The sequence below is a fragment of the Coturnix japonica genome, chromosome 2, assembly GCF_054131305.1.
Source record: "Coturnix japonica strain WE chromosome 2, WE-NBRP24, whole genome shotgun sequence".
In the NCBI taxonomy this organism is placed as follows: domain Eukaryota; kingdom Metazoa; phylum Chordata; class Aves; order Galliformes; family Phasianidae; genus Coturnix; species Coturnix japonica.
This window is the reverse complement of record NC_140664.1, coordinates 120,901,096-121,045,274: the sequence shown is the minus strand read 5'-3', so window position 1 is coordinate 121,045,274 and position 144,179 is coordinate 120,901,096. Positions and strand designations below refer to the sequence as shown.

At 38.9% G+C, this 144,179-nt stretch overlaps 2 protein-coding genes across 8 annotated transcripts; both read left to right on the top strand.

The window, feature by feature from the left end:
- Positions 1–8,925: 8,925 nt before the first annotated feature.
- MINDY3 (MINDY lysine 48 deubiquitinase 3) lies at positions 8,926–52,129 on the top strand. Of its 7 annotated transcripts, XM_085540653.1 has the most exons (17): positions 8,926–9,125; positions 12,354–12,424; positions 12,458–12,473; positions 14,256–14,335; positions 14,870–14,927; positions 15,653–15,826; positions 19,589–19,640; positions 21,389–21,503; positions 21,997–22,070; positions 22,498–22,577; positions 27,153–27,223; positions 28,241–28,321; positions 42,327–42,399; positions 43,946–44,018; positions 47,265–47,352; positions 50,433–50,504; positions 51,050–52,129. In XM_085540653.1, the coding sequence occupies exons 3-17, from the start codon at positions 12,458–12,460 to the stop codon at positions 51,197–51,199; spliced, it is 1,257 nt and encodes a 418-aa protein (XP_085396779.1). In that variant the 5' UTR covers positions 8,926–9,125; positions 12,354–12,424; the 3' UTR covers positions 51,200–52,129. The 7 variants fall into 7 exon arrangements, 6 of the variants coding, with proteins under 6 accessions (XP_085396779.1, XP_085396781.1, XP_015708964.1 ...); XM_085540655.1 differs by lacking the exons at positions 12,354–12,424; positions 12,458–12,473 and adding an exon at positions 16,549–16,634 and having other exon boundaries at positions 19,563–19,640; XM_015853478.3 differs by lacking the exons at positions 12,354–12,424; positions 12,458–12,473.
- A 5,284-nt stretch (positions 52,130–57,413) lies between these two features.
- ITGA8 (integrin subunit alpha 8) lies at positions 57,414–141,932 on the top strand. The gene is made up of 30 exons (XM_015853426.3): positions 57,414–57,609; positions 57,725–57,849; positions 65,043–65,143; positions 66,543–66,666; positions 68,679–68,740; positions 69,780–69,825; positions 70,785–70,910; positions 71,990–72,034; positions 74,252–74,295; positions 74,866–74,922; positions 75,101–75,153; positions 78,909–79,114; positions 80,584–80,775; positions 91,126–91,171; positions 93,166–93,273; positions 95,334–95,389; positions 95,917–96,071; positions 97,151–97,288; positions 97,766–97,833; positions 98,683–98,830; positions 103,216–103,308; positions 107,615–107,694; positions 109,968–110,048; positions 113,575–113,680; positions 115,313–115,471; positions 120,042–120,167; positions 123,215–123,328; positions 133,665–133,766; positions 140,061–140,183; positions 141,235–141,932. The coding sequence occupies exons 1-30, from the start codon at positions 57,443–57,445 to the stop codon at positions 141,319–141,321; spliced, it is 3,138 nt and encodes a 1,045-aa protein (XP_015708912.2). The 5' UTR covers positions 57,414–57,442; the 3' UTR covers positions 141,322–141,932.
- The last annotated feature ends 2,247 nt before the right edge of the window (positions 141,933–144,179 follow it).

Here is a 144,179-nt window from a genome sequence, read left to right as displayed (position 1 = left end):
ATATCTGAGACCAGATTTTAGACTTGAGCACACATGGTGGATGGGTTTTGTCTTGGTGCTCTTCCTCTCTGGAGCATTAGCTCTGGGGAACCAAAATGATCCCCTAATTGATTCCTTCCTACATACAGACATTTCTTCATACTAAGTTTTCAAATACTGGACTGTCAGAGGGAGAAATCTCAATTCTCTAGCCAGTAATAGGATGGGGAGGCACTAAGAAACTTCAACCTAAGTACGCAGCCACTAAGCTGTTAATCAGAGCACTTGACATAGCTTAGGAAATCTCTGCACACAGTTGTGTTTACTCAAGACAGCTAAGTTTCAGTAAAATAATTCCACTCTCTATTAGGATGAGCCTTCAAAAAGTTCTAATAGACTTATTTCAGCAGTAAGAATGCACAGAACTAGAATAATAATGATGAATGTACAGCAAAGCCTCCCAGTTAGAAGGAAGGGAACAGAACATTGAAGCACGTGGACCACCACCAGTGTGTGCAAAAAATGTCATGATGTGGTTATCTGAAAAAAGAAAGCACGTTCAGTTCCTAAAAAGTTTTTATGAGGCAAGAGATCAAATAAGTATCAAGAAGACATAGAAGACATAGAGAAAGTGGAATAAATATAATACTATTCATACACCTCTAAGACTCTAGTAGAATAATACACAAATGAAAACTCATAACATCTTTTTCCACTTCAGTTACTTCATCTTTATATTCTCAGCTGCAAAATGAAACTCAATTGACATGTACCTTATGGTCTAAAAATATGAATGAAGAGTAGAGAAGATAGATCTTTCTGACTGGAGTTAGCCCAGATGCATTCAACAGCTACCACTTAATGCATCTCTTATATACAACAGTGTAGATTGGAAGGAATAACTATATATTGTTTACTCCAACCTCTACTCATTGTAGGTCCAAATAAATCATACTGGGGGCTGTAGTCAGTTGAGTTTTGAGTATCTCCACAGATGGAGATACCACAACCGATCCAGGCAACCTGTTCCATCATCATCTGACCACTCTCATGGGAATTGGGATAGAGTTCCCATGTTCCAGCTTTTGGTCCCAACCTCTTGTCCTTCCACTGTGCTTCTCTGAGAAGAGTTGGGCTCTGTCTTCTCCACGTCCTGGATCAGACAGTCATCAACAGCAATAATCTTCCATGCATCATATTCATCCTCTCTTATTAGGATGAAAGAAACACATTCTCTCCACTTTTCCTTGTATATCATATGCTCCAGTGTGCTCATCATTTCCAAGGTCCACTTTGTCAATGTCTCTCCCATACTGGGAAGCCCAAAACTGGACACAGAACTCCAGTGGTGGTATCACAATCGCCAAATAGAAGGAACCATAATTTCCCTTTATGTGCTGGATATCCTTCTCTTCATGCAGCTTAAGATGCAGCTGGCCTTTTTTTGCCATGAGGATACACTGAAGACTCATGATTTTCATGGCAGCCCATTTGTGAAGTCTGACAAAGCCACACAAACAGCAGCTCTGCCTTCCATTGCAATGTCCACCCTTCCAAATTCGTATTTTTTCCAAACTTTCTAAGAATGCTGTCATCCAAGTTGTTGCTGAAGACAAACATGATTATTATCACTATCAGTCCCTGATCTGTGCTGCTTATAACCAGCTGCCAGGTGAGCATTGTACCAGTGACCACCACCTTCAGAGCTCTACGGCTGAGCTCATTTACCCCCCACATTACTGTCTGTTTATCCAGCCTTTAGCTCATCAATCTGGCTGCAATAACAGCAGGCAGACTGTCAGAGGCCTTGCTAAATTCAAGGCATCCGCTCCTCTCCCCTTACTCACTCAGTAGACACCTCAGCACAGGGTGCAAGCAGGCATTCCTGACAGCGCACAGTGCACAGAGGGCCTGTGGGCACCCTAAGGAAAGCTTACCACAGATGAAAAGTAGCTGGAATACACAAAAACCAGTTGCTTGGCAACTGTTGCAAATCGGGAAAAAAAAATAAAATAAAATCCAGAATCCCAGGAAGATGCAACCAGTTCCTCACTGGCCTTGCATTTTATTCTGGAATTCTGTAAGGAAACTTCTTTGTCCCCAAGGGTTCTGCTCACTACAAACAAACATGACATCCTTTAAAACTCAAAAGTCAGGATTTTAATTTGGTATATCAGTATGGCAACTTATACGAACATGGTTACACTGAGAGGCACAAGATTTAGGATATACATTCTCATCATTAATTGCTTGAAATGAACAGATTTCTTCACTGAAAGATACAAAACTTGTTGACGTTTTTTGCCACATTAAGCTACACATCAATTTTTATGTTCAGCACTGTGAAAAAGGAGCCCAACCGAAAATGTGCCTCTTTCATCACGTGCTTCTCTATAGTACAAACCTGCTTTCACAGCTCCTGACAAGCTCTTGGGTTTTGCCTTCAGCTGCACTGCTCCAGAATGAAGCTTTCAAAGGCAGAGTAGAAGAAAGCTCCAAGGATCATTTTGTGTGTAGCTGAAGCCACTGAAAGAACATAAAGGATAATAATTATAAAATTGGAGAGGTTATAATAGAAAGTAATGGGTTTAGAAACTCATACACACATTCTTCACATAACACTAAGTTTTGTAAAACACAGCGCAATAATGTACCATATATCAAACTACAGAACAAGCTCTGACACTATCAGTTTTATACAAATTAATAACAGGCACCTCAACCACTTCTAGTGATTCAAGATGTTTGAATATCAAATTGCCCATTCTATACTTTACAGACCATCCTAGGAACAGAGATGCTAATTATTTATTTCTTAACAGCGGTGCTAGCAATAGTCCTACTGCTGGACTGAAAGAGCAGGCTTTCCCTTAGCCTTATTTTTCAAGAGTTCACACTTTTAAAAAGAAAAATGACATTTTAAACCTCAGGCAAGTTTTTGCCTTGCTGTAAAGTAGAATAATCAGAATAACCAGAATATTTCATACTTTAAGATAGTTTTGATCCCTTACAAACGTTCTGGACCTACAATCATTAACAATCAAATAGCAGAAACCATTTAACCGAAAAAACAGATTTTTGCTCTTGATTAAACGTATTTTTCAAAGTGCTTTATTTAATATTCTTAAATAAGAATGCTATTTAACCTAATAAATGCAGTTTAAACTTCACAGAACTTCATTCAAAGAGATACGTATCTATACTATGTACATATATATATAATGTATTACAGCACACACAGCAATATAACCATTAATAAACAAGTAGAAGGTTGGAGCTGGAGATTAAGAACATCAAATACATTCACTGGAATCTACAGTTGAGAAATGTGGCTTAACATTTAATTATTTTGAATTTTGCTAGAAGACTGCCAACATGCCTAATTATATGAACAGGACTACATGATTTTAAGCATAAATCTTCACACACACTCACAAAAACGGTTGTAATTGTGTGTTTAATTTGCATAGGCAATTACTCCCCTTTCACACAGTCACTGCTACTGTGATTGCTCTGACTACATGTCCAAATTGGAGGAAAAAATGCAAGCGCAGTTGCACAGTTTCTGCCTCAATGACTGCAAGTCATTAGTTTCTTTTCATCTGAAAGGTGGATTTAGCAATACAGGACATACTGGATACAAATGAAGGAATGTGGCCACAGGGATCTAAATCTCCTGAGTATTAAACTCTCTTACATTGTACTGAAAACAAAGTATGCCAAGTACTGAATATTAAGGATAAACAACAGATGCGAACACAAGAGTAGAGAACTACATAATAGCACTCCTAAGCTATAATAGTTAACGTATGATGGGAGGATTACAGTGGTCATGTTCTGGAAATGTAAATACGATGATGGTAGTTGATAATCATTGCCAAGATGCTAAGGAGTAGTGCTGGATAAAAATATAAGACTATGGAAAGATTAACAGAAAAGTAAGTACATACGATTTGCAGGTCAAGTGCATGAGGCAGTAAGAATGGCATAAGAAACATCTAAATGAGAAAAGATTGAACAGGTCACTAAAACCTGATGGACAGGTAGACACTGAAATGCTGGCTGGTTCTGTAGCAAATCAAATGTAAGACCACAATAAGAACTTTTCCAATATCTGAAGATATTTCAAAGAGGCAGAAGGGAAGTAAGGAGAAAAGAAAAATCTATCATTAGGATGCTCAGATGTTTCTGGAAGTGATCATTTTACAGAACAGAAAGAAAAGTGATTTCCTACAAAACAAGGAAACCTACTTCTTTCCACTGAATGGCTAAATTTCAAGGAAAACCTTTTCTGGTACTTGCAGTTATGGTCCCTAACGTATGGACTGTGAATCATTCAAAGTATTTTATCTCAAGAATAGATTACATTAACTGAGAAGTGTAGTTTTGAGCATAAACTCCTGTTCACTGTTCAGTTTGTTACTAATAGATAATGCGGCTTTGAGGATACATTCCTAATTCATCCAGACAGTTTCAGATCATAACCATCTCACAATGCTATGATGCCTGGCTAAAGATGCCTATCAATTGTTTCTTAGAATGACAGGAGAGTCTTAATTCTTCTGGTATTAAAGTAGGAAAATCTGAAGCAAACAAAAAATGTCAGCATAATTTTGTATGGGCAGAAATGCAAGGGTAAAAAAAGTGGTTTTTATGTTTGGGCATAAAAGATGTCAGTAAAAATGCCAACAGTATGTAAAACAGTGACAAGTCATGGTTGTTGTGGGAAACCATAAATCTGAAATCCTTCACTATGTGTGTTCCAAAGCAGATGTTCAGCTGCTATAAATCAGCAAAGCTTCCTGACCCTTAATTTCTTAACCACAGGACTATGCCACGGGCTTTTTACACTGGATTTATTTAAACTACACAGCCTTATTCTAGCTATTCAAAGAACTACAGTACCCTCTAGTGGACAAAGAATTTTGTTCATAGAAACTTAAGTTAATTTGAACAACTTGAAGCAACCAGTGGTTTCATTCTTTAAAATGCCAAACTTGAGTGCATGACTCAAATATATAGAGCCTACATAATAATCCTAAATAATAGGATATAATGATGAATACAATCCCATGATTTATTTTGGTGCAATAAAGTTCTGTAAAGGGGAAGTAGGAACTGGTCTTAAGAATACGTAGTCCAATGAAAGACAAGATGCATCTCAAAGAAATGTTTAAGCTACAGTAACTTACTTATGAGCTCCCTTTCCCTACAGTTCCCCATGAGTTGGGTGCTTTTCCAAGCTAGAAGGAAAACCTGGTCTGAACACCTCAGTGGAATTTTCTGTAGTAAACCAGCCCTTTTGTAAAGCTGAAACTTTCCTGCCTGACTCTAACTAGAGTATGTGTATTTAATTCATTGTACATTTTAATACATTCAGAGGGATGGTGTTCATCTTCCTCATGAGGCAAAACATCTGCTGGCTGATGAGAAGCAGTGAAGGAGTTCCTTGTTCTGCTTTGCTTGCACAGGTGGCTTTTGCTTTATCTAGTAAGCTGTCTTTGTCACAGCCCTCACAATTCTACCTTTCCAATTCTATCCCCCATCTCACTGAGGAGGACTGAGTGCTTGTGCTGTACTTAGATGCTTGCCAGTGTTAAAGCACAATAGAGTTAATCTGTATAAAATACACTGAAGTAAACCAAAAAGGACTGCACAGATGGAGAGTGTGTGCTCATGTTCTTTATTACCTCCTTTTGTGGAGAACATGCTGCATAATGAAATTAATAGAACAAAGCTAAAGCAAGTGAGTTTGGATTAGAGCATAGAAGGGTGAGGATGGTAGCTGCTATGTTTCAAAAACAAAACATAACAAAAACAGGAAAACACCAAACAAGCATACAGATGGAATTAACAGCATCTGACACATTAAAAATAAGTGACTATTTAAAACGCAAAATACGTATCTCGCACCACCAAACCAAACGCAAGGTGGCAGCCCAGCAGTTAAAAGGAGAAACTGAAAAAGAAAAGAAGAAAACCACTAATAGGAACTATTAGGAAACAAATAAAAGTAGCTTACAGCTGTGCGCTCAGGATACGTGCAAGTAATGCTGTAGAGTCTAAATCTTTCTTGGTTTGCTTACTTCTATGCATATTTAAGGAGGTAATATGGAGAAGGTTGCTGTTATCTCCCACAAACTCCTAACTGTACAATATGACTGTACAGTTCACCTCAGACTCTACAGAAACAAAACTTACATACAGCAGTTTCAGAAAGTTTGGAAAATAGGATTTCCATGCATTTGTGTGCTGTTCTGCACACTTTTCATTCACAGTTTAGTCCCCAGTTCTCATAGATTAGGAAATAGTTTGCCCCTTATTGAAGAAAGCCAACAAACTGAAAAAAAAAGCAGAAGTCCTGCTATGTTCTAATGCCAAAATATCAGACTTCTAGTTCAGTGTATTTCTCCAAATCCCCTTTTTGCAGTTTCCTCCTCTCATATTCAAAACTTTAATGATGATCAGTGAGAGATTAAGTCATAATTTATGACAACCATGGCCCCATTTGCGTGTAGCCAGTGTTGTTTGGAACAACTGACTGTGTGATTTGCCTTTTACACTTTGTATTACTGAAGCTAATGACTTCAGTGATATTTCCAATATAATTTCCTTATGCTTTTTCTAACCACTGTGTGGCAGATTGCTGCCTCGTTCCCAGATTCATTAATTTGTCTTCATCAAACCCCATGTGTTGTACTGACAACCAAATCATCCAAATGGGTCAAATTGCTTTTCATCTTGTTTCTCATTCCTTTGTTTTTGCCCGTATAGTGAGTAACTCTGAATAGAAGTTTTCTCATGTAAGCGTTCAAACTACATGGAGCAAATTAATAGAATCCAAATGTACCCAATGGTGAACAGATAGCGAGACATTTTAAAAGTGAAATCGTTCTCATACAACATGAAGCACAGGTTATTGTGACTCTACAGGAGTATTAGCTGCTAGCTCGCCTATTGCTCTATACTAACAGACGTATTGGTAAGCAGGCTTCCAATCTATGATGAGTAAGTAAACCTGCTGCACTTAAGGTTTTTTGGTGCTACTGGGTAGTAGCATCACCTAACTCCTATCCCTACAGCACTGACTGTCATCCAGCTGTATGCTCAGCAGCCTGCTAAATCTTGCAGTTTTCTTCTCATAGAGACTGCCCATCAGTGAACAGTCTATAGTTGGTCGATGCTCATAACATTGCTCCATTTTGGAATGCTTCCATTAACCTCCTGCTCATAGGATGCTTACATTTTCAAGCCTGTTACACCAAGTACTATACTCACGGCATTAAGTCCACAGGTAAATTCTTATTTTACTTTATTGCACATAATTGAAGCAAAATTTTAAATCTAATAATCTAATAATAAAATAGATCTATAATATGTATGGAATCTGATTTTGTTTTGATATTTTTAATTCCAATTACATTCCACTTGTTTGGAGCTACACTTTCTTTACACAAAAAAAAATATCTAAACGTGGACATTTTAAGCATTATTTATGTAAATCCCAAATCAATACTGTTCATCAGTACTGAAGGAATGGGACGGCTTGTCAGTAAGTTAGGAAATACTTCCGTGCATGCACTGGGTAATGCTTAACAACCAGCAGTACAATCACACCATCTTCTGATCAATCTGTGGTATTACATGTGAGAAAGCTCACAAACGCACTGGCTTTTCTCACAGTTAATTCAGTAATGATTGCATATGTAACAGTCCCAATAAAATTCAGTCTTTGTAAAGCTAATAACTGTATGATGAATAGAAACAGATGGGCACAATATTTCACATCAATTTCCAGATGGAGAAAAGAAAATCAATTTCCAGATGGTTTAAGAAAATCATCATTTCAAAGTATTATATGAATTTAGGTACTGTCAGATAAGACAGCTCTAGAGCAGTAAAACCTCTACGTATATACCCAGGCACTGCATCATACCCATATATCAGGTTGGATCTTCTCCCAAACACACACAGCAAACATACAGAGCGAACTCTCAATATGTCCGTGGTACAACTGAGTTCTGTAACTGTCTCGACAGAATCACAGAATGACCCGGGTTGGAAGGGACCTCAAGAATCATGTAGTTCCAACCCCCTGCCTGGCAGGGCCACCAAACATACACATTTACTAGATCAGGTTGCCCAGGGCCCCGTCCAACCTGGCCTTGAACACCTCCAAGGACGGGGCATCCACAACCTCCCTGGGCAGCCTGTTCCAGGACCTAACCACTCTCCTAGTAAAGAACTTCCCCCTAACATCCAACCTAAATCTTCCCTCTTTTAACTTAAAACCATTTCCCCGTGTCCTGCTATTGTCAGCCCTTTCGAAGAGTTTACTCCCCTCCTGGGTGTAAGTTCCCTTCAGGTATTGAAAGGCTGCAATGAGGTCACCCCGCAACCTTCTCTTCTCTAGGCTGAACAAACCCAACTCCCTCAGCCTGTCCTCACAGGGGAGGTGCTCCAGCCCCCTGATCATCTTCCTGTCCCTCCTCTGGACCCTTAACAAAATCTCCATGTCTTTTTTGTACTGAGGGCTCCACACCTGGACACAGTACTCCAGATGGGGCCTCACAAGAGCCGAGTAGAGAGGGACAATCACCTCCCTATCCCTGCTGACCACCCCTCTCCTGATGGAGCCCAGGATCCCATTTGCTTTCCAGGCTGCCAGAGCGCACTGCTTGGCTCATGTTGAGTCTTTCGTCCATCAGGACCCTCAGGTCTTTCTCTGCCGAGCTGCTCTCCAGGACCACTCCTCCCAGCCTGTACAGGTGCCTGGGGTTCTTCCGGCCCAAGTGCAAAACCTTGCCCTGGGCAGCCCATAAGGAGCAGCAAAGACTAAAAGTGAGAGCATTCAGCATCAGTGTCAAAGCCCCGAGCTCCCTGTGACTGCAACGGCTGCGCGCTCAGGGCGGCACACGGGAAGCGGAAGCGTGTGCCGGGCAGGAAGCACAGAGGCTGCTCCCCTGCGCAGGGGCAGCGGCTGCCGTAGCCGCCTCCTTCGCCGGCTCCGCCTCACCCTCCCGGCCCCGGGGGCCGCCGCCGCCCCGTCATGTCCGAGGTGGGCCAGGAGCTCGTCCACCTGGTGTGGGGCAAGAAAGCCGGGCCCCGCGGGCTGGCCGACACCATATTCTGCCGTTGGGCTCAAGGTAGCTGCGTGCGCGGTGTCCGCTGTTCCCCCCCGCCCGGCCCGGGCCCCGCGGGGCATCCACCGGCCTCGGCCCGCCCCGCTTCTGCCACCTGTGGGGAGGGACCGTGCCGCCTCCGCCTCTGCGTGCGGCCCCGTGTGGGTGCGGGGCACCGTGGCCCTGTGGCACCTGCCAGCCCCGCACGGCGTGGGGCCATCGGGAAAATGATGCAGCAGTTTCGGTTCGGAGTAATTGGGGTTTGGGTCTGGTTTCTATTTTTATTTATTTATTTATTTATTATCGTCTTTTGCTTCTAATTTGAATAGGAAATGAACCGTATTTCTTACATGTGTTAAAAGGGCATCTTATTTCATTATTCTGTATAGCTTCATAGCATCATAATGCTGAGGTGCCTTTCATTACTCCAAGAACAGGGCAGTCGCAAATGGTCTTGTCTAAAGCAGGACAGGCCCGAGTCAGAAGATCTGTTTGTAAAACGGGTTCTTTAGCACCTGGAGCACGTGCTTGGTACCAAGATGGTGAAAGCTCTGGAGCGGAGGACGTGTGAGGAGTAGCTGAGGTCCCTGGGTTTGCTCAGCCCAAAGCAGAGGAGCTGTGGGGAGCCCTCATGACGGCTATAGCTTCTCACAGGGAGTAGAGGGGCTGAGCTCTGCTCTGTGACAGCGACAGGGCCCGAGGGGATGGTGTGGAGCTGTGTTAGGGGAGGTCACTTTGGGTATCAGGAAAAAGTTCTTCAGTGGACAGTGGTCAGGCACTGGAACTGACTGCCCAGGGAGCAGTCATGACACCGTGCTGGCCAGAGTTGAAGAAGCACCTGAACAATGCACTCAGGGTATGGGCTGGTTCCTTGGGTGGTCCTATGTGGGGCTAAAAAGTTTGACCCGATGATCTTTATGGGTCCCTTCCAGCTCATTATATTCTATGATCTCTGAGAGGCAGCCGGAGACAAGGCAGCAATAGTGGGCCTGTGTGTAATTTCTTCTTGATGGGGATTTTCTGGTATTGTATCAAACCTACAGTTAAAAGGGATAATACAGAAACTTACTGATAGAAATGATGTGCAAGATGTCAGTCTGTATCCCTGTCCTGTCTCAGAAGAAAATAGCCTTCTCTGTAACGTGTTATGGGAGAAGATCAACTGATGCATGGCCAGCTAGCAGAACTGAACTGACTGAAGTGGATATGATATGCAGTTTGAAGTGAGTGATGGTTCAAGAGTAGGAAGTAAATTCCACACCATGCTGCACTGGCAACTTTAAATTCTTTGCTTTGATTCTAGAACTTGTAAACACAAAACTGTGAAGCTGTTGTTATGTTATGTTTAAATATCACAGGATAGGCTTTTATTGCAGGGAGCTTGCTGCTTTGAAAAGAAGGCTTTGGGGGAGGGGGGGAATATCGATTCATTTATTCATTTAGAGGGAGTGTCGTTATCTGTAAATAACACCCCTTCAGCGCTGTTGAACTGGAAGAGGAATAGAAGATATCATTCACTGCCCAAAATGGGGTGTGAACATGTAAATTAAGTTAATGAGAAGTGTATATTCTCTGGCTAACAGGTATGGGGGCTGATGTAGTTGGGATAAAGCAGAGCAGTAAGAATATGAAATGCCCCATGACACAGTGATCTAAATGTGAAACCCAAATCTCTTTTCTGCTGCCTGGGTCCAGATAGGAAAATTGGAAAATATGCTGTCCTTACCTTAAGAAAGGTACCAAGATACCTCTCCTGATAAGGGTGACAGCCTTAATGAGCTCTAGAGAAGTGCTCACATGGAAATGTAATGTAGAGAAGAGAAGGCTGCGGGGTGACCTCATTGCAGCCTTTCAATACCTGAAGGGAACTAACTCCCAGGAGAGGAGTAAACTCTTCGAAAGGGCTGACAATAGCAGGACACTAGGAAATGGTTTTAAGTTAAAAGAGGGAAGACTTAGGTTGGATGTTAGGGGGAAGTTCTTCACTAGGAGAGTGGTTAGGCCCTGGAACAGGCTGCCCAGGGAGGTTGTGGATGCCCCGTCCTTGGAGGTGTTCAAGACCAGGTTGGACGGGGCCCTGGGCAACCTGATCTAGTAAAGGTGTATGTTTGGTGGCCCTGCCAGGCAGGGGGGGGTTGGAACTACATGATCCTTGAGGTCCCTTCCAACCCGGGTCATCCTGTGATTCTGTGGAGGAGGCAGGTTGTAACCTTATTTGTTTTGTAGCAGGTGGCTGCCCAGTGTAATTAGCAGCCTGCTATTTAACTGGGGTAATTGTCTCCAAACCTTCCAGGACATCCTCACCTCTTAAGTAGAGTTGTTTGGGTTTTTGATGGTAGCAGGTAACTAAGCTGTACATTTATTAGGCAAAATGTGTGTAGAATTGACAACTAGATGTAAGAAGTGTGAGCCTTGGTAAATGTCAGGTCTGGGGAAGGTGAGGAAAGTAAAACTATGGTCAATAGTAGACAAAGTACATGAAGACAAATTTCAAATAGCATAGATGCTACATCTGAAAATATTGGTGGCAGCGATTTACAAACAGGAGTCTGGATGTACTCCATGCAGACAGAAGGGTAACACAGAAGAACAGTGGTGTGAACGATACTGGTGTGATTGATGTAGTATGATAATACTACTTATGGACAGAAGACAGGTAGATAGTTAGGGGAAAAAGGATTAAATTAGCTGCATTATTTTACTTTGGTGTTTTTTTTCTTGAGTGAAAGGAGCTGAATGACAGAAATAATTTGTTGAGATTGTGGATTAGTAGAAATTAGGACAGATCAGAGTTGCTGGTCTTCTGGTAGCTTAAAAGATGGCCAGAGCACTGCAAGAGTGCGGAGGTGATGAGTTCTTATAGAGATTACTCAAGATGTGGATATTTTGCAAAACATATAGTAAGGAGATGTGATTTGCAGGCTGTGGTAGTTTTGGAGCCGGAAGAACTTCAGTGCTGGTGTCTGAAATGTTACCTGAGCTGACTTCAGATTTCACAGCCGTTTTAAGAAGGAAAACAACACCTTTGGTTGGTTTGGTTTCAGTGGGTTGATTTTGTGTTTTTTTTTCTTGCTACTTCATGACATTTATTGAGCAATAAGCAGTGATTAGCTGCAAAGAAAACAGCTGCTTTAGGTATTGCATGTGATTTTGCTATGCTTGTATTCTGTCATGTCGTGGATAGTATCAGTTTTGCGTCGTCCTTCCTGAATTTCACCTTGGTGAAGCTCACTGGATTTTGTGTTTTTTTAGGAGGCAGTTTTTGAAAGCAGGGCAGGGTGAGCTGAGGCAGTTGGTGCTTTCTCAAAGAACCCTGAAGAGTATGAAACAAAGTCAAGATTTCTAACCGTGGTCTAATGGTACCACATCCAAGTATGTTGTTTTACTGCAGTGGCCAAATCATTAAAAGAACTAAAAAAAGGTTGATGCAGTGTGCTTACCTGGCATGCTCTAATGCTTCAAAGCAGAAAGAAACACGTTCTAATACAGATAATGCACAAGCTAATATAGATAGTTGAAATGATGGTAATGTTTCGTTTTAGCGCATGTAAACAGTGGAATGAATTCACACTAGTGCGAAATTTGAAGTATGGATTAATACGGTTTCACTGCTAAATTCAGTGATGCTGGATCTGAGGCACGACCGGCATCTGAGGTTTGGATATAAAACACATCATTGTACTGCACGTGGTTCAGAAAAGCTGGAGCCTTGCTATCAGATGCAGGGGAAAGCTCACACTTTAAGAACTACGGCTGCACTGTACACCTTACTGGTTTTTTTCACACCAGTGTTGAGCAAGTATCATGTCTGTGATGAAAGCTGCCCTCAGATGTGCACAGTGCTCTCTGGTGCTGCTGGGGATGATGTGCCTGTTGTGCAGTTGCACAGAAGTCTGCACCAGGAGATACGTTGCCCTCATTCAGATTCACATGCAGAGGTTGAGGGTGCTTACGTCTGATACAGCAGAGTATAATGGTACAGCATACAGGTAGGAATGCCACTTTGCAACACCGGAGGCCCAGGTTCGAATCCCCCCTGTGGCGCAAGTGGTAGAAGTGCTGCTCTGCTACACAGGAGGCTCGAATCCCGGGGGTTGGACTCGATGATCTCTAAGGTCCCTTCCAACCTGCACGAGACTGTGATACTGTGAGCACTGGGGAAAGGAGAAACTGTGGGAAAAGTGTGTTGAATATTCTACTGAGACTGACACTGCAAGGGAACATGCACGTGTATTTTCTTTTTTTCCTGTCCTCGCTTGCATTTGCTCATTGGTTGCTGTCTGTAGTTGCATGGTTTCTAGATTACATGAACATTACTTTAGCACTATCTTACTGGCACTTAGAAAACAATGTGAAATGCCACTCACTGTAAGTTGTTGTGCACCATCTTCATCGAGTTATTTGTTGTCCATGTGCATGCTTTTACCTGAGAATTGCAAGCTGTGAATTAGCATGTCTGGAAAGGAAGTTTGAGAGCAAATAATTCTGCATTTTTGGTTCCAGCATTTGCCCTATCACGTGGCTGTGGAAATAATTCTGACTTTAAAGATGGAGAAGGGAAAATAGGTGACCTTGTGTCTTGCTTAGTACAGTGTCTGTACTGTGAAATGCTGCTGCTAAGATGCTTGCTTTGGTGGTTATAAGTGAATATTTGAGTTACTCATTGTATTTCAGCCTTAATAGGCAGCACTGATACACCATCCTTTTAGGGAATGGAAATGTACTATGTGTGCTCAGTAATGCTCAAAAAGTGACTTTCAAAATCTTTTTACATATTTGAGACAAAATATTGCAACTTATAAATTCATTTTAATTGATTTCTAAGAAATAATAAATTAAAAAACTATGGTTGAAGTATTCAGCTCCACATACTCTGATAGTCTCACTGGTTAAAAAAAAAACACTCTAGCTATTAGCCCTTTATGTCTGTTATTTCTTTGTTGGGTTAATTTCTCTACTTACCTGTTTCAGTCTTTTTGGTTCAGATATTTTAACCACATCCTGCTGCATGACTGTGGGCAGGGGGAGGTCTAGAAAACTCATTGAATCTTTTGAAAATGAACAAAACAAATGCCTTTTCTGTTAGAAGACAGCGATATTTAAACACACTTGTTTACATATTTCACTAAATACTGCCTGCTTTCCATCTGACAGGATTTGTCTTTAGTGAATCTGAATCAACTGCTTTAGAGCAATTTGAAGGTGGCCCTTGTGCAGTGATTGCGCCTGTACAGGTAAGATGTGTTTATTACAGCAAGGATTTAAGATGAATAAGCCCAAATTTTGTTCTTTTCAGAGCATATGTGGAATTAAAGTACAGTAATTATTGCAGTAGATCACTGAGTATTGTATAGGCTTTCTTTAATCTGTTGTGCAAGTTTTAATTTCTAATGGTTAGATCAGTAATTTGTAAATACTGAAAGGGATTTTTGATTTCTGAGTGATGAGGTGCTCCTCCTCAGTTACATATTGCAAAATATTGCATCCATTACTACAGTCCTGTCAGTCTGGAAGTGTTTTAATACTCTGAAGTCTGCTTTATTCAGTGTTAACTGTGATTGAACCTAATATTTTGGGGCACCTTTATAGTTACATTGAATGAGAAAAATGAGTAAACAGTGCAGGTTTAGGGTGCCTTACTAAAGGACAAGGACTGTGAAAGTCTAATAGTATGCAGAAGTGCTTTGCTATAGAGCTTGTAGCGATGTAAAATGTAAAATTTGGTGGTGTTTGTTTTTTAATCATTACTTGATGCTTTGATATCGAAGGCGTTCCTTTTGAAGAGGCTTTTTACCAGCGAAAAGTCAACTTGGAGAGACTGTCCAGGTACCGAGACTTTTTTCTTTTTCTTTTATGAAAAAAAGGAAAAAAAAAAAAAAAAAAAAAAAAAAAAGAGTAGTATGTATACTGTATAGAATGGTGGGATGGTTTGGGTTGGAAGGAGCACAGAGATCACCTGGTACACTTTCCAGCTATGGGCAGGGATACTGTTTGCTAGATCAGGTTGCTCAAAGCCCAGTCCAGTCTGATTTCAAACACCTCCAATGATGGGGCATCCATTGTTTCTCTAGCTTACCTGGTCCAGTGCCTCACTGTTATCTCCATAAAGTATTTCTTCCTAATATATCATGTAAATTCATCCGATTAAAAAATAAAAAAGGTGTTTCTGTCTCTTACAAGCTCTCTTATATGACAAAGGGCTGTAATAATGTTTTGCCAAAGCTTTGCTGTCTTTGTGCTGAACAACCCAAAGTCTCTGAATTCTTTTTTGTGAAGTCCAAGTCAGTCCACTGCACTTGTGTGTTTTGTAAATTCTTGATTAATTGAAATCTATTACTAAAAGAAGGAATAGGTTAGAAATCATATTAAAACATGTTTCTCTAAAGATAGCTTTATGATTCTCTGGTCCAGTGTTATCACAGACTAGTTAGCATTAATAAGTTAAAGTTAACTTACATAATTGTTTAGATAACGAGTACAAAAAATATTAGGAGCACATATAAGATGCTGATTAGCAGCAATTGAACTCATGTAGGTTTCTGATCTTTCAGAAGTAGAACAGAAAAACCTTCTCTGTCACACATTATGTGACATTTTGGAAATGGCTTGCTCTGATAACTCTGAGTCGTACTCGCTGGCAACATGGATAAGGGGAAAATCAACTGAAGAAACTGCTAGTATTTCTGAAAGTCCTGCAGAATCCAGTCGTCAAGAGGAACAACCTTGTAAGATGTATTTCTGTTCTAAATTCTCCCTAACTTAGTAAAGTATTATGTTATTATGTTGTTTTTAAGGGTCCTTTGCTTTTTATTAGTACTCAGATGAGATTCTAGCCTTTGTAATGCCATTAGCTGTAGTGGATATTTGTTTAAATTAGAGGCATTAATTCTTTTTGTGAAAGGCATATGATCTCTCTATCACTGGGGTTCTTAGAGATATTATTCTCTTGAATGTGAACAATTTGCATGAACTTTTCAGGTTTATTTTTGTAATTTGAGGCCTTTTTTTGTTTTATTTTCCTTTTAGTTTGGGAAAAAAGCCATGCTTCCTGCCACCAGAGGAGTATTTTAACTGGCCATTTGTAGCTGTATCAGAAGAGCTTCTACATGAAACTCTTAAAAGCTGAATTGGTTCTATAATATTCTGGATCCCCTGTTAGGGAAAAGTAGCATTCTGCCCTTTGTTTGCTTCCGTGTGATACCAGAACTGCTTAATCCAATGACTTTTTAATAGATTAACAGATGGGTTTTTTTGTAGGCTAGAATTTTTCCTTTACCTACTTTATTCAAATGTCTTGATTTCTTCAGTAGTTACTGAATATCTTCTATTACACTGAGATATGACATCAAGATGTGACAATTTAACTATTGTGGTCTATTGAGATGTATTTATTAATCATTAGTGGGGATATATAACATGTTAAAAGTTAAGCTTCTTTTTCTTTTAGTTTTTGTTCTCAATGTGCCCTTTGAGAAGTATGAAAAACTCTTCACATGAGAACATGCTTATAAAGGTGCCATCTTTTGACGGAAGGTATCTGTCATTCACCACTTTGTGACATAATTACAAAGTAAGAATTGTACAAGTAGATCTGTATGTGTAAAGCTAGCTACAGCAATTAGTAGTGCTGGAGCTCTTTATGGCACAAGTCATCTTCATCTGCTGTGAAATGCTTCATGTGTTTTAGAGGCCTTAGGTGATGATTAAACTTTCACTTAACTGGGGGAAAAAGAATAGTCACTATGTTAAAGTCCCAAAGTGAGCTATTCCTTATAAAGAAAGAATACTATATGGGAAACTATCTGCAACTTTTCTGGTTTTGAAAATGAAAAATATTTTCCTTTGAAAGTTAAAGTGGTTGTAACTTCAAAATTCCTGATTTTGACTGATTTTCCACATGTCTGCAAAGCTCTTGCTCATATTATGACTTTTCATTTGAAGAAAAAGTGAAGCAGAGCCTGGTTATCAATAGTTTTTTAACTTTCTTTAGGTTAATATATGGCCTTGTTCTGAGGAACTTTATGGAAAGTGTGCTCAGGAGGTCTTTTTAAGCACAAACTCTTTTTATCCTCCACGTTAACACTTAATGAACTAGTCAGTTCTATCTGCACTTCTCCCAGTTCTCTACAGGTTCTACTTGACTTTGTCCTTAACACCATAGAATGCTCTTAGGAAGAGCAGAACGCATTCACTATGAGCAGTATGCTTTTGTCATGAATGTGAATCTCCTTGACTGTTCATATTCTACTAGAACTATTCTACATTCCTGTTTTATGTACCCTACAGTTCAATCACTATTTTAATTATACATTATTTAATGCTACAAATTTCCTGATTTAAGATGTACTTGTTAGTGCTTTCTTTTTAAAATCCTGCTATTTTAACCAAATAAGCAATTTCAGCTTCTGCTTGGTTAGCCTAGGAAGAAAGATATTAGTAAGAAGGTACTGATAATAATGCAAAGTTCTGTTGTTGCTAGTGTAAAGGAATAAGTTTATTTCTTGCTTGGCTGCTGGAACCAGTAAAAATACAAACTGATACTGTCATAGTTTCACTTGAGAGGTGATGTAGGGTGGCAGAGGAGTCTTAGAGATGCAATCCCTCGTGGCAGGCTAGTGCTACTTGGGAACTGAATGTGGAAATAAGTTTACAGTAAAATCATGAAATAAAAAACTTACAATGTGATTAGGTGCAGCACGATAGAATTAGCACTCTGTAGGATTTCTGTACTACTGTATTTTCACACAGCTCATGCTTTATTGCAGTTTGTACTTTTCCTCTCCACTAAGTGCTGTCTTTATCTAGCTTTGTTTGGGTTATGTCTATCTGCACTTCTTTTTAGGATTTCTACTTCTTGCCCTTTGTTTCGAACAGTGCTTATCTAACCACTTTGTTCTGTTCTGTAGTAACAGAATGGAGCTGCCTGTAATCTTGGTGTGTGAACAAAACAGGGATTCAAGCACACTTACTGAATGCAGTAGCATTTTTCATCTGCTTTTGTGATGTATTCTAGTGATTGTTGTTGGCCATGCATTGGCTGTAGTAGTGCAAGTTCCCAGGTTCAAAGGTTGCTTTATATGCTTTATTCCCTCTAACTTTATGCAGAAATGGCATCAACTCTTTGGAAGGAGATCCTTTAGCGTTTATAATCTTTCTTATTAAAATACTTTTGCATTAATTAAATAACAGGCATGGTTTGGAAATTTTCTGCAGTGTAGTTTAGTATTTTGTTTGACATTTTTCAAAAATATCTTAATCTTTTTAAGCCTAATTTTGTTCTTGGAAACCTAGTTTTTGCAGTAGGTTTTTTTTTGTAGTAGTAGTAGAAGTAATTGTTAAAAAGATAAAAAAAATAAACCACTGCCTTATTTTTGGGGTAGCAAATGAAATTATTCTGCTGTTGGAGAATCAGAATCAGTTGTATTTATACGTGGGCAAACCAAACACGCCTTTCAAAATGCAGTCAGAAAATGGATAAAAAGCCATTAGTACAGTTGCGGGAGGAGTTGGGCAGTAGTATTAACTCCAATGGCTTCAGGTCTTTAATGAAAGTCATAGGAAGTCATTCAATAGCGAAGTGATCAGACTTTATTTAAAAAATCAGCAGAGTGGCCTGTATCAGCAAACGGCTCCATCTGATTTGTGTATTATTCCACTCACAGGTGGATAAAGTACCGAAGGGTAAAGGGCACTGAAGACTTCTACAGTCTTAATAAACAAATACTCATCAGAACTCTATAATTACAGAACTGGCACATCTTTAAAAGGTCATTTCATTGCCCTGACTTGAAAATGTTCTGAGGGGGAACAAAAATATAAAGCCTACATTGAACTTGGGAAGACACTAAATGCTGTATTTTTTTTTTATTTATTTTTTCTTGTCTTGGAGGTAACACTTGGAAGATTATTTAACCGCGATTAACAAAAAACAGTGGAAAAATATATGTAAAAATAGAATGTGTAGCAGTTCAATTCTACTCTTTTATTGTGATAAATATTGAATTAGTATTAAAAGAGGAAGAACAAGAAGTAAAAATTTCAGTAATATTGATGTATTCTAAAAGAAAAAATACAGCTTTTCTACATTGATAAAATGATCCAAATAATCATGCTTGCTTTTCTAGGAAATAATACTTACTGACCTACGAAGTTACATCTGTAGCATGCATATGCTTGATGACTTTGACAGTTGTGATTTGTACCAAATCAACAGCTTTACCATTTGACAAATGTTTTAAAAGCTGCACAATCCAATGGCTTTGTGCTTTTAATAAATTGATTACTCCAAATAGAAATACTCTGTTTTGTATGTTGGAATCTTAATGTTCACTGGATCAGTTTTACACAAACTAGTTAAAAAATGAAAATGTGAAGGGAGGATTAAAAATCAAAAATATAGTTAAAGCTTGAAAGTATACTAGCTTGCTGTGTGTATCTTGTGTCATTTTTTGCCATGTGTAGTGCTGAAAAGTGTCTCTTGTGTATAGCTGCCTTGGCTGTGGAAGAGCTTGGCTTTGAGCGATTTCATGCATTAATTCAGTAAGTAATATGTTGTAACATTTAAAATACAATATTTTGAAGTAACGCTAATATTCATAGCCCTGGAGGGGCTGGCTGTGTTGAAGAACTTGCGTGTTGCACATCAGGTTAAATATGGATTTCAAATTTCATTTTGGGGGGTTTGGATTTTTATGTTGTGTTTTTTATTTATTTATTTATTTTACAGTTTACAGTTTAAAATTGAATATTACCTTGAACAAAAGGATTTGACTTTAAAACTGGAGCAATGTAATAACGTGAAATTGCTGAATAAACACAGCTAGTTAAAATTAATATACTGAGTTTAAGGTGTCCATCCTCAAATTCCACATAGTCCCACATGTGATTCTATTAGAAATACTTGATATCAACACTGAAAAAAGGATGTAGTCTAGTATTGATTTGAGATTACACGGGAAATGTTCATAAAAGTTTCAAATAGGAAACAGAATCTTAAAAAAGCGAAGTTTGAACTTTTCTTTCTTGGGTGTAAGTACAAAGGTTGAGGTTCTGCTGAGTTTGTCTTTAAAGGCAACTGTCTTTTATTTTTATGGCAAACAGTTTTTACGTATGATAAAAATAAATACCAAAAGAGGAAAATAAGAGCAAGAGAAAACACTTGAGATTGAAAATGATACTTATTGGAAGTAAAATAACTGCTGATTATTGTCTTCAGTAGTAATAATAGGCTGAAAGAGCAAGCTGTAGTTGCATGAGGAAAGGAGAACGTTACAATTGCTGTAACTTTATCTAATCTTAATGCTGATTTGTTCCCCAATCCCAGTCTATGAATTATTGATACCCGCGTTGATCTGTTACAGTCTCTCAATTGCAATTAAATCCTTTTCTCTGTCTCTAGAGCAAGTTGAGCAATGGATTTCATGACTTTGCCTTGACAATTTAAATTTTTTAAGTGTTGGCCAGAGAAAACTCACAAATGGGTATACTTTTTCAAACATACAGATAAGCAGAGAATGTGATCTAGTTTGAGTTACTCAATGAAAGCTAATATTTGTGTTCTGGAAAGCAGAGTTCAGCTGTTAATTTCCCAAGAAAGGGCAAGTGTATTACTTCACTGGAATCTGATAGAACTCTTCCTTTCTCCAGCTTTTCCTTTTCTTTTTATTTTTAAATACAGATCACTCGGTGTTCTGTAATCATTTAGGCAGCAACCAAGTATTTTCCCAAATGTGGACGTACCACTTTGAATGTTGTTTTTTTTCTTTTTCTTTTTTTTTTTTTTCTTCCCAAATCTGGAATCTAATAATGTCAAATTCTCAAGGGAAATGTAGTAATTACTTCTAAAGGCTGAAATACTTTTTACCGAGTGGTATTTTCTTCCACCATTTTTGATCTGAAGGTCCTTTCAGAACAGTGTGTAATGCAGATTTTATTCTGGGGCACACAGTCCATCATGATTTCAGTAACATTTAGTAGAATTCCTGGTTCAAGCTACTCAACTTGTTCACAAATGCATTTCACTTTGACCTTGGTGTTTGTGTATAAAATGTACGTTTTTACACTTTGCTCCAGATTTATCATCATTTTGTGGGTCAATACTAATGACTCTATGGCAACTATGATAACTACAGAACAGCTGCTGTGTCATTCTGTGTATAACACTATAGTTTTAGGCTGTTTTACTTGGACAGTTTCATGCTAGGTCTTAGTATGTCTTGTTTGTGCTTCATGGTGCTGTTCTGTTTCATCTCAATAGGTTCTTTTTTTCTGTTGCTTTTTGTCTTTAGCAAACGCGCATTCAAAAGCTTCCCTGAGCTGAAGGATGCAATTTGGGATCAATATTCAGTGTGGACAAACAGATTTGGAGTATTACTCTTTCTGTATTCTGTGATACTGACAAAGGTTTGTGGGTTGTTTGATTATTGTGTGCATCTTCATTAATAGAATGTTTGGTCATGGTAACCCTTTTTCTTTAAAACCATGAACAGTGAAGTCAGCTGATAAATTTCAGTGGATAGAATAGCATCTTCACTCATGTTGTGATTCATGTGCAGCATAAAAATATGGAAAAGCTTAATCCCTGGTTTGTTTTTTTCCTCTTATCTGGGAGAATTACAGATTTTGGAAACATCCTTCCCTGTATATCCCTGGTATCATGAGAAATGAATGTGTTTCAGTTTCATGTTTTACATAAGAACAGCAGCCTCCCTAGTAGCATTGTTTCATTACTGTGTTGTTTTGCTTTGTGTTTCTATTTGCTATCACAAGAAATAAGTGTGTTCATGTCTCACTTCATGTGATATCAGCCTCCTAGTGTTTTGGGATTGCACTTTGTTGTTGTAGATGTTGTTGTTCAATCCTGAAGAAGGCAAAAATACTTGTTCTGTTTTTGCAGGGTACTGAAAACATAAAAAATGAAATTGAGGATGCAACTGAGCCATTGATAGATCCTGTTTATGGTCATGGAAGGTAAGCTGGGAAAGGTGTGGTTGCTGCTACTTAAAATAGATAAATGCGCTCATTTTTTATGAAATTATTGGCATTATTGGAAGGATTCAGTCATAACATTATAGTATGTAAAAGCAACAATTATCATAGCATATCTCTTCAGTGCTTACTCCCTCTTGTATGTGAATTTTGAGGGAAGACTTAGGTTAATGCTGAGTTTTCAGAGGAAGAATTCTCAATTTCAGTGCTACATTTTTATATCAAATCATTTGATAGGAAGGGTAGGAACCATATTAGTGTTACTGAATTAAAAATACACTGTAATTAAAATAAATGTTAATATATCTACTCAGCTGATTAAATAATATTTTTTCATTTGTTAAATGTAGAGACTTTATAAGAAGTAATTTATGTCCCTTTCAATAGGCTATTTCTCTTTATTACATAGCCAGAGTTTGATTAACCTCCTGTTGACGGGGCATGCTGTTTCTAACGTGTGGGATGGAGACAGAGAATGTTCAGGAATGAGTAAGTTGACTATGCTTGTTCATAATTTTTACATACTATGCGATGCTCTCCTACACATCTGGAATACTACGTATCTCTGCTTTGATTTCTCCTCACTGCTGTCCTTTGATTTAAGCTGCCATGCAATGAAAATAAAGTATACTTGCACAAAATCACTGATGTTGATATCGGTGATTGTCAGCTACAGGCTGATAAGATACCTGATGACTTGGATCATGGAATGGCGTGCAGTTGCAGCAAGTCGGGAAGAAATGCCAGTGCACTGGAGGCAGGCACTGGAGGATTCAGAGTGACTTCATCAGGCTAGATAAATGAGCTATTGGGAGCCTCATGAATGGAATGAGCCTGTGCACCAGCATTAGTGAGTGTTGAGCAAGTAGTTTTTTTAGAAATTAGCCAGAACATGTGAACAGTAAGTTACACATGAGTCGTCATAGTATGTCCTTTTCAAGGTACAGCAGTATCTTATGCTGCATTAGGAGTTTAGCCAGAAGTGATGTTTCCGCATATTTGACACTGGTGCTTTCTGTCCCATTTTGGGCTCCCCAGTGTGGGGGAGATATTGACAAAGTTGAGCAAGTCCAGTGGAGGACCATGAGGATAAGTGGGGCTGAGCACATGATGTACAAGTAGGGGTGGAGAGAGTGCTTTTGTTTCATTGAAAGAGGTGAATGCAATGTGGGAAGCTTGTTGCTGTCTATGACTGTCATATGGGACGTGTTGAGAAAATAGAGCCTGTGTCTTCTCATAGGTGTGTAGTGGAAGAGCAAGAGTCTGTGACCAGAAGCTGTAACATGGAAACTTCATATCAGTACCAGGGAAATAACTTTTCCCAGGAGAATGGTCAAATGCTGGAACGGGTTCCTGGATAGGCTGTGGAACCCCCATCCCTGGAGATGCTCAGAACTCAACTGGGCACAGCTTTCCATGGTCTCTGATTTAATTGGGCCTGCATTGAGTAGATATTTGGAGTAGGTGACTTCTAAAGATCGCTTTCAACATGAAGTATTCTGTGGTTCTACCATGTCTTGTTACAAGTACTTACTGATTCTTTTACTGATGTGCTGGTACTTGTCCAGATCCTCATTTGTTTTGTGTTTTTTCCCTTGATGTCATCTTCCTAAGTATTATGCTTCTGTGATTATTTTTTGTATGTTTGATTGATTTCTTTTATTTCATACAAAGAGAAGATGATCTTAGAACAATAAATGCTTTGAATTCTAAAGGTGTTCACCTTTTCTCCCGTACTGCTACAAAGTACATCTCAGATTCATCGTCATATATTTCACAAGGATTTTCTGTAATGTAAGTCATTGCTCAGAATACTGGCTTACGATAGATTCGTGTAAGTCTCCATTCAGAATCTGAATTGAAATGCACTGGTTTTACAATGAGCAGTTAGTGTAATCTCCTTTGAGACTTTGAGACTTCTACTTCATTATGATTCCATAGAGGCTGTAGTTTTGCATTAGGCTTGTCAGAATGTCATTTGGGTACTGTAACTCTTTGCTTCACTAGGCTTCTTTCCAGGGCATTAAGATTGGATTACGGTGGTTTATTATTGATGAATCTATACTGGCTGTTCTTTGATTTTGATCATTCTCCTGCATGCATATTGATTACTAGTTTGTTGCAAGATTCTTTGGAGGTTAAAATCATCCTTTGTTCAGGGGCTTTTCTTTTTAGCATTTTTGTTGTTTCTGTTAAGTACCCTGCATTATTTCCTCATTTATAGTCTCCAGACCCCTCTTTTCTTTTTGATACATAAGGTAATAATTAATTTTCCCAGGCATACTTTGTCTATGGTTCATTTAAGGAGTTCCACTAAGATCTGCAACGTTTCAGATTATCTTTCTGAGAGACTTTATTCATTAATACTCCAAGATGGAAATAGTCTTCTAAGAATACAAAGATCTTATTCTATTATTTTTTTTTTTTCCCAGATCTATCTACATAATTGTAGCTAGGCAAAGGGAATAGTATTTATTTTTAAAAGACCAATATGTGACAATTGGTATTCATTTGTCTGTTCTTCATTCATCAGGTAATTTTGGACATAGCTAGTTTAAGTCAAATTGTGCATGTGGCATTTTAAGGAGAGGTTCTCACAACTTTTATGACAGATGAGAACTGCCAGAGACTCACGCACACAAAATAGAGAAATTACTGCCTCCCATAGGAGTGACTGAGCAAAAGTCCTGTGGTGCCTCTTGCTTCACAAGTAAACGTGTGTACTGGTAGTGTAACTACTCTGCTGATGCAGCCTTCCTAGGCTGGTAGTAAGGGAATAACAGGCATCAAGAGAAGGTGTTGTAGGGGAGCAAGGAAGAGGAGATACAGCAGGGGACTGGAAGTATGAGTAGTCAAAGTTATTGTTTGATATGGTTCTGAATACAGAAATCCTTGAGGAATCTTTTTTTTATTATTATTTTTGCATTTTGAGTTATGCGGCGTGTGTGTTTTTGCTTGAGCTACTGAGCTTATTTTCAGTATTTTAAGTCCAAATCTTTACTGATGTTACTTAAAGTGGGCTTCCTGTTTTCAATAAAAAGGCAGCAATTTAATATGGAAAAAATGAAATGCTGTAATCTTTTGGGTTTTCTTAAAAAAGTGCCAAGCATTTGTGATGTTTCAATCTATCACTAGGTGGTAGTATTCTGATGCTGTTTGTAACAGTCTCATTACTTCTTAAAGTCTTCATTAGTTTGTGCCTGAACTTCCTTTAAAGGTTCTGATATTTTCTCCCTTTTAAGAAATTTAAAAATTTGCTTACATTGGCAAAAACTACTTCTAAAAAGAAAAATCTAACTTCTGACCAGAGGCTTATATACGCAATTTTGTAGATGATGTTTGTGCTACCATAAGATCTGCACTACTTCCTTCTGCTTGGGGAAGATACGTACAAGGTTTAAGTTCAGGCTAGTGCTCCTAGTCTCCCTTTGTATGCAGCGTAACAGGGATTTTTGTTTGTCTCTCTTCACTGTTGGCTGATTGTGAAGTGAGAGTTTCTTCAATGGGCTGAAGTTAACGTAATAGCTTTCAGATACGTGGTCTGTTTAGCTTGATAACTGGTTATTTGGGTTATTCCTACTCTGCTGCTACTGTCATGGTTACAATGGTTGAAGTTGTAAGGCATCTCTGTGGGTCTTATGGTCCAACTCCCCTGCTCAAGCAAAGATTCCTAGAGCATGTTACCCAGAACCATGTCCAAACAGCTTTGGAATGTATATGAGACAGAAAACTTTGCCACATCTCTGGACAACCTGTTAATTATAACTTGAATTGGTATTTTCTGAATAGTAAATGTTACTACTTGTTCCTCTTTCTTGTATTCTGAATTCTTTGTTTGTCAGACTGAACTTTATTGATTTTTAACTGACTTTTTCACAATAAATCATGTGTTAAAATTATTTCCTTAATATAGCATTATTTACTTCTGTCATTTGTTTCCCTTCATGCACATAAGTGTTATTTAACAATAAATGCTGTTCCTTAGTTTGAAGGATCTTGAGATCTCTTTCTTGTGGCTCAAATGGAAGATGAATTGTCTAAATGTATTGCGATTTATAGCAGTGCAATCGTAAGTCAGTGAGATAAGGAGGTTTTGAAAAGTAATATCTATGCAATCCCATATGTTTTAATTAAAGCAAATGTGAAGATTGATCTGAAACTGTGCTTTCAAGGATCAAGAATTACAGGCTGCAGAGTGGTCCTTCTACTTGTATAGCTAGCAGCTTTACAGTAATGAGTTCTACTTACAATCCACAAAGGTATTAAATGAGCCATTGTTTGTAAATTTGGTTTTGTTTTCTTAACAGTGGGGAAAAAAGTTAGACCATGTCTATAATGATAGTCAGTTAAAGAAGGAAGCGTGGCACTGACACTGCTTCACTGTTGAGATGGCATATATGTAAGCCCGGAGTTCTTTCAAATCCTTACAATTATGACTGGTTTCTAAACTTGAATTTGAAAGCATTCAAAAAAGCTACAAAAAAGGCTTCGCAAGTGCTCTTTCAATCACTACTATGTAAATAGTTCAGCTGTTTCTGCCAGCTGTGTGTGCTTGAGGGCTGTAAGATAAAAGGAAGTTAATAGAGAAAATGAAAGTGAGGGAACAGTTTATTTTGTACTAACAGAACTACTATTTACAAAATTCTTATTATTCAGAATGTGAAATTATTAGGATAAATAAAGCTGTTGAACTCTCAAAAAGGGACTGGAATATGTGCACGTGCTCATTCATACATATGTGTGTGTGGTTCTTTCCCTTTGGAAAAACTGTTTTTCCTATTATTATTGAGTATAATTTTAGTGTAATTTACAAGTGCTTCTCCTAATAAATCCAGCAACTTCTGAAAAGAGGCTATCAACAGCAGTCTTCATCTATGCACACCTATTTGGCTCTTATTCCTTTGTGAGAGGGGAAATTATTAAACTCTTTTATTTTACTATAACTTATGTTTTCTGAAACTGCATGATTAAAAACTGCTGCTTAACCAATTTTAAGAGCAAGAGGGTGTGATTAAGAGAAGCTTTGCAGATTTTTCTTTAAGTTTTGGGTTTTGTTTTCAACAGAACTTCTTGGCATACATAAACAAGCAACAGTGGGCTTTCTGACACTGATGGAATCTCTGAGATACTGTAAGGTAAGCTGTTCTCTGATTTAAATTTTAGTTTATTTTTTTGAGTGGTTTGGACTTTGACTTTATTACTTCAAGCTCCAGTGCAAATGATAAGAGGAGATATTATAGAACTCTGAACGGATGTTCAACTTCCAGTTAAAACTGAGAGTAGTATTATGCTAAAGCAGATAAATAGGGCAATTGTTAAATCCATCTTATTAGGGAAATCTTGTTTGATGCTATTTTAAACTAAAATTTGATTGCACCAATTTAAGGTAGGCAGAAGCTTTTTTTTTTTTTTTAATTGATATAATACTTACTGTAGGTTATGTTGGAAGTTAAAAAGCTTCTTTTCACAATAAGACTTCTATGAAATCTGTTTTGAATCTGAAAGATTCAAAATATAGGTGTTATTTTGAGTACTTATTTGTGCACATCTGAACACTACTGAAGTGCAGCTTGATCCATGTCATTTCCCATCATGACACAGAATTTCCTTAAGTATTTTGGGAAATCTTGTGCTTTACAAATATTATTTTTGAAACGGCATTAACACCCTTAATTTCGAGTGGCTTTTTGCTTGTCCATGGCTTCTGTTTTGATTGTGTAGTTTGCAGAGCATTCTGAATTGACTGACACTCTCATATATTAATTAAACAGCAATTCTGAATCGATATATCCAAAACCAGCTAGTAGGTCAAGTGGACTTCTGCCTCATTTCTGTATCTGATTATAGTATTGTTACATAAGAGTAGTTAGTTATTGGTGTGCATTTTCAGCATATCTCCAAGGTTGAAACATTTCATATTGATGATACCACTTTCTCAGTGATGTCGTCTTTCAGGTAGTTAGCATAAGTTACATTGTTTTCCAAGTCAGACAGGAATTGAAGATGTGCACATTAACTGTTGTACATTATTTTTATTTTCTAGAGCACTTTATTTTAGTTCTCAAAGCATTTGGATCTTCACAAACTGATTTGTCATTAACTTGATAAGATTTCTGAGTTTGTTTTGTGTCTCTGCTGTCATTGCACATTAGGTTGGCTCCTATTTGAAATCTCCAAAGTTCCCCATCTGGATACTCGGCAGTGAAACGCACCTCACAGTCTTTTTTGCCAAGGTATGTTGGACGTGGGTGTTTATTTGATTGTTGGTTTTTTTTTTTTTTTTTTGCAATCTCAGGCTTTTTGTTCTATGACCTCAGACAGATACATCTATGTAAATCTGAAGTTCAGGTGTTATTACAACATGAATTTAATGCGGCTATCATATAAAATGTGGTTGCCAAAACTTCTAATTAAGCCTTCCCTTGAAGGCAGACTTGTTGAAGTGGTTTAATGATATCTGTTAAATTTTAGTGAAGTGCGTTGGTCCCAGGTTAATTTACTGGAAAAGAGATGTGATTTAGAATACCATAGTTATAATATGCACTGTCTTAAATTTCGGTGGTGCAAGAGAGATTTACCTATTGATTCCTGTTAGTAGTTTAATCTTTCTGACAGTACTTTCACTGATTTATATATAAATTTTTTTAATCTATTACCATAAATATCTGTGAAAAAAATAAAGAGTTTTTCTTCTTGGGCCTTAGCTGACCTGTCTCCAGGCAAACAGTTATTTACAGCTGGATATATTTGAGGCCATCCTGCAGTGAGAATAACTTGCGATGCAGTGGATGATGTCTTGTACAGACTGTGGAAACATAAGAATACCCATCAAGATGTCTCCTCCTTCTGTGGAACTGTTCTTTCTAAATGAAAGAAAATAGATGAGAACATCCCTCTATTTCACACATGCTAAGTGTCCCTTTCAGATGGTGCTATTTCAAGTAAATAATAGGCTAAATGCCCTCTAAAATTAACTTTAATTAAAAAAAAAATAGTTTTTTTGGAAGAGCTAGAGAAATTGAGTGGCTTTGGCAAGTAGAGATAAGGATGTGATGCTTTCATTGAAATACTGTGCGGTCAGCTCTTGGTTATTTTTATGACCCTTGTAATGGGAAGTTATGACAAGCTGAGGGTATTTAGAATCTTCAGGAATGTGAGTGTCATCAGGCACTGTGTAAAAGAGTACAAACAAATTGAAATGTTAAATAAACAATACCAAAAAATGTGTCAGAGCAATTATTTTATCCCTGGCTACTAAGTATTACCTGTTGACAAACAGGTGTCCATTTTCAGTTGCAGCATTGTAGCATTTCTAGACTTGAGCAATCAGGTAAGCAGGAAACTCATGATGAAGAGACATCTGAACATTTATACATCAATGCTTTTCCAAGAAAGTGTCCCTGGTTTGCTGTGTTGGGTCTGTTCTTAGAGGTTTTCTAACTTCTGTCACTGTAGTCTATTCTCCATATATTCTCCTTATTTTCAGGGCCTAAATTGGTTTCTGGGCCTTTCTGCAGTATCTTTGATAACATCATCTGTCAAGGAAAACAATGGCATTTACTTCTCTTACTAAGCAGTCATTTTAATCAAAGCTCAGTAGAACAACTGAGCAAACATTGACATTGCTGTAGTAGAATTATGAATTTGGGTCAATGGTCTTTGCCAGAACTGGGTTAAAGAGGAGCGTCGCAGTGTATGGCATTTAACTTCAAAACGGTAACAGAGAATGTCACTGGCTGTGAAAGAAAATAAATTGCGTGTAGAAAAATCCAGTCATTACTATTGTACTGTTCAAAAGTAACCAAATAAATCAGCAGAGAAGGAATCAGAATCAGATTTTTGAAGAATTTCACTTCAGGATGTAGTTGCTTATGTAGTTCCAGAGTCTCTGGTTTCTTTGATTAAGTGGAATTGTACTGAGCAGGATTGTCCAGATATCTGGTAGAAGGAATGTAGACGTGTAAGGCAGCAGCTGGACTGTAACAGGATTTTGGTTTTATGTTGCTGATTAAGAGCAGAGAGACAGGTGCTGCTCTGTTCTTGACAATAGCCCTGATCGAATTAACAGTGACTTTTCCAATGTAACTATCTGCTGTATGTTTCTGAAAGGAAAAAAAAATATATATTTTTTTTAAAGTGAATTTTAGGGCGGGGAGTTCCCTGTGCTATCTGTGGGCCTAGTCTACTGGTTAAGTTACACTTCATAGTATAAATGCTATTGTTAAATAAGTGAGTTTAATTTGCTCTGAATAATGCATAGTTCACAAGGATTGTTTTGTCCGAATAGTTTCTTAGGATAAAGGCCAAGTTTGTTTAGAATAGTAGTCTTGCAGTTGGAAAGGGGAACCTCAAAATAAAATACTTCTGTAAGTTATCTACTCTATTCCAGCTTTGCAAGCTCACAGAGCGTGACTGTGAAACCTTATTCTGCTTTTAGCAGAGCTACTCCAATGAAGTGGTTCCTACTAGAGATGCATATTTGTCTGAGAATGTGTGCGCTTCTGATCCATTCCTTTGTTTGTTGCTTGGCAGGTTTTCTGTGGAGAAATCTGTGCATTTTTATTTTTTTTTTTAATCCGTATAAATAATTCACCACTACTTACCAAAGTCAATTCTAGGTTTAATTTTTTGTGTTTTTGTAATTGGTGGCTTACATCTTCAGGTGAGGTTTATCCTTGCTGCATCATTGTATGTAGAGGAAATGCGGAAAAGCATTGAAGGCACTGCTTAATGACCTTTATTCATGCTGTGTTGAGCCATGTTGTTTCAGTTACTGCTTTTGTCCTCGTTACAGTTTAAGGCTGCCTATTCTTTCATATAAAAGTTTAGAGGAACTTAACCTCAAAGCAGTGTTAATTCAAAAGCTTACTTAACTTTGTAATTAATTAAATTATAGCTTTCTTAATGAGAATGTGTGAGCCTGACTTGAAGCACATAACAGGGCATGGAAGAGAACAGTATTTAAGCTTCGCTGCAGTGAAAGAGTCTGATGCATTTGTGTATATTTGCAGATATGTTTTTAATGAAGCAAAGTCCAACAAAGTGACAGTGGCTGCATTTTCTCTAAATCTGAAGCACTGTCGTTTTTGAAGTCTCTGTATTTCTAGTTCTCATTTCTTTCATTAGAAATAAAAATTCTTTCTTTAATTGGAGGTATTTTTCATAAGAAGCTTTAACAATTGCATGGTTTTGGGCACTCTTCAGGAGAAACACTATATTTTCTGTTTTTCAGGCTATTGCATTTAGCAGCCAGTTGACAGTGCTGCAAGTAAAAAGCACATCTGTCTCCTTTTATTTTTATTAAATCTGGACTTCATCTATATGAAAAAAAAAATGCTAATTAGTGGAGAAATAATTAAAGCTCCTCAGAATGGTTATACCAGCTTCTTACAGAAAGCATTTTTTTTCCATGTATTCTGCTTGAGATTTGGGAAGGAAAAGAAGGTTGTGGAGAATTTGGGCATATCCTCTGCAGTCCTAGAGAAGACATGAAAGACAGATTGGTTTTTTTCTCCTTTTCTGGTGATGCTTCAGACATGCAAAGTACAGCAGAAAGGTTGATTGCGAAGATTAAGGTGTGTACAGGTCTATGATAGGCAGGTGGGTCTGAACAACAGAGATAGAAGGTTAGAGCTCAGAAGACATGGTAAGAAATCCCATGATAAATGTTAAGCTAAATCACACCCTAATGCAGACAGTAGACCAGAAAGTATGGTGACCACATACATTATTGTGTCTTAAGTCAAAAGGTCAAGAGACTGTGCTAAAATTTTCAGGTAGATCTGACATGGATTTTCCAGCTATAGTGTTGGTGATTCAAGTCCTCGCAAAGTTTGGTAGGACTGTGCTTTTCTGAGTCTTTGCAAGAATAAAGGAACACGGTGCAAAGACAAAGGGTGTAGAGCAAGGAAAGGAAAGCAATAACCATGGTCTTTAAAGTGATATGATTTAATTTTATCAAGGCTGGAGTGCAGTAATATACTCAGGTATGTTGAGGAGATTGCTTTAAGCACAATCTGATGCTCCTACAGCTCTTCAGGTTGAGCAGTAAAAAAGGTGATGTCTTTGAACACAGGGTGCAGTGGTAGGTATTTTCATTGTTTGTGGCAAAAACTGTTTAACAGGTCAAGTTTCTGTAATGCTTACGCCACTTTTGTCAAAAACACTGTGCATCTCCTGGTAAGAGTAGCATTCAGGATGACTGGCTGGTTAGTTGGATCATAAAGAGGTAACTCAGTCATGAGTTGTTTGCATTGTTTGTTCAGAACAGGTGAGATACAGACCTTTACATTATGGTTTCTCAATAAATTGAGAGAGAGCAATTAACCAAACCAGCTGTTAGGCATTTGCTGTCTGAAAAACTGTTCTCTCTGTTCATCCTGATTCTCTGACTAATGTCAGCAACTTAGCCTTATAAATAAAAATTTCTCAAGCTTTACAAAACTTAGCATTCATCCTATTACATAGTGCTTGACTGTAATTGTTTAAGGACATTGCTCATGCTTGGCTGATATAAACCATGAAATGTAATTATATATGCCCCTAAGCAAATTAATTCCTTTCAAGAAAAGACTTCTTGTCCATCTTTCAGAGAGGAAGTTTTGGTTTTTGTACATGAAATAGATTGAGTATAGGCAACTTAGATGGTGTTGCTTTTCATGTGCTTGTTACTCCAGTTCTTGTGTCGCAGAATTATTTCTCCTGAAATACTACATTTGGATACTTTTTTTAGTGCTGAAGTAAATGTGGGATTGATTTTATACTGTCTTGTTGCACGCAGTTCCCAAGCCTAGATGAACATTTGTAAAATGGGGTGGAAAATAGGGTTAGCACTTCCAGTTGAAACTCTTGATGCACTAAAATTTAGATCTGCATCATTCAAAGTAAAATAGTACTGCTTGTTGCACGAGGGACCTTCTGAAAAAGAATGAGGAAAAGATGAAATAGGAAGTAAAAGATGCACAATATAAAGAATGTTTTGTAGATCCACAAATGGAAAAAATGAAGGAACTTCCTGTAACCTGCTGGGCTCTCAGTTTTATTTACTATACAAGCACTTCCAAACAGGAAAAGTTATGAAGAAAATACGCTTGAGCGATGACCATGCATATCACACTACCCACTTTTGCAGAAATGGTGTTCCTTAGTCATTTCATGTCTATTTACAATACAGTTAGGAAGAAAAGTGGTTCTAATCTAGCGGTTACTTATTTAGTCTATTTTCCAACTACCCGCTTCTCTTTAAAGCCTGTGTTCTGTTTCAGTCTTGAGTTTGCAATTTCATTTGATTAAGAGGTAACCTTTTGCCTGATTTGTACAAATTAGCAACGGGTTGTAGGAATGTATTTTAGACCTGTTTGGAATTGTCCTCGTGAAACAATTATTTTGTCCGTAACTTAAATGGTGCATTGTTTCTGAATGCTGTGGCATTTTCAGTGGAATAGGTTGTCGTGGGTTTATAAAGCTGCTGTTGGAAAAAACATGGGATGCATTACAGAAATTGTGGTTTGCCCGTTTCTAGGCAAAGAATCCTGTGATTTTATTTCTTCATAATACGAAGAATGACTTTCATACGAAAACTCAAACTGGGGACTGTAGAGTGGTTGATTGGATCCTACCTCGTAAAAGTACTTTCTCTCATCTAGTAGGTTGTGTAGCCTTTAGTTTCAGAATCGAGGCTACGAGTAGTGTCTAGCTTGCATGTCAGTCTGTCTGAGTTTTGAAGAAACACACAAGCTTTTCTTTCTTTCTGGCCGTATGTGCAGAATGTCTTGCAAATATTAAATGCATCAAAGGCATTGCTAAATAATAAGATTTGTAAATTATAAGTCACTGTATCAAGTAAATTCTGAAAGTCAACACATAGAAACAGAGGCTGAGAACATTACTGTATCATTCTGTATCCCTTTTAGGTATGAAACCAATGTTGGTTCCAGCTATATTTGATACAATAGCGAAGACATGGGGGCCCGAGTCATCACATGATGGGTAGATATTCTGTTTTTCAAATCTGGAGGAATAGGAATCCCAGCTCATTATTCAACTTTTACAGTTTTTGTATTACATTTTTTAAATATCAATCACATTGATATTTACAGAAAAATGTTGTATAAAAATGAAGTTATTCCTAATTCCAATTCAAGTGAAAAACAAAATGCTAATGTTTTTTTCTCCATCATTTGCTTCCTCCACTTGTCAGGTACCTTTTTCTTTTCAGCTTCATCTTCAACTGAGTTCTGCCATAACTACTATTCTAATTCCATTTTCAGCTATATTCAGCAGCAAAGTGTTGTTTATGCTGGGCACGAGGCATGTCCACACTACTCAGTGCACTAACGCTAACCAGTTGCAATCTTAATTCTGCATTTGGCATGTGCTGTGTTTGCAGTTGTTCAGTCAATAGGCAGTGTTATACGTGTCTTTATGTAGCTACTTTACAGACAGATCCCTTCCTTCTCTTGTGTAGTTATCATTGAATATTGCATGAAACAACTTAGAATCCTTCCAGTATATAACAGCTCCTGAGCTGTGCATGCTTTTATGGTTAGCTAGGAAAGCTTGAAAATTACAGCTGCTTCAGAAGTCATGTTCTCATTCAGATGTTTAAACGTTAAGTTTTTGATTTCCAAAATGATTTTACTCCCCCTAAACAATGTAACTATTTTTTATTTGAATACTTTTGTATTCAGTTGTACTCAGAGTTTGTAATCAGTATTTAATTGTACTTTTTTAGTAGATGGAGGGAAAAGGCATAAACTTTTTTTTTTTATTCCATAAAAACTTCCTAAACTCTTAGCCTAAAAGCTATGACTACTAATTATTGTATAGTATATAATCACATACAAAGAGAATGCCAGCTTTCTTAGGAGTTAAGCTGGCATCAAGTGAAGAATGGAAAAAGGAGATTTAGTTTCATGCTGTAGAGAGCTCCTTTCCAGAAAGTAAATAAATGCAGTAATGTGTTCCAGCATTCACATCAGATTTTGGCATGATTGTATACTTAGGAAATAGATAAGGCAGAAGCTAAGGGGACTGTTCTAGTCATATGATGCCATCTCAGCTATGTGAAGGGGGAAAAAATGGGTTTGCTTTTCATGTTTTCAACAAGTATATAGGTATGATTGTCAGCATTTCTGAACTAATGCAGCTCAGTGAACAAGTGAATTTATTTCAGCAACTGGCTCATTCAGAGTTACTGCTTGTCTTCATGAAATCCTTCCAAAAAGGGAATATTAAGAGATTTTATTGAGTGGTTTCAGCAGAGTTGTTGATTGTTTTTTGTTATTTTTTCCCCTGAGGGTCTTGAAGTCTAACACGCTATTCTTGTAGTATCCAGACTCAAAAATCTGCACAACATTGGCCCGTGGATAGCTGTTTTTGGATAAGAACATTCAAGCTTATTAGTTGAGTTCAGATAACAGTTCATATGGTCAAGTAATTATATATTTGAATCCATCAACACTTGATTGCATTGGGTTAAAATTAAGAGAAAATAGAGACCATTCTGTAGAGGAAGTTTGTACAGTAAGATTGTTATATGTCTTTAAGCACCTGTTCGTTGTCTCAGAAAGGTTGGCTGAAATTGTAAGATCAGAACAGTAAAGCTAGAACGTTATAGAAATATGGAGCAAACAAGATTGGAAAGATCTAGTAGAGGTTTTAGGGTTAAGACCTTCACTGAAAGCAGTTCCTACCCAGGTTGCTCAGGGCATTGTCCTGTTGCATTTTGATTATCTCTACAGCTTTGCTGGACAGCCTGTTCCAATGTGTGGTTTCCTTCATGTCAAAAAAATCAATTCTTTAAATAATGTCTAGTCAGAATCACTTGTTCTGTGACTTGTACCCATTATTCCTGTCCTTTTGCTGTGCGTTTCGCAGAGGAGTCTGGCTCTGTCTTATATGTTTCTGCTAATACAGCCTTCCTTGCTACTGACTTATACACAACGTGTCCATGAGAACCTCCATATTACCTTTTCAAAAAGCAAAGTAGTACATAATGAATATTTTGTCAGATTTACATGATCCCATATGGTGAAAGTGCTTCCAAGCCAAGGCACGTTGTGCAGGAGACCATCCAAAGCCTGTCTTTCAGCAGGTTGTCTCCTGGACTCTTTCTTAACTTCTTTTTTCCTTCTTTCCTCTTTCTGTCTTGTATGTCTGTCTTCACTCCCAATATATATATATATGCAATAGCATATATGCTACTGTAGTTGTAGCACTACCACTTAACTCCTGTGAAGGCCTATGTGACAAGAGCCAGGCATGCAATCACCATTTTGAGCTTGTGCCTGTGGTGGTTGAGGTTTGTCTGCCTACTGCCAAACGCAGTCATTAACAGCAGCATCTGCCTTCAGTCTGGCTAGGAATGCAAGCTTCTGCATTTCTTCTCTGCCTGGCTTCCAGTTTCAATGATGGAGCTTGAGATTCCAGTCCTTCTGTTAAATAAAATTGAAGTTGGACAGTGGATTCAGAAGTCAGTCAGAGATACAAGAATTGGTGTCAGATCCATCAGTCTTGTTTTCATAGGAAAGAATTTTGGAAAGGTTACTGTCTTGAAAGCCACAGATTATAGCGTGGAAAAGCAATGTAATGTGTAATTATTCTATGTATCACTCAGCAGTGCTATGAGTGGAATTGTAAAGTTGTCCATCTGCAAACGGATTTCATTTTCAGGGGTAACAGAACAGGTCTTTCAGAGAGAAGTCTGTAAAAATTCATGGCCAGAATGTCAGTGTAGCTTAGTCATTATGCTCTGGTTTTGATTTGTAGAATGAAAAACTCTGGAATGTTTTCATTAAAACTTAGGAAGAGTAATTTTTGCCTCCAAGGGTAGACACGGGATCTTAAAATAACTGGTACTACTAATGAGAACTTTTCAAGTAATATGAAGTGACTTGTTTGTGTGTCACAAGGGCCAATAGGCGAAACTTGATTTGGGGGAACATGTTGTACTTAGTTTTGAAAATAATTATAATAATCAACAGTTGATGGGATTCCCTTATATGGAACTTACAATGTATGGGATACATCAAAATACAATTCATAAGTCTTGAGGGTGGGTGTGTATTTTGGCACATGAAATGAAATATCAGCCTTGTCAGCTGAAGTATGTTTTGGTTAGATATTTGTCATGTTTACAACTTCGCTGTCAGGGAGATGTGTTTGGAGGAGGGAGGGGGGCTATATTTGGTTTGGTTTCTTTGGTTGGTTGGTTTGGGGAGGGGAGCAGTTGGGTTTTTTTTGTTGTTTTTTTTTAACCTCAGTTTAAATATATGGATTTGTTGAAGTTTCTGGATAGTGGATATGAATGATATACTAAGTAAAGGATATGTGGGGTTTGCATATACACAGTTAAAATCTTGGAATTTAAGTTATTTATGGAGCAGCGGTATCAATGAAAGGTGAGAATGATTTCAAAGATGTAAAAGGGCTTGGGCTTGTTGTTGGTTTTTTTTTGTCAACCGTCCTTGGCAGGTAACTTTTCTAATTTACCCCTTCCAATGACTTGCTTTGACAATTGAAACATCACACTTCATGAGGGGAAGAATAACATATGAGGTGCTCCAAAAGTAATGCTTCCTATTTATTTCCATGGAAATAGCTACAGATAGGAAAAAGTACAGTAACACCATCTGATAGAGCAAATCCTCAGCAACAGGTTATATTTCAGCATAGTTGCAATCATTAGCCTGTTTGCACAGATAAGCTGATGAAGATGCGCTTCATTTTGTGGTGTGACAGCAGTGTGTGGCCATCTGGAACGTGGCTTGTCTTTCATCTGGCTGTTGCCACTCCTGAAATGCACCAGCCACTGCCTCGTGGTGCTCACATCCATTGCTTGGTCTTCATAAACGTTCAGAAAGTGTTGGTGAATGTCACTGGGTACCATTTTTTTCTGCAGGGAGGAATTTGGTGACAATTTGCTTCAACCCGCACTTCTTGTCAGATGCCATTCTGTCAGCCTACCCCTCTGCTGCCATCTGTCATGTGGCAACAAAATGTAATGGAGTATTGGTAGGAAGATTCAGCCTCCACTGCTGTACTGCCTGTATCTATCTCTGACATCATGGGCCAGCATAATAAAATAGGAGGCATCAGTGTCATCCCAGTCCTTGTCCTATAGGGAGGCTGTACCACATTTAGAAGTTCAGTTGAAAAATGTAAAGAATTTCAGGTCTGTAACATGCAGTGACTTGTTCTGTAAGGTCTTCCCATGTACATGTTCAATGAAACAACTAAGGACCTGAAAAACTAAAATGCCAACAGACACACTGTTTGCAATTGGACTGTCAAGCTAAAACCTGTTGTGGGAGACTTTTAAATGAATAAATGTTTGCATTGCTTGAAATTGTGGAAGGTGCTACATAAAACACTGTAGTTTGAGGGCAGGTAGGACCATAAGTAATAGTTGGTGTTCTTGGTTTATATGGGCAGAATTTAATATTTGTAAGTAGAATCCAAGTATAACTTGGTAGTTTAGGTTTGAAATAATACATCTTTGCATTTGAAAGGTACATTGGTTATATCCTTCCATACCAGGGAAACTCACTTGTGACACTGTTTCCATGAGCAGCTAACTCTTTCATAAGAACTTACCAATAAAATGTCACGTTCATAGAGTTAAATCCCAAATGTAGAAATCACTGGTCATTGGATTGCTAATAAGCTCTGTATACTCTGGCATCGATTTTAAACTGGCAACTATTTTAAATTGCTCTCGTTTGCTGTATTCCTTGATACTGCCCCAAAAATGAAACTTTTCCAATTCTGTGGTATTCCAGATCTCTTACTTAAGAGTTAGTCACACATTATCAAATTTTACAATGTATGTACATTAAATAATCACTTCAGTGTTCCGTTGTATTATAACGTACCCCTTTTGGTGTGGTGTCTCCTCAACAACTGCTCAACTTGGTACAGCAACTGCTCTATTTGGCAGCATAAAAATAATAGTGTTGATCTCTATATGTTATTAAAACTGTATGGCTTCATATTAGGCTTGTTTTCAATTTGAATTTTAGCCCGTGTTTAGCATGGAAGAGTTGTATCTCTTGTTAGTCAGTTCTACTGAATTCTGATACCAGGTAGAGTTACTGTACCTTGTAAGTAAGCTCTTCGTCTTTCTTTTCCCTAAGGAAGACAAAATTAGATGTTACAGTTTTTCTCTATTTTAATTTAATCTTCTTCTAGAAAACTTTCAGTACTTGTACATAATGTTTTCTTTACCAAAAAATAAAAAGATAAAAATGCTAGAAGTACAGTATATCCTGCGAAGGAGATAGTTATGGCTAAGTGAACATGATGGAAATATATGGCGGGTCTGAATGGCATGAAAGAAGCAAATCATGGACTTCTCCACATTTGTGTAACAATAATTACGAAGTAAACTTAAGCCACAAGCTCCATCATATGAAAATATGGACAGCTTTGGGTTCCACAATCCCTGGAAATCTTTCATTAACCTTTTGAAAAGGTAATTTTTGCATTTTGTAAGGCTTTACAAACATTTATTTTTTTTTTTCTAATCCTCACATTTTCTGAGTCCTTATCTGTGGAGTGTGTCAGAAATGTCTAATTAGTACATAACTACAAAAGCACACTGTTCACTGACTGGGCATTGTAAGTCCTTTGCTTATCATTCATTTATATAACCATTAGCCTATTCTTCATGAAGTAGTTTTCTGTTCTAAATTAATAGTATTTACAGAACCTTAAAATCACATTATACTGATACTATAGTAATAGAAAAATGTAGTTTTATATTTCCACTAAATTAAGCCAGCAATTTATAGGTGGCTTTCATCAGGAAGGTAGTAGAAGATTGCCAGGACTACTCCCTAATTAGTTGCTTCTGTACCTTTTTTCACTGTGAGTATGAAGTGACGATCGGAGTGACCTAATTGCAGCCTTTCAGTACATGAAGGGTACCTATAATCAGGAGGGGAGTAAACTCTTTGAAAGGGCTGATAATAGCAGGACAAGGGGAAATGGTTTTAAGTTGAAAGAGGGAAGATTGAGGTTGGATGTTAGCGGGAAGTTCTTCACTAGGAGAGTGGTGGGGTCCTGGAACAGGCTGCTCAGGAACGTTGTGGATGCCCCGTCCTTGGAGGTGTTCAAGGCCAGGTTGGACGGGGCCCTGGGCAACTTGATTGTAAACGTGGAAATTTGGTGGTTCTGCCAGGCAGGGGGGTTGGAGCTTCATGATCCTTTAGGTCCCTCCCAACCTGGGCCATTCTGTGTGATTCTGTGATGGAGATTGCATTGTTCAGTGGGATATATAGTCCTGGTTTCTCAGCAGGGCAGCCAGTTATAAATAAAGATGGGTTCAGAAGTCCTGTCACTGCAAGATATAATACTCTAAGTCTGATACTGCACACAGGGGCACCTTCCAGAATGCCTTGCCTGCAGTGTGAAGACAAGCAGCTGGCTCTGTTTCTGCGCACTGTGTATCTAAGCCTGTATGCTGTTCAGAATGCACAGATGCAATATAGATACACTTTAACGGATCACAGCAAACGAAACCCTAACCCTTCGCTCCAGGCACCATGCTCCTTAGTAATGCAGGTTTTTGCATAGTGGCCCTTAGAAGTGAGTGTGCAATGGACTGATGAGCTGGAGCATCAGCAGACAGGTCAGATATCTCCTCCTAACTTTTTGTCTAATGCAGTCCTTTGTGGACCAAATACTGGTCTGTTCCTTGGAGGGCAATAAGGGGAACTTTGTAACCTGTGATGTCAGTAATCTGATGCCAGTTACAGCTCTGTCTTCCGTGTATTCAAAATAAAGCTTGCCTGTTATTTTTAAAAGTGCTCTATGTTGCTTGTTACCCTTTTTGTATATCCTAGAACAGCTGGCTTTCATTCAGCAAAGCTTTTAAGTTCAAGCCAGGTACCATTAGGTGTATACTTGAAATTCTTGGCTGACTTGGAGTCAGCTATTAAGAGAAACTGGATAAGAGAGGAATTTGGTTCTTTCCCTGAAGCACATTTCTTAATCTGTCCAAAGAACAATAGGTCGCTATGCATCTTTCAATCCTACATTTACTTTTAATAGGAACTTGTAACAGTGAGCTCTGGTTTAATATGTACCACTTATATTAAGCAGATATTGTTACGATTTTCCCTTTAAGTCATATTCCAGAGTGCAAAGTTGAGCTGAAACTGGAAATAAGATTTATCTGTTTTGACTTGTGAAGAACACGTTTACTTTATACAGTTTCTTCACATTGTACCTTAAAAATAACACAAGGTTATTTTTGATGTTTAGTTTGATTCAGAGGTATAACAACGTATTGTTGTGTTTTCCTTGTGTTGCCTGTTCATAGCAGAGTAAATAACATTGCATTTCCACTTTGACAAGAAGGAAAACTACAGCAAGGCGTTGTCAAATGCAGTGTTTCCCTCTGCACGGGCTTTTCATTTCCCTTTTGATGTGGAAAAACAGCATAGGTCATCATAAATGAAGAGCAGTGCTTCAGTTTCTCCTAGTGACCAATATTTGGTGTTTCAAATTCTCTTTGAATGTCATGCTTCTGTACCTTTCAAACTAAATGATGTTGTTGAATATGATGCATCTCTTAGCCTTTCTTGCCATCATTTTATTTTGTGTGAATAGCCATTGAATTTCACTTTTTAAATGGTTTTGGCATAAAAATAGATATGCCTTTTGTTAATTTTACAATAGTACATAGGCATGCTTTCCCTGTGTGTAAGTTTTGGAAAGCATAGTTGTACTCAAGATGAAAAAGTCACCAATGAGCTACTACTGAAATTGTGTGGGGCTTTTTATAATGCACCTAAAAAATGTGTGCTGTGCTAATCCATGAAATGGACTTCAGAAGTTTTTCTTACAGCTTTCTGTATAAATAAATTTCCTATCTGCTTCAGTGTATGTGTAGCACACTCACTGAATTTCATGGCTGATTATTTGTGTTGTCAGTTGTACTAGATATCAAAATCGTTAAGTAATACATAGTGTCCTAGTAGCTTTTCTATGCCATGATGTCTGCATGAAAAAGCTTACATAAAGTTTGCATAGAAATTTGAATAACCTTTAACGTATTTATTGATAGTTTTAAGTCTCTGTCATCAATGTTTTCAAAGTACCTTCAGTTGTTCTTCTTATATTTGAATTTGCTTTAATTTAAGGTCCAAACCTGTGTAGTATGGTACAATGTTTCTTTAGTAACATGGATCTGAATTTAAGAATGTTCTGAAATAAATCTTTTTTTCCCTTAAGGATATGGCTCTTGTTGCTCCTGAAGCGCCTTCAGAACAAGCTAGGAGAGTTTTCCAGACATACGACCCTGAGGGTAAGGGCTGTACTTCTTTCTGAAGTGAGAATTTTGGATCAAAATGTACTCATTCTTTGGATACAAATTTTGAATTGTAATGGATGCAGGATTCTGTGGAGTGTCACGAGGTTCAACAAAGCCAAGAAAAGGGCTTGGGTACACTGGTGGATGGTAGCTGGACATGGGGCAGCACTGTGGCTTTGCAACCCAGAAAGCTGATTGTATCCTGGACTGCATCAAAAGAAGCATGGCCAGCAGAGTGAGGAAGGTGATCCTGCCAGTCTGTTCTAGTGAGGCCCCACCTTGCATACTGCATCCAGAGGTGGAGTCCTCAGTACAGGAGAGACATAGATATGTTGAAGTGCAACCAGAGGAGTGCCATCATAATGAACATCTCTCCTATGGGGACAGACTAAGAGAGCTGGGGCTGTTCAGCTTGGAGAAGACTCCAGAGAGACCTGAAAGCAGTATCTAAAGGGGGACTGGAAGAAAGAAGAGGTCAGGCCCTTTGACAGGGTCTGTGGTGATAGGATGAGGGGAAATTATTTCAAACTAAAAGAGGGGAGATTTAGGTTGGGTATAAGGATAAAGTCTTTGCAGTGAGGGTGGTGAAGCACTGGAGCAGGTTGCCCAGAGAGGTGGTTGATGCCCCATCCTTGCAGACATTTGTCAGTCTGGACCAGGCTCTGAGCACCCTAATCTAGCTATGGGCATTTCTTTGCATTGCAGAGGAGTTGGACTAGATAACTTTTAAAAATCTCTTCCAACTCTGAAGATTTGATGATGTTATCCCTTCAAAGAAACAGAACCATTGTTTAATAAAACGTGTTCCAAATACTGCACTTTCAAATCTATTGTCCTTTCTATGTCATGATAATATTCTGTTTATTCCTGGGCTGTTTAAGCTAGTTAATAGAAGAATTAAGTACTTGCTATTAACAACAGTAAGTTTTCAATACAGTAGTTAATCTACAAGTGAAAAGAATAAATTATCTGAGGACTACTTCTATGAAAGGAAACAAGACTTTCATAGACTATTTTTATGAAAGTACAAGAATGTGCAAACTTTTTAACCTGGTAATATTCTCTGTAATTAGTGGAAAGCTCGTGTATATCTTGTCATCTTTTGTATTACGTTTTCATAAAGAAGTTGATCTGCTCTGACTGCTTTCAGCATTAAGTTTTGTTCTTAAATGTGTATGGCACAAACTGAAAATTATATTTTGGAAACAGATAATGTCTAACATTCAGGTATTATCTTAACTGTTCATAAGGGGAAAAATGTGCACTTATTACCCCCATGGTATCAAACAGATTGCTATAGACCGACTTCTTAACACATATTAAGCTTCTAAGTGTATGAACAATGAGCTTGCGGCTTCTGTATTACATTCCTTTTTTTCTTTTTCAAGCGTTAAAAAAGCTGTTAGAAATCTGTGTTCCTTCTAGAGCTCCACCACTGGTTGTTCAGTTTTAAAGATATACGGTATTTATGTTTGAATAATATTTGTTTTCCTGGAAAGCATTTTGTTTCTTTTCCTAATGAACTTTGTTACTTTTACAGATAATGGCTTTATACCTGACACGCTCCTAGAAGATGTAATGAAGGCTCTGGACCTTGTTTCAGATCCTGAATAGTAAGTATAATAATAACATATCAGTGTATTGAAATATAAGATAACCACATTTTATTCTCACTTTTTTTGTTGTTTGGTTGGGGTTTTTTTTTGCCTGTTCTTGGGGCACAGGATGTTATTTTGGAGTTCTTAGGTCAACTTTAAATGAAACAGAAGAGAAGAATTAGAATTAAAATGTCTCTAGCTTTAGTAGTGATGACTACAAGAAATACCTTTATGTCATTACTGTATGTTGAGGAGGTAATTATTGTGAGTATGTTCCTGTGTGTTGACTAAAATGAAACAGTGGAAAAAACAAACAAACAAACAAAAACCACCAGTGTACTGGAAGGCATATTGAAGACAGATAGGCGTTGGATGCACATGGAGAGTTTGAAGTGAAGCTCCTTCAATTACATTCATGTTTTCAGGCACATGGTACGTTGTGATTATAGTTGTAATTTAATTGAAGAAGTGATACCCTGTTTTCTAGGATAAGAGTCACAACTATTAAGTGAAAAAGGTAATTTATTTTATATATAATGTGAACAACAGGACTAATGTTTAATACCAGCAGTTAACCTTCAGTGCCAAAGCTTACCTTCCAATCAAATGTTACTACTAAATTTTCAACCCAGAAATAATGGAAGTGTTTGGGCAACTTTTTTTTTTTTTTTTTTTGTATCTCCAAAAGATGGTTCTGCTCTTGTGTAACCATGTGTTCTAGTTTATTGTGATCTAAATAATTGGCTCTGTAGAATGGCTGTGGAGGCTGCAAGCGTACTTACCACAGACATATGAAATTTGATTGAAGTGGTTTTCTATCCTTTACAATGTTACAAATTACAACTAAGTTCACTGAGCTGTTCTCTGTGGGGAAGAGGAGTGAAAACTGAAATTAAAAGACAGTCAAGAAACTAAAACTGAATCAAATGTGACCAAAATGCCAGTGTTTGTGTCATGTCAATGAACAGTTAAAATTACCAGCGTTTTTTGCAAAGGGGGAAAAAAGTCCTTCATTGAAGAGGTCTAAGAAACTTTGTTTTGGCCTTTTGTATTCTCTTGCCTCAGTGGGTTCCCTTTCTGTACTGAGCAGTTTTTTCATTTGTCTGCTTGGCCTTTGGGACATCTGTGGCGTAACCCTGGTGTGTTTTGTTGTCCTTACCACATCAAATATAAATTGACTTAGGAAGAGCCAGTCAGAAGGCCTGCTATGTGGAAAAGACCTCACTGGAGATCAAAACATAGAATATTTGGTCTTGAAACATTTCTTCTTAAGAAATTGTCCAACGTTACTGTGCTGAGGCCCTATTATATTTTGTTTTCAGTTGTCCTGTCTGCTTAGAGGAACAGAAGTATAAGTTACACATTTCAAATAGCATTCAGACTTTCCTGGGGTTGGTTGGTTTTAAAGTAAATGAAAGGCATTGCTTCCAAGAGTGCTATTTACACCATCTAGTTTGGAATTGAAATAAAAACTCTCTCTGATCGAGTTCAGTAATGATCAGACAACGTGCTTGGAGCCTATGAAGGATAGAGGGGAAACTTTATAGAACAACTATGAACTAACAAGTGAATCAATCATTTCAGTATTAAACAGGTTTCTGCAAATAGCATGTGATAAAGATTTTTAGTCTTGTAGTAAAAGCTTCTGAGAAACCACATCATCTGTAAACATGGAATAAGAAGAAAGGCTATGTTCTACATTGATAATTTATTCCAATGATAGAAATTGGAATAAATTATATATATACGGAATAAACAAATAAATAAATAAATAAATAAATAAATGTATATATATATACTGTAGAGAGTTGTCATTAGAGGAATCCTGTGGGAATTTCTGTTTAACCTGTGAGGTTTGTTGTGGCATAGGTGAGATTTTAATAGTAAAGATTAATATGATGGTTTGCTCCTTCACAGCACTACAAAAGTTTTCAAGACATTAAAAAAAAAAATAAGCTAATGTGGGAGAGCAACTGGAGTTACTAGAAGATAAGGTGATGGAGGTCTCAGAATAGACATTCTGTGAATTGATGGTACACAGTCTTGATTTGTACATGCACAGTGTTGGACTGCAAATCAGATGCTACCACTCAAGGAGTTCTTAGATTTAAATCAATGCTGCTCATAGATGACATATGGAATGGGGTATCTGTGAATTATGCCATTGTAAAAATGCATGACATTCATTCTCTATTTATCAAACCAAGTGTTCATTGTTACTCAGGTACAAAAATAAGGTGAGTTACCAGGTGGCAGTTTCAAAACATAAGATGTTTGTTTGCAGAATCTTATTTTAATTTTAATATGTGAGTGGAGTTGATTAAAAGCCAGGAGTACATGGGTTAGAAGCCAATTAGGTGTGTGCATGGAAAGAGAAAACAGGTATCTTTGTGTTTAAGGAACTGCTACTCACTGAAGATGTCTTTGAACAGCAGGCTGCTGGAAATGGGGAGGATAAACTAAGGATATCACTGTATGCTGTTGTACTCTATTATAAGCATCTTCTACTGTCCAGTATCAGAAAGGGGATACTGCACAAGGCAGTGAGATGGTTTTACCCAGTGAGGACATTCTTACTTATGGTACAACTTGTAGACGGAAGGATAGCATAGTTACAAATAAATGTTTAAGCAGCCTGATCTTTATAGAAATATACTGCTTATGTAGGAACATGAAAGTATAATTGGTATGTGTTGTAATGACCTAAGGTCATACTACATTCATTCAGTAAATTTTTCAGATTAGTCCAGTGTACTGCTAATCTTATTAATATTTTTATAATTTATTTTTTTTATGAAGGGCACAATGTAAATATGAAATATGTTGGTTAAACTTTTATTTTGGTGTACTTAGTAAATCTCGGAGATTATTCAAGTCTCTGTGTAAAAGCAGGTTGTTCAGCAGTTACTGGGCTGTTTAAGAGATGACTGTTTTATGTATCTAATCTCAAGAATGCTTACAAGATAGCAAAATGCCTTTTGGGCCATAAACTGTGTTTTAGTCTATATGAGTTTCAAATTACTTCTCCAAATATGGTGATCCTTCAGAATTATCGCTTATTTGAACTAAAATAACAGATTACTTAAAAATAACTGTTTTGGCAACTTGCATGCCGTTCTGGTGCTTTTGTCACTGATGAGTGAAAATAGAATACTATTGATATACTTGGCAGCCAGTACTGTGGTAGCACAGAACAATTTAGTCATGCAAAAGTAAAAATGTTTTAATCTTACTTTTATATCCCATGTTTTTCTCTCTTAGTGTAAACCTCATGAAGACCAAGTTAGACCCAGAAGGGCTGGGCATCATATTACTGGGTCCCTTTCTGCAAGAATTCTTCCCTGAGCAGGTAATCAATATAGCTTTATTGCTATGGAGTAATGTCTGTTCAACTTGTCTTTGAGAGTCATTAAACCCTTCTACCAGTATCATAGCACTGTTCTCCTCTCATTCACCTGGGTTCCATTTTCCTGCTCTCATGCTCCTTCCACCAAGAACATCTTTGTGCAGGTATATGTTAAACCAGAACGGGGAACAGATCTGGATGAGAGCAATCTTAGCAGTTTTGTGGGGGTTTGTTCAAATGCTGGTATTGGCAGAAGGTAGTGGGTTTCCCTAGGGACAGAAAGATGGGATTTTGGAAGCAAGAGAAGAGCTGAGAGGAGGAATCCTTTGGAAGCTTTTGTGGCTTAGCGTGTAATTGAAACTCTGTGGCTTAATTTTTATAGCCAAGAAAATGTGAAACTTGTATTTTTTAAAATAACTTCAGCAAGACTATAGAGTTATGCAGGGTACTACACCCAAACAGTACTGCACTATGAAACAGCCTAGTCAGTTGTTCAGAAGAATACACTTCCAAAGATGGTAGTGAAAGAGCATCATTAACAGATGATCCAGCAACTGGAGGAAGAAAAAATAAGAGTTAGTGTCCATTTGCTTTGGATTTACAAATTAGGTCCACAGTGTGTAATTGCTGGCTAATTCTTTTTCTTTTCATTTGTACATTCAGAATTAGAAATACCATTGACAACAATTGTTTTAAATAAGAGGAGTACTACATCCAGGCCTGGGGCCTCCAGGACAGGAAGGATGTAGAGCAGGTCCAGAGGAGGGCCACTAAGATGATCAGAGGGCTGGAGCACCTCTCCTATGAGGAAAGGTTGAGGGAACTGGGCTCGTTTAGCTTGGAGAAGAGAAGGCTCTGGGGAGACCTCATTGTAGCCTTCCAGTACTTGAAGTGAGCAGATGAACAGGAGGGGGAGTGGCTGTTTACACTTGTTGATAGTGGTAGGACAAGGGGAAATGGTTTTGAACTGAGACAGGGAAGATTGAGGTTAGATAGTAGTTGGAAGTTTTTCACTCAGAGGGTGTTGATGCACTGGAACAGGCTGCCCAAGGAGGTTGTGGATGCCCCATCCCTGCAGGCATTCAAAGCCAGGCTGGATGTGGCTCTGGGTAACCTGGTCTGGTGGTTGGCAGCCCTGCACATAGCAGGGGGTTTGAAACTAGATGATTTTTAAGGTCCTTTTCAACCCAGGCCATTCTGTGATTCTATAATCTTCTATAGCTGACTGTACCTAAGCTGTCCAGTAGTGTGGGTCATAGTTGGAGAAAAAGAAAATTTTTTGTTTGGAGCTGCTACTCCAGTTGACTGTTGCTGATTGGCATCACTGAGTGACCAAGGGGAACTGGAGAAAGAAGCTTTGTGTAGTCCTGGACAGGTCTGTCCTCAGTCACTTGAAGACTTGGTGGAGCAACTCTTCACCTGTCAGGTTAGAGACCACAAGTCAGCACTACTTCCCCGTTGCATATTATTCCCTACCACTCAGTTTCCCCCGAGCTGTTGCTAGGCCTAGTGCAAAACATGGGTAGTATTACTGTCTGAAGAGCACTGTCTGAGCGGTCAGTACAGTTTGGCCTGGGAACTGCTATTGTCTGTTAGTGAATTAATGCTTAAGACATGGATATGCCACTAAACCTGCCTGTGGCTCTGGATCAGGCAGGAGGAACCCTCCCCATACTGATACCTAGTTCAGAATACTTTCCTGTCTTGTCTTAAAATACCGTGAGGAAATAGCAATTGCCAGTGATGGTTAGAGTTGCTGATAATTTCCCCCTTATACAGTATTTGAACAATTACCTAGTGGTCAGGACTACCAGATTTAATTCCTTTTTTCTGAAAATGTTTCAAGTTCCCATTTTCTCCTAGAAAGTACTTAAATCTGCCTAAAGAACAAGAAAGGGTTTCAGCTTTCCTTTACAAAGGTCTTGACTGAGATGAAAAATTTTCAAAGGTCATTTAGATTGAGAGAGCAGGCATAACTGCTTAGTGCTCAGGTAGTGCTTGGAGAGAGGGGAAATCCTCAGTTTCTCTGTATGTCCTTTTTTGGGGCATACACAAAATTCTTAACATCTGTGGGACAGGAACTGGAAACCAGCACTTCTCTTCTTTCGAGGTGAGCATGCCCTCATCAGCGTAAAGAATATGTGCTCAATTTCCTTCACTGCAAAGCCTAGTTTTATATGTATCTGTGAAGCAGCTTCTGTAAGAAGAGTAACTGCTTACCTTTCTCTTGTCTGCCTTCCCTCCACTAAGTATCCTAGCTTGCTGTGTGAAACCTGTAGCTAGATAAGGTTTTTGAGTCCCTCTAGAGGAGAAAAATGAATAGGGGTATTCTATTAACTGATGAAAGCACTGTAACCAGAGCAGCTGTGTCCTCATTCCAGCATTTACTGCCATGTACTTAAAGGGGGGTATAAGCTTTTATTCAGAGCCTGAACCAGTAGGTATGAAAGAGATGACATTACACCTAGTTTGTGTTTCCGAGCTCAGTTCATCATGAGGCTTTTCAGTCCTTTTAGGACTGAAGCACTTTAGCGCCTGGAGTGGCAAAGGTTGACAACTGCAGTTCATCTACTGTTAGGCATCTTCTGAGCAGAGTCCTCAGAATTAGTTTACAATTAGGCAGGCATGGGTTTAAATTACTCTTCGGCTTCAAATGGAGGGTTGGAGACTGGATTTAATCTTCAGTAAATATTTAAGTTAGTAACATCCAAACAGTCATAGGTGCACACGACTGTGGATGCTAGTGATGATGTCTAACTTGAGAAGATAAAGCAGTAGGACAGCTGAGTACTGAAGTGATTTAGAGTCCAGATGAACACAGAAAATCATTACTAGGTCTTGAAAATTGCAGGGGATTTGTCATCTTTTAATTTACTGACATCTTTGAATTGTTCATGATGAGAAAGACAAGATGAACAAAATCTTCTGGATGATACATCTAAAAGAAATGGTATTCTAGTTCTGTAGTTTCATAGTCTTCATGTTGTCTTCATGTTTAAACGCATTTTTCTAATTGTAAAGGGAAGTCACTATCAAGGCACAGCATACATAGTACATGGCATTAACAGTTTTCTTTCTGCTAGGACTCTAGGGTTTCAGAGTCGTTTACTGTTTACCATTACAATGGACTGAAGCAATCTAACTATAATGAAAAGGTAAGACGTAAACAATGTAAATCTGGCCTTAATAACAATCAGTCTACAAAACTCTCTCCCTGTGTGGAGTTATAAAACCAAGTGTAGTTACAAGTAAAATATTCTGCAACGTTTTTTGTAGCTTTTTTTTTTTTGCCTGTTTCTTGTTTTTTGTTTTTTTTTTTTCAAAAGCACTCTGAATAATTGTATTGCAAAACAATGTATTTGTTTTGTAATGTATTTGAAATTGGAAACTGCTGTCTGCTACTGGTAATATTTTAGATATCATAGTGGATCACTTAGCTTAACAACACCTCTTCAGCTATGCTTTTTGAATACATGAGCTTGCTTATCATGACAAGTAGGATCTGAACTGTAAAGGACAGTGGAGGTATAACTCAAACTTCAGTTCTGTCCAGCCCAACTGTCCACCTATCATCAGTATTTCCCACTAAACCATGTCCCTCAATGCAATATCTAATTATTTCTTCAAATAAACCATCAGATAGGTATGACCTTATGTTTTAGAGAAGCCTCAACTGACCTATTTGGGTTTATTTTGACAGGTCATGTATGTAGAAGGCACAGCAGTTGTTATGGGTTTTGAAGAACCAATGCTGCAAACTGATGACACTCCTGTAAAACGCTGCTTGCAAACCAAATGGCCATATATAGAATTACTGTGGACCACAGATCGATCTCCTTCTTTAAACTGATAGGTTTTATGTAAATGACATGCTACTGTTGAATGCTTGGAAGGGGAAATAGGGGTTGGTGTTTGCTTGAAAGTGGTATACTTTGACTGTGTGAAGTTATACACTGGTATCATTGAATTGTAAATAATGATTACAAACACTTTTTCAGTGTTAATTGGAATATTTAATTTTTTAATCAGATTGATTTCTATTATAATAGTTTGTCTTTTTTTTTTTTTTTTGGCCACCATAGTACTGTTAATGTGAATTATCCTTAAAAAATAAAAATAAAAAGGCTACTTATAAAGTCTTACCATTACTTTGCCATCTCATGAAGAATTGAAGAATGTCTGATATTGCAGAACCTGAATATAAGATGTCAGATCTTTGAAACATATTCAGCTGCTTCTGAATCCATATAGGCATGTTTTATGATTTAAACTGGCTGACATTACAGTACCATGATGTGTGCACTAGACTGGCCTTTGCACTCGATATGTTTAAATGAGTTTAAACTTTCTGCAATATTTCCTAAAATCCAATTTTACCTGAAGAGCTTGCACAAGTGTGACAGGAATATGATACATTTCTAGGACTATTAATAAGTTAAATTCATCAATACTCTTTCTTGGCAGGTGTATATTACTGTGGCGTAGTTATCGGGCATGTTAAAACAGAACAAAAAAATCTGAGGCAAAATAGATGTATTAATATTTATTTGAATTTGTATAAAAATGTAAAAATAAATAAAACGGCGGAATTTCTTGCTCTATAATCTCTAAACTATTCAAGCTCATAATATTGCCAAATACCTCTTCTCAATTTGTCCAAACAGCAGTGTAAGCCAGCGTTATTGTATGTGTTAAGTGCATGAGAACATCTGTTACTACATTATTATATTCCTTTATTTATTATCAACTTGTTAGCCCTGAAATAAATTTTTTCCTTGAATCCTGATGTTCTTTTTTTTATGTTTAAATTCTACCCAAGGTGATGGAAAGAGACCTTGGGTTTAGAAATGTGAGGTTTTGAGATGGCTTTGGTGGGGAGGGGGCAGGGATAATTGCATCCTAACAGCAACTGATGTGCCTCCATTATTGCCACCAGGGCTGAAATTCACATTCAAAATTATTTCTTTTTGTTTAAAATTTCTTTCCTTATACGTGTGACTCCAGAATGATCATCATACAGAAGGACAAGCTGACGCAATCCAATATAGCCTATGTATTTTCGGGAAGAGACTTTCATTGGACAGCTTACACTGGAGGTAAATGGTAATGCCAGAAAGAGAATAGACTTCAGACTTTGATTGTGACAGTTCACTTCTCTTGTTCTTTTTCATAGATTCTAGCGTCTGTCTTGCTTTCTGATAGAGTGTTTCCCAGCACAGCTTTCACTGAGTCTGTTGGAATTATGAGCAGCATTTTATAGTCCGGTGTTAGACACAGTGTATGTTCCATGTCAAAGAAAAAAATAGAATTAGAAGCCCTGCTGTTGTGAGTTATGAGCATTTAAAACTTAGTACTCTAGGAAGACAACAGCAGATGCATTGTGTACTAAAGGAACCCTTATTCCTTTCTTTATTTCCTTCAAACTGCCTGGTTTGAGGCTCGCTGGACATCAGGTTACATTGCCAGCTGGGTTAATCGCGTGAAATCATTTGTAAATATAGATAAAAGCTATTTCCATGAGATCCTTAGAGAAGAAACCTTCTTCTGCTTAGATGTCTGGAAGACTTTGCTCATACTCAAATTAGCCTTGATGCTTTTCAAATATGGATTACTTTTGCTGAGATTTCTTACTTGGACAGTGTTTGCAGGGGTGAAGTTCAAAACTTAATGCAGAAAATCATTTGTTGGCACATCATCCTGAATTCACATTCCAGCAACTTGCACACGGGGGGAAGAGAAAGGGTCTTTTATTAATACGGTTATTAATCTGAGGGAGTCTAGCAAACAAAAGTACAGCTTAATGAGTTTGCTATTTAGTAATCAATTAAACTGTCTACAAGCAATTGTGTATCAAGCTTTTTGCTCTCAAATGTGTTTCTTCACTCAATTGCTCTCACACATATTGTCTGAAATTGATCCTTTTTTGTTTGGAGACACAAGCAGGTGTTCAGATTCAGTAGCTGACAAGGACAAGGTTGTTAAGTCACGCTTTTTGTAGGACACGGTCTTATTTTTCTCATTTCATCCTCTTGCTTTGTGACACCATATTCAATACGTAACAGCTTTAATTGTAGTCTAGGAGGTTTCCTGCCTACAGAGAGAGTTAACCAGGGAATATCTGAGAGGATAGCTGAGCTTTCCTGTGGGAATTGGACACTGCGGCTTCTGTCATGGCATGTTCTAGGAAAATCTAGCAGCAAAGTTGGCATTAATTTTGACAGTATTTATGTTAAAATCCCATATGATTCTTTGAAACACTTCTGTTAGCAGATAGATTACTAAGTAGTTGCATAACGTAAGATTAAAGCTTTCATAATACAGGCTTGTATGAAATGTTAAGTGGTTTACTTAGGCAAAACTTTCTGTAGAAGCTTTACTGATTTATTTTTAAGATCGTAATGATACATTAACTTCACCTACTGCCTGTAACGCAAGCTGTAGACATTCACACCAGGAAGCTCATATAGTCTGTGCAAATTGTTTGGTTCTGTGTCTGACCTTCCTCTTCTCCTGCACAGTAAATAGGTTTATAATGACTTTAAGAACATTTAGCCAAAGAGGCCGATAAAGGCTTGCTCTCTTGGCTCCTGATCAGAACCCATTAAGACAAGTGCAGTATTCAGAGCAGTTGGTGTGTTGGGCCACCAGACTTCAGTCCAACAACATCTGGGGCAGCTGTTTGAACTATGCAGTCCAGTGCAGGCAGATTTAAAGTCTGGGGAACCCAAATCTGGAATAAGTTTCCAATAGTTGGAACAGATGTAGGTTATTTAGGGTAACGTGCCAGTTGTCCAAATGCAGAGATCTCAGAGCTGATGTCACTGAACAGATGAAGGAGAAATGACTCTCCTTTCTGGCAACAGTTAAGAATATGTGCATTTAGAGGTTTGTCTGCTTTATAGATGTGATGAGTAGATCTGTCACTTGGCTGTTGGAATCGAGTTGGATTGTCCTACACTCACATCTCTTTGAGACTGAAAAAGAAAAAGGAGAGCAATGTTTACACTAAGCAGCTCCAGTGGTATGTACTTCACACAAGCAGGACAAGAGGAGCATGTTACAATTGCCTGTGTACTTTCTGTGCCTCCCATTTTTCATCCGTGTCAACGCTCAGAAGTTTGCAGCTGGTTAATGACTGAGCTGTAACTACAATAGATCTGTGCAGGATGGACACAACACCAGAATGTACTGCATACCCTGCAAAACTTGAGTCTTGTTGTTTTAAGTAAGAGGAGTACTGCATCCAGGCCTGGGGCCCCCAGGACAGGAAGGACGTGAAGCTCTTGGAGTAGGTCAGAGGGCTGGAGCACCTCTCCTATGAGGAAAGGTTGAGGGAACCGGGCTTGTGTAGCTTGGAGAAGAGAAGGCTCTGGGGAGACCTCATTGTAGCCTTCCAGTACTTGGAGTGAGTGGATAAACAGGAGGGGGAATGGCTGTTTACATGGGTTGATAGTGGTAGGTCAAGGGGGAATGGTTTTAAATTGAGACAGGGAAGATTTAGGTTAGATATTAGGAAGTTTTTCACACAGGGAGTGGTGACGCACTGGATCAGGTTGCCCAAGGAGGTTGTGGATGCCCCATCCCTGCAGGCATTCCAGGCCAGGCTGGATGTGCCTCTGGTGGTTGGTGACCCTGCACATAGCAGAGGGTTGAAATCAGATGATCATTGTGGTCCTTTTCAACCCAGGCCAGTCTGTGCTTCTGTGATTCAATAACTATGTTGCGTAATGCAACATTTACAGTGGCTGAATTTCTGTGTGTGCAGTATATGGCACACAACTCTCAGTAGCCTTCTGTTGCTTTGGAAATACGCAACTTGTAAGGGCAGGCATTACCCCCACAAGTCATTGAGGTACCTCTGAGGTTACTGGTAGTGCTTAGGTCTCTGAGTGGCCCTTGTCCAATATAAAATAGCCAAGTAATGTCAGCGGTTATGTTTTGCTCTAATAGGAGGAGTAAAGTCAGTAAAAGAATTAAGGAGTATTACAGGCATGTGGTCCAGCTGCAGGTCACACGGCTATTGATGGAAATAAACACTGCTCTGTTTTCATGAGCAGGAATGTCCATGCTATCAGATTCATCTTGCCATAAAGCACTTAAAATAAAACAAACACAAAAGTAAAGAAACCAGAGCCTCAGAACAAAACAAACAACTCTGCTTTCATAGGTACGCTCTGCTGGTGTATGTTTATAAGTGGTTTTCAGTCCCAGTGTTCTCAATTTTTCTGAACTTTCTCTGATATTTTTGGACACATCTCTATTATAAATGCTGCAAAACAATCTTTTTGTTCAAACAGAGTGGACTGAGCAGAAATTAATATGTTGGCTTTGTTGTTTTGGTTTGTTTTCCTCCTATCTTTGAATAGATCAGGAACAAAGAAAAGAATTGCATCCCTTGGAGATGCAGTGCCTTGTCTCATTTAGTCTTGCTGGGGAAGGGAGTGTTACCAAGCAGACATGCTTTTACACAGTCAAGGCATATCCTGAATTGGAAGGAACACACAAGGATCGGCGACTCCAGCTCCTGGCTCCACATAGAAGCACCCAAAAATCAGACCATATGTCCTTAAAATTACAGCTACAACACTGCTGTGAGGGCAAAAGAGTTCAAAATGGGCACTAGGCGGCCTCATCGTTTTTAATTGCTTTTATGAAGAACCTGTAAGAGGAGCTTTCTTAGAGCTCAATTCAGTGCAGCTTCCAGCAATGCAGCGTTGACTGTTTCTATGATAAAAGAGTCATGACGCCTGCTCTGCACTGACCTTTGGGCTGAGCCCACAGCAGCACAGCCCTCTGTGCCAACATAAGGTCCTCCCTTCATCTGAGCAAGGTTTTATGGCCAGGTGAGCACCAACAGAGACACTTAGAGAGGGAATTCCTAGCAGCTAATGGTGACCACATCCAGAAAGATGAGGTGAACGGCTCAAAGTCCATTGAGCAGTGGTGTGTTGGGGTCTGTGTTGGAACTGATACAGTTTGATATCTTTATAACTGATATGGACAGTGGGATCAAGGACACCCTCAGGAATTGTGCGGATGGCACCACGCTGTGCTGTGTGCTCAACACGAGAGAAGGAAGGAACGCCATCCAGAGGGAACCATGAGGATGCTCAGAGCACACACCGTGCTGGAGCACTCTCCTGTTGTGAAAGGCTGATGGCACTGGTGCTGTTAAGCTTCTAGAAGAGAAGGCTCTGGGGAGATCACACTGCAGTCTTTCAATATTTAAAAGTGGCCTATAAGAAAGATGGACTTTTGACTAAGGCACGTATTGATGGCAGATGGGATAACAGTTTAAAAGAGGGAAGATTTGGGTTAGATGTTAGGGGAAAATTCTTTATTCTGAGGCTGTCCAGAGAACCTCTGGGTGCCCCATCCCTGGAGGTGCTCAAGGATGTGGTTGTGGGCAGCTTGATCTAGTGGGGGACTGTCCTGCCGATGGCACAGGGGTGTCTGAGATCCCTTCCAAACCAAATTGTTCTTTGATTCTACTGTTCTATGGTAACATGAGCCATTCTAAGACACTAATGCATTCTGAGGGATGGGGCTGGGCTTACATCTGTTCTGTTGTAAGAGATTTTGGGGGTTTCGCATACATATTTATATATATATATATATATATATATATATATTCAATATGAATGCCCACACTGGCAGTTGCATAACAGTCTGATGAAGCTCTATTTTTTTCCATGTGTTCATGCTGCCTAAAAGGCACTGTTCAATTATCAGACCCTTCAGTTCGAAATCCTGAACATACTGGAAGCGTAGGGAGGTTTCACGTGGAAACCATCAGCCTTAGCTCCACCACGGAGCGGCTGCGCACGCAGGGTGACAGCTGGGCTGAGCTAAGGTGGAAAGTTAAGAGAGCCCCGCGAGCAGCACCGCCGCCGTGCAGACGCTTTGACAAGGCACCGAATCGCGGCCTCACCTCCAACTCTCCCTCCCTTCCTCCCCACGGGCCGCCAGGAGGCGCCGGATCTCGGCTCTCCGCCCGGCGCGGCGAACGGGGCCGAGCCGCCGTCCATCCGCCCGCCCCGCCGCAGGCAGCGCCGCGCTGCACCGCTCCGCTCCGGGCTGCTCCGGGACGAGGATGCCGCGCCGGCAGCCACCGCTGTGCCCGCTGCTCCTGCTGTCAGCGCTGCTCTGCGCGCCGGCATCAGCCTTCAACCTGGACGAGGAGAAGCTGACGGTGTACAGCGGGCCGCCCGGCAGCTACTTCGGGTACTCGGTGGATTTCTACATCCCCGAGCCCAGCACGTGAGTGCCGGTGCCGGCGGCGGGCGGGCTGCGGGGCTGAATCCCGGGGCGGGGGCGGCGGGGTGTGACAGCCCCCGGCCCCTTGTCCGCCGGTGATTCGCGAGCGTGTCCGCAGGGTCAGCGTCCTGGTGGGAGCTCCCCGAGCCAACACCACGCAGCCGGACATCGTGGAAGGAGGAGCGGTGTACCACTGCGGCTGGCCGGCCGCGCGCTGCAGGCAGATCCCCTTCGATAACACCAGTAAGTGAGCGCTATGCGGGGCCGTGTGCGGGCACCGACCGCTGCTTGCATCGGTAACCTGCGGCTGGGGCGGATGGAGCGACCCGGGAGCCGCTGCTTGCTCGGCAGACAACGAGGGTTCTCCTGTAGAGCAGCTCGGGCTGGTTTAGGCTCAGTGTGGGCAGATCGCAGCCGCTTCCACAATCCCAAGACAGATGTTTCCTATTTAATTAGGGAGAACGCACGTTTGAAGCAAGTCAGGCTGTTTATGTTTTCTGTTGTCTCTTTAGAGGTTTTGAAAAGACTTTAAACCGAGAGTTCCCGGGGATTGGTTTCATTTGATATAATGAAATGGTTTCATTTGATATATAATGGATTGGTTTCATTTAGGTAAAGTTTGACAGTTTAGTCGTTGAACAAAGGTTATGATTCTTTACCTTGTATTTAATCTTAGCATTTATGGTGTGTTTAAATGCAAACGCAATACACAGTTCAGCCTATTTCTCAGAGCACAGGTTACATTAGAAGAGCTTAAGTGCGACAGCTGAGTGCAGTCCTTCACCCTTCCACCTCCAACCAGCCACACGTCCCAGGGCTGTTCATCACTGCAAACCCCACTCAGAGCTCTCCTCACATCTGGACGTTCTTCCAGACACGCTCCAGGCTCCTGCTCTGGGTGCAGTATTGGATGTGCATAGAATCATAGAGTGATTAGTTGGAAAGGACCCTTAAGAGGCATCTAGCCCAGCTCCCCATGAACAGCTACACGGCTTTGTGCTGTACCACAGGAGAGGGCAGAGAGCTCAGCCTCAACAAAGCGTTGTTCCTTCAGTCTCCCCGAAGCGTTTTGTATCCTCTGGATGGACACCTGACTTGCAGACATTGAAGTTAGGCAAGATGCCCAACAGACATATATTTTGTTCACTTTTTTCTCTCCAAAATACTTTACATCCTGGAGCAAGTCTTCCATCTTTACCACCTTCTTCCCAGAGCAGTCCATGTGAGCTCCAGCCTGGATGAGTCTACTTCAATTTGTCTTTGCATACAGCTCCCATCGGAGCCTCTGAGCACCGTGTACCAAGCTATTAAGTCAGTATTGTTCACCACAAGAATTCAATAGAGGACTTCTAAAGAATTTGTTAAAGAAAAGTAGGTTTGTGCAATCTATTGCCCAACATAGGTATGTGAAATTTCTGCACTCACAGAAACTGTGAGATTTCTATTATAGCCAAAAAGTTCAAGAGATCAACAAATGCAGATGGTTGAAAACCACTAACTTAATATCACAACTCAAATACGAGTACGAAGGCTTTTAATGTCTTCTGTTTCTGAGGGCTGAACGCACAAATCATAGAATCACAAGGTTGGAAAGGATCTACAAGATCATCTAGTCCAGCCGTTCTCCCGTTACCATTGCTACCACAAGTCACTAAACCAGATCTCATAGCTCCGTGTAGTAGTGCTCTGTGACACTATACATACAGTGCACTTGGATGTTATTTGGACTTTCTCCTGCCAACAGCAGCCAATCAGAGCTCAGAAACAGAAATGTTCACTGAATGAATGAGGACTCCTTATAGCAAAAATGTCGTAGTCTTTTTCATTGCATCAGGGCTGGAATTACCTCACAAGCAGAGCATCTCTGCTGCCAACTGCAGGTGCTGGAGTGTGTGGTCATTGCAAGTCATCCTGCAATGTCATAGGGCCAATGTTGGCTGGTGGAAACACGTCTGTAAGTGGGCACCTAAAACTCCTATGTAACTGTAAAGATTATTTCACAGTTTCCAGAAGGAAAATGGATCTAATTTCACGGTTTCCATCGTTTGCAAATGTGTTGATATTATTTGTCTTAGAGCTATTTGGATCTTGTTCCTCCTAAATTTAAGAAGTGATGGCAATGACCATTTTTTCTGTGGTGACTTCAGTCAAGTTTTTAACCATTTCCTAATATCAAGGCATTACAGGTGTGGGTTTGCTTTGTACTAATTTATGTTTTTCCCTTGTTTTACTGGTTCCAACATGTTTATTGAATGAATGTATCACGTCAGACACAGGAAATATTGTTTTTCAGAGAGTGATCTGTGGGAACCAGGTGGTTAATAGGCGCCTTAGTGAACAACTGAGGCTGCATTAGGTTAATGCTAGGATGGTGAGCACTGAGACAGGATGGACTTTGGTGCTGCAGTCTGTAACGGTGACAGTTTTATTTTCTTTTGAGCAACATCTTCCTATTTTGAAGATAACTACAAGTTATTTTAAGGAAAGCTAATCTTTGTCCTCTGCACCATGGAGTCCTGAAGGGAGAACAGAGCTGTGAAGCCCTTTTGGACCTGCCATCCCAATGCTGGTGTAAGGCAACTTCAGATTTTCCCCATGGAGTGAAGCTGGTCTGAGTGCTATAAGCAGCTGCTGAACTTGTGTTAATGTGGATGTGTTTGTGGACTAAGCTATTCTGATTAGAAGATAGCAGACTTAATAGAGATACAGGACTATCCACAGCTTGTGCCTGAAAGTCCTACCGCTTACCTGGTGTTGTTCTACTGGGAATTCTCACAGTGGCACTAATCTCCTCAGGACACTGGATTTGTTCTTCAGAGTATTCAGTCCCGACATTTCCAAAGCACTGAGGGTATCTGCTTGCAAACTTACGTCAGTAATTAGTCCTCATGATGTAACAGATTGTTTCTGCCAGGGGGCAGAGGAAGAAGGAAGATGAAGTTTTGGCATGCACTGGGAGTTGAGTCCATCCATCAATACGCAAGTCATGTAGCAGTACGTTCCCATATGAATGGACCAGTGATATGGCCTGCAGCCAAGAAGGGGCTTTAGCAGGAACTGTTTCCTCCTGCTGATGCAGCACTGACTCTGCAGTCCCTCAGAGCTCCTGAAATCTCGGTGCTGGAGCCAAGGCTGGAAGGAAGCTGAAAGCATTGCCCCTTAGAACACAACCAGTGCTTTCACCAATTTATTTGCAGCAAGGGACTGATGTAAGGTATAATGGAAGGGTTTTTAGTATTCCCTTACTTGAGGAAATATGGACTGAAGGGCAGGGACTCTTCCTTGTTCCTTCCTATTGCACTGCGGTGGAAGGCAGAGATAGTCTTTGAAACTTGATGGGAAGACAGGGGAACAAGCATTGGGATTATAGTGAGGAGATATGATCTGGATTCCTTCTCTCATCTACACGTAACTAACTTCTCCTTTTCATTTTCTCCGTTATGAAGAGTTTTACCATGACCATTTCTGCTTAGCACTGAGGTACAACTCCAAAGTCCTCGTGTTTAATCAGGATGCTTTTCCTTAAGGCTGCCAGAAGAGGTAGCAGGAGAGCAATATGAAGAAAGCTCTCCCTGTTTGATTAAATGGGGAACTTCTGAAGTACTCAAAAGCATCTTGAAGCCAGGAGAAAACTTTAATGCCCCCTGAAATACACTGTTGCATTTGAGAGCTGTTAAAAAACGAATACTTCATATTTCAGGAATTCATTATAATGGTTATTTTTAATGGTAGTACTAAACAAGCTGGAACAAGTTTTGTGTTTTAAATTAGCTCCAAGGGCAGAATTTTAAACACTTGCCCTAAGTCTCCAGGGCTCACTGTAGTGCTGCCTTCACTGTCAGTCATCTTCACCGGTGTTAGAAAAATAAGGTATATTTTCTGAACAGGAGAGAATTTGGGCAAACTCTGAAGGAGAACAGGTAAGGGGAATGTAGGTCAGTCACGGCCCAATGTGCAGTTGATTAAAATCATGAGCTAATTTGGCCAGAAGTTGAGCTGATGGTAACAGAACCCAGGTACTGTATAAGGAAAGGATGTATAGTGGGACTCAAGAGATTTAGTAACATGAAAAAATCATTAGCTGTAAAGTTGGTAAGATTCTGAGCAGAACTTAGAATCCTGTTGTAAGAGAAACTTTACATCTCAAGAGAAAATGCTTAGGCAGAATTTAGTTGTACTTTTAAATGCTGACACATTTCAGTGAATATGCCAGAAAGACCTTATCTGGAGCCTCATGGTTCACTTGTAGCATTCTGATTTATCATGGGCCCTTGTCAGTTTCTTTTATAAATCTCAACGTTATCTAAATAAGGGAAAAAAATACCCTTAGCTGTGTTGGTTCATGCCCTGAGGTCTCAGTTTGTTTTTGATCAGATTGTACACAGGCAAAGAATCCTGTTGGGTTTGATGATTCTTTTTTTGTTTTTTTTCTTGATTCATGGAATGAAAGTCCAAATAACGCTGCTTAGATATGATCTGATAGGACCTATCAAATTAAAACAACTCACATGAGTAGAATCTAAGGCATGATACAAAACCAGAAATTAAATAGATGTTTGCAGTATCAGATAAATATAAAAACAGAGGCAGCTCTCCTCGCTGTGCAGGGGTTTTGCATGTCCTTACATGGACAGGGGATGCTGACTTTTTACTATTAGTTCTCAATAACCGAATGAACCACAATGAGCCACTATCGGCATCTGCAAATCAGTTCTACAGGACCAAGCCCTAGAGAGTGCCAAATTTAGTCATATGTGCAAATGATGGATTGGCATTTACATTTATTCCAGGTTCAGGCTTCAGTTCCTAGAAATGAATCTCTGTACTGTTGTTCTTATGTAAGTTTATTTTTTTCTGTCTGGATTCTTGTCCAGATACTACAGAGGCCTCCTTCTCTTTGGTAGCCCCAGGTAGCTCAAGTCCAGAACAGTGGAGAAAGGATTCTGAGAACCACATTTCCCTGTCTGCAGTACCTTAAGCTTGATTGCAGAGTAACACCAGTGCATGGGAGTTTTGGCTCCTGCAGCAGAAAATGAGATTATTTAGGGTTGCTGAAATGCTTAATTTTGTCTTTGCACCTAAATCTAAATACAGGCATCACTACTCTTTGCATGCTCTTGCTTGTCTGGTCCTTAGCTTACAGTACTGTCTTAGCCAGTACAATTGAGAGTGACTCCAGGGCTGTCGTTTAAGCCAAGTCATCCAGACTGCTGAGCATCTGGAAGAGCTCCTGGGCTGGCTCTGAGGTGATCCAGCTGGGGCTCAGGCACCGCTGGGCAGTGCTGCAGGCAGGGCTGAGTGCTGTGTGCCTGGCCCAGCTGCTGCCCTGTGGCCCAGCTCTCCTTGTGCTGGCATCATGTATCAGGATACGAGATAACTGGTCTCAGTTCTAGAAGGGGCCAGACATGTTCCTCCAGAAGAGGTGACATCTCTGTGCAACCTGAATGCAAGCCAAGCTGTTGTTGCTCACAGAAGTATAGCTGTAGAGACATAGTATGCAGGCCTCAGATCCTCATAAATAACACCAAGAGAGCGATTTTGCTGTCTTATGGTGGTATTGTCACGATACAGATATGTTATTTTTCGAAGCACTTAGATAGCACTGTATTGAGGGATGTGCCAAAGACAGAAATAACTTCATTGTTCTCTGAGAACCAGAGTGTGATTTATCTGACAAACAAGTAGCTTTTCTGTCAGCCTCGCTGCTCTAAGCCCGTCATCCTTGGCTTTCTATAGTCAGATAAAAATAAAAGGAGGTTCTTTTCAGGCCATGGTTCATCTGGCCTTCCCAGGTGTGTGTATTTGGATGAGGACTGTGCAGCAGATCATGCCCTCAGGTGTACATGGTGACTGGCTTGGGGCATTTATGAGTATCCTTGCTTGGAGCCTTGCTGTCTAATTCATTGCAGCCAGTGCACAGTAATAGCAGTCCACGTGGGGTCACACAGGCTAATTGTGCTAATGGCTTCATTTTGGTAAAGATTTAGGGAAGCAATATTTATTTTATAACAATCTGAAATACTGTTTGTTTCTTATATATAGACTAAACTGTATTTTAAAGAGCAACCTGAGGGAGCGAGCACGTGATTTCATAGCTCCTGTGAGCTCCTTATTAGCTTTTGCAGTTTCATGGTACTGAAACAATTATTTCTATGAGGGGAGATACTTTCTCAGAGGCTTTTCAGACTTGTACAGATCCCTTCTCATTTGACTTTCTTGTTTGCTATTAGGAAAATACAGAGGTGAGATTTTCCCTTGCTCCAAATATCATGGCTTTTTCTTAATGTTTGTGTCTGTAGCACTGTAGCATCAATGAGGTTATCACAGGCTGAAGTAACCAGTGACCCAACATCCATGGAAAGGATTCAGGTATCTCCTCTGTGCTGTTGGCCAAATCCCAGGACATGCTGGCTTTTTAAAAGGGGCAGTTATATCAGCTGCATTTCCCCCCCCTCCACACACACAAGATATATATAAATCTATACAATATAATAACATTACTTATTTTTTTGTTTCTATCTTCCAAGGTAGATAGTAAATGCTTTTAATTTCACTTAGAATAAAAATAACTGATTCCTGTGCAATCCTTCTTGATAAGAACCAGAAACAAGCAGAAGGGAATGCAGGGGAAAGGAGTAATGTCCTGCTTATGTATAAATTGAGAAGTTCATTAGGAATGACTGGTAAGGGAAGAGAAAAGCTCAGGAACATATGGGAAATCAGTTCACTTTGGAGAACTAAGGGTGAAAGGAAGGGATGTCTGCTTTTTATTAAAACCTGAAATGGATTATAATTGGCTTGAGTCTACGCCCAGATGGCTTCTCTTATGCTGACATCTGCAAGAGTGTATATAGAGCAACATTAAGAAGCTGTCTCTTGTGACAGTATGTACACATGTAATTCTGTTAAAAACTAAGTCCTTTGCTGTCTGTCGTGTTGGGTCTTGAATATTCCTGCTGAGAAATTTCATTTGCTTGACAAAAACTAATTACAGAACATAGACTTTTTTTTTCCAGAGTTTCTACCACCTATGTGGAAAGTTTTAAGGGATTTTTCTCATTTTTGTATATTTCTGTTCATCAATCATAAATTCCAGGACCCCTCTCCTCTCCTCTCCTCTCCTCTCCTCTCCTCTCCTCTCCTCTCCTCTCCTCTCCTCTCCTCTCCTCTCCTCTCCTCTCCTCTCCTCTCCTCGAACTTTAATTATAGTTACTTTGAATTTTCACATGTGAATTTCACACATGAAAATAAGTCATTTTCCTCAGAGCAATGAGAAGCGTAAATGTTAGTAGAACACTCCTATATTAAACTGATAGAACGATGACAATAAATATGATGCAATTGATATATCTCTTGTTCTGTTCACTTACATCTGTAATTCACAGGGCAATACGTTTTAAAATAAGCTATCAACTTAATTCTCCATTCTTTGTCAGACAACAGGAAAATTAAAGTCAATGGCACCAGGGAACCAATTGAATTTAAGACAAATCAGTGGTTTGGGGCAACAGTCAAAGCTCATAAAGAAAAAGTTGTGGTAAGTCTTATATATTTTGTATTAATTTGGAGATAATATTTACCTGTTCTCAAAAGTGTATCTTTAATAGCTCTCTGTGTATAGAATATAAGAAGGAAGTCTATGATTATGTGTGATTTATAAAGCAGGTGATGTATATAACTTGTAAAAAATGGATCTGTAAAATCAGTTGAGCTGATAACTTGAGGAGGCTGCCATGTCAAAACAGGATTGATTCAGATCAATAAGTAAGAGAACACTGACCTATTTTGTTATGTATAAATGATTTCAGCTGTGCTATAGGGTAGAAGAGCTGCAAAAAAAATAAGGATATAAAAGCTCCAAGTCAGGATTGCTTTCCAAGTGCAGTGTCTGTATTCCAGTTTTGCTGAGCATTTTCTCTGCTGGTAGAGGAGCCTGGCATGGAGTGAGCAGTCTTAATGCTCAGTAAGGCAGTGGTGATGTTGCTTACACACAGACTTTCTGTTTGCAGTTTACTTTAGTTTACTTTGAAAACGCTGCTGAATTCATTTTATTATGAAGACATCATTTGATAATACATTACAGTCTTTACAACTGCAAAGCAATAATCCTGTGCTGAAATTTGCTTAAAAAATTTCCAGTCGTTAGTTAAAAAGTAGTTACAAGGGAAGAAATATGTAAAGGAAGTGCTTTTCCTTAAATAGTGTGCCTTGGGGTTAATCTGGAGAAGGATTTTGGCATAAAACAGGTGATGAGTAAAGCATCACTGTGTTCTGTTACAGAGATAGCACATACTGTTAACTCCCTGTCTCAAACTTTGTGTTCTATGCCTTCATGTACCATTCTTTTATACATGTACTTTGTAAAGTTTGAACAGAAAATCTACGTTTGTTCTTTTTTAAGCTTTGTAGACTATAAAGGGGAGAAAAAGAAATTGTCAGCAAGCTAAAAATCCGATCATAAACTGCCTTATGTCAACATTTATGTTTATAATTCTTTCTTCTACCCATTTTGCTCAATGCTATGAAATGTGCCTCAGCCTCATAGGACACATAATTCCTCTTTGCTGCACTCTGGTTTTGCTCTCTAATATGTTTTACTCCGTAAGCTGTTCTAGGCAGAGGCATGTCTTAGAGTCTCTGGCCCTAACCCGGTTTTCCAGAAGCTCAGACTGTTCCAGTAAGCTCTGAGTAAGGCAGTGGTTCATCCAGCTGGAACCGATTGCAGAAGTAAGGCCAATACAGTAATGTTAATAACAACGCCTCACCAGAGGGTTTCTCATTGCAAAAGAGAGACAAGGGAGGGCTTGGTTGTATTTTACAGAGGGAAGGCTGTAGGGAAAGGTAGCATCTCCACCCCACCATCCCTGCCATTGAAAAGTTTTTGGCAAGTACATTGGTTAAGAAAGGTACATGTGATATGATTTCTGTTTTGGTAGGCTTGTGCTCCTTTATATCATTGGAGGACTCTTAAAGACAGCCCAGAGAAGGACCCCGTTGGTACCTGCTACGTAGCAATTCAGAACTTCAGTGCCTATGCTGAATACTCACCTTGTCGCAACAGTAGGTATTAATAGAAACCAGCTTGTGCTGGAGGAATTGATGCTGCACTCAGTGTTTTCTTGCCTTCATTTTTAGTGCAGTCTTGTTTGAATGAAAATTGTTGCGTGTTATCATTGAATTGGATGAGGCTTAAAAAGAAATCAGCATTAAATTGTGTGCTTGAAACTGGTTGCTTTATTGTATAATTGAAAGAGGAGAAATTAAATAAATTAAGCTCGTGCAGTTATAGTGATGTGATATAATTGGTTCAACTTAAATGGCTTTAAAATGTAGCAAACAGATCTAGATAAGAACCAGACAGCATTTTAAACCAATTACTCATGCTCATACTGAGTATAAATCTCTCATCACAGGATCACCATTAGAAGACCAGACCCCACACAGAAACACAGGCCTCTATCACCATTCATACCAGTATCACCCACAGTAGTTCATTTGTGAAAGACTTCTAGCATAGAAGAAATCTGCACACATTATCACTGCTGTTCCACTCCTTTCCCTGTGCTATTCTGTGTATGTGCGGCTCCACTCCACTGGAGTAGCAGTCTATGGGCCTTTCTTCTTGAGAAGTAGGAAAAAATAGTGCATGTATGTTTAGAATCAAGCTCTGTTGCCTAGAAGTCTACAGTAAATTCCACACGTCAGATTAAATCAGTTGTTCATCCTTTTTGGCATTCTATGTCGAGACAAATATAATGACTTTTAATACTCTCACTACCTCAGTGCTCCAAATTGTTAAAATCAATAAGAGCTATCTAGAGACTTGGCTGGGCTGGGCATACTGCAGTTCCTGCACTCACAGATCAGAGAATTGTTCATTCAGTAACGTTCCTGAGGGCACTGTGTGTGTGATATGATGGGCAAATCTGCCCCTTCCTTTAGAAACCCCCAAAGCAAAGCTACAGTGTTCAGGTTAGTGAAGACAGGGTGCTCTTTCAAGCTGTGAGTGGTAGCCGATAGCAAGAGAAGTCTGTACATCATTTCTTGTCATGTTATCCATTGAACAGAGAGCCTGCTATTGCCAGGTGAACATAAGCTAATTTCAAAATACACCTTATGACTGTTCCTTTATTGGAAGCTGTGCTTCTGCTATCAATCCTCTTGTGTATTATTTTGCCAGGAAAGTTCTAGGCATGTTACAGGAAATGTAGATATGCAACTTCACATAATTAAAAGTTCTCTTTCCTGTGAAGATACAGTCAGCATCATATAACATAGCTGGATTTTCCTGACATCTGACAGGACATAACATAGCCCAGTAATGCTTTCTGTGGTCTACCAGAAAACCTGCACACATTAGTGAACTGAAATAAAGCTCTAAGCTGAATTGTACTGCCAAGTGTTTTTTCATCTACTAATCCTTATCTCTGGATGGACAGACACAGAAAGCAACTGAAGCTGTAAAAGAAATGGTGCCCGCAGGATCTACTTCATATATTTCTGATGTCTTACTGGGCCTGTGCCAAAAGCTGGTGCCATTTGGGGAGGAATTTCAAGTGATCATTGGCATCAATTTCCCAATCCTGCAGAGTTCCAGCACTCATAGGGAAGGCCTAAAATGGGTGTCAACAACTTTGTGCAGTTATGTAAGAATTTAGACTTAAAAATGGACAGAAACAGGAAAGATGTTCTTGCAAGAGCAAACATACATTCAGAATAATATTATGCTTAAGTCTTACTTGAGCAAATGGATATCAGTTATAGGGGTGAACCTTGTGAAGAGTATGTGTACCTTTCCTTTGCTGTGGTACAGATAATCAGGATGTTGTTTAAATGTTGGCCCATCATCCACTGTATCAACGTTTTGCCTTAGTAAATTCTTATTGAAGGCCTTGGTTTGCTCTGCTTCTTTAAAACAAACAAAAAAAGAAAGAAAAACAACCTCCTTCCTTCTTTCATTGTGTTTTGGAAGTTTTGCATTTGCAGCCATACAGTTCTAGGTATACTGTGTGTATACTGTCTTCTGCATGCAGTATGAAATCAGTAAAATGCTTCTACTTTCATAATTGCAGGCAATGCAGATCCTGAAGGACAGGGCTTTTGTCAAGCAGGTTTCAGCTTAGATTTTTACAAGGTAAGATTGTGCCTTTGAAATACTTCGACCAAATGTATTCCTAATATATATATTCCTATATATATATTCCCCCATATCCACACACTGTCCCAGTAATCAGGAGTTTAAGCTCATGCTGTTGCGTATGGGAAATTTTGCAAAGTTATTGGAAGTTTTTTTCTTCTTTGTAAGCTAAAAACTTTCTGGTTTCAGGAAAAAAACAAAAAAGAAATAAAAGGTATAAGAATTATTACTGTTTAACACCCATTCATTTGTTAGCAGCACTCTAATTTGGCTCTCCTTAGTCTATATTAATAGTCAACTAAGCCAAAAATTGTATATGCTTCTGTCTCAGTGTTTCACGCTTACATTGCTTTCCAGAGGCCTGACTTTCAGGAAATAATGGGCAGGAACCACCGTCTATTTTGAAGCCAAACTAGATTATATAATGATGCTTTTGGAGCTAGATTAATGATTAAGACTGTTCTTCTGTGGAGGTGGTAGGGGAAATGCTGAAGGAAAATATCTGGTTGTTCTTACATGCCAAGGCAGTCCAAGAAAAATATTGTGGGCCAAAGAGTATAATTTGCAGCTATTGTTGTTATCTGCGCCAGGAGCACACCTCTTTCACGTCATTGGAGTTGTTTTCAATGTTATGGAGCAACATTGTTATTCACACTGTTAATAGTCAAGTAGTAAAGACCTCATTGTAGACTGTACTGAACTGTACTTTTCTGTAAAGCATTGCTGTTGTTTCATTGAAGGCCCTCTTTTATGCTGACTTTGTTTTGGTACAAATGATGGGAAATTTTTGGAATGCCTTGTTAGTACTGGAATAATACTGGCTTTAATTCAAATGAAGATACGTAGGATGATGTTAACTTTATTTAAGTGTAGGTTTTTCTGAGCATCCATGTGCATACATCCTTTCCTTGAACAAGGCTGTTCTCCCTTGTCATTATTCTGATATTCTTTTGATCATTTATATTGTTTTTCCATGCATGCTTCATTTTGTTGAGTTCTTTTGTTGTGTAATTTTATTCAATTATGCTTTTTGTAGAATGGAGACCTCATAGTAGGCGGGCCTGGTAGTTTTTATTGGCAAGGTATGTTCATCTGGCTGGTTAACTTGATCTAAGAAATGAAACGTAAAGTAATGTGGAAAATGTGGTTCTTGATGTCTAGTATTTTCTCAATTTAAGATAACCAGTCTCTGGTCTACTTTCAATAAAAATAAATCAGAGGAATTCTTTAATGCACCACTGAGCATAGAGAAGTCAGAGAAAAATCAGACTGTAGGCTCTGTAGAGAGACAAATAGAAATAACAGTGTTGATGCTGATGTTTTAGTACATTTGCTGTTTACTTAATAAGCCATTTTCCTAGTAATACTTTCATTTTTGTAATAGCCCATCATTGTACAGTAAATGTGATATTTTCAGTGTTTTGTCTCTGTTTCTGAATGTAACCTTTTGTTGCTTTCTGCATATATTTTTAGTGTATTAATGGCATCGCTGTAGTTTTCCAGATATAACTTATGTAGATGAAACCTGCAGTAATTTTGGAAAAGGAAAAAAAAGGGATATTTTTGCTTTAACTGTTTTTGACATTTGCGACATAGCTGATGCCCAGACTCTGCCACCAGCTTCCTTCTTGTCAGCTTCATCTGTGTGTGTTTTTTCATTGCCATTAAAAAAGGAAGATCTAGTTGGGTATGATGGTATGGAATGCATGGCTTTGAGATTTTTGTAAGAAATTACTTCCATTTGTCTGTTACGTCTGTACTATGCAGCTTCAAAAGGTTGCTGTTCTGAAGAAGCTGAGGCTGAAAATGCTTGACTTCAGTTTGATTCAGCGCTGTAAAAGGAATCTGGAGTTGTTTATATGATGGTTCAAAAGAGAATCGATGCCTTGTACTGATTTATGTGTAGTCATGAGATAAATAAGACAAGTAAGACTAAGAGAACATGTGCTACACTCTCCATTTCAGCTCTGCCCTTACAGCTCTACTCTATTTTGTGGCAGTCCTTTGTGCCCCTTTCATTTATGCCGCTGTTTAAATCCAGGTCAGGTAATCACTGCAAGCATTGCGGATATCATTGCAAATTATTCCTTCAAGGATATTCTGAGGAAACTGGCACGAGAGAAGCAAACAGGAGTTGCACCACCCACATATGATGACAACTATATGGGTAAGCTATGCTCTGTCTCAATTAGCACTATGTCCTAAAAGAATGGGACTTATATAAATAACAACTATGAATTCGAACACATAATGTTCAAATACAGTTGCACTGTAGTTTGCTTGCTAATTCAATGAGATGAAGAACATTCTTTAAGTTATGCATAATAGATTTTGAAAATTGAAATCATATATCTCATTAGGGTTTTCATTATTTGATCTGAAATAACTAAACACAAATAAAAACTTTCCCTATTCATCCTTTATTCCAAAAGAATGATTTGAGTTATGTGCCTTTTTATATTCAGTTTGCTTGGTTCACATATCTCCACATACAAGATGATTTCTTTTTCACATAGTTATAGAAAAAGATGCAGTGGAATTAGAAGGCAAAGATTCATCATTTTATCTGGGCCACTATGCCTGAGCCACCTGAGGAAAAAGAATTGTTGATTTCACGGTTACTTGTGTGACAGGGGATGGCGGACCCCCTGCACCTAAAGCCCCCAGATGGGACCAGAATACCTATGTTAAACTGACTAGTTTTTGGTCTTGAAAGAATATACAGTAAGTTATGGCATTAGTAGACACAGGTACAGAAATGTCTTCAGATGGCCGTAGGAGTGTTCAGATGGAGTAAGAGGTGTATTAGTATCTGGGCAGCACAGTTGATATTAAGAGGCTGTGTGAAATGTGAGTATATTTGCCTGCCAAATCTGTGCCAAATTACTAATACTAGACAGTATAGGCTCCTTCTTCCTACACAAATTGTGGTAGGAAGACCTAAATTGTGTCAATTGCCCTTAGTGCAAACTATAGTTACCTCCTGTTTTTCAGGTAAACTATTAACACTTTAACAGCTCATCTGGGGTCAAGGGGGCTGGATCTTCTATTCCTCAAGAACTACAGTTAACTGAGTCATGATAACATGATAGTTTCCCACTTCTTTCCACATGGTTTTGGGAAACTAATCTTAGAAAATGTACATTCTGATGAGCAGATGAGAAGAAAAATCTGTTAGTTGTGACATATTTTTGGATATAAATGGTTTATTAAGTTTTTTTTGCTTGTAATTTATTTTTTGAACAGGATACTCAGTAGCTGCAGGGGAATTTACTGGAGATTCTGAAGAAGGTAAGAAGCCATGTACTTGAAAGGAAACGATATGGTTGTCTTACCTTTTATACATCTGAAACTCTAGTGTGGCTTAAGTTGTTATCTGTACCTAATGTTCCCAGAGGCAAATATTCCTTTAGAAGGTGTGTGATGGCAAAACAGAATTTAAGTAACCTGAAAATCTGAATCTATTGTTAGGGTGTCCTTCTGCATATGCATCTGTTCTACAGAGCTGTGACAGTGTTGTCACAGAGCTCATTGGATTTCACCAGTTTGGTGATGAGTGGCTGTGAGTGGTACTAACAGTGCAGTCCTGTACGTTTTTTAGTTCCATACTCGGTCTGCACAGAAGCTGCTGGACCTCAGCACCTGGGTGACCAGATGCAGGTTTGAAAACATCTGTGTGTGTTGAAAGCACACTTATGGCTGCCACATAACTTTACAGATAAGCAGAGGAGAAAACATTCAGCAGCTCCTGGGCTGACTATACCAGCACTCTTGCTCTTGGTGAGAGCAGCTCTTGGCTCTGTAAATGTTTCCCAGGTTCCAGTTCATGTGTTATATGGATGGGGTGCCTGGGACAGCTCATTAGCTGACCCTTTTCATACAGAATATTTTCCTGCACAGTCTTCTCCCGAGCCTTGTATTTCACAACGGGAAATGAAGGAACTGAATTCTTGTTATTCTAATCTGGGTTTAGAGGGAGAGAAAGTTATACAGGAAGATTGGTATTCAGTTGATCCCTTGAATAAGGAAGAGCTGATTGGACATGGATAAGTGTCTGAAGAAGAATCACACCTGAGACTTTCTAAATGTTCTGGAGGCAACTAGGTTTGACACAGCACAAAACCAGTCAAAATTTGCAGTTAGCAGCTGTCAGTTAAGAGGAAACAGACATACCACAGAGTTAATAGCAGTGCTTAAAAGCGTCATTGATGTTGAATCCGGTATAGGGGGAAAACAGCTCCCTTTGCAGCTGTTTCATAGACTGTGTTGAAGTAGAGGTTTAGCTGTTTTCAGAAATTATACAATATTTTGAAACATATAGTAAAAAAAACTTGTGATCCTTGGTGTTTCTTATATTCAGAGCTATGCATCTCTTGTAAGGCTGGTGATCAGTCGTAAAGCATTACCTAAAGAGTAGCTTTCTAGAGGGGATGAGCAGCTCCTTGGTCCAAACTCACAAAGTCAGTACAGGCTGAGTACATTTCCAAAAATGAAGCCAGCTCTCCAGTACTGCTGCTGCTTATTTTCTTTAAAGTTTTTTGTCCTGTGCCACTTTGGGATGGACAAAAATAGACATTATTTTGAGCCCAGTGGTACACTGTGCGGTAGTTATTGGCACAAAGAATTACAGCATTGTCTGACCCATTGATCCTTTATTACTGTTTCCATCTCCCTTTGACCAAATGCATACAACCACAAGGGAGTATATCAACTCATAGAGGAACTGGTGAATGGTAGGTCAGTTGAGGCAGATGTCTGAGATGCTCTTGTATATGAAACTCCTGCTCTTCTGTTGTGGATATGGATATTCTAATGAGGGAAGGTTTTGTCAGTAAAACTGCTGTTTATGGCTTTGCTCTTTGTTTTGCTTTTTTTTCCCCCTACTAGTTGTTTAAGCTTTGGCCTCTGTGCAGGATCACATCCCAGAGGGCAGCTTGGTCCAACGTTTCATGTTCCAGTTCAATGAATTCTGTCAATGCCACTCACCAAAACTTGCTTATAATGCCTTCAGATAGCTATCATGTGCAGAACTTATCAAATACTCTCATGGCATCCAGCCCAATAACAGATGTGAGAAAACATTAAGCAGCCAGAAGGAAAAGAAAAATTTGTAATGACAATTGTGTTTAGCTTTTGTATGATGGTGTGTGATGCCACAGCTAATTTTGGTTTCTTCAGTCCACAGCTGTCAGGTTGCAAGCTGAAGTGTAGGAACAGTTTTGTTGTGCTGTACTGTGCTAAATAGCACCCAGGAGAAAAAGACCTCTGGCTAGGCATGGATGAGTGTATTCAACAGTTCACTGTAATATTTCAAGCAACTAGATGCACTGAATGAATGTTAAAATCTCATGAATGAAGGTCTTGAAGTGATGTGCAGGTGTTTCTGATACAGACAACAAACCACAATCCTGAACGTTACGTACAAGGCAAGATTTAAGTGGTCTGGAATGTGTGTTGCATGCTGCTCAGACAGCCTAACCAGTTCATTGCTGATCATTTGTATTTCAGAGCTGGTTGCTGGAGTCCCAAGGGGTGCACAGAATTTTGGTTACGTATGTACTGGACCCACGTTTTATCCTTTTTATGGTGAAAGTGACATTAGACTACTTGGAAGCTTCAGGGCTACATTGTTTTCTGTCTCTTAGAGCCTGAACTTTCTAATCAGAGAAAAATGCTGCTGGCTTTCACTCCCAGGCTACCTGCCTAGGTTGAAATGCTTTCCTGGCATGGGATTTAAATGTTGAGCTATTACTCTGCTCTGAAGTCTGTTTTCAGTACCCAGTTACTGGCACTTTTCAAGTATGAGTAGTATCCCAGTTCCCACTGAGTGCTATCAGACCTTGGCCTAAGCTATCCCACAGAATGGGACATTTCATATGTGTTCTTTCTAAGTGTATAAACTTGATTCCAAATGCAGAGGGTGGTGTTATACAGTTAGAAAGGAAGTGAAGGGGGGTGTGTGGATACACAGCTATTTTCTGCTAGGGGGAAGAAAATGTTTCAGGTATAACTTGCTTGAGTAGCAGAAAGATCCCAGTCACAGACACATTCTCTAGTTTTGTGATGTTATGCTGTATCGTATCTCTTTGCGCTTGAAACTTTTCCTGTCTTTCTGTTAATAGGTCTCAATCATTAATTCTTCAGACTTGACCTTTATCCAGAATTTCACTGGTGAACAGGTAATGCCAAACAACTATTTGATGAAATATTATATACCAAGAGGATATAATTTCATAGATTTCATAAACTGTGTGAAAGAATTATCTTTTAGAACTAATAACCATTGAAACAAAAGAGGTTTATCCATGAAACTTTTTAAAAATGATATGAAGCCTATCTGTTGTTTTTTATTTCCAGATGGCGTCTTATTTTGGGTACACTGTTGCAGTATCTGATGTTAACAATGATGGGTAGGTTACCAAATATATTTGGCTTCACTGAACATCCACAGAAGCTCTGCCTGATATTTGTCAATAAACACAGGTTTTCAGATGCTTCATACCTCAGATGCTTCTCTTGACTTTTCTGCTTCTGTTTGCATAGGTCTATCTTCATGCATTTACACTGTGGGCAATTTGCAGGCCTAGAATTATACAATCAAATTGCTGTTGAGGCCTGTGTGGTTTCCCAGTCCATGTCTTTAAAAACAAACAACCAAAAAACAAATGACTCCCTCTGAAATCCAAACACTGCACAGAAAACAAAGCTCTACATGTCTGATTATATGTAGTCCATTGTTGGCAATTTGCACATATATTCAAGAGAAATTTTTATCTAAAGGGGAGAGTAAAACTGGAAGGGAAATCAAAAAGCAAATGGGAAATGGCCACTCCAAACTGTGTATGTGTGCATAAAAGAACAAAGGAGATAGTGACGGCTTTACCAGTAGCAGGAGCCTGATCAAGTCATATGTTGAAAAGATGAATGAGGATGATGTTTTGTTGTAATGAGGCTGAAGACATGGCTCTAAGATTAGACTCATCCTAGGAAAATAGTGGCATCGACCTTCTCCTCTAGCAGTTCTGCAAGTGTTCCAGGATGGCTCCTGCATTTATATCTGCACTGCAGTAGGACTGTAAGCAGAACAAGGAAATTGAGGGTATTGTTTGAAATACCCTTTAGTTACCCACTAATAATGAGAAATTTACAATGAAGCTTAGCAAATCAAGCTGTGCCATCTGCTTGCAGACTGCATTCCTGGTAAAGAGGAAAAAAACACTCTCAGTTTGGACCAAAACAGTCAAATAAAATGTGGAATAAGTTGTTTAATGGTCTTTTATTTGGCCTATATCAAAGCTTTCCGTAGTTATGCTTTGACCTCTTGACAATTCCCCTACTCCTGCTCTTTGTTACACAGCAGGATACAAAGAATACAAAGAAACCGCATACAGTCCCAGCAGGTAGTCAGCTTGTGCTTTTTAAAGTGTTTTTTGTGTGCTGGTTGGTGGGTTTGGCTTTTTTATTTGTTTGTTCTTTTATCAGAAGGGAAGCAATACTGGCTAGTTACCGTTCTGTGCTGGAATGAAGATAAATATACCAGTTGATGTTAGCGGCAACATCATAGTGTGGTGATGAAATGGATCTAAAGATGGGGTTTAAAATACTTTGCACTCTGAACTGCACTTTATGATTTAATATTACTGTTTGTGGGCAGTAATATAAAATTGTTGGAGAGAAAATTCATACTTTCAGTCTTGCAAAGGAGTTGCCAAAGCAGCTTGTCTTGCCCTGCTGAGCTTGGACTTTGAGAAAGAAGAGAGAAAGCAAGAGGGTGAGAGATGTAAGGCTTTGGTATGGATGGGACATGTCAAGAGCTGGAGCAAAGGCAAACTGAGTGCTCTGGTTGTTCTGCTGTCAAAAGCAGTTCAGAGATAGGTCGTTGTATGTGTGCCTACTTCCCATCCTTCCCTCTAGTAATTTAGCCAATCTCAGCTGCTGAGCTCTGGTCCAGCCCCCTGTATTATTTGTGTATTTTTTACAATCATTTTCATTTCTTCTAAAAAAGTAGAAATTTTCCTAGAAAAATAACCCAGGGCCATGCACTTTGATCTGAGATGCTAAAATCTGTACATATGGACTTGAGCTCTAGTCTGTTTGCATTCCATCTCAGCAGATGAATCTTGTATTTATGGTTAGGCTTCTGTTTAGGGAATTTTTGTCCATACTGGGTAGTAGATAGTCTGCCTCTCTCTCCACTTAATGCACTCTAGATATTGCTGCGTGGCCCAGAGTTTCAACAGTGTCTACATATTTTGCACTGATGTAGTGGGAGCTTATTGGCTCAGAATCTTTTGGTTCCCTATCACTTCTAAAAATCTTACTTTATCCTTACAGTTCTCATTGGAGCCAGGCTCATCTTTTACCTCATGGTTTATACAGTGCGCAACACCATGGGGTCTCAATCTCAATGGAAACATCTAGACTGTGATGCTGTAAAATAACAGATTACAGTACTACTGTACGGTGCTTTTGGTACATGGTGAACGTAAAATAACTTGTGGGGAAAAAAAAAAAGCATTCATGATCTAAAATAACTTGTCAAAAAAGAACATTGATGTTATGTTTCTGTTGTTGCTGTTGTTTTGTGGCAACAGCTTTAGCTGACATTCTGTCCCAGCCTCTAACATCTTCCATTAGTCAAGGGCTTTTGATGTTTAATCTGTCAGGAAAACCCCACCTCTGATGTGAAGTCAGCATCTGCTTCCTTTTTTTCTTTAGTTATCCTTACCGTGGGGTAATATTTGACCTATAAAGAAGAACTGTACGAAAGTGACCTAACATTTTGACTTACAGTTTCCTTTACGGAAATCTCCCATAAAGCTTTATAGAAAAATAATATTTTGAGAAATACTTTGTCAAAATTTCTGGAATATGTGAGTTCTACAACAAGATTAAAAGGCGTATAAATGGCATGTTCACTACTAAATGTTATGGTATTCATCTTAGAACCACAGTATATCTCTATTGTTAAGAAGTAGCTGAGCTACTCATGAAACAAACATGTTTGCTTCTTCTGTCAGTCTTAGGAAAAATTATGTAGAGCATTTTTCAATAATTGGTTTATTTATGTCTCTGAAAACATCACTATTGAGAATGTGATTAATTAAGAATATGAAGTTTTCCATGAGCTTACAAAGTTAGAACAAAATTTCATGTTAGAGCAAGAGAATGTATTTTCTAAATTTAAAATTCTGGGAGCAAGTGGTACAAGTTCTTTGCAACAATGGAGTTCCTTGATATGGATGACCAATGTCACTGAATATAATGGGAATTTTCCCTTTAGCATACATGGGCTTGAGCAACTTATATACTTCTTGGAGCAGCAAAACAGATAAAAGAACCTTTCCCTCTGAGTTTCATATTTCTCTGACTTTATGGACATAGTTGGCATGGTGGGGTTGGGTTAACAATTGGGCTAGGTGATCCCAGTGGTCTTTCCAATCATTATCTGCAGTTCTGTCTTTTCTCTTTAATACTTGATACAGCAAATTACATGAGCTCTGCAGCTACTTATGTACCTAATACTCAACAGAAGAACTTTCAGAAATGAAGCTTTAGCTTTGTCTCCCAGCATACATTTGAATTAGTGATGAGGAATTCTCTATGAATTGATGTTCAACCTGTTTCATGTATGTAACTTCAAAAATCTGGTAAAAAAATTAAATAGATTCTTTTTTCTTTTGTTCACTTACTGATGTATAGCTTTAAAAGAAATCAGGATTTTATACTGAAGTTTGGCTCTCACTAGTCCAGTTAGCAAGGTAGATCTACAGAACTTGTTCTCCTAATACAGGTGACCTCTGAGTTGAATTTCTGACTTCTGGATCATTAATTGTAAAATATAGCACTTCAGTGTCTTGTGGGCATGAATTAAAGTGCAATAAATTCTATTTAAAACTAAGAGGAAATGTTTTTGCTGTGGGGTTGCCCAGATAGGTTATAGAATCTCCGTACTTAGAGATTGAAAACTGGAGTAGGCATAACCTTTGTAACCTCATCTGCTGACCATACCTTGACCAAATGCTTGTACTAGGACACCAGAAATGTCTTCCTACCTCAGCCAGACTATGACTCTGTAATTCTCTGTTTCGTGTTTATAAGTGCATGAACTTTATTGAATATGCTCAGTCTCTCAGTGACACTGATTTTTGTTTGACTGTTCCAGTTTAGATGATATCTTAGTTGGGGCCCCTCTGTTTATGGAACGAGAATTTGAGAGCAAGCCTAAAGAAGTTGGGCAAGTCTATCTCTACCTGCAGGAAAGTGCTTTCCTCTTCCGAGATCCACAAATTCTGACAGGCACTGAAGTGTTCGGTAGATTTGGCAGTGCAATTACTCACCTTGGAGATCTCAATCAAGATGGATATAATGGTAATTTTATATAAAGTGGTAACGTGTTTTTGGGATTTTATTATGATTATGTCCTTTTTTTGTTCATTTCATCTCAATTTCTTACCCACCCCACTGGTGAGGAGAGTGAGCAAAATGTAGCGTGTGGTTTAGCTGCCTGCTGGATTAAACCAGAACACTGTATATCACTGACATTAGAAATGGCTAAGCAGTGATTATGAAGTGCTGTGCACTGCCTGAGGAAGACTTTAACTTGCAACTTCAAAGTCAAGAGAATTCACACTAACCCTAAAAAACTGGTAGAGGGCCAAGCAGTTGAAAGCTCGTCTATAGAACAGCATTAACTACACTGCTATCTTTTTCTGAATATGAACATGTTTGAATCAAAATATTATCTGTTGTTTTATAATTAGATTTAAATAGTTAAGATTTTGCATTTGTTTAAAAGCAAATTTCTCTTTCTTTCCTCATGTGTTTGGATGGATTGAAAGAGGCTCAGTAATTGGGGCAGTTTAGCCGCAATAAAAGAATTGGACAAATACACACATACTATTTTGGAATCAGACTTCCACTGGTAATTAGGCTTTGAAGGAAATAGCTTCTCAGTGGGTTTTTTTTCAAATGCCAATACCACTCAAACTGAAAAGAAAATATTCATGAAGTAAAATGGGAGACTAAGTTCAGGAAAACAGTCCAAGTTAAACCATCTTGCTTAATTGTGTGAGATAGCTTGGATGTCCTGAGCAGCTAGAGTTCGTCTTCTACACATGGTCAGTAACTCTGTCATTTTACACAGATTTCCTTTCTTCCTGTTTCCAGGTTGTTAGGGATCTGCAATTCAGGTACCTCTGCATCTAAAACCCCAGGAAGCTTTTACTGGAGGAGTTATTTTGAACAGTAGTCATAAAGATAGTTTGGCCACTCAGGAGAAAACTAACAAACATGAACTCAGCTCCTCCTTAACTTGAAGACTCTTTTTCACAGCAGTAGGCTCTAGAACAGTGTGGACAATTTGTGACTCTTGTGCAAGGGATATGTCGTCTCAAGAGCCATCAGATTTTACTGAGATTCAGGGTGCACAAAGCTGGAATACCATCCTGTGGGAAGAAGTTGCTGGGTTGTGGCCAGTGAGAGAGATTACCCTCCCTGGGTTGTCCTGGAGCCCCACCATGGGATTCAGCTGGGAAGATTTCCCGTTTTCTACTTGTGAGCAATAGCAAATACCTTAAACCTTTTACCTTAAATACCTGAGCAGGGAAGATTGGTCTCCTTGGCTTGATAGGGAAAGGAGGGCATGATTCTCTTTTTCTCTCTCACTGTATGAAGAATTCTAGGAAGAATCTAGAGTCAAGGTCTTCTACTTCACAACTGGAGATACAACTTATAGGGTTTTGTTGCATTACCGCTGTCAGTAGTTTTATGCTTGTTTTCCTTTTGGGGACTTAATTCTTGCTTATTTTAATTAAGCATATTCTTTTATTGCACTACAGACATTGCCATTGGTGCACCATTTGCAGGTGAAGACAGAAGAGGTAAAGTGCTCATTTACAATGGATACAGTAATGGGTTAAAAACTGACCCTTCCCAAGTTCTCAACGGAGCCTGGGCCTCACAGTCCATGCCTTCGGGATTTGGCTTTACTTTAAGAGGAGACTCAGATGTAGACAAGAATGATTACCCAGGTAAGATTTTTCCATGAGAAAGGGAATTTCATACTTCTATTCTCTGGAAAATGCATCATACCTAAACTGCTCCTTTTGGAAGGCAGAGGTCAGATTTAAGGATAGATGTATTTTTGGACAGTTCTAGTTTGCTTTCCAGAGAGTTGAAATCAGACAAAACAAATACTCCTTTTCCTGTCAAAAGACATGATCAGAAAGTCAAAAAAGGACTCAAATAGTTACATGAACATAAAACATGTGAAGTTTACATTAAAAAGCTTAACCCTTTCCCCCACTTTCAAAAACTGAATGCTCTCAGCTTATTGAACTTGTGATGTGTCCTCCATCCTGGCATTCTTTCTTAATTCAAAACACGTGTTGTAGAAAAGGGGTTGACTTGGTTGTGTTACTGGGTTGTTTTTTGTGGTCTGAAAAGATGCTGGGCTGTACATAGGTTCTTAATGGCTTTGATCTAATTACAAAAAAACAGAACATAATGGCATTGTTTAAATGCAGATATTTCATTTGGGCATTTCTGTGCTTGTTTGTTTGTTTTCATTTTGCTATACTGACTCTTCCTTTTTATGTTATCTTTAATTCTTCTTTATTAGCTTACCTGACATGCATTCACATTTGTCAATTTGATAACATCACTTGAGTTTTGCTAGGGGGGAGGTGTTATTTTTCTAAAAAACACACTGTTCCTAGCACCATGAGTAGAGTGGATGTTGAAGATAATTTACATGTGTTTGTATTTATTCTCCCTCTCTCTTCTGGAAGCAAATCTGTTCTGTTTCATTACATTAAAATTCAGAAGCCTAGCAAGAGTGCAATAAAATACTTTGTTGTTGTGAAATGTCCACATCCACAGTAGAATGCTATTTCTTTATTGCCCAACTCACTGTGAAATCACTTTTGTTAGTTTGGGTTGTGTCAAGGCTAATGTTCTTAAAAGTTGTGCTGTTTATGAAGGGGAAATTGTTATTTTCAAAGAAAGGGAACAGCCTTTTGCCTTTTTGTGATGATTGTAAAAAAACTTGAAAGAGTTTTTTTTTTGTTTTTTTTTTTTTCAAGAGAGAGAAGAAAATTGCTGAAAAGGGGTGTCTACAATAGCAATTACATTCTTACCAAACAGAAAAGCTGACTGCAAAGTAATAAAGTGAGGCTATCACAGGACTGAGGAGAGGGGACCTTTAAGCTTTTGGAAGAAGGGCTTTTAAACGTTGTTCTGACTTTTTGTTTATATGTTGTTGATGGTGCTATTAATAGGCTTTCATTGTCCATGACTAACGAGGTTCTTTTGGACAAAGAGCTCTTTATTAAAGTTTCAGCATTTAAACATTTTCTAAAGCCACACACAAGGCCCCCCAGCAAAACCAAAGAAAACAGGATATTGCATTCCTGACATTTCTAAGATTGGGAAGATAGAGAGAAGGAAAGGAAAGATTCTTTCAGGTCACATACGGAACCAAGAAGTCTATCTAGTGCTAAAATCACATTTTGTGGAGCATCTTTTAAGCTAATTAATGAAAATCTTGGGTGATGGGCCTCAGTCTTTTTAAGTTTACACTAAGGAACTGGTAAACTTGTTTCGGTTGTGAGATTTAGTGGATCTTTCCTTCTTGCCATCATAGGCTCAGCTATGCATCTTACTATTTCACATTGTGGTATTGGCTTACTATGTGTTAGATGGCTTGGGTTTGTTACATATATTATTTGTTTTAGAAAAAAATTCTCTGTTGATTGTAACTGGCTTCTCCCTCTGTCCCTCAAGTGAGTATGGGGATGGGCAGTCCAAAGCACTGGCGAGAATCTCTCAGAAAACAAAGACATAATTAAAAAACCTTACTGTTAGTTGACCACCTCTTCCTTAAATCACAGATGTGAAGCACCAAAATAGAGCTGTAAAAACAGCACAACCGGGGCACAATATTAGCACAAGAATAGTATACTTTCCTGTGGGGAAAAGAAAGAAAGAAAGAAAGGAAATCATATGGGGAAATGCAAGTCCAGGACAAACACGCTAGGCAATGAAGCAAGTAATCCTTGTGGCAAAGAGTTTTATTTCTCCACCTCCCAGTGGAAGTCTTGAAGGGCAGCCCTTGTACAAAGAGGAAAAAAGGGACAGAACTTCGAAGGAATAGGAAGGAAGTTTTATTTTAGGTGTGAGCTGAGAGGCAGAGCAATTGCTGACTCTGGAAGATCTAGGAAACCAGCTTGTAATTCAGTGCTTCCCAAACTAATGGCCATGGCTGTGATTCAAGGAGGGTTGTGAAAGATTAGGAAAAAGACTTTTCGTTGTTTTTTTTCATTTAAGCTTTTTAATGACTATATTGTAAAGCCAACCATTTTATAGAAAGAAAAAAGTAATAAAACTTCACTCTCAGAAGTTCATTACCCTGGAGACTGGGAAATGAGAGCCAGCTGTAATGTCTGGCTGCTGGTGTAATCCTGTATTGCCACAGTCTAAGGTGAGAGTCTCCCAGCAGTTCTCTCTTCCATGGTTAGGGCCAAAGTGTTGTATGAAGACAAGCTCAGAAAGGCTTGCAAGCAACTCAGGATCAAGCAGGCACATACCTGCTAAGAAATGAGGGACTGAGAGATGGGCGATGCTCTGCTAGATGATGCAGTTAGAGACTGAATTACAAGCTGAGGAAAAATGTTTCTGAAAAGTGAGGATGATTCAAGTCATTATCTTCTCTTGCACAAAGATTAAATGCAGTTTTTGCTCGAGGTTCAGATCAGGCAGAGATCTACCTATTTGCTTTCTGGAGAAGAGCAGCCCATCTCATTTAATACAGGAATTTATGTATTTTGCTCCCTATCCAAATACCTGTATTGCTCAGGAGCAACGAACAAAACAGAGTTTACAAAAGCTGCCTAATACTCAGGGCAGTTCAAATTCTCCAGCTTTTCTGTGAATGGATATGTGGTTTCTTCTCCCTCCTTTTTCTGCAGCTCCTGGCCAGCACAAGGAGAGAACAACCAGCTCTTGGTCTTACCTGGGAAAGGCAGAGGAAGACCCCCCCCTTGTTCCCCAGTTCCTCCAGAGTAAATAGAGTGAAATGGGAAGCTCCATAACAGATAGGAGAGAAGACTAATCAGGAACCTACTAGTGCAGATCTGTCTAGCAGACCTGTCTGGCACTGTAGCCTGTCTCCAGCAGTGGCCAAGTGCTCAGATATCCAGGAAATTGTACAGTTGTTGTGATATTTCCCAAATGTTCACCCAGATCTAACCATCTGGAGGAGCAAGGTGTCCGAGACTGAAGTTCTATCCTCACATTTAGTAGCCCTTTACAGACTTTATTATTCTGAATTTGACTACCCAGTGGCAAATCTGGCACCTAGAGCAGCCCGTGGCAAGGGGCTATGGAGGCTGTGTGTCTTCTGATTGTTTTCACTGCATTACATTCAAGTTGAACGTTGCCCTTGACAGTTCCTTAGGATGTGCAGTAGTTCTTGTGCTGTAGAGACAGCAAGCAATTCTCCTGTACCCCACTTGTGTTATACAGATCACTGTCATATTCCCTCCCTGAGCTGTATGTCTTTTTATTCCTGGAAAGGAACCTTAATTTACATAATTCTTCCATTTGAGATGGCAAGTGACCCACCAGTCCTGCTGTACTAGTGGATGGTTCAGTCTTGCCGTTATTGCTGCCTTTTTGTCCATACATTTTTAAATAAGATCAACTAATGGCAGTGTGTAAAGTGCAACTTGTGTCTGGCTTGAAGCATTGTTTCTGATAAAGATTTTATCATTGATTTGGTTTTCCAGCTTTGCTAAGATCTACCAAGAAGAAAATCAAAATTACTACTTGAGAAAAAATAATCTCAAGTATTTTCCACTGAAATCAATAATGATATTTGTGCAAGAAAATAAAGTGAGCCAGAAACTGTTGTCTGGCCTTGAGGCTGCATGGCACAGCTCAGCTTATCATCACCTGATAAAACCCTGCTGCCCTGGAAACAAGGTGGCTATGTTCAGACTGTCTTTTCAGAAGGATCCTTGGCCCATGTTATTCCCCAGGGCATCCCTGTCCACTTAGACTATACCAATTTATTGGGTGATTCCTCACCTTGAAGAATTCCAGTATCAGACAGTGGTAATGTTGGCAGTGAATGGATGGATGCTCCTCTCTTTGTCATCATATAAGAATTAGGCAAATTTTATAGTCAATTAATATAACAAGAGTATTTATCCATTCTTTCCTGTCTTTCTTTTAACATCTTTGGTCAGACTTTCAGATGCCCTTCATGTTCCTTTATTCTTGTTCCATCTTTGATTACATATTGCATCTAGTAAAAAAGCTGAAAGAGAATAAAAAACATAAGGTGGTGCTCCGAGGCATAGTGCTGTACTTCCAGGTGAAGAGACCAAATGTAAATTCAGTAGGTGGATTGTTTTGTTAAGCAGCAGCTCTTCAAGCTTTGCCCAGGATATTCAGCAGTCCTGTCCTCAGCTCACTCTTCTTGACTGTCCAGTATGCTAGAACGTTTGAACAGCTTAATGATAACTTTCCCCACAGCTTCTACTCCTTTTCCAGTTAAATCTGGGACATTTAGAGCCTCTTTGCTCCATCCTGAGCATTACTTGTGTCATCAGAGCTTGGAGAAGGGAATGAGGTCTCAGTTTAGGCTTTTGTTTTGAATTGTAGTTTGCTTTACTTATTGCTTTATCTATCTTTTTCTAATAGCATAATTCAGTTTTGATAGGTGCAAAATAAGCCTGTAAATGTGTTTAATGGGAAAGAAGTTTGTTTCTTTTTCCTTCTGGGCATCAGTTCAAAACTGGTCCCGCTGAGTGCTTGGGATCTGTGATTATCTAGGTGCTGGCGCTGCGCTTCCAGCTGGTGTATCTGTCTGTGCAGGGCTCAGGCATTTGAAGCTGTAAGGTTTCCACCCTCATATTTCAGCATATGCTCAGTCACTTGGTGGCTGATTATAGCTGAGAAAATAGTTTATAATGAGAAACTTACTCAGCTCATTATGCTTGCTTTCTTCTTGTGGCATATCCTCCAGCAGACTGTGGTTTCTTCAAATGTGGGTGGGTTCCGAGCAGTGCTCTTTGTGAATTCACTATTCAGAAGTTGTTGATGGTTAATTACTTAATTGCTCAGATAAATTCTGCACTGTTGTTTCTGCTCCCTGCCTGTCCTGTCTAAGGGCACTTGTGTAAAGTCTTCCCTGTTAACTTTGAGATTCTCTTGGGGTAAGTGTGTGTAAACTTCACCTTTAAGATATCCCAGTTTTATACAAACCAAGTCTGGCCTTTTATTTTGGTCATTCTTTTTATTCAAGCCCATGTTGGCCAGAGAAATGAATAAAGGCATCTTCAAGCCTTACTATTTTGGGATCACTTATTATCTTAAGAATAGCACATGTTTTATATAAACATATTACTCCAGAAGCATTTTAAGGAAGAAACAAGTGTGAAAGTCACACAAAATTTCCTAAGAACTTCAGTAATCCAGTCTAATCTTATTTAAATCAAAGCATTTAGCAGCTCCATCTGCTGAGTACATTAACTCAAAGAGTGGGAAGAAAACACTCAAGTTTCTGAGAGGCAAGGGTTCTTCAGCATTCATACTTTTTGACAACAATAGGCAGTGTGCCAGCAACAGCACAGAACTGTAATCTAGTGGTGATTAAATTATTAATTTGGGCCAGGAGATTTGTGGAAGACAAACAAATCAATGAGAAGTTTCATCTGTTATGGTAAGAGGGGACTGCTTGCTGAGTGTGGGAGCCAGAACATGAGCATAGCTTCTGCCTGCAGATGCGTCTGGCAAAAACACCAGCTGATTTTGTTTGCACATGAATGATCAATCAAAAATGTCATGACAAGCCAAGAATCTCCTGAAAATATGTTAATTTTGCAATTAAATACTAAACACGTTATCTATGGAATTAATAGAGGTGCTTTTCTAAAGTTCTTTGAGATATTTAATTAAATTAACAGTATTAAGCACAATAGATAATAAGAATAAAGCAATTAATCCAGTAAGGGGGAATTAACTGATCTGATAGAGTAATAACTGCCTCGTTTTGCATTTGTTAGTGGTATGATGGAGTAGATAACAACATTGTATTATGAAGGGTCTCATGCAGACAAAAAGAGGAGCACTGAATTAGCCTTTGAATGGTAGAATCATAGAATCATTTGAGTTGGAAGGGACCTTTAGGGGTCACCTAGTCCAACTTCTCTGCAATGAACAGAGACTCCTAAAGCTACATAAGATTGCTCAGAGCCCCATACAGCCTGATCTTCAATGTCTCCGGGGATGAAGCAGATTCTCTCGGCAACCATTTCCAATGCCTTGGTGTTATCCTTAACAAATGCTCTAACAGAGTGGTTGAAAAAGAGGGATCAAGGCAGTTGAGAATCATAGAAGATAGCGATTATGGTTTGAGTGATGGTTGCATGTAGTGTTCAGTTAAAACCGTTGAGTAATGTTGACTGAATGATTAGCACTGTGTCCTTCATTATGGTCAAGCCTGTAGTAATGGCCATTTAAGGGGAATTTTATTATTTCCTACTGAGATTTGGGAGGTTAGTGATCTCTAAAATCCTAGAAAGCAGAAAGAGAAATCTGATGGTGGACCTTCCTGACCCTAATCAACTAAGGGAACAAGAACGGAATAGGCTCACAGCAGTTTTTAACAGGATCTTCAATTATGCAGATTTCTCAGTCTTTTATGAAATTTCCCATAGTACCTCTACTCAGATAGGATTCTTATCGCTTTTCAGTTACTATTTCTACTGCATAATTAAACTCACAGACTGCATAATGTGCTGTTTAACACTGTCAGCAAACCATTCAGAGCCCATAAAATGAGCACTCATGGCTGTACCCTGATAGGGTTGTGCTGGGGAGGTGACTCATCTGTCTGTTATTTCATTTCTGGGTCTCTCACAAGTGAGTTGTCGCCAGTTCTGTAGTTCTTCTCTGGCTATTGTTCTTGGCCACTGTCTCCCCACAAGGAGCAATGGCATACCAGGCTGTGGCCATTTCTCCTGGGGCTGCTGGGCTGACAGGCACAAAGTGTCAAGCACACTCCATGTTCCATCCTTCCTCAGCTCCCTGGGGCTGCATCTCACATAGGGGATGGAGATAGTCTTTAAAAATGGCAGGGGATCAAAAAATTTGCTGGAGTGAATAACTGGGGATAGAACTCTGTTGATCTACTTATTCCCTTTGGTTGACTGAAGGTTCAGTCAGCATCATGCCCTTTAGCACAGCCACATAGAAGGTGCAGGTGAAGAGATGAGCTTACAAAACTCAATGTGCCTTTCAGAGCCATCTGTGAATATTCTTTCCTTAACTGTTTATGATAGTTTTATTTCAGAAAATGGATTATTTTTCACCAGGGGAGATATTGAAAGCCTTTCTTTGCATGCAAACCTCACGTTGTGTTGAATTGCAAGTTGAAAATTCCTTTGGAGTCACTGATTGCCTTTTTTTCCTTATCTATTGGACATGGTGGTTTTGGGCCATGCAGCCATTTACTTGTATCTCAGAGGTACCTCATCCTCTTGAAAACACGAGAAAGTGAAGGACTGAAGAAGATCTTGTGTGTCAGATCTGTTGCTCTCTTTCTCTATTTATATACATTTCATTCAGAACTTGAAAAAAAACCAACCCTCACAAATGCAAAGATGCAGTCAGAGGTGTTCATATGCTTTTCTTCAGACTCTGTTTGTAAGGACTGCAGTTAGTTAAGCTGTTTTTCTTGTTGTTATCCTTTTTTGGTTTGGGGGTTTTTTGCTATGTAATTCCAAATTCCTTGTTAAACCCTTATTCTCCAGCTAGAGACCTTTGTATCATTGACCTTGCATGCGTAGCATTAGCAGGCAATGAATAAAAACAACTTCCTTCTATTTTTAGGAAGGGAAAGTTGCCAAGCTTCAGATAATTTAGCCATGCATTTCTTGTCATAGAAATGATTAATAACTTTTTTGCAGAACACAAAGCAAATTCATAACTTCTGTGTATGAATGCCCTAACTTGATGTGCATTCAAATCTCATGGATTTGTATCTTTTTTTTTTTTTTCCAGTGGTAGTTACAGGAGTTGACCCCTCAAGGCAAAGAAAGAACAAAACTAGAACAAGTAAAAGCAAAGCATAAATGTAATGGACCTTCCAGTAAATCCTCTGCTTGAATGCATAATGATTTGGTCCTTATGTTAGAGCATATATGTCACTACTAGAAATGAGCATGTTTTATTCTTTGCATGTTTGCTTCTAAATATATTATTCCTTCTCAGTAATTTCATGCTTTTGTGGCTCCTTCCCCCCAGTCTGGCTATCGGGGGGAAGAGAATTGGAAGGGCAAGTGTTAGAAAACTCATGGATTGAGACAAAGACAGTTTTATAAGAAAAGAGGAGGGGGGAAGAAGAAGCCCTGCAGCCAAGAGGCAATGTGCATTGCAGTTGCCCACCAGTGCTGAGTCAGTCCTCAATCAATGGCAGCTCCCTTGGCCAACTCTTCCCATTATTGGGAAGATCAGATTATGAAATGATTGCAAGTCCAGAATCTAGATAAGTCACGGTTGTCTGCCTGTTTTGTCTCTGCCATAGCACAGCATTGAGTCCATGCTGGACTAGATATCCTACATTAAGTAAGTTGCAGCACTGATAAAGATCCAACAACTGGGAATGACAGATACAGTGTGAAGTCCTTTTTATCTCTCTTTCTGTTCATAGAACAGTGCTGAATTTTTTCCCTTTTTCTAATTTTTTTTTTTCTATTTTTTTTCTCTTTCCAAAAACAGCATTAAGTAGTTTTTGGTTACTCTGCGTACTGCTATCAGGGAGATGTCTGGGAAATTTCTGCCATTTGCATTGTGTAGCTTTTGTGGTGATAAGTGTGTCTCAGTTGTTTGTTTAAGGGAAAATATCTTTAGATTTTGGGACTGTGTGTAAGCTCTCTATAAAAGCTACTAAAGAAGAGGACTCATAAATGTCCCAGAAAGGAGATAGAGACAATGCAGCTATTTTAAACATTCTTGACCCTGAAGTGAATTTCATAAGGCCATTGGAAGCAGAAAAATGTAAGTGCTGCAAAAAAAGAAGATCAGACCATAAACTGCCCATGCCCTCTCCTCTGAGGACATTAGTCCTTTTTTAAACTTGTTAAATCCTGACCATCTGAAGGGCAGACAGCCCTGGAGAACATTCAGGCTGGCTAAGATCCACCACCCTAATTAGCACCAGGGCTTTGTAGTTGCTCCATGATTTCAGAGGCTCTTAAGCAAACCAGTGCACAAACTGTGGAAACAGCAAGGAAGGGTTTGTTTTTCAATCCTGACAACTGCTTTAATGGATTTATTCAGATAAGTTTAGATTGCCAGTCTGTGCCACTGCAAGATCCGTTGTAAGACTTTGTCTACTAAATTGTATATTTGCAAATCAAATAATAAACAGTAGAGTGAAAGGGATGTCCAGCTGGACACTTCACTAGGGGGACAGAAAAGGAAGCAAAGCTCTTTTCCTCCCTAGATTTCAGCTAGAGGCAGCAGAACAGCTGATCGTTTATTCCCCTCTGGTTGGATTCAGCTTTTCTCCAGCAAAATCTGGAGATCTTTCCAGCCAGCCAGTCTGGATCATTCCAGACAGCTCTATATGGGGACTCCAGACAGTAAGAGGAAATATTTGGGCTTATAGGATTTCAACTCAGTATCGTTGAAAGTAAGACAGTAAGACAGATGTGCCCAAGGCCCAGTGTAGTTCATGCATTGTTGACCCTGTTTGTTCCAAATGGTGACTCGTGGGGAAAAAGATCGCAATCAACTGATAGCTGTTACCAGCCTTAGCACATCCTCTTACAGTGCTGAAAACATTAGTGACTATGAAATCAGTTTTCCTCAAATCTATGCACTGTGTTTGTGTACAAATACATAGTGCCTAAATTAATGAAAAAATGACAGGAGAATTGGGAGGATTGTCAAGAAGAAACACCACAAATTTTCAGTGTGAACTGCATGAGGGTGACCACAAAGTGGGTTTGTGTCTCTTTGTGTCATAGGCAACTGGTGGTTTGGAATAAAATGTGTGCTAATGGGTGCCCATGGCATCCTTTTACTCCTTTATTACAAGCTAACCCTGTCTTAAACGAACTGATTCTGGATGCAGTAAAGATAATTATGTGTCAGCATCTGCCAATATTGAAACATTTCCTTTCAGATACAGTGTTGACCAAAAAAAAAGGAAGAAAGAAAAGACCTAGAAAGTAGGAATTTCATGTTTGTTTCATGTTACTGAATTGTATGATTCGATGACTCTAAATGTAAGTAGTCTGATTTAAGCTGGAAAAAAAATGTATGTGTGCTTTTTATGTTGTTCTTCTGAAGCTGCTTTCTTTTTCCAGATTTAATTGTAGGTGCATTTGGAGCTGGAAAAGCAGTTGTTTACAGGTATGTATGTGATCAATACGAAGCGTTTGTAGTTTTACAGCCTTAGTGGGAGGTCTACAAATGAACAAATGTCACATTTCTAGGTTTCCCTGGTGCAGTGTGTAAAAGATGCTGATTATGGATGATAAATGAAACAGCCTATGGACAACAAACACTGTTGATTCACAACAAGAGAAAGCAGTGCATTTTCTACCTTTAAAGCAACCTCACACACAGCTCTATAGAATCAGAAGCCCTCAGTACAGCTCATGAGAGAGAAATTTATAAGGGACAACGCTGAAAATTAATTCCTTTTTTGGAGAATGGTACTAGTAAGCAATCTGGATTTTCAGGTCACTGTTGCCTCTTTGGAGCTCATGAACATTAAGAAATGATTTAATAGAAATAAAGTCACTGCTTTAACCTCGGTTTGGAGTAGATGTATGAGATCCTACTCTGCAGATTTCCAAAGCTGTTGCTGATTACTGGTTTTCAGTAAATGCACTATCTGAGCATGAGTGTAAAGTAGAGCTACCAGATCCATAGATGAAAATCTGCTGCTGCTGTATTAATCCACACATGCAGACAGTTCTTTGCATTTTAACATTCGCCGTCCATTGGTGCAGCAGTGTAGTGATATTTCCAGATTCTTCCCTGTCTTCTCTTTGGTGTTCCCAACAGAACCTGTTGTTCAGTTTCCCAGATGAATATTTGTCAAAGCTGAAGAATTGTGTAAACCAGGGTGTTGTTTTAACTCTCGGTATCCAACACAATGAGTAGACTTGGTTTTCCTACTGCTGTATTTTGGAATCACGCAAATGTTTTGCACTGCATCCTTTTGCAGTGGCAAAGGTGACAGCACAGGATTTGAAGTGGAGAGTTAGATCTAGTGTGCAGTAGCAGTAGCAATAAAAATGTGTTCTATTTAAGAAAGCCAATAGCAAGCAAGAAGCCCTCAATCTTTGTTTCCTGGCCAGAGTGTATCAAATGCGTAACTTGTCAGTTTGGAGAAATAGATTTATTAGTGGAAACTTGCTTGAAAAAAAAGCATTTTCCCTTTAGCACAGGAATGAAGACAGTAATTTTATTTTTTTAGTACCTTGATGAAGCAGTGCTGAAAAGAGATTTTAGAGACTCAACTGTGGATTAAAATATGATGAAAGTAACTGTTGTAAGCTATTTTTGCCAGAATTATGTAAGTTACTGTAAGAGAGTATTGCTGTCTTAAAAAAAAAAGAAAGAAAAAGAAAGAAAAAGAAAAAAAACCACCAAAACAACCCAGAATTTTGTTTTCATTTCTCTTTTGAATTGCTCTCATTGCTCTCCATAACAGATTAGCTGATTACTCAATAGCAGCTTGTTTTTCAGGGGGTTGTTTTCCATCACCACAACCATCTACTCACATACTCAGCAGAATTTTCTGTGCTGATTATTCATGGTTTACAAAGTCAGTTGTCTCAAGTCATGATTCTGGGTCAGAATTTACTTCATTATTGGCTTCAGATAATTCTAGAACGGCTTCTATTTTAACAGCATCGTCTTCATTTTTATTTTTGAAGTATCTAAAGCAAGAGATAGCAAGTCTGCTTATGTCAGTGTTCATGGATAAACACGAATCTGGCCGTTCATAAAGTAACAGCCAAAGGGCTGCTGTGAATCCCACGGGGCAGCTCTGGCCTCTTGTGAGATCCTGCTGTGATGCAATGTCTCTGATGTGCCCATATCCCAGGACAGGCCTACTGTGAAGTGCAGCATACTGTGTCACTGATACGGTCTGCTCTTAACCTGTGCTTTTTTGTGAAGAACTGTGAAAATGTCTTGGTAAGGACCTGTCATAGTTTCTGCCAAAAACAACAAGAATTTTGGGTAGGAGCAGTGTTATTAAAGCCTTTTTTTCCCAAGTAACTCTACATTTAGAGATTCTTTGGGGCCATCTCACTGAAGTGTTTTCTCTGCTGCAGTCTAGTACTTATGTGCTTCTACTCTGCATAGTGAACTTTATTTCTGTCCCTTAGAGCCAGACCTGTTGTGACTGTGAATGCTCTGCTCATTCTGAACCCCATGATTGTGAATCCAGACAACAAGACTTGCCAGCCCCTTGGATCTCAGCTTTTGGTGGCCTGGTAAGTCCATGATTAGACAAAAAAAACATCCTCAGCATTCTCTTCTTTCTAAAATAACTTTCTACTTTGAGTTTTTCGTGCAGCTTTTTTTTGAACACACAAACAGTTAAGCATGCTGTGAGTGCAACAAAGTCATGTTTATTACCTCCCACTACTTCACAGATTCTCTAAACAAAGTAGGGGAAAGTTGAGTTGTGTTATATTGAGTCTCCACCTGCATGGGAGAATGCTGAGTGTCTCATAGGATCAGGCTGCAAGTTCACATTCTGTCTCTAGATGAATGAAACATGATACAGCTAAGACTGACAACACAGAAGCATCCTTCCAACAAAACACACATCTTTGTTGAGGAAGTGTGACAGTGAAAGTGGTGAAAGTGCTGGTGATCTCACCATTTTCTGTTAGAGAAAGAGAGGTCTCAGTCCTTTGTAGAAGGGAAAAGATGTCCTGCGGACCATACTGAGTGTAGCTGTTGTTTCTGGCTGTCTTCAGTCAGAACAAAGCTATGGAATGCATCATACCTGTCAGTGTTGGATGTATCCTTAAAAGAGAAACCCTCTGCCACAGTAGCATTTAACCTAGAAAAGGTAAAGTGCATTCAAAATATAAATATAATTGAAAAAAAATTATGATGGGTTACAAATCTAAATGCTTGTAATGCAGTTGGATCTCTCTGATAGTATTAATGCCACACAGATGCTTTTACAACACTTACAAGGAGGTCACTTGCATTGCATTCAGCAGAATGATATGGCTCCAGATCTTTTTAAGAACTCTTCTCTCCATATGGGATAGGATTTCTAAATAAAATGTACTGACAAGTTTGCTTGGAGAAAAATGTTTTTCTTCTTCTGCATGAGAGAAGTGAATAAAAGCACCTCAGTTAAAAATGTGTTCTTGCCATAAGATATTGCTTAAAAACAAAGGGAGAAAGGCAAGTCGTGCTCCTTTAACTTGTAGTTTTTTCATTAGTTTTCACTTTTGTTTACAGTAAGTAAGAAGGTGTTTGGTTCATATCTACAAGACTTTTAGTAGGAGCATAATTTAATTTCTGTCTGCTTCATTCTAAAATACTTTTCCCTGAAGATTTAGTTTGTATTACAAAATGACTGAAGACCAGCTGCTATTTTCCATGCTTTAATTTTTCTCTTTAGTTGATACAAGCTTGTATTCTACATATGAAAACAATTAATAGGGAAACTCCAACAGGCAAAGAATTCCTCAGTCCCGTGGGATAGATTTCTGTATGTCTTAGCCAGCTGTGCAACTTGTTTAAAGTGTCTACTGACTGACATTGCAAAATTAGAATGAAAGGGAACCTCCCACCAGAACGGTTTCAGGAAGTGTAAAATATGAAGAACGTGGATTATTGTACCTTTTCTAGAATCAGGAAAATATTATTTTTATTTGGGATTCATTATGGCTGATACGATGCTTGTCACAGTTGTCATTGTGTCACACATATTAGTGGGCTTAGAAAAAACTTGCTGTAGACTGTGAACAAGAAAATGAAAAACAAACATATAAACCTTACATGTTGAATTAGTGTACTAAATAATGAACCTGAATAAGTAGTTTATCTGTGCTTCAGCGTGGCTCTGCAAAACTTAGGAGAATTGAATACAATACGAGAAGCAAAAATTGATCAAGTCAGTTGATGTGTTTGAATTGAATTGCACCCACTTGAAATCATGTAGGTCTTTCTTACTGGACCACGATGAAGCAGAAAGAACTTCTGCAGACAGCCTCATGTAAAGGTAATTCATTAAAGCTCAGAATATGGAACCCAACTTTGCCAGCGGTATTAGAAGGGTGATCTCTATTGGTTGTTTCTAGGATTTGTGGAAAAGTTCTTCATATCTTTCCTGTTAGGTTATTCAGAGTATTAGAGAAGCCAGGGCTACATTCTGTCTTAGGGTGTATGGTTAGGTGCCTTAGCACAGATTGTAGTGAGCATCATTTTAAGAAAAGGAAAGAAAAACTTGGAGGTATGATTTTGGAATTGCTAGTTTCCACATCAGCTCTCTTTCTACTAACAATTACTTCTTTTTTATATCTAGTTTTACTGTAAGAGTCTGTGCAGCATTTGAAGGCCAAAGTATTTCAGATGATATAGGTAAGAGATCTTTTATATATTCCTATAATTTTCTCTGCCTCACTTAATTTCAGAATTTTTCTCTTATGCCTTGAATGTTGCTAGGAGTGCAGTCCTCCTGAGGTAGGAAAAAAAACGTTTACACACACACAGGCACAAAGCTTTTACAATTCATTTGAAGGCTTTTTGTTCTGTTAAGCCATTTTATAGATAAAGCCAATATCTTACCCAGTTGGAGAAAATTCTGTTATGGAAAAAAAAAGAAGAAAAAGAAAAAGGAAAAAAGGAAAGAACCAGAATTCCTGTACAGTACACACATGGCATGTAAATAAAGTTATGGTTTTATTGAAGCTATACGTGTTCTATGCTTTGAATCAATAACTAGTGTGCTCCTAAACAGACCTTGGCCATGGTCTAGTTTTACTTGGAAGCCTTTTTTTGTCATTTGTAATATTAATGTTGGTTATTAACTATATATATAATGAATTGCTTGCTGTTTTTCTTTCTGTGTTAAATAAATAAATGTTCAATTTACTTGTATCCTGTAGTCCTGAAAGGTGAATTGCAATTAGATTCATTGAAACAGAAAGGAGCTGTTAAAAGGACTCTCTTCTTTGATTATCATCAGTCACATCATTATTTCTCCATCGTGATGGAAAGACAGAAGAAGCTCTATTGCCAGGACTTTCTTGTTTATCTCAGAGTAAGTTTAAAATAGTTTGGACTGTTTGAGTAGTATCAGGGATTAAAGAAGATTTGTAAAGAAGGGAAGCCATTTGAATAGCAAGAACATTTTACACAGGTGCTAGATCCCAACATTATACAAATGAGAGATGGGAAGGAACTGGCATAAATGTCCAGACCATCCTTCTTATCAACAAGAGTTACTATGAAAATATTTGATTCACTTTCAGTCACTGAAAGTAAAAAAGAAAGGCTTCCTTTGTGCAGTTTTTCTGTGTATATTATTAATTTTATGCTCTTTTAGGAATTTTGATTAAATGTGCATCTCCTCTTAGAAAAGTATAAGGTTGTTCTCTCTTATGGTATTCACAGTTTAGTCAACTAAACTCATTAAATGCCATGACAGTTCTATTCCAACAAATATGTTAAAGGATTGTATTGACCTAAAATTCATATATTTTGAATATTTTAAAATATCTATAAAAAAAAAAACCACAAAAAAACACCTTAAAACTGCGGCACTTGAAAATGAAGAAGAAAGGGTTATTGGTTACTCACTTGCAGCTGGAATTACCTCACGTGCATTCCTAGGCTTGTTCAAGAAATGTAGTGGGAGGTGGAATGGAGAAGACTCAAGCCATGTGTAAGACAGAATCTAGACAACTGAACTGGTGTTCTATCATCACTAATTCATATAAATCATTGGTTGTGGAATAAACCAACAATATTACCTCCACAAATCTACACATACCTTCTCTCCGTTCTAAACTAAAGGAGGGCAATAGCTGATACCAATTTGTTCTGTGTGTCTTTTAAGTAGCTTCATGTTAGGCAAATGTTAAGAGAAAAAATGTTGAGTCTGCTCAGCTCAGCCTGCTTCTTCCAGATGTGGAGCTATGGAGACAGTGTGTTCTGGGCATTCCAGTTAATGGTAGGTCATTATGCTTTCACAGTGAAATTACAAATAGTCACATTTTGGCCAGCACCTGTCAATGCATTGTGTTTTTACCTTCAGTAAATAAGACCATACTCTTCCAAATAAGACCATACTCATCCAAAATAATTATTCTTCTTTTATTATTTGATTGTCACTCACAGGATGAAACAGAATTTAGAGATAAATTATCTCCCATCAATATAAACTTCAATTATAGCTTGGATGAATCCTATTTCAAAGACAGCTTGATGGTGAAGCCAATACTGAATTATTACCAGAGAAGCTCAGTAACAGAACAGGTATGAAATTTGCATGCAACATATCCTGTATACAAACAAGAAAACATTTAGGAATATTATGTGTTTCATCTCCCTTTAAAGAGTATCAGGCCCTGAAATTGCACAACAAGGATTTAATTAATTCAGAATGGAAATTGAAGATAAATATAGAACCAGGCAATGCTTTAAAGCATTTCCAAAATTTTGGTGTGTTCATAGTTTTGATTGCATTTTACAAGATGTGGGCTCAGTTACTCTGGGAAAGGACCTGGAAGATATTATTTTGCTGAAGATGTAGTTTACGGTCTAGATAGTCTTGAGAAGTACTCATCTTGAAAGGAACTTTTAGAAGGGAGAACTAGATTTAACCATGAGAAAAATTGTAGTGATATTTAAGACATAAATTAGGGATATTTAATGAAGTGATTTGGACTTTGAAACTTGTAGTAGCTTTAAGATATCTTTTTGTTTGTTTGTTTTTTATTAAATGACATGCAGGCTTACATTCTGGTAGACTGTGGGGAGGACAACTTGTGCATTCCTGACTTGCACCTTTCTGTTTTGCCGTAAGTTAAACAAAATAGGCCATCCTACACATAAAAATCCAGACTCTTCTAAGTGCTTCAACCAAATGAAACGGTTTTGTTGTGTGCTGTATCTGCTCATTCTTACCTAATTTCTAAGCTTTAATTTGTGCATCTAATTCACTTAGGAAACCAACAGTGGGGAAATACATAGTTACAGAGTTATGTCTTTGTCAGATGTATTCATCATATTTAAAGGCTACCATAGAAAACGCAGTTTGCAAGTGTTAGGAGTGGTACTATTTTTTTTGAATGCCAGGAGATAACACCAACTGCTGTTTAAAATAGCCATTAAATTTACTGATTTCAGTATGTCAGTAATTCTGAACTAGGGACACAATTCTCTTGAATGGTCTGTGTCGTAAATGACATAAATGAATCTCAGAAAAAAAATAAAAATAAAAACATGGCAACCATTCCTCTTACAGAGGGAGAAATATGCCAAGCAGGAGAAGAGGGAGACCTCTGGCAGTTATCTGTCTGTGCCATCAAAATCAGTGGACAACTGTGAAAGCAAAGGGCACAGTGCCACTGCATGTTTCTTCCACTTGATAGTTGTCACTGGTTAGAAAGTAGAGAGGCTCTGAAGCTGTGTACAACTAACTTGCAAGCTCTCCAGTCATCTACTCTGTCCATGGTGGGTGTTTTCCCTGGAACTCTCCCGTTCCCAGGTGCTTGCATGCTTTTCAAAGGGGTCGCTTTTTATGAGAAAGTTTTACTCTGTATTCACAGAATATTTTCCAGAGAGATGCTAAGAGGGCAATTTGGCTTTCTGCTGTAAATCATAATTGTGTATGTTTGAACTTCTGACAAGTCATATGTTCTGCATAGAGATAAAGATCAGCTAATAATTGGAGAAGAAAACTGTGTCGTGCTCATAATAAATCCAAGGAATGATGGGGAAGGAGCCTATGAAGCTGAGCTGCATATAAAGATTCCACCTGAAGCAGATTACACTGGGGTTGAACGCAACAACAAGGTAAATAAAAATCAATTATTTTATCTTATGTATGTGCTATAAAAAGGCAGTTATAATGTAAAATGTGGCAACGTTCACAGAAGGTCTGTGGTAGACTCGTGTCCCATGGAGCTGTGCTGAGCACACTGTGTTTCCTTATGGGGTCTGTTTGTTTTTAAGAGCAAAGACGAAACACTATCCTGCAAACAAGCAACTTGTTCATGTATTCTCTGTTGGACAGCAAGTCTGTATCACCTCATCTGCACATAAATCTCTCAGACTGTTGCAACATGAACTTTCTTTTTTTTTCTGTCTGTGCCTGGAATGCACAGCAGGGCCTCAAGGGTGAGAGTGGGAGAAAGTGAGTTAATTTCCTTTCTGGAGGCAAATGTTTTTAAGGAAGTTGACAGTAACTTACAAGGTATTTCTTTACTCTCCTTCTGTCAGTATCTCTATTACTGGGCTTTGAACCCAGTTAGATGAAAATGACAAGATCTACTGTTGTCTCTAAAGATGATGATACAGAAAAATAATACAGAAATACTCAGAAACTTCACTTCTAAAAAGCATTTTTTGTGCACAAATAAGCAAAGACTGGCCTCTTGCTGTATTGCTTTTATTCTCTCAGAACCATCTATTTTTTCATGCTGTGATCTACAAGGCATAAAGAAAACTAAGATTCTCTTTGATATGCTACACTTGGTTGTATTTTTCCTTTGTTACGCTTTGGGAATCTTTGGCTGTTCTTTTGGCCATTACCAAGGATGTCAGGGGAGGCAGTTAATCCAAAGCCCACACATATTCACACGTATCTTTCATTTTGACTGGACAGAAGTTGCTCAGGACTCCTTTTAAATGTTCATTTGGGAGAGAAATTGCTATTGTAATTTTCTTCAAAAACACAGCTAAAATGTATTGGCGTTCTGCTGGGGGGGGTGGCTCTTGTATGTAGTCAGTTGATTTTCTGTACTGCCGTGTCAGTTAAAACTTCTGTGAACACAACAAAAAAGAGCATATAATCTTCATATATAATCAGTCTTTCAGTTACAATAATGCTCCTAAAGCCCTGCATCTGAGAACTTTATTGACTATTAATTGTATCAGTGTTTACAGTTGTTTTTCTCAACGCTGAAGGCTTTCTTGCTTAAAGGCAGAGATATAATCAGCAAATGAAACTGAACAAATGAAGTGTAATGAGCCAAACAAATCACTCGGTACATTTCTGATGGATCTTTATAACCATATCATTCTCTTACACTGCTTTCATTTCGAAGTAGATGCACTCATATCGGGTGTTAGACTAATATGGGACTTCTCTGGATTTACCTGGCTAATTGAGGGACAAAGCCTGTTTTTTTTTGGAAACAATTTCTTGGGTTACTCTAAGTCACCTGAATTACATGTAATAATGTAACTGAAAATTCTCTTGGCTTTATGAAAAGCAATGTTTGATGATCCTCAGTTGTTACTATCTTGTTATCTTTGACCCGATTATGTAACATATTATACTTAGAAAGGGCAGCTGCATTGGAAGAGTAGCATTTTGCAGAGATGTACCTGAGCACATGCAAGTGAGAGACAAATGAGTGTGGTCTTAAAGTTTGAGGTCAAAGATATGATTTTGAAGTCTTGCTAGTCTTGCACATACTGATACTTCTTTCAGTCAAAAACTGGTAAATGAAATACAATGACTTTCAATGAAATCAAATGTGTTATTCATTAGTTATACTGTGGATATGCTTAGAAGCTCCAGATACCAGGTAAATGAGAAAATTACCACAGCTTTACAAGTTACTGGAAGCCTGTTGGCTTGCAATAACTGGTCATATGCAAGAGGTATAGAATTACTGGAATTAACAGCAATGAAAAATATAACCACATTATATTACCTGATATTTCCATGGCCAGCAGTGGGCTTTAGGCAGCGTATGCTTGCTGTATGGTAAGTTCTTATGCTACAATAGCATAATTGTGTGCTTGAACCTGAAGCCGCTGTCTGCATACTGTACACTAATTCTTTGCCCGGCACAAGTTTCCCATGCTGAGCAACTCAGTCCTCCCGTAGCTCCCTTAGTAGCAACAACTGGAGCCCAAACCCTCATGGAATAATTAATAAATCAGGCAAATACAAAGCCCTATTAAGTATTTGTTCCACACCAAAAACATTATATATTTTGGCACAATTGTGTCAGATGTGTCACAAATGTTTCAGATTACAGCCAGATTTAATTTGCATTGAATAAGCTCTGAGCTAAAGCCCTACGTATTTCTATATTATACTATAATACTCTTTTAAAATAGGAAAAAGATGTTCAACTTTCTTATATTACTGGAAAAATCTTACGGTAAGAATCAGTAGATGGTGACTGGCTAGATGAGACATAATTTGAACCTTTTGATAACAAACACTAGTTCTACTAAATCAGTTAGATTGAAGATAAACTCTGGCACCTGGTACCTAATCCATCCACTTCTGCTCAGATGAGATTGGAAAGCGTTGATCCAGAAAGGAGTGGAGGTGTTTTACTCCACAGCCTGTTGTGCTTAACTACTCTGGCATCAATTAGTAATTCATCACTAAGACCACCAGGAAGCATTTCAAGTTTGGAGGCTGCCTGGATGACGTAGAGCAGCCAATCATTTTTTTAGTTAACATGCTCCCTGGGAGCACACGTGTTAATTGTTGGGATTTTGCTTCTGCTCAAGACTGCCAAAAAGACCATGTGTGGCTATAAAGTTATAAATTGCTACCAGTGACAGGTAGAAGGGCTTTGTGGCAAAGCCTTCCATCTGGCTGAGTTACGTATGGGATCACTGATATTAACAGTTCTGGGTGTGTCAGTCCCTTGCTTACTACCTTCCTGTTTCCTTTTCCTGTTGCGCATTTAACCACCTCAGAAAGGTGATCAGTGGAAAACTGAAGGCAAAAGAAATTCTCACTCTCTCTGCCGCATCTTTATGCTGCACAAATCAGTTTTTGTAATTCCATTCATACAAATTCTGTTCTATTAATAATTTCTGGTTTAAAAGCATTGCCTCTAAGTTGCAGAAAACATACTTGCAAAACTCTTCTAACTGGTTACCTTTAAAGAGATGACAGTTGTGTGATAAGGGCTGATGTTCTCTGTAGTCGTGTATGATATGCTATTAATGAAGAAACTGCAAAGTAGAAGATGTAAATGAATATCTGTGTTAAATGTTTAAACATTAATTAAAAAAATAAAAATTAAAAGGTCAGAAATAAAACAATAAACCCACAAATCAATTTAAAATGAACAATTTTCCAGCCATCTCTAATTAGCTGGAACAGCTACCTCCCTCCTGTAGAGAGGCTTGGAACGGCTATCAGTTCACTGAACATGCTGTGTAAAAGGCTTTTTGTTTCCTCCTAACAAACTGTAAAACTGTCAATATAAAAAAGGTGTGCACTGAAGGTGTGATTCACATAGGCTCCTTTTAGGATATGCCTTATCTTCTCTTTCAGCCTCAGGAAGCGATAAGATCAGCATACCCACAGTGGCTTTTACAGATTAGGAATGAATTAGTAGTCAGTGTCTAGAGATTTCCAGGTCTTTGTATATGGAGCAGGACCCTGCATGTATTGCTTAATCTGTGAGAATCACAAACGGGAGGACAGTGTTATAGCAGTAACTCTAGCTGCATTCTGCTTTTACAAAGCTAGTTTATTCTACCCATGAATTTAAGTATTTCCTCTTATTTATCTTACTCTCTATCTCCTTCCACTATCCTATTCCTCCTTCTGTACTGTTTTCTATAAAGATGGAACAACCATCTATAAAGACTATCAAGGGTTGAAAGACAAAAGCAAACCCATGGGACACATTCTGCATTAAGAGCTTTAAAGAAAAATTACCTGAGTAGAAATCTACTTCCTTTGTTGCTAAATTATAAACACAAGTTATGGTCTATGTTATTAGAGAAATATTTAATCTAAGAACTTTACCATAGATTTTAAAATAAAATTCTAGACTCGGCGGGTAACGAAGTTCTCCCAATTCCAGATATTCATTACAGAGACTTCTGATGACAGACAATACATGTATTACAATCAGCACAAAGCCTGCTCCTCTCAGGGTTTTTTTTTTTTTTTTTTGAGCTATAAGTCATTGTGGCCATAAGAATGATTCACAGCAACAGTGGTGTGTTAGAATTAGAAATACAGTGGTCACATCATCGCCCTAAAGGTACTGGGAAACTTCCCTGTTTGTTTTTCCCTGGCATCAGTTTTCACCATTGTCTGACAATAACCAATTAAATGTTTTTGTAGTGCACTGAGCAGGGATCTGAAATCAAAAGAAATGTCACAGTCCGAAAGGCATCACTTTCCCAACTGGATGGATTTCACTGTGATCTCTGACCTCCTTATTGGTGTCCTTTTGTTGCAGGCACTGCGTGTGTTGAGCTGTGATTACAAGATGGAAAATGAAACTAGAATGGTGGTTTGTGATCTTGGGAACCCCATGGTGGCTGGCGCAAATGTAAGGGAAAACCAGATGCATGTCCTGACTTTTATCTAATTGAATTTTAAAGGAAAGTAAATGGAAAACTATTCAATTAGCAGTGTGTGTCCGAATAAACAGCACCTAACCAAATTATTTACTTGGACAGGAAATTGTTGGTGCAATAAGAAGCAGCGCTGTGCTTCTGAAAAATTAATTATGCCATTCTAAAAGATTAATGATGTTAGAGCTCGTGTTATAATATTGCCTTATGTTGCCATTTCACATACTCTGAAGAAAGTAAGTGTCACTCAGTTTAAGTCACAGAAGTTACACCATTATGAAGTGAAGGGAATCGCAGTCTGTAATGTACATAATGTTTATTTCTGCCTTTTGTTATTCTGTCTGTATAGTATATAGATGTGTATATATATATATAGTATATATAAGATGTGTATAGTAAGTGGCAGCTTCCTTAGGCTGGTTCTAATCTTGAGTGTGTGAGCATTCTCTTATCAGTTTATATCGTGTTTCACATCTGTGAATAGGAGGTTGGAGTCAGATTTTCCTTCAAGTTACAAATGTCATTCCAAACACTTTCCTAAGATATCTACTCATAAATCATACTGCATATTTTTAGGTGGTACCTTGGTAGCATTGTTTCCAGACATAATCAGAGTTATATAATGAATAAAGATTGAGAGCAGAAGAGGATTGAACATATAAGTTGAGATAAAAAAAAGTACTGTCCGTTCCACTATTGTCATCACCTCTTCCTGCTTCATGACAAACAGTTCAGAGCAGGACACAGGCAAAAGTGGTCAAGAATCTTGTGGATGATTGTTGAGAGGGTTTTGAAGAGGAAAGGGAGTCAGAACACAAGAGGCTACAACTGCCATTGTTTATCAGATCCTTTTTGTTTTGCATTTTGTCTTAGACACAAGCAATGGTCTGAGTGGGGAGATGTTAAACCACAGCTTCTCTGCTCCTCCCTGTGAGTCCAAAGCCCTGTTATTACATCATCCCAGACACAAACTGCTGGCAGTTATATTGTTTGGTAGACACTGAAGCAGTTCTACTCTCATCTGTCTCCTTATCAATTCTTACAGTGTAAACTAATTCTGTTTTATTTCAGAATCCGTGCTAGGAAGGCCATAAATGCAATATTAATATTCCTAAACAAAATATTTCATAAAGAGAGACTTAGGAGTAGCAGAATAAAACAGCAGGATTCATAACTTCTTTTTTCCCCAAATGTTTAAGAATATTCTGTTTTATAACAAAGGGCTTTCACGAAATTGAGAAAGAAATCTGGCATGTGAAGATAGAGCATCACGAAGCCAGATGGCAGAAGTGTTTGAGTATAGTTGGTAAAGCCTGACTTTGTCTTTGAAACCAGTTCTCCTGGAAGCTTAGTAAAGGTGAAAGGACTTGAACTTTTTCAGCCAAACATATTTATGATGGCAAATGTACTTCCAACAGCAAAATACTAACCCTTCATACAAATTGCATAAATCATGAAAGGCTGCTCTGATCCATTTCCAATTTCACAAAACAATTCTACTTTGGCAGCAGATCAGTTATTCTGAAAATACTCAGTCAAAAGGGGACTCTGGAAGTTGTGAGGGAGGGGGAAGGGAGGGTTAGGTCAAAATCAAACATTCCTGAAACTCTTAACTATTGACTCACTGTAATGACTTTTCAGCACCCTGGAACCCTGGAATTCTTCAACTCTTTAAGATTAATTTCTTATTATGGGTATTATGTCAGAATTTTGTGATGAACCCCATAGGATATTACTGCAGCAGGCTATAGGACATCTCTTCAACATTGCCATCAGAATTGCTATATCTCTGAATATTTGAAATTCCACAACATTAAAATCATTTACTTCCCACTGGTTATTTCTTGGTATGTACCAACCTGATTCTTCAGGAACACAGAGGCTTTATTTGTAATGCGCTCTTTAAGATACTTGGAGAAAATCTAGCTGTCTGTCTCTCGTCATGCTCCTGGGTGCTGCTAAATATTAACAAACTGAGATTATCAGTAGTAACAGAAATGTCATGTATTTCATCGTGTTTTTAACATAGCAAGTTGGTTTTATGATTTTAATGAAACCGACTTCACATGAAAAATGTAAATAAGTTTAAACTATTCCAATAAAACTAATTTCCTACTAAAATAAGGAGCCCCTGTGACTGCTAGGGTACATTTTCAAGCAAATTCAGCTCCTTTGGCCTCAGTGAGGTTTGAGCCAGGGCATGTGAGCATCTTATTCATTGCAGTGTCAAGGACTACTTGACACTGACAAAGTCGTACTACTCCACAAAGGCAACATCTGCATCTCATTAGACTCATACAGTAGGACTGTGTTTCACTATTAAATAAGGGATTAAACCTGGTGCACTAGAGGTGTAATAGATCATCAAAACTGCAGTTTATGCCTGCTCTGTTAGGTCAGGAAGATTGAATCTTTGGTTCATCTGATCAGTAAAAATGGTAAGACAAAAGCTGAAGTCAGTATTTGACAGGGATTAAGAAGATCATAATGTATTCTTAAAGTTGAATGGAATATCAAATGGTTGTTGAAATAATCTCAAAAAAGCTTGATAAAAATATCTTATATCTGTATTCCAAGTCAGCTCTTCATCTCCTGCTAAATTTAATGAGCACTCTATTTTCATCTTAAAGATTTTGCTTCCCAAAAGAGAGATTAGCTCTGACCACGATATTAAAATTATAAGAATTCAAAGGTTTGAATTTGCCCTTCTTTCAGTGATAACGTAGGACAATTGAAGGAAGTAAGTCTCGTTTAGCAGATGGACTTATATTCAGTGATCCACTGCTGCAAGTGAGAAAAGAGGGGAAAATGATGAAAGATTTAACACAAAATAATGCTTGGAAAAAATTTAAATTTCTTAAAAATATGAAATGTCACCCACAGAGGAAAATCCCTCCTCCTCTTCAATGATGTTGAATGTTGGTCCGAAACAAAAGTCCGTAGCTTTTGCTGTGTCCTGTTGCTTACAGTGCTGCCTTGCATATGCCATGGAAGCGTGTCAGGTTCTTTTTATCCTCTGTAATCCATCAGACATTGACAGAGATGAAGAACTGATGTCCTCACTCCTGGTGCCTTTTTATGACTTTCTCAGAAAGGCTATTTCTTCCCATGGAGAAAAGGGTTATACATAACCATCTTTTTTTTTTTTTTTTTTTTTAAAGAAAAGCGTTTCTGCAAGTTATCTGGCAGGAAATTTCACCGTCAGGCGGTATGGGAGGCAAGAGGGAGGGGAAGTTGTACAAGATTACAGACTGTGTACTTTGCTGTCAGCCTCAATGCAAAATTCACATTTCAAAAATGAACAGATTCAAAACATATGCAGCTGAAATGAGGCAATTAAAAAGATTAATTTAAACATTGCAGTACAATTTTATTAATTTAACGTGGAGGACAGATGGCATCTCCCCCTCCTCCTCTGCCACTTGCATACCAGGGCTGTAACAGTGTCTGACAAGAGGGCTGTAGAGACCCCACCATATGCTGATATATATTCCTTCTATGTCTAGCCCTGTAATTCCATTTGCCCTTGAATTAGCTTGTTACTCCATGACTGTTTTGCAAAGCAAATGGAAATTATCAGCACAAGGAAGAAGTGGATTTTTAGACTTGAGGTCTATTTAAACACAGGGGAGCACGGATGGAAGCCCTTACACCCTTTAGTTTGGGGAGCTGCGTGTTTTACACTCTGCCTTCTGTGGCCACAAGCTGTAATTTGTGGTAACCTCAACTGCAAGGATGACTTTGAAGTGTTATTCATCTAAGTGGAATTACGGCTGCTAGAAGCTGCAGTGTAAAAACCCAAATCAAATCAAAATATTGTGATTCTTCTGCTTCAGCCCCTAAAAGGAAAAGGTGATCCATCAGTCCTGCAGCACCTAAGGCATGCAGCTCCTGCCTCTGTTACAGAGACAAGAGAGGGAAGACTTGGAGAGCGCGATGAAGGCGTGCATGGATGGAAGCAGTGCAGAGGTGCCAGACAGCTGTTAATTCTTCTGTCTTGGCAATGTACAGCAAAGACTGCGTGGAGAAGGGCCCACTGCTGTGCTCTCAGGAGCCTGCTGCTGTCTTCCACTTGGTCTTTTCTCTGTACAAGTTTTCCATCTGGCAATGTACACAGGCAGGACGGTATTTTTTTTCCCGAAAACAACAAAATTACATTATTTCATAGTAATTGGAAAAAAATAACAGTAACCTACATAAGTGTGTGAGGCTCAACATTAAACAATAATGTTTTCTCAAAGCAAAAAGATCAACTAACATTTGATTTTGTTTCTTCACCAGTTCTCTACAGGTATCCGGTTTTCTGTTCAGCATTTTGAGAATTCAGATTTCAGCATCAATTTTGAGCTGCAAATAAAAAGGTTAGAAGTTTTATCAAGAGCATGGTTATGTAAACTCTTAATTCCTGTTTATCTCTGGAGTTCAACATATAAGAAGTTTAACTCTTCAGCATCAGTAGGTATTTCATGGGCCTTCCTATGGTAGCTTTCTTCAGGAGGATTTTTAGAGCCTTGTTGGCTTTTAACTTGTTAGATACAGTTGTCTCAGAGCTGTCTGAGGATTCTATGTGGTTAAAATCAGCTCAGTGCTTTTTCTTTTTTGTTTAAAATAAGTTTTGCAATATTTCCAGTTCTTAAAAATGTTTTCAGTTGTTTTATATCTATATTTTTAGATTTACTCTTTATCTTTTTAAATTGAAATTACCCGATTTTTGCTGCCTCAGCATGCATGAAAATGTTTCTTTATAGTCAAATGCTTCATTTTCTATAGACTACCTAGTTGAAGTTACTGTCCTGATGAGAAAAAAACTATTTTAGTTCAGTTCATGTGAATCTGTCATTTTCCATTAGTTTACTCCCCATTTTTGAGGATGAAATATTACTGCTGGAAAATATTCTGGTTTTTGCTGAGCAGTCCTTTTCTGAGAGGGGCCAAGAAGCACAGGTCAGGCTCGTTGGTATCACAGCAAACACAAAACATGGGAGTTTTTCAGTAGGTTACAGGGCTTCTGCTACCCCTGTCCTCATCAAATATACACCGGAGTTCCTGGTGGGGCCCTCGCTGCCCCACACTCAGAGACTTAATTGCTAATGTCTGGCCTTTAATGAGGGCCTTGATCATGCTCCCTGTGTTAAATAACTGAGACATTTAAAATGTTTAAGTCATGTTTTCAGAATGTAACCCTGGAGGGAAAGGATGTGCAGAAACTTGGGAAGTGCACAGCAATGCCACAGAAGATGAAGGGGTCCCCGGGCAGGTCTCAGCTGTCTGGGCCACAAGCTGAGGCCATGCTCACCCAGTCATGGGCACCTCCAGAGGGAGTGAGAAAATATATATAATGTCTGTCTTGTGGGTTCCTACTCCATAGCAGTGTTCATCATCAGGTCATTAATGAAAGGAGCTAAAATGGATTATTTTCTGGTGTGGATTTTCGTAGGCATTATATACCCCTTAGCAAGAGAGATGTCACGGCACCTTTACTTAAACTGTTTCGTTCTCTCTAATACCGTGATACACAAACTGAATTTGAATACTAAATATATGTGATCAAAATCTCTATTTTAACTCAATGGAAAGTAGTATTGTAATAGAAACTGGAGAAAAAATTATACTAGCAACTTAATAGTCCAGTCATTTTTTATTTTTACTTTTACTTAAAAGCAAATTTTAGATGTTGACTGCAGCTCAAAAAATGACTGTAAGAGGATTACATCAAAAGTTCAGCTCATGTTCGAGGGGAATCTGCATTAGTTTACAAACAAATTAGAGCTGCTCCTAATTTTAGCAATCTGTAACCAGAAAGCCTGGATCAAAGCACTGCTGCCCTTTCCTTCTCAGGAGTCAGTCACTGGGAATGCTGGCCTCCTCTGAGTGTTTCCATTTGACTGATGCTACCCAGATGTGATAACAGTAAACTGTGACAGCAATAGACACTTAGTCTCCATGAAACAAGGAAGTGCTTCCATGCTTGCTTGAGTAAAACCTCCTAACTTACTGTTATTGATCCTATAATTAAATACATTCTAAATCTCTTAGGTATTTTTTTCAGTGTCTTCATGAATTTGACCCTGCAAATTGTTTTTTATATGTATGGTCAATACTCACATAAATGGCTGTGTGAAGTGAAACTACCTTTGCTAATAAGGATTTTGTTGTTGTTTTCTTTCTTTAAAGACTGTTATTCAGAAGTCACAAGTTTGGAGAGTCATAGAAGCAAATATAGTTATAACAAAGCCCACCTTGTTCATTAACATTTCCTCCTCCAATGCATGAAACAGCCTTGTATTCAGTTAGAATATTCCTGTCCATACAGATAGCCAAGTTGAACAAGGAAACTTAAATTCTATTCTGAATCAAATAAATTTGTATCATGTTATCTATGCATGGGATTCTTTAAAGGGAGTTTGAGTTGATTCTGTTTTAAAATTTGCAATAAGCTCAAATGATATCAGACTGAAATACAGATCTCCCAAAAAAGTCTGAGGAATGGCAGTAACAAGCCCTGTGTTATATAAAGTCCAGTGGCACCACTTCCTAACTGTGGCCTTGTGGGTGTTCAGTTCTGTATCTATAACAGTGTAGAGTTCTGTTCCAAAAAAACTTATTTTTTAACCTTTGTACAAATCTTTTCCAGTTCTAACAAGATTAATTCCACCAGCAATTTAGTTAACCTTCATATCAACATCACTGCTGCAGCTCAGGTGCAGGTCCGGGGGTGAGTATTCCATCATTTCAATTCAGAGACAGAACTATTTGCTGTCGAGGACAGAAATGACATCATATTTTCTAGAGTTAGTGGTGATGATAGAGAAATGAGCTGGATGGGAAGATGAATGTTGTACTAGTAAGTGAAGAATACACAATGAGTGGCAATGAGTACCATACATATAAAGGCTGGGGAAGTAAGAACCATGGGGGTGAGTTTGTGGGCTGATGTGTGAGAGAAGATGTTGGGAGACAGCAACTGCTGGGTGCTGCCATGGGTGGGCAACTATGTTAAGAACATTTCATTGCTGTAATGAAAAGGTTGTGGATATCTAATGAGACTTTTCTGTAAGGGCTGCTTTCTACACTGTAGATTCTGATTTTTTCAGTGATATTGTTCATCACATTCATAGGAATATCTTAAAAATATTTTGTATTCTTTGCAGACTTTTTGTATCCGTCGCGTTCTTTCTGTGCCGTGGTGCGTTCTTTGTAATGAGAAGCTCTGTAATAAATAGATAGGTAGACACCAAAAATGGCAAAAACTACCTCTGCAGTTAAAAGGAGCGTGCCTCTGAGTGGAAAAAAGAGGCTTGAGTTGCTGCCTGCACAGCTAAGGAACAGGTTATTAAATACTGAGGAATTATTTAATTGAATGAGTTCCAGTTCCTTTCCTCATAAGTCTTTGGTTTTCATTTTAGCTGTAATATGCGTGTACAAGGGAAAATTCCCAAATGCTTTGTTGACAGATTTTGCTTATTACTCAGAGATGGTGAAGCATACAGCTCCACGGGAACTATTTGCTCATTATTTCCTAGATAAAAATAAAAGAAAGTCTGAGTCCACATTTGGACTGGAAAATGTCTTACACTGGTTCTCTTACTGCTCTGCATGGGGTTGGATGAAGTGAGACTGCAATCATTATGTATTGTACTGAGAAAGATTACAGTTACCAAACTGCATCAGCATGTATGCATATATACTTACACAGTAGATGTATGGAAATGCTATCTCTATGAGAAAGGAAGAAATCTTCAGTATCCTCTTCAAAAGCAATTTGAGATTGCTCCTTAATTTATTCAATGAGAAGTTGCTCAGATAACTAAGATTTGATTGTGCTGATGACTTTTTTTTTTTCCTGTAAAAATATTGAGTGTTTTATAGGTGTAACCATGATATCCCACTGCCAAAAGAGTTGTAGAGGAATGAGGGATGCAGGAAGGAAGGAATCTGGACTGCAAGGACTTGTACCCAGCAGAGTTTTTAGTGTATATCACACATAACCATTTTTTATAGAACTTATTTCTTATATTTTTCAGTGGTCACGTTTGGCTGATCATTGGCATCTGCAAGTCCAGCAGAAATCTTCATATAGTAAATCATTCAACTGTTAAAAATGCTCTAATAGTCAAAGGAGCAGATTTCTGGTTGATTTGACCCGATTTTACTACTCCAATGTTCGTAAAATCTATTAAAACAAAAGCACACATTCTTACATACTTTGTGATTATTTTAATAGCACGTCTACAGTTGCACTTTATAATTCTGTAAATGAGAAAAACACTATGCTGGGAATGTGATAGAAAGCACTGACTTTTAGAACCTTATGCCTACTTCTTTTTATCTGTGTACACAGTGTGTTTTGCAAAATTGTGTGGTAGCAAAAGTCCTGGCTTTTCTAACTACACAGGAAAGATCTCTCTCTCCAAAGGCAATCTGTAATTAAAGTTCTTATTGAAAATGAGGCTGTTTGTGAAAGATTAGGCTAATTACCTCATCTGAAATGACATACTATGATAGAGAATGCAAGAATCGTAGAGTCACTAAGGTTGGAAAAGACCTCCAAGGTCATCCCGTCCAACTGTCCACCTACCACCAGTATTTCCCTACTAAGTTTCATTTTCTATTTGGTTTTGCTTGTACATTTGTCTTCTGACATTTCTGTTGGTAGGAGCTAATTAGCATTTTAAGTCTGGGTTTAGATCTAGCAGGATGCCTAACATTTCATGAAGTTGTCCTATCTGGTCCCACGTGGTTTGAGAAGCTATATTCTGTGAAAGATTTTATCAGACACGTATTTCATTGTATATGACATAAAAGCTGAAAGTGGAAGCACTTTTTCCTCCTAAACTATTACAGAAATGTCAGCATTTGTAACAAAATAATCCATTCCTCTGTTGTCTTCTTTAAGGAGCAAACTGTATCTGCAGTGATGCTTCTTCCCTTCAAGCAAAAGGGAATTAACATCAGTGAATGGAAGTCCATCACTTCACTCAAATGTTATATTGTTGAAACAAAAAATGTTAGCAATTTTAATTTAACTTTTTTTTTTTTTTTGTCAGCGAACTCCCAGCTTTAGTAGAACAGGCACTGAAAATTTTTTGCCTTTCCTCTAAGCTAAAGAATCTGGAATCCAGCAAAGCAAAGTGAGAGCTGATTGTTGTAAAAACTAAAATAAAACAATTAAAAAGGTTAATGCCTACTGCTTAAACACCAAGGGCGCTTCTATTACCAGCAGATGGCAGATGCCTGGTCCAGAATTCACCTGCCCTGCTGAAAGAAACTCTCGGGATCTGATTTCCCAAGCTCTCAACAGCAGAGTGAGGTTAAAGTTGGCATCTGAATAAAGCCCCTCTAGGGAGCTTTCATTTGTTATGGGAAATAATGCTTCTGATTCAAATGGAAATGTTAATGGGAGACTGTTTAGTTCTTTATTGAGATCAGACACAGAAGGGAAAAGTAAAATAGGAGAACTAAACAAAGATGTCCAAATCTAAGCTGCTGTTCTTTGGCTTTTGTCATTTGTGTTTGAATTGTATTGTGAATATTTTAACGATGTTTCAGGCAATGCCCTATCTGTCGCTTTGTTTGCAAAACAAATAGGAAAGCCTGGACTAAGGTTCCATTCTGTAGCCGTAAACTCAGTTTCTTGATAAAGCAATTTCCACTGCAGCTTTACGGAAGTAATTTGCCCTACCTGTACTTCATTTTTCCACCTATAAAGTGGGGTATATTACTACCTTTTCAGTTTCTTTAAAGGTATAGTATAAGGCAAGTTCACAATCAGAGGAATTTTATTTGTTTGTTTGCCTGTTGGTTTATTTATTTTTGCAGGGAAGGAAGATGCATAGCATTGAGTATATACAGGATTTCAGTGTGAAAATATATTATGTATCATTACTCTAGTTTTGTGAGTGTTTGTATGCCTCATCAGTGAGAATGATGCGAGTCCCAGGCAGACTGCATTCCTCTTTGCCAAAAGAGAAAGTCACTCAGTTGTCTGGAAGGAATTACCTCTCCAGGGAAGTATGGACCTAAATGGTCACCTTCCATAGTTGTAAGGATGGGGCAGTACTTTACATCATCATATGGAAGTATTTTTTCATCATCATATGGAAGCATCATGTTGCTTCCATAGCAATAGGCAAAGCTCTGCTAATGGCAATGAATGTGCCCTTCTGTAGTGGTCTTGGATTTGTGTGTTTTTTTTAAGTAATGCAACCGACCACTGTTTGCATTCATTTTATGTATTACAGAGTATCTCACCCACCACAAATAGTTCTGCCTCTTCACAACTGGGAACCCAAAGATGAACCTACAAAAGAAGAAGAAATTGGTCCATTAGTTGAACACATCTATGAGGTAATAATGATATATGATTCCATAGGACCTTACATTGCTCCCAATAAAATCCTTATGAATTTGAATTATTGTCTTTATCAGCATCCCAGATAAAGCCATGCATGTAAATATTCCTACTTTAGAACATGACCCAAATTTAATCTGAGAACTCACAACTCTTTTCATACTAGCAAAGGAGACACTAATTTATGTTTCAAATCTGCCTTTGACATTTAAGAGATCTATAAACATTTAGGATGCTTGGCAGGAATTAAAAATAGTGCTTAAAAGCTCACTACAGCCAACATCAAGTATCTTCACTGACTTGGCTGTTTCTTCATTAAAAGCTATGAGCAGAAGATTTCAGGCTAGAAACAAGTGTCCCGAATGAGCTGTATCGAATACAAAGCGTCTTAGGAATCTGATGGATGACCTTTATTCCAGGGTATAAAGCAGAATGCCTCACATATGGTTACAATTCACAAATCAGTGCTCAAGAGCTGACAGTGTAAGATTAAAATTTGCGTGATATAATGAACTGTAGTGAATCAGACTACAAAATACAAAATCCTACTTGTTTTATCCTCATCTTAACATACTTCTCTAAACTGAAAAATCTAACAAATCTTTGTATCTCACTCACCTGTTTGTGGAGCAAAATATGTGGTTTCAAGCATATTTTAATGGTCATTCAATATTTAAGGTGATTCAGAAAGTCTCTTTTGCAGTTTACTGATATCATCAAGGCACAATTAATACCAAACACGAGCACAAAAACTCCTTACTAAAGAAGGTGTAAGATTGAAAGTGGATTTTATTTGGCTCAAAATAAAGCACAGCAGTAGCAAAAATTCTGTACATTAAAAAAGAAAAATAAAAGGAAAGGGGGGGGGGGGCTATTTAAGTCTCTAGAAGCTTTGAGTAAAGCTCTGTGGTATTCTGTTTCTGTAGCTCTCAAATCCAGCGCTAGCACATCCTCAAACCTCCATGCAGTCATCCATCAGACATTGTCAAATTGTATACTGTTAAAAGAAAACTTTTAACAACCCATGTATTAATTTCTATGCCTTTTTTTTCCCCCCCTTGGAAAATAATGCCATCCTATGATGTTACTTCAGGAAAGTGAATTCTTTTTCCTCTTCTTGGGAACTTTGAACTAAGAAGCGCTGAAAATAGAGTTCTTAATCACAAAAATTACTTTAGGCTCCACTTCTAATCCTTCACCCTGAAATGTGATTCCTTTGTGTCATGAAGTTTTGCCTGTTGTTTTCAGTGTTTTTTGTTCTGGTTGTTGTATATATTTTTACAGTGCTAATGTGTTTTGTTTTGATTCTTGTTGGGTGGGGGTTTTTTTAGGTCATTTCAGGTCTTTCATGCCCAGGAAAAAAATGGGAAAGGTGATGGCTTCTTTCAAAACAATGTTAGAGAAAAAGCTGTTCTCCCAGATTTGCTTTCTAACTGATAGGAGAAGGTTCTTTTTCACTGCCTGCCACAGATTTTCCATCAATAAAATGATAATAATAATCTATACCTCTTTCCAAAAATACTTCAGGATTACAGACGTTAAGAATTTGGAAATATCCAAGTGATGACTGATGTGGTTTTTGTTATTATTTTCTGCCTTTGACAGCACTGATAATGTTTGTTTCCCAGCTTCACAATATAGGACCAAGTGCCATCAACAATACAGTTCTCCATGTCGGTTGGCCTGTGTCCAGTCGAGAAGAGTTTCTTCTTTACATTCTGCATATTCAGACTCATGGACCATTGCACTGTCAAACAAGCTCTCCTATTAATGTAATGCAAATCAATGTAAGTCACCCACTGTTATTTCCATCCCTGTCTATATTTGCTTGCCTTTTTCTCTGCCTGAAACTTCACAATGGGAAGGAGTTCTTTGGAAATTTTTCACAATGGCCCTGAGATCATTTTCATGGGTAAAAAGCAAACTAGAGATAGTCCAGCATGTGTCTAGTGTGGCAACTGTGTTATGTGATATGTGCTGGGTAATGAATTATCAGCAGAAGGTTATACATTTGATTCAGTATCACTGCTTGATAGTGCAGCACAAGGTGCTGTTGGCTGTCTCTGCTGTCAGGCTCTCACTGCTGGCTCCTCCACAGGTAAATAGGGTTTCTGCTGGGCTGTTGCATATCGGTCAGTCACAGCATGTGTTGTGGCCAGGGAATAATTTATTGCACCAAATATAGGATGCATATTTTTAATATCAAAAACTGTATTTTGTAGTGTGGTTAAGTTAACATTGTTTGAGACAGTATACTCTATACAGTTAGAGTCACTGTAGAAACGCATATATCTTTTTACCTATTTTAAGCTGATTGTGATTTTGATGTCAAGTAACATTATTTGAATATCATATAAAACAAGCTAACAACTGGAATTCTGCATCAAATGTACTCCAGAAATGAATGGTTTCATGTGCTGCTACCTGTTAAAAAGGATTCCTACAGACTACAATTATTTTTATGCCATAATCAACATTAAACAACATAAAATTTACCACCCTGTAGCAATATGACAAGCTTTTTTGTGGATTTTTTTTCCTACTTGGAAATGGTCCTGTAATTATTTTAATTGTACCAACAAAAGGGACAAAAATTCCCCCACCAGTTTTTTCTTGGTACTCCTACGCATTGTCTGCTGCCCAGATTGTTTCTCCTGCCATGGTTCTTGTTTTGCAGCAGAGCTGCAGATCTCAGAGTCTGGAGGTGGCAGGACCAAGGAACAGCCTGGTTGCAGCCTCCTTAGTGCGGTGCTGATGACAGGCAGTGGGTCTCAAAGCCTGTTTTAAGGTCTGTGTTTGTGATGGCAGATCCTGCAAAACGAACTGGGTTTGGCTCCAAGTCAGAAGGTTTAGCAAAGCACAGCTCTCCTTATTATCCCATCAAAAACAAGGTATCCAGTTTATTAAGCATAACTGATTCCAGACACTTCTCAAGTGTAACCAGTAGTCTGTTAAACATCTTGTGGGGAGAGCTGCATTCCAAATGCTAAAGCTGTACTATGTCTTTGCTTACCAGCAGGGCCTGAGCTGAATTCAGTGGAGAGAAGTGGAGACGGCTTTCTAGCCAGCAGGATTGCTCTCCACTTCAGGAGCTACATGACTCATCTTTTGCTTACAGAGATAGAAATGCACTATGTAGTCACAAAAATATAGAAAAAAAAATGTGTATAACAAACACAAATGGCTAAATTTTGTTGTTTCTTTCAAAAGGCAGAAAAGTGAATTCTCCCTCTTCATTTAGTTTTACTACAGAATGGAAATTGAAATGAGAGGAAACTCAAGATGTTTCCATTTTGTAGGCAAAACACAACAAGTTTGGAAATATTTTCTTACTATGATCTTTTGCACCTCATTTCCACTTATTTTTTAGAAGCTGTGAGGAACAGGAAGCTAAGCTGCCCAATTTGTATATGCAACCCTAGGAGCTCAAAGCCCACTGCTCAGATCAGGTTGCAAGTAATGTAAAGGAGTTCCGCATCCTTCCCCCTGGCTACTGGATGCTGCTTTGAGTTTCACTTTAGAAGCCAAGATGGGAGCATTACTGTCAGGAAGGCAGAGCCTGTCGGTGGAATGGTGCCAAAGTTCTGAATAACATTTTCAGGGCAATGTATTTTTTTAATGTTGTTGAGTTTGCTTTTCCTCTCCTATTGATAATGGTTATATCTGTTACCTAAACAAGAATGAATCCTTGTGAGGCTTGAGTGAAATTTCATGTTGAAATCTCAGTCTGTTTGTCATAGCAGAAGACAGCTTCAGTCACTGCTGCAAGAATTAAACATTCTCCCCTTGCTTTAGCTTTCCGAGCACTAACAGCATGAATACACAATTGGTTTCAAATGCTTCATGCTTATGTACTGCTTCAGATGGGTAGAGGATACGGGGGTTTTGTATAAACATCAGGCTGTCTGGCTCCGATTTCCAAATAAGGCTAAGGACATAACATGCCTGGCTCCTCTTGCATTTCAGAACCTTGCATTCTTAGGGTGCTTGGATGTTCCCCTTAAAAATGACTTAGATTGTTCCCTTTCAATTAAAGCGATATATCGCTTCCCATTGTTGAATTTATTCTCTTGTAGAAAATTTTCCATCACGTTTCATTGTTTCATTCCCAAAGATAAATTTTGATTGTAAAACTGTACATACATGGGACGACTCCTATTTAGGGGCTTTTTTTCTGTAGCTTCTCTTTCTTTCAGGGTGGTGATAATAAAATTATTAATCTTGCAAATGGTGTAAAGAGGAGGAAGAGGACTGATGGAATATGGGAACAAATTCAGTGCACAAAGGAGCTCAGTATGCTGGGATGCTTCAGTCTGTGCATAGATACAATCTACAATATGGGAAGTGGCGGGGACAGCATGCTGAGGGCCTGACTGCCCTTAGCCTGCTCCTGCACAGGAATGCCATGTGTTCACAGCACAGGAACTGGAGCTTCAAGTGAAGCTTGCAGTCAGATTCAAAGCAAGCAGAAGGAAGTGGTGGTTCATGCAAACAGGCATTGGATGTCTGGAACTTGTTGCCAGAGGAAGCAGTTGGGGTTAAAAGTTTATGTGAGTTTAGGAGAGAACTGGACAAATTTGCAAAAGAGAAGGACAGTGAATGTTATTAAATGAACAGAAAGTTCGTCTGCATCAGGAAGTCCCTGAGCTGGAAGCTGAAAGTTATTAGAAGAGGGTATGGCAAATGCATGCCTTGTTCCTGCTCTTCCTTCCACATCTGTTTGAAGGCAGGGCTGTTGAGAAAAGGCTTGGTGAGCTGGACCTTTGGCCTGATGCAGTATTTATCCAGTATTTGTATATTATGAGGTGTGTGGTGTGTTTTTTTACTGTGCTAATAGCAAGAAGTGGTTTTAGGCAGCCTGTGCCTGTAAATACCAGAGGGACAGGCAGTGGTTTCCAGCTGCAGTGGATGGAACAGAACACACAGAGTAAAGCCAACACATGGGTAAGGTGCACCTGCTGACAGGTTCTGACACCATCCCAAGGCTATTCTCTGTGCTGCAGAGCTCTCACCAGTGTGTGCCGCTTCTGCTCTGGGGACACAAAAAGTCCTCCTGAACATTCCTGATGGAATTACATGTTGCTGCTGTCTTTTACCTGATATGATTAACCTGAATATTTAGGCAGTTCTGCTTTTAAACTATTGCAAGAGACATTTATGTTTTTCATAGTCCCTCTGGGCTGTTTTTAAGTTTAGCTGTAAATAATTCACTATCAAAGATGCTGACACTCTATGATCTATTAAAAAAATAAGCAAATGTAAAAATGATCAAGTATTCAAATGGCTCTACATATGTATCAGTTATCTTTGTATATCAAGGGCTTCTTCAAAGGCATGTCATTTTATCGTGGGTTTTTTTTATCATCATTATAGTAGTCTGTATACCCTGGTGAAAGAATCCTGGAAAGAGAATTCCCACATGTTATCACATGGAGGGGCAGAGATTTACTAGCTACTCAACTGTTCCCTTATTGCAAAGGATGCTTCTCACTGAAGATCTCAGACAATATCAAAACGGTTCCCTTTTTGCCTTTGAATTTTGGGGCTGCAAGCATCCTGGTCTAGAGGGAGGTGTCCCTGCCTATAGTAGGGGGTTGGAACTGGAAGATCTTAAAGGTCTCTTCCAACCCATTCTGTGATTCTAATGATGGATTTGTTGTATCTGTTTCTAATCTGAGGCGCCCACTGAATAGTGTTGCTATGCTTAGGTGAGTTCCTTTGAGATCTTATTACAAACTTCTACCTATATTTTATTGTGATTTGACACAATCAGATTCTCATAAACTAGAATTTACCTGTCCCTCCATTGAGACTGAATTTTCACTCATTCTGAGGCTTCTTGAGAGAAGCTTTAGAAGCTCTGTGTATAGATTAAATGCAAACTGGCAGCAGTAAACCCAGCTTTCATTCAGAGATCACAAATCCATGAAGATAGTGGGATGCATTTTAATATGAGATTGAAAATGAACATTAACAAAGTTGTTTTTAAAAAAATCTTCGACAATGATGAAAAGCTGTGCTGCTGGAATTCAGATTTACGTTCTTTCCTGTTACTTTCTGGTAATGCTGGTAAAATCATTATCTTGCAATAGGCAGATCCTGATCTGAGCTAATGACCAGATTTTGAATTTATCCCATTACAGAAAACAGAACCCAGCCCCAAGAGTCCAACAAAAATAAGTACGGAGTGAACAAATGTCATCTACTGTAATCCCTATAGCCAAGCAATATGTTGCTGTGCTACTGCTAATCGTACTCTGAATCCAAAATTGAAAACCTCTGAGAAGGGAACTAGTCTGTTAGATCCATTGTATGGGTACATCATTAATATTCAATGTGTTTTTTTTCTCTTTGTAGTTTGCTGTTCCACAGGACACTCCTGAACTTGCTGCTTTTTTATATAATTCCACAATTACTCATTACATCAGGAGAAGGGAAGTAGCTGTGGCAGAACCTTACAGGAGGAACTCTGCAAAAATACTGGTGAGCTGACTAAAATCTGTACTCTGAAACTATACACGCAGTGCAGTCTTGGTGGCTGTTGGTTTGGCTGCAGTTTATTTACAGGCTCATAAAAAGTACCTCATGCTTAAAATGAAAATTTTCATTTTAAGTGAAAAATAAGAAGTGACAGCTCTGATGTGCAAATACTTCGAAGCATATTCGGTCCTGCCATTAAGTACTTATATACACATGAAAAGATAAGACTCTTTCCCTTTCCAGCACCACAGGCAAGGCAGATGAGACAGGACACCACATACCAACCAGCAGCTGAGGTGTTTGAAATTATGAGCAAGAGCAAAACTATCTCCCAGCTAGTCCAGGAAGATAGTTCTGTTTGGTCAGTCTGATACCTGAATGTTGGTACATGGCTGCATTTTCAGATGGATTTTCTGTTTCTTCACTCCTGCATTCTGTGTCCAGTCTCAAGGATACTTCAGCATTGTAGGCATCAGCTCCCTGGGCCTGGAGGCTGCATTCAGAGTTGGTGACCTCGAGATCGGTGGTGGGATTCATGCAGTCAGTGCTTTTCTTTTGCTTTTATGAACCTCAGGCAAAGTTTCTTTCACATCGTGCAGTCTCCTATTAAGCTATTTACTGCAAGCTCATATTTGGATTCTTGACGTGACTAGAATTTGGTAGGAAGAAAAGAACATCACAGGTGTAAGTGTTCTGGAGTAATGCAGTAATTACATTGCTTCTGAACATTAATTTGGCAATTTTTATAACAGAACATGAAAGTAATGAACACCATAATGTAATTAAGAGGAAAAAGCACTGATGAATCCCATTTGAAGCAATAATCACTGCTGATGCCTATGTAATCCTTTCATCAGTCTAATGCCCTGGGAAGCCTCTGATTCCACTGAGGCTGAAGGATAAATGCCTGGGCTTTCAGAAATACCAGTCAATACCACAGAACACTTAATCCATTCTTCAGAAATACCTTAATTATCAGTTATCTCCCTCAGTGATTAAGCTCATATGCTACCAACACAGAAATTACTGCAGCAACTGTGAATGGTTAACCAACATTGTAAGTATGCACTGTGTCTGCACCTTATTACTCAATTTAAAATATGAGGCAGATTTTTCAGCTGCTCGATGCAGGCTGAGAGTATGCAGAAATATAAAACTGGCACATGTGATGATCATTCCTCCCTTGCAATGTGCTTTTGATAAGCACAAATCAGAATGGGATTGGGTACAGTGCCTGTGAATGAATATATAGCAAGGCTTATCCAGGATAGACATAGAAAAATAAGCTAATGTATCATTAATTCTGTTAGAAACTGGTCCCAGTTCCTCCTGCCTTCAGCACTGACTACTACAGATTAAAAAATGTCTATATTTTTAAATTGTGATTCATAGAGGGTATGTATGGAAAGTGAATGCTGTTGTTGAAAATGACTGATAGGCCAAAGGCAATTTTTTGTTCCAAATGTTATATTTCTTCACAAGTTGTAAGTAACCTTAATTTTCATTAAAACATCTTCACAGAAATGAGAAACGTTCTGAGAACTTCTAATGCTGTTCGTATAGTTTGTTAAACATTAGGTTACTCTTCCATTAGTTCTACTGTTACAGTGTTCTGAAAAATCACTATGGATTAAATCCGTTACTACATAGAAATATGTGTTCCGGCCCTGAATGTCAGCCAAAAGTGGACTTTTTGCATACTAATAATTTATTATGTTAATATGTTGTTTTGGCCACTATGATTAATGAACACAGCTCTCCTCCTTCCTGCAAGATAAATAAATCTGGATGGAGGATGTTTAAATATGAAAAGCCAAATAAACAGATACTCCAAAATCCTCATTAAAGAAAAAAAAAAAAAAAAAAAAAAAGTTAATGGTTGCAAGTTCCAGTTTCATTTTCAGGCAGATTTAGAGAATAGAGCATAAGTATTTAGCTTCTGCTTAACTTGTAGTAAGGTAGGATTGGTGGGGAAAGCCGTCCATAAAGACACAGAAATCCTTAAAGTTGCTTTTAAATCTATTACGTTTGCCATCATCTCGGTTTCTGAAGTATGGGCTCTGGTAGGGCAGCTATTCTTCCTTCCCCAGAGGAATACACTTGTGAGAAATAACCTTTGCCATCGAGGTCATGAGGTTTCCTGACAGGAGAGTTGATAAAGTATCCATAAGAAAAGGAGTCTCTGCTGTGTTATAAAAATACGAGTCAGATAAAACCACAGCCTTCCTCTGGAATGAAATCAGAACTTTTCAGGTAGAACTCATTTGTGTATGTACAACAATGTAATTTTTCTCCAAACTTTAACACACTTTAGTTGTCTTTCTATGACATCTGCCTTCCTTTACACCCCGAACAACCCCATCATTTCTGGGGTTTCCCATGGGACTTTGCTCATTCCCTTCAGTGGCTCCCAGTCAGCTTTTAGCAATTTTTGTGACATTCTCCTGGCAGACCTTAACAGAATATATGGTTTTGAGTTTACTTGACTTGACTTTCGCCTTCTTGTCTGTTTATAAGCCAGAATCACTGCTCATCAGCAATGTTTCATGGGCCATGAGTTTTAAATAAAGCAACTAATGAATCTTAGCAAATATTCTGGCTGCTATAATGTAAATATCAGTAGGAAAACTGGGAGAGTTGGAAGAGGGAAAAGATTTAAGAACACAGATGTAGACTTCAGGCAGAGAGGACAGAAAAAATACACATTGAAATGACAAAATGGTCAATAGAGATTGAACACATACTTCAAAGGATTGATGGATACCTGGACATTTTAATAGCTCTGCATACTAGACTGGTGAAAGCTATTGCTTTTATTTTCATTACTACAGTAGTTGATTGTATTCACTGATGGCACAAACACAGTTTCCTTCGCTTTATATTCTCACAGTACCTCATGACATATCTCATTTATATTAGATTACATCACTGGTTTCAGACTGCTTAACTCTTATAGGAAAAGTCCATTTGTTTTGATAATTTAGAGCATTTGAAAGTGATTTCATTCATCTTTAAAACAAAAGTATGACTTCCCTTTGTTTTATACCCAGAACTGTACAAATGTGAAGTGTATCCTAATTTCCTGCAATGTGGGACAGCTGGAAAGAGGGAAGAGTGCAGCGCTGAAAATCAGGTCTCGACTATGGGCTGAAACTTTCCTGCAGGTAAAGCAAACAAAAAACTTTCTATACACATTGATCCCTACATCTTTTATTTAATTAGATAGTTATGACAGATATTAGATATAATGACTATGGAATTAAATGGGCCAAGTGCAAAGCCTTGTGAGTTTGACTTCCTTTGAAGGTAATATCTGACTAGCTCCTGTTCAGGTCACATGCATGTTGCTTACTTTCCTGTCACCCACTATCAGCCCCTCTCGAACTCATCTCCTGGATCTTCCCTGAAAATTCTATGATTTTTAAGCATCTTTACTGTTTTTCTTTCTGCTTTCCTGGACTGGCCTGGCCCAAATCAATCATCTCTTAGGATTCATTGGGGTGCTCTGCATCCCGCACATCTTTCCAGATGAAAGATCTCTTTAGGAGCTGCACTGTAGATGGTGTACACTGTGTCCAGTTTACAAATAAATTTTTATTCATTGTCTGTTAAACTAAGGAAGAGGAAAATGCATTAAGTTCATGTCATATAATCATAAAATGCTTTAGGTTGGAAAAATATCATCTACTTTCATCTCCCATTTAACATACACTATTCAAGTAGAGACTACCTGTGACCTTCCCATAAGAAGACAGGGCAGTTGCAGACCATGGAAAGAATGAACTTATCCTTCCAAATTCTTCCAATTCCAATTTCACCTGCTTTCAGAATTGTATTTATACTATGTAAGGCAGAGGGATTGCACTGTGAGCTGTTAAATTATAGTTGGCCACATGACTTTAGTATAATGTGGTTGTCATGGACTTGTCTTTTTACGGTAGTGTTTTCCAAATGGCCCTTCAGAGGGAATCTTCTCTATGCTATTGAAAAGATAAAGTTACTGTGTCTTGCTTTTGAAAATAAAAAAATCCCATGATTTATATCACAATCTGAAATGTGAAACTTCCCAGATCTTCATTGCTGTAGTGCTTCTCTGAAGGATTTGTTTTTCTTAGAGATAACACCTTTAAGCACTGTGCTAAGAGAACGATAAGAATATCAGCGCTGTGGGTTTGGGTGAATATCTTTATCTCTGGACAGTACACTGAGTAATTTTTATTTCAATTTGCTGTTACTGGGAAATAACAGCAGATCCTATTGTGATGGAACTGATAGATTATTGCCTTTCTTCTTCAAGGAATTTAGAATCCTAGTCTTTCTACCAGGAGTGTAGTAGCCTTCCTGTGTTCCCTGTAGCTATGGGAGAAAAGCAGTTCATGCCCACAACACCTTTTACCCTAGCAGGAGAAGAACAGAATGCTCACCTTGCAACAGGAGGTTTAAGTGGAGCTCTTCACACCACTCAAGTTAACTTTTCTTTTTCTGGAACTGTGAAAGGAGATGAATTTTTCCTCATTTAACTTGCTTCCCTGGAGAAACCAGAGAGCAGGTGGGCCCATTGCATACTGGATAGCCCCTGTTAAATTCATTTAAGAGCTTAGCCCAGCTACTTCGCTGTCCCTAACACATAGAAACAGCCGGAGAGGAAGAGATTATCCATGGCTAGAACTATTTATAATAATTTTGATCACCGCTGTGTCCAAGTAATATTAGAAGTGAACCTTCATCTTACTCACCAAACAAAAGAAAAAGCTTACCTCCCTTTGTGAGCTACAGTACTGGGAGCTGGACCTGTCACATTCAGGATATGATCAGGATTTTCTGTTCATCATTCTGCAGGTGAAATCTAAGTAAATTTGTAAGGGCCAAAGCTTTGCCTTGTTAAAAACCAAACATGTAAATGAAACCCCTTGCACAGCCCCTGGACCCTGGGTTTCTAGGCCATTTACAGCTATTTCAGTGGGAATTATTCTCCTGAGTGTTCTGAGTACAGTTTTGTATGTAGCAGGAAATAACTCTGAGATTAAACAAATTTAATGAGAAACAGAGTGGTTTTCTAAGCTTTTGGTTGTGACAGAGGATGTGTAGCGTTAGCAGAAACTGGCTACAATAGACACAAAGTCTCCTTTCCTTAGTATCTCCTAATGGACAGAATATTTTTCTAGAATGTTAGCTAAAGAGTTTATATTTAAAAAGCTTAAATATGAGCTTTTTCCTAGGAAAAGCCTAACTTTGTCTCAGGTGGAGGACAACTGCATGAAATTTAGTGGTGTGGTTTTACAGTAGCAGTGAGACGCGCCTTACTTCCTTTTAAGCATCTGAAAGTTCTATGCCAGAGCATATAGCTAACTGTATGGGGACAGGGACAAGAAAGAGAAGTGTCTGAAGAGGATGATTCAGAACACCCTTCTCTACTGTCTTGATCTGAGTGGTGGAGAATGGTCACAGCTGTGCTTTGGGACACAGTTGTGTGCAAACATAGAGGCAGTGCCAGGGAGGATGCTGCAATCACTTTAGCATCATCTTCTCACTTAACAGAGCCTGTTTGCTATGAACATATCTCCCTCCATGTAGAGAGCTTGAGGCAGAGGTGGATCCCCATCCTCATGGGAATGAGCCCTCCTGTAGGCTCTGTAGGTGCTGAGACCCCACAACGCACACTCATACAGGTACCTCTTTTGATGCTGCACTGTCCTTGCATACCCTTGCTATCAAAAGAAGTTTTGGTTTCTTTTAGTTTTTGAATGAGCTGTGAGGATTTCACATTTTATCTATATCCTCAGGAAGCATTGCTGTTTCCTTCAGATTGTGGCTTACAGGCCTTATAAAGGCCCAGAAAACTCCACTTTCAGCAACAGGATTTTTTTCCATGTAAAAACTGGCAGTCCCCTGAGAACTGTTGCATCCTCCCATTTATGTCTAAAAGGCTGCCAGAATAACATGACCCCTGCTTCACATGCAAACATATACTGAGAAGAGAGAGAGGGCAAATAGTGTGATGGGATCCGGTTGCCTTCCTCCCACTCACCTCAAAACAGTTCCCTTTTTCAAAGCCCCTTTTAAAATTAACACTTTGGCAGCCATCGCCATAAAAGAAGATAGAACACAATTAGTTTCCTAAAAAGGGCATTCTTTGCTGTTAGTAAGCCTGTAAACTTTTAGTTCCCAAAGTTATTCCAGAAGGAAAGTGAAGTACGCCTCAGCAAACTGCTGCTGTGAGCACATCTGAAATCTACAGATTCAAATTGAGGATTAAGATACAGACAAAACAGTCAGGATGTAGTGGTTCTGAACCAGGACACAATGACCCCACACTAATGCTTTTGTGCATAAGCTCAGAGAAGTTGGTGTCTTTGCAGCAATATCTCAAACACTTTTGTACGTGCGCAGTATTTTCCTATGCCAAAGAAGGCAGGATGGTGGTGACATGCAGCGTTCCACAACTGTGTTATAGTCTAGGGGAATATATGCTGATCTGCAGGAGAAATGTTGTGCCCATTAAAGCTGCGCACAAACTGTCAGTGTGCTTTTTCCCCTCCAAGACATGTTAATGTCTCCTTATAGATAGGTTACTGTGAGCCCAGTAAAAAACTGAAGTGATTGATGAATGCTCAGATGAAGTAATTCCTGTTTCTCCTTGAAGCTCTGTGGATGAGCCTGTATATTTTGTTACCACAAAATATCCATCCTGTAGTGAGCGATTCCTTCCTGTTCCACTTAGATTATTTGGCAACAGCTGACCCCTTTGCCTCTTGACAGTTGTAATCTCTCACCCTAAAGCCCAAACTCCCATAACAAATAGCAGCTAAATGACATGCTACAAGTCGACATGTTTGAGTAAATAAAGCAGCCCAAATTTCCCAAGCAGCCAACAAAGATAGAGACAGACATTGTGCAAAGGCCAAGAAGAATCACAGACTTTTTTTGGATTAACTTCAAAGCCTGGCTGTAAATGTGAACCCTCCACTATAGCTGACTTTTGGATTCAAACTTGCTGATCTAGCAAGTAGTGGCCTGATTCATACAAAAAGCGAAACAACCTTACAAGGCCACTTACATTGTGTGCTGTTAGGGCACTGTGATGTCCTCATTTATCTAGCTGTGGCGTTCTCGACTCATCAGAAGGAGATCCAAGGGGATCCTGACCAGCATCCTTTGAACTCCAATGGGTACTTTTCACGTAATGCTCAGGAGTTTGGAAAATGTATTTCTAAATGGTGAATCTGCACCTTATGTCTGATTTAAAGACACGCTTCCAGGTGCAGAAGAGAGCTGACTAGGGCCACACCGACTGTTCTGGGTGTTGCACATGTGGTGTTTGCAGAGGGTTAGAAATTAGAACAGAGGTGAACTGATGGAGGTGGTCTGTCCCTAGTTGCCAAAGATAGGCCTTGGCCATATGTAGAAGTTTAAGTAGATTAGTTTCATTCAGATTGAGGACTGAAAGTCATAAATCTGATGCACTGCCCTTCAGGACACACAGAATAATAACAAAAGGAGGAAGTTGTCAGAGAAATCTGCCTTTATGTCAAACAGTTGTTGTTATTTGAGAAAACAAAATAAGTAAAAAAGAAAACGGTGTGTGGCCAAAAATACCACATTATGCTGGCTTTGGTTGTTTATTTGGAGTGAAGGCTAAAAAGAGAGACTTTGGCACTGGGCTGAGCCAGCTGGATGTTTTTTTGGGTGTGGGCTCGTTTTGTTTTCATTCATTGTTATTCAAAATAGTGTCAAAATGCTAACAAGAGCAGAACATAAGGATCTTGGTAGATGTGCTAGGGTATGTGTTAGGTTAACTTTATGGAGAAATAAGCGTTTTAAACTGATAACCATTAAAATCACTTTAAAGAGATCTGAAATCTCAAGAAATAGCTGCCTCTATTATACTTTATAATACTCCATTTAAACGATATAGTATGTCATTTAAAATATATATTATGTCAAGTATAAATGATTAAAGGTAGAGATGAGAAGGTGTTGATTTTCAAAGGCGTATTATCTTTGTTCAGAAGCATGGGTTTGCCATCTTAGTACAGATAGCACTTTTTCACTGTGCATGCAGTAATAGATGCATTCTTTTAAATATGCTAGAAGAACAAATAGTTTCATGACCTCTACTTTCAGCATTTATGTAAGCTACTCCTTGTTGGCAGTTGTTCAGGTTTTTGGAGGTATGGGTCAAAGAAAGCAAACTAATGAATTCCCTAAGCCTACGTTTAAAAGGTAACACCATATTGCTTCCCGTCTCCTCTCTAAAATGTGCCAGACTGTGGTGGACACAGAGGGAAACAAGTATTAATCAAGAGAGCCAATATTATTGCAATGGCACTGAACTCTGCGGGAGACTGCAGCTCTGGGGGGAAAACTCCTCTGCAACATGCAGCTTGCTATAGAGACAGCACCTGCTCTTAAGTAGGGCAGCTTCACCAGGCTGCATCTAACCAGAAAAGCATATTTCAGAGAAGCTGAACAGTGCTCCACAGAGGCAGTGGAACAAGGTCAGTCTGGGGAGTCTCTCTTGTAATTAAACTCTTCAAAACTTGCAGAAAAGCAGTCAGCTGTCAGACTTCCTCACGCTTCTACAAGTTCTGTTCCTCCTGCTCTCAGTCTAGCTACCCTTCACCCTCTGCATGTCAATCTGCCCTGAGACAAAGATGCCTCAGTGTGACCTAAGGATATCAGGAGACCTCAGGTCTTTGCCTGAGCTTCCTGCAGAAACTGCCAGCTTTCTGCCAGAGCCTGGAGAACTTTCTTCTGAGTTCTCCAAGCATTTCCAGCACTCCCCAGATTATTTCTTTTTATCTCAATAGTACCTAGGGAAATTCTTCACTGAATATCTATTGGGAATGCTTTTCTGAATTCCTGGCTGCTCCTTGTGTCTCACAACTCTTAAAGAAAACAAAGGCTTCAGTTGAAACTGTTTGTAAAACAGAAGTGTGTGGAAAGAGGGAAGTGTTAGCAAATCCACCAGCAGGGATCTACCACCCAGGCAGCACAGGGAATGGGCTTGTTCCACCACTTAGACAGCATCTGGACAAACAGCTGTCTCAGGGACATGCACAGGGGCAGGCTCAGTTGTTTGCCCACCATGGGAACTTAAAAAGGCTGATGTAGCCAGGGCTGGGCTCCCTTCTGTTGATCATTAGGCACTGACATCCTCTAAGACTAAATTCCTTCTTCCCTTTTCTCTGAGCCACAATGGAACCCTCAGTTGAACTGCAAACCACAAATCCTGCTCCTTCCAGTAAACACTGAATATTTAAATATATGCTGTTTAAAAAATTATATGCTAAAATCCTATGCTCAATTATATGCATAAAGAAATGCTGTTTCTCACAAATGACTTGAGAATTATAGACACAGCTGTAGGCGAGACAGCTGCCTGTCTCCAAGGTGTTGGTGTAAGTAAAATCCTGTTCTTAACTGATGCTGACCACAGTCATTGTTCTAACACTTTTTGCCACAAGCACAGAATTCTGCACAGGAAAATACTCTTTTATATTCCCCATTTCTATAAAGTAATGGAGATGTGCACATTTCCAAGAGCCTAATGATGGGTTGAGAACAGTTGATAGAAGTGGGCACAACCCGCAGTTGTTAACCCCAGCCAAGCACTAAATCACAGAAAGAATCCTCCTCCGCCTATGATGTTCTTATTGCTGATATAAGCAAAAAATGAAATAAGCCATGTATAGTAGGTGAAAGGATTTGTTTTCCTATGGGTTCTGCCTTTCTTTATAGGATATTTCAAGAGTTAATGCCTTCGCTGTACCTTAGCCAACCAGTCTGTCTGCTTAATATATGCTTCTTTAATACTCTAATATTTCCTGCCCTCTCCACTACAGATTATTTTTATAAATCACAGCCAGAATCCTGCTTAATATGAACTACTTAGAACTGAAAGCATGAGGCTTTTTTCAGGCAGAGGAGATTCTGAATTTGCAAATGTAAATTATTGTATAACTACAGAAACATGCTGGGATTTCATGAAACAGTCCAACATTTGGCATCACTCATAGAAGCTGAAGAATGCTTTGAGTCTAGAAATGGAAAATAGGGAATGTGGTAAAGAAAACATAATTTTTCTGAAGACCATCTCATAGACGTTAAGCACCATGAAAGTTTAGAATAATTGTTTATTTTCTAAGTCTAATATTATGTCAGTTTATTTTTTATTTCAAGCATTGATGATAGAAAATGTAGTTCCTTCCATTAGATGTCTTCTGTATTAAGGAGCTGATTTGACTGCTCCTATGTAGTAAGGCAGTTTTCTTTCTATTGCTCATTCCTTATATAAGCCTAAAGGAGAGGTTAAATGTTCTCATAATGTACATTCAGCTGCCCTCAACATTTTGAAACAATATTAATGTATAGGCAAATGGATTCCAGAAAACAATAAATATGCTGGCTTAATGTCACTAGAAAGTGCTCACATGCTTGAAGAGAAGGTTTATTGTCTAAGAACAAAACAGAAAGGACAAAACAAATAACAGTACTGCAGCCCTGGTCCTCGGAAGAACAGGCTTCAGCTTTTTCAGGGATCTGCTTGGAAGAACTGCTTGTTCTCCAGGAGAGTGAGTTGATTCTCAACCATTATCTCCTTCAAGTTTATGAACAGTCCATTCTAACATGCAAGAAGTCCAGCAAAGGTAGCAGGAGCTCTGCATGTGTGAACAAGGAGTTCCTGGTAAAGCTCAGAGGTAAAAAGGAAACATGCAAGAAGTGGAAGCAGAATCAGTTGACCTGGGGTAGAGGGTGGGTTGGAAATACCAAAACACTCTGTGAGCATGCAGGGACAGTTTGGAATGCAAAAACCCACAGGAGCTGAGCCCAGCAAGGGATTAAAAGGGCAGCAATGCAGCTCCTATGAATGTATCAGAAGAAAATAAAGGCTGAGGACAACATGGACCCCCTGCTCAGTGGAAAAGGGAAAAAACCAAACTGATCCAACACTGAAACAGGTTGCTCTTAGTATTTGGAGTTTCCATTCTTGGAGATATTCAAAACATAGCTAACATGGCTCTGGGCATCCTGTTCATTGACCCAACTCTGAACATGTTCTCAGACTACACAATCTCCAGAGGCGTCTTCCAACATCAGCAATTCTGGGAAAATTGAGATTGAGCACAACCATCCAGCTTCACCCAAGCCAAGAAATCGTTGTCATTCAGTCAAGAAAAGAGCAGCCCGTATTATCATAGACCCTTTTTGTCTCAGTCTTTGCTCCATAAAACAGCTGAAAAGGGAGAAACCTTTCTTAAATTGAAAGGTTTTGTATATTTTTATGCAACAGGAAATTTCAGAGGAAAACAACATTTAGGAGGGAGGAAAAGATTTTGGATAATCACATAGAAGCTAAGTCTTGTCAGTGTAACAGAACTCCTGAATGTGCCAAAAATACAAGGTGGGAGAAAGAGATTTGCAGAAGGTGATTTAGAAAATGATAGGGTCATTCTGAATTCATTGGATATGAATACAGTCAAAAAAAACCTAGTAACTGTGATGGTTAGAATTAATTTAATGATTTATAAAGCAATAAAGCACTGTACAGTTCAGCGTACAGAAAAAACAAAATCACAGGAAATGCTATAAAAATGGGAAATACTGCAGGTTTCATTCATTATTAAATAACAAATCTGACTTGAGAAGATGAGAAATGGCTTTCGGTACTTCTACATTAGTCTGCCTTGAAGATGGGGGAAATTTCATAAGTGCACAGAGATTATGAGGGGTATGAAGGTAGGATTTACACTTGGCTCAGGTTACTGGGATAATTTAAAATTCATCCCAGTACATTCATTACTCAATGTACTCTGTAAGCAGCTGCAGCCAAAATAAGGGATTGCTTTACTTACAAGGCTCTGTCTTTCCATAAATCAATGCTGGATTACTGTGTTTAATTCTGATATTTCAGAAAGGATTGAGACAGGTAGCAAAAAATGATTAAGTGCTTCCAAAATATTCTTATATGTAAGATTAACATTTTTTGTCTCAAGGAGTCTAATGCAAAGGAATACGATATTTGCAACTCCAAGGCCTTATTTAATTCTCTTCAGGGCAAACTGAAGCACTCATACGGGAGATTCTTATCATTACCCCAACTTCATATGGATATGTGGATATATATGGAAGATAAGTCGTGTATAGTGTTACCCAGAAAAATCAGCTGCAGAGATGGGATGTGAAACAGGTTTCTTGTCTTCCGGAAGAGCGTGGTAACCCATCAGGCATCCTTCCTTGGGATAAAAATGAGAAAGGAAGCAGGCAGACACAGTGCGAGATCTTTCCTATTTAACTACATGGCAGTCAGTGAAAATGGAAGACTTAAGAGTTCTGGAAGATTTACTTGATAGATGGTATACCTAGCCTTCAAAACCAGTTCCAATTAGATACTGATGGTGCCAAGAGCTCGAAAGGAATCAAAACCTGTGTGTGGAAAATGTTTGTATCCCTTTGAGTAAATGTTGCAATCAAGAAGACTAAGGCTCAGGAGCCTTCAGGTGTCAGGGTTTACACCAATTCCTGACAGTGGGGATTTCTGCACTTAGGTACCATGTTGAGAGGTCATTGGCAAGGGCAGAACTGCACAGTGAGGCAGACAGTTGGGTGGAGGGTATGACTGCCCGCCTGGCTTCCAGATGAGGTGACAGGACTAATTAAAAGTCTCAGCATGAGCTGTGTGATGTAACTTTTAGTTGTTCTAAACAACGGAAGATGCTGCCTAATCTAATCTAGCCTAGCCTAGCATAGCCTACTCTAATATGTAATCTAATGTCTAGTAAATACAGGCAAATTTAAATGAAACATGAAAAACAAACAGCTGCAGTTTGTTTAGTCTGAACATCTTTGGCTACACTGAAGTGCTTAATGAGAGCTGTGTAAAAGTTTTATTAGGCAGCCTGTTAAGCAGTAACAACTAAACATTGATGTTGCATGGTGTAGTAAAAAAGCGAGGTGAGTTGTTTTGGTTGTTTTTGAACTCTACTGCTATAGGAAATCAATCACACTGTAAGTGAAGTGCAGAGATGTTGGTCCCTATTGTTCTGTGATGGGAGTGCAGAGCAGTTCCTTTGATGCCAACAAGGAGCCTTACCAGCCTGGCCTCAACGTGGGCCTGGGAATCTTCTCAAAATACCTCAGGTTCCAGTTTGCCTTTCTGAGTAGAGGCAAGGTTTTAAAACATAGACACCCCATAAACCTCCCCCTGCTTCAAGCTCACCAGTCCCCTGTTGCAGGGAGAAATATGAGGAACAACTCCATGTGCCATTCTGTACATCTGACCCTTTGTACCCACTTGGAACATGCATTCTGTATTTCAGCTTTATCCTGAAACTTGTAGATGCACACATGTCCCAGGAACCAGGGACACTTTACCAAAAGAAACCATCTTTGCTTTAGAAAATCAATTACCTCTATTTCTTCTCTGCTTATTTCTCATAATACTTTAAGGTACAGGTACGTTTTTTTTTTTAATAATTTCTTCTATTTATTTAATTTCAGAGGAAAAATGATCCATATACTCTTTCTTCCAATGTGTCCTTCGAAGTTAAGAACATGCCCTATAAAGTGCAGCCAGCGAAGCTCCCCGAGGGAAGCATAGCAGTAAGTAACTGAAAACGATACCTTTGTGTGAAACACATTTATTTGGTCATTCTGATCTCTGCTGTGGAAGTTTTTATAGGTGAAAATATTGAGATCACTCTTTCCTGTGTTTCTAGTGTAAATTCCTGAAATAATACCTAAAGGAAATATATTTATTGCTTTCTGTGGAAGTTGCTGCTACGTGATACTTATTCCATTATGAAATAATTGCCTGCTGCATTCGTGTGTGGACTGTATTATTGCAGTCTGGATGGATTTTTCACCCAGAGGAAAACAACAGAGCTGTGAAAGCGAGGATCTAATTACCTCATGTGCAGTAAAACAATTCTGGAGCATTGTTTTTTGGTGAAAATTACAAAATGTTCTTTCTCCCACAGTCAGAGATCTCCTTCTCCTAGTGAACAGTCCCCTTACACAAGCTTATGGGCTATCTCTGGCATCGTTTATCTATATTAAGCTTCCTCGAGACCCTTATTTTCACAAGGGCCTGCTTGGCATGCCAGGTTTTGCCACCTCACAGAGCATCAGGTACAGGGTATGAAATTACCTGGTAATCCCTCCAGACGTGTTAGTTGAATATCAAAGTATTTGCCTGCTTTGCAGAGTGAGATTAGTATGGCTCTGGGCTGTTATATGAAAAATGAATCCTGGAAGTGTATGTTTGATTTGTTTCCCATTGCCAACGCATTGAGCATGGGGAGCAACTTAAAAGGAGTTTATTATTCTGGTGTCTAATATCATGGATAAAATTTTGCTCTTTTTTTCTTTCATTACGGATGGAAGTGAGTAAAATGCGAGCACAAAATTTGATTCTAGTATGAGTCATGTGAAATTTGAAGGCTTATTGTTCTCATTTTTACAAAGATTTATTGTTCACAGTTTTTTATGTGGTGATCTCAGCCCGAACCCCTCCAGGTTAAGTCCATATATGTATACATCATATTGGTCTGTTGAGATACAGTAGAAGGAAACAGGACGTTTTCTCATCTTTAAAATCAACCTTAATGTCTACACAACCTTAGAGTTTACCACTTTAGAGTTTACACTGAATATGTGGTAAAGGATGCAAGGTATAACATTTAGAGTTGAACATGAGCATAATGGCTGGTTGATATTTGCAGTGGGGAGACACAAGGTTAGATCTTTGTCCTATAAGCTCAGTGACAGAATTCAGCCTCTCACACCAAGGAAGCCATGATTTCATCAGAAAGACTGGATACTTAATGCAGTATTAACCCAAAAAGGTTCAAAGGCACCAGTCTGACAGATATATTCAGGCCCTTTTATTTTCTTGGAGCATGTGTTCCATACCAGAAACACATGTTGTGCAGAGCTCTCTTGATAGTGGTGCCTTCATCTGGACTGAAGCGCTGTACCCCAGGTGATAGCCTGCTGTTCTCAGCAAGTGTCAGATGATCTACCGGTGATCAGATAAGCATTTTATTCTCTTACTCCAGCAGAATAATGCTTGTTATTTGGTGCAGATGATTTACAGCAAAATGCCAGTAATGGCAACTGTAAAATGTTGAAAAATGATAGTGCTTTTATGTTGCTTCATATCTGGACATGGCAGTGGATTTTTGCCAGCCCTACATCTTGATGTGTTATATGCACAAGCTCTTTTGATGTTCCACTTGCAAGAAGTTGGGCAATGCTTAATATTTTCGCTTCTTCTGGAAAAGGTCAGCAGCTGTGTTTTCAAAGTTTCCAGCTATTTCTTCAGAAGTTTATGGGTTGTTTTTATTTTCAGACACTGCAAGGCAGGAAATGGAATAAAGATTTTAATTCTTTAAAATCAATTGTCAATGGTATGTACTTAAGAACCAGCTAACACCTTGTGGTTTACGTAATTAAGATAATATATTCTATAAGAGCAGAGGACATAATGGCCTTCATTTAGCTCATTCAGTACTGGGTTCCAGTGATGCAGGATCATAATGTGTCTTTAATTTTAATGTAATAAATATTTGCGCGCACATCAGTAATGACATGCACTTACGTATCTGTAGCCCTGAAGCCTTTATTTTCATCACCATGGAATCTTTTACAGTAAAAATTTAGAGTGAAAATAGCTGGAAACTTAGTGGAGCTTAAATCAAAATTCAGTAGAGTCAATAAAAGTATTTATGTTGATTTTGATAGGCTTGGAATTACAGTTATTTATTGTACAGCTCATTGGATTTCCTTGCTTGCTGATGTATCAATAACGATAAAGTGTCACTTTTTCTTAGAGGTATTATTATGGTAATAAGAATGTAATACTTGATCAATTTTTGTGCAAGGGAAAATATAATACCTTTCATTATACAGAGTTAGAATAAACAGAATTTTAATTGCCATTTTCATTTCTGATTCTTGAGCCAGTTTTGGAATTTAATAAGATACTTTGGTTTATCTCAGATGTTTGGTAGGATCTTCAGAGGGAAAGCCTGTTGTATAAACTGTTTGACCAGTTTACTTGAGTACTTCTGCTTTAAATGTGCTTCTGTGCCCTACGATATGTATGTGTACAAATGTTTGTGAAGAGTCGTCATCAATGTCTATAATAATTATGACTTACAAGCTCAAAGGAGCTTTTACATTCTATTTCTGAGTGTTTTTTGAGAGCATGCAGGAATATAATTCTGCTGAAGTTGGATGGGAGCATGTAGGAGTACTAAAGAGTTACTGTTCCTCAGTCTCTAAGCAAAATGACTGAAGATTAGGGAAAGGTCAACATCTGCAGTAAAAATCCTGGTATTAGAGCAATTAATTTACTTACTGTTTCTTAAAGTAGCAGACAACAGTACGGATGCAATATTATTCTTAAAGTGCATCTTTCAAAGGACAGGAGGGAAAAAGCTTTGTGCAAAGCTCACTGGTAGGCACTGCACTGGTGCTGGGTGTTCCCAGTAGTAGGACCCACCTCCCACCTGTGCAGGAGGACCTGCCAATGGGCCTCACCACGCCACCTTCCTGCTGTCCACTGAAGGCAGAGTCAATCTTAGAACTATGGTAGTTTATGTTAAGTTAAGTTTATGATAGCACCAAAATCCATAGCAAAGCCCAATCTGTAAAACCAATGGCAAAGAAAATTTAAAAAAAAAAAAAAAAAAAAAAAAGATTTAAAAAATAAAAAAGATAAAGTATGCAACATAAAGAAGTCTTCTTGCTCTGAAATGAGAAAGAAGGTAAAATGAGTCTGGAGGGCAGTGCCAACAGGGAGCACGTGCAAGAATTCCACTTCTTCATGTTGGCCACCTTAGATGAAAACAGATAAATCCTCCCCAAAACATTCCCTGGCTCTGGTCCTGCAGCAGTAAACCTACCACATGGAGAAGAACAGAAATCCAAGCCGATCAATGCAGACTGATCTTAAATCAAAATCGTATGGAAGAGCGTTGTGGACAGCATCTGTTTGAGGAGCGTCTGTCTTCTGTGGAGATGGTGAACTGGGGCAGGCAAAGCTGATGGGATGCTTTGTTTCTGTCTTCCCCTCTGCTTCTGCTTCAGTCCTGTGGGTGTTCAGGACTTGTGGTGTCAAGGTGTTGACCAGGAGTTGTGTCCACAGCCCCCCAAGTCTTTGTGCAAGTGTAAAAGGAGGTGGCCCAGGGTATTAATCCTGCTGTCAGTGCACACACAGGAGTGAGTATGATGCTGTAGGTGATCTTCTGCTCACCGAATAAGTCTCAAGCATTTTGCACAACCATTTGCTGTCTCTCAGGAGCCTAAGACAAGGTTAGGGGAGAGGATTATGAGCACATGCAGAACAGGCAAGGCTGCCACATCGCTGTACAGTGCACCTTTGAAAAGGCCCTGATGTCCCCATCTGGCTCTGTGCTGACATGCACACAAGCAGAGACAGGTTGTCTTCCTGTTTCCATAGCCTGAAAGGAAAGAAAATACAGCAAGCAAGTGCATCAGATGTCTGGGAAATAGTGCCTAAGAGGAGTCACAGAACAGCTACATTGGTGTCTGTAGTTCCATACACTGCCCATCATCTTTAGCCAAAGCCTAATGAAATCCACCGCCCTTGTGCTATGTGCAACCAGGTCTTCAAAGTTTGCCTCAGATAAGCATGCATGAGGATCTTCAAGCAGGTTTCTTTGTTGGACATCTGAGCTCACTGCTTGCTACAGGCTTCATGCAGCCCACCATGTCTGTGTCCTTCTGATGTCCCTGGCCAGATCAGCCTTTTACTTCAATTCATCCTTTTCCTTAACAGGCTTTTCTCTGGAAGGAATCTCTGCAGACAGTTCTGATGACCTTTCTCTCATTTTCTCTGCCCTTGCATTTTACTGCCAGATACAGTACCACTCAGAGACACAAGGAAAGCCATTTAGAAGTACTTTGTCCATATGAAATAAGTACTGCTGTTGCTGAACATAGTGATACAGAGAGACCACAGAGTTCTGCAGTGCTTAAGGAACTTCCCAAAGTGATGGCAGTGGTATCCTTGCAGTGACATGGTGACTCACACAAGATATCTGCTGGGACCCAGCAGTGGCTTTTCATATTCTTTGTTTGCCTTGAAATTAATTTCTCTTGCTTTAATTGTAGAGCGTGTACTTATTCTTTGCACGTACTTTCTTTTTGCTTGACTAGAAATTAAGTGTTGTAGAGTAATAACTATTTGCAGCTGCTCTAATAGAAGTGTATTATGTGAATGTATTTGTTAGGATTCCATAATTGTGTGACCAACACAGCAAACACTTCATGCTACCAGTCAGTGTTGGAGTGTCACTGTGAGGACTGGGCAGTCTCTCAGGAATTACAGTGTAACAATCAGTGTAAGCTTTGGTAGAAGCTAACTGTTATTCCACACAGAAACTTTTTTCTTAATTTCAACTATGTGTCCTATAACAGTGAGGGATGCTATAAAAAACAGAAGCGTCAGGAGTCCTTAACAGACTGCCATGTTTGCAAGCACTGTGTCAGAGCAGGGATAGCTGGCAGCACAGATGAAGTGTGTGGAACTGTTCTGAACCATCTTCCAGTTAAGCGTGATGGTAGTCAGGAGAAAGATCTGCTGGTGCTTACAGAAAGGGAAGTCTAGGGCAGATCATGAGGACGAGTTCAGTTTTCAGATTTAGCATGCTGTTCCATGAATCAGCCAGCTGGAGTTCTACTAAATTTAAGGTGTATTAGCCCGTGAGTTAATAGCCAAAAAACAAGTATAATTTGCAACGAGAGCAGATCAGGGAGTAGACAATGGTCAAGAAACTTATTAAGAGGATCAGATTTCCTATCTGTACCTCCAGCATTAAAGAGGAAGATAATTTGAGAGTTTGTGTAATCAGTTTGCAAAGCAAACTTGTCGTCTTGTCATGGACAACAAAATAACTTCCATCTGCAACAGACTTACTCTGTTTAAAAGTAAATGAGAGAGGTCCAGCTGAAAGCCCCAGAGAGAAATAACTTCCTAGCCTAGCAATTAAGGAGACAGTTTGGCACACACACAAAAAAAAGACAAACCTTAAGGGGCATAACTGTGGCTGAAGGAGATAAGGAAAGCTCAGACTCATTCCTTCCCACTTAAGAACAGCGGGGAGAGAGTAAATATTAAATGAGATTGATGAGGAGCTTTCCCAGCAGTCTGGGAGCATAGAATACATTTGGTACAACATACAGAGGGGAGAGCAAGGAGGAGGTTACTTATATGGATGACCCAGAAGGAGAAATACGGAAGGGTTATTATTGCTCTTTGTCAAGATGAAGCTCTGGAGAGAGAAGCTGACTCAACAAAAACCATCCACAAGTTGTGTTATACACATCTGCTGCTTTCTAGAGCCTCAGACAATGGGTCAGTGTGTTTTACACTTAATGTCTTTGTATGTAACGGAGTCTCACCTTCTTTTAAGGGGGGTAACATCAGACAGGAATTTTAAAAGCTGGTATCTACTGTGGTTTGAATAAAGAATTTGGGCTGCAGTCAACCATTGTTTCTGAATATTTTTCTATGTAAGTAAGTTATACTGGTGTAGGCTATACCAGCATGAACGTGAATAGAATTTTGCTGCTTGAACTGCAATGAAAGGTGTTTGGGTTTTTTTTCCTACATTGTACTAAGGAAAAATGATTCCTACATCTGAGATGGCAAGTACTTTTGTATATGTGAAAATCCCATTTCTAGTAATTATCATGAACATGGGAAAAGAAACTTGCAGTAAATGAAGCCACTATGGGAAAATTCCAAGCAGCGTGTGTTTCTAATCTGAAAAACACCATTAAAGTGAAAGCTTATAACCTCTGTATTCTACTGTCAGATTTGCTTTCCTTATTTTTTATCCACTTAATGCATTCTTTTCATTCCAGATCAGAACATCAGTCATTTGGTCCACTCCAAATGTCTCCTTTGTCATCCCTTTGTGGGTTATAATACTAGCAATAATGCTTGGTCTACTGGTACTAGCGGTGTTGACCCTTGCTTTATGGAAGGTATGTTGCATTATTACTGTTACTGTTCTCTTTAAAAAGTACTGGAAGATACTAACAGATGAGGAAAAAAAGAGGCTGGAAGTTTGGAGGAAAAGTAACAATAGACATGTGTCTTCTTTGTTTTGGCAGTTTTGACATGCTAGTGTCACTGACCTTTGTGTAGGGAATTTATTTTCAAAGTCTTCCCTTATTATTACAGTGTGGTTATAAATGGGCATACTACAGAGTTTGTCTCTGTTTCCCAAGACCTATGAGCCTCTTTTTCAGGATGTTTAGGTTCAGAAAGAAGTGACTCTAACTTTGTGTTCTCTGAATACTTCAGGAATTTCCAGTTTTTGTTAGCATGTAACAACACTTCCAGTTTTGACAATTCATTTTTAATTTCATTTTATATTAGTGTGTTTGTTGTTACATTCCCTTTGCGGGCTTAAATACAAGTTATTGGAAACTGCTATGTTACAAGGAATGAGTGTGGCTTTTTGCCATCCTTATAGTTCCTCTTTAAAGAAGAAAATAATTTTGTATGATAGGATATGGCTGTTCAGACAATTCTAACTATCCTGATGCCATTTGTAGTTCAACAACAACAAGGAATCTCTAAACCATGGGAGGGTGAGAGGAGTTACCTCTTGGTAGTATTTTGCTTTGACCTTTTCTAAGGTCTATGGAACTACTTTCAACTAGAAAGATAACTTCAAGGCATTTAAAGTTAGTTGACAGATATCTTCCTGATCTTTAGTCTTGGTCACAGCAGTGTTCTGTACACATTTCCCAACACATATTCCATTTTTATTATTTTCTCATCCTAATCTTTTCTAAATGAATGTCTTTCTGAAGAGAAATTGACAGTTTCCTCATTGGGGTCAGTTAGTTTCAGAATTCAAGGAGGCCCAAACATCATCTGTAAAGATAGCTTTCATATCGTTTGAATTTTTAAAGCTATACTGTACCTCACCTTTCAGATCAAGTGAGTGAAGTACGAAACTACAGCTGAGACCTCCTGTGGTTGTCTTATCATGACACCTTTGTTTCTGTTGATTGTTTTCCACAGTGTGGCTTCTTTGACAGAGCTAGGCCTCCTCAAGATGACATGGCAGACAGAGAACAACTGACAAATAACAAGACTACTGATGCATAGAGGAAGAGAGTGACAGATCAAGTCAGAATCCTGCCTGAGACTAGAACACAATGAGGATGAACTGAAGGTTTCCTTCCACCAATCTTCTTTTGTGCCTGCAAGTGAAATGGCATCATAATCTGATCTAAGCTACGTTCTGAGAATATGCCACAGGATGGCCATCCTTGCCAAAGAAAGAAACTTTATCACTGTCTTAAGAACATACTCACCATTGAACAGAATGTTTATTCCATATTTCGGTCAGTCTACACTTGAGCAGACGCTTTTGAAGATGTGTGGCATACTGAGGCGCTTCCAGAACAAGCCCAGATCTCCCAAGGAGAAAATGCCTGCATTGCTGTACTGTCTAGAAGATGGAATGGGATAGAGCTTCTGAACACTACTGTATCATGCAGAATACCTTTGACACCTCCCTAAGAACTTTCATGACATTTTGGCTCAGGGAGACAAGCAATTAATCAGTACTGTGGAAGTACTTCTGAAAAACAAAGGTAGTCTACGAAGAATTTTATAGATGGGGCACAATTATTTATTTTTCCACCTTTTCAGGATAAGTATCTGATATAACCATCAATTTACATTTTAAGAGAAATAAAGTCAAAATACAGAAATCATGTACTTACTTTGCATGTAAATAGAAAAGCAAACCAATTGTACACACTGAGCACATCTTTCTTTGCTACAGGGCGTTTGGCAAAACAGAGGATTTATTTAATATTTTGCAAGATAAGTCATATGATAAACAAGCATGTATTGTATCTCAGTCCAGTGCTGGGAGGATCACACCCAGATAACAAAATCCATAGGCATTATGATGCAGTAGATGAGTTCCCCTCTCACCCCATTGCTAATGGCTGCCCATGCAACTCTTTGTGATTTAAATTACTGATTTAAGTTATTATAGACATGATGTCTGTGGTGATATGAAGAGGACTTGGGAATCTGGGGCTAGGATGGTTTTATTTTTGCCATCTACGTTACTTGGTGGAGTGCTCTCTTAAAATGGCTACAGCTGTTGTATTGAATTCATGTCACAGACCCTAATGTTTTGTTCATGTGAAGAAATCTTTGCCTTTTGTTTTCATTTTATGGACAAGAATCCAGCAGTGTATTTAAAGAGCTGAAGATATTTCTCCAAAGTTTATGGCAGCATTTAATGATCCTGTAAGCAGAGTCTCATGGAGAAAGTGAGCAAGGTTTCTGTTTATGCAGAAAATAGGATGCCAGCCAGCCAAGCATGAACAAGAAGAAGAAAAGATATTTTGAGATAAAGAGTAACAATGCACACATTTGGTTTGAGTGCTTTTTGGCGTGGGTTGTTTTTTGTTTTTTAGTTGGTTGGTCTTCCTGACTTGGGGATTCTGAGGCAGAGAGGCTTCACTCATTCTCTTCTCTGAGCAAAAATAGCTTGGTCCTTATCTCAACTGGAGATCTGAGCTCTGGGTCTGTGCAAATTTTTGCCTGAAAACCCAAGTCTTCCAGTGCTGTCTTAGTGAGGAATTTGCCAGCTTGTGTATACTTTAGGAGGGGTTGTTCATTTTCTGAAACAAACATCACATCTTCTGTTTCCTGAGCTCCTATTCTTTCCCATCCAGTAGTTAGATGGCCTCATCCATTCTTTGTGGCTGCTTTAGGGTAACTGCCTCCCTGCTTCTGAAGACTTTAGGATGGAAGTAGCCATAAGACGTGGTCACTTCTGTCAATCTAACAGATATATCACCATTTCTGGCAAGCAAGCTGACCTGTGAAATCTAAGCAATGTAAGGAAGCCTGAGAAGGTGTGTTCCATCTTCATGTCTGAGGGAAACTGCAAGACCTCTATGGAGCCTTCAGCTGATCGTTCACAGTGTGCCCACGAGACTGACTGAGAGGAGACGCAGGTAGAGGAGGGGCTGCACCTCAGGGTTTTGAGGATGGTGGGCCTGACCACATTCCACTCCCCAGCAAGCTACAAACAGCAGTATTCTCCAAAGGGGCAGAGGGGATCAGCTGGTAAATGCCACCATGAGGCCACCCAAGCCCACATGCACACACTTTTGTATGCCGAATATCCCAGGTAGAATTATCCACATGTGAAAAGGATGGGGAGCTTGCAGCCTTTGTAAATATTGAACTGTTGCATGAAGCAGCTTCCAAAATAAGATCTACTAGCTCCTGAGATTCACGTCACTGGCACAGCTCTGATGAAACAGCGCCATGAAGAGATACCAAACATAGGACTTTCATATGTGCAATACTTTATATTACTCATATACGTGAAGCATGTTTACACTGGCATTTGTGGTTGTTTTTTGAACTTTTGAATATACTGATTAATGATTACAATAAAGAAAAAAAGAAAAAAAGAGTAGGAAAAAGAACAAACGTGGCTCTGTTTGGTATGTGTTCCAATGTGTTTTCAATTCTGCATTGCCCCAAGGATAGGGCTAGGTGACCTAATAAGTTCTTTGCAGTTGTAACATCCATGGTTCACTTTTGAGCAATTACTCTCCATTTTAATGATGGGCAAAACATGTTCAGATACTAAATTTAAACCAAAAAGAACCTCAGTAACTGCTGGGCCTGGCAGGAGTCCATTGGCTGCAGCTGTGTAATGTCACTGGAAACCAAATTAGAGGCACATGATCTGACAAACAGTTACTTTGAGCAAAACTTTGTTTTAGATTTCTACATCCTCGTAGATTAAACTTCCCCCATAGAAATGTCTGGAGCCGTGTGCTGTCAAGGACTGCGGTCCTGGATCCCAGCATTTGTGAACAGTTTTGGCTGCAGATCGTAAAGAGCTCTGCAAAGGAGATTTCTGGGTTTCAGTGCTGGCCAAGAGTGTTTATTCCCCAGGGAGGTTGCATCCTGGAGGT

What these genes read in the sequence shown, in the direction of transcription:
- ITGA8 (XM_015853426.3), top strand. Translation starts at nt 57,443, where the DNA reads ATGCCGCGCCGGCAGCCACCGCTGTGCCCGCTGCTCCTGCTGTCAGCG. An exon ending in GTGCACAGAATTTTGGTTAC is followed by an intron (nt 74,296 to 74,865) that starts GTATGTACTGGA and finishes TTCTGTTAATAG; the next exon opens with GTCTCAATCATTAATTCTTC. An exon ending in AAGTATTTCAGATGATATAG is followed by an intron (nt 95,390 to 95,916) that starts GTAAGAGATCTT and finishes TGTATCCTGTAG; the next exon opens with TCCTGAAAGGTGAATTGCAA.
- MINDY3 (XM_015853478.3), top strand. Translation starts at nt 9,029, where the DNA reads ATGTCCGAGGTGGGCCAGGAGCTCGTCCACCTGGTGTGGGGCAAGAAA. An exon ending in AACTTGGAGAGACTGTCCAG is followed by an intron (nt 14,928 to 15,652) that starts GTACCGAGACTT and finishes CTGATCTTTCAG; the next exon opens with AAGTAGAACAGAAAAACCTT. An exon ending in ATTCTGTGATACTGACAAAG is followed by an intron (nt 21,504 to 21,996) that starts GTTTGTGGGTTG and finishes CTGTTTTTGCAG; the next exon opens with GGTACTGAAAACATAAAAAA.